Source organism: Alosa sapidissima, chromosome 6, assembly GCF_018492685.1.
Source record: "Alosa sapidissima isolate fAloSap1 chromosome 6, fAloSap1.pri, whole genome shotgun sequence".
NCBI lineage: Eukaryota > Metazoa > Chordata > Actinopteri > Clupeiformes > Clupeidae > Alosa > Alosa sapidissima.
The window spans coordinates 5,705,978-5,843,493 of record NC_055962.1 but is presented as its reverse complement, the minus strand read 5'-3'; the positions used below and the strand labels follow the sequence as shown (position 1 = coordinate 5,843,493).

The 137,516-nt window shown below is 40.6% G+C and overlaps 4 protein-coding genes and 1 long non-coding RNA gene across 19 annotated transcripts in view; 4 read left to right on the top strand and 1 right to left on the bottom strand.

Moving 5' to 3' along the window:
- The first annotated feature begins 18,417 nt into the window (after positions 1 to 18,417).
- LOC121711133 (ankyrin repeat and SOCS box protein 2-like) lies at positions 18,418 to 35,528 on the top strand. Of its 5 annotated transcripts, none has more exons than XM_042094472.1 (10): positions 18,418 to 18,451; positions 19,264 to 19,584; positions 21,162 to 21,269; positions 21,892 to 22,064; positions 24,391 to 24,546; positions 24,654 to 24,899; positions 25,052 to 25,223; positions 25,376 to 25,943; positions 31,976 to 32,129; positions 32,528 to 35,528. In XM_042094472.1, the coding sequence occupies exons 1-10, from the start codon at positions 18,438 to 18,440 to the stop codon at positions 32,692 to 32,694; spliced, it is 2,079 nt and encodes a 692-aa protein (XP_041950406.1). In that variant the 5' UTR covers positions 18,418 to 18,437; the 3' UTR covers positions 32,695 to 35,528. The 5 variants fall into 5 exon arrangements, with proteins under 5 accessions (XP_041950406.1, XP_041950405.1, XP_041950409.1 ...); XM_042094471.1 differs by having other exon boundaries at positions 19,255 to 19,584; XM_042094474.1 differs by lacking the exon at positions 18,418 to 18,451 and adding an exon at positions 18,473 to 18,612.
- An 11,374-nt stretch (positions 35,529 to 46,902) lies between these two features.
- Positions 46,903 to 118,548, top strand: LOC121711130 (ankyrin repeat and SOCS box protein 2-like). 10 transcript variants are annotated; one of them, XM_042094457.1, is made up of 11 exons: positions 46,948 to 47,057; positions 47,163 to 47,224; positions 47,915 to 48,241; positions 51,139 to 51,243; positions 51,952 to 52,124; positions 54,652 to 54,807; positions 54,910 to 55,155; positions 60,035 to 60,206; positions 60,363 to 60,930; positions 74,902 to 75,055; positions 75,410 to 76,067. In XM_042094457.1, the coding sequence occupies exons 3-11, from the start codon at positions 47,922 to 47,924 to the stop codon at positions 75,574 to 75,576; spliced, it is 2,061 nt and encodes a 686-aa protein (XP_041950391.1). In that variant the 5' UTR covers positions 46,948 to 47,057; positions 47,163 to 47,224; positions 47,915 to 47,921; the 3' UTR covers positions 75,577 to 76,067. The 10 variants fall into 10 exon arrangements, with proteins under 10 accessions (XP_041950389.1, XP_041950394.1, XP_041950390.1 ...); XM_042094458.1 differs by having other exon boundaries at positions 47,906 to 48,241; XM_042094455.1 differs by lacking the exon at positions 47,163 to 47,224 and having other exon boundaries at positions 46,903 to 47,057.
- LOC121711155 lies at positions 56,003 to 64,446 on the bottom strand. The gene is made up of 3 exons (XR_006032265.1): positions 64,315 to 64,446; positions 63,843 to 63,848; positions 56,003 to 56,013 (listed from the first exon to the last, which is right to left on the bottom strand). It is a non-coding gene; the product is annotated as an uncharacterized LOC121711155 (long non-coding RNA).
- Positions 118,549 to 118,687: 139 nt separating the features above from the next.
- Positions 118,688 to 129,891, top strand: LOC121711128 (ankyrin repeat and SOCS box protein 2-like). Of its 2 annotated transcripts, none has more exons than XM_042094449.1 (10): positions 118,688 to 120,522; positions 123,032 to 123,331; positions 123,595 to 123,708; positions 124,756 to 124,931; positions 125,072 to 125,227; positions 125,366 to 125,611; positions 125,889 to 126,060; positions 128,202 to 128,775; positions 128,872 to 129,025; positions 129,563 to 129,891. In XM_042094449.1, the coding sequence occupies exons 1-10, from the start codon at positions 120,383 to 120,385 to the stop codon at positions 129,727 to 129,729; spliced, it is 2,199 nt and encodes a 732-aa protein (XP_041950383.1). In that variant the 5' UTR covers positions 118,688 to 120,382; the 3' UTR covers positions 129,730 to 129,891. The 2 variants fall into 2 exon arrangements, with proteins under 2 accessions (XP_041950383.1, XP_041950384.1); XM_042094450.1 differs by having other exon boundaries at positions 118,688 to 120,526.
- A 3,331-nt stretch (positions 129,892 to 133,222) lies between these two features.
- Positions 133,223 to 137,516, top strand: part of LOC121711136 (ankyrin repeat and SOCS box protein 2-like) — a 13,902-nt gene continuing 9,608 nt past the window's right edge. The window contains exons 1-3 of the mRNA XM_042094478.1: positions 133,223 to 133,462; positions 135,603 to 135,928; positions 137,446 to 137,516. The exon at positions 137,446 to 137,516 is cut by the window's right edge and continues 102 nt beyond it. Of these exons, the coding sequence (XP_041950412.1) occupies positions 135,609 to 135,928; positions 137,446 to 137,516 (391 nt within the window). The 5' untranslated portion in view covers positions 133,223 to 133,462; positions 135,603 to 135,608. The remainder of the gene's footprint in view (positions 133,463 to 135,602; positions 135,929 to 137,445) is intronic.

Below are 137,516 nucleotides of genomic sequence, written 5' to 3'. Positions count from 1 at the left end.
GAGGCGGAGTAGTCGAGGCTTACGAGGAGGAGAGAACTGTAATAACAAAAAAGAGCAGGGGCGCAGGTACCCATTTTTTGAGAGGTATGCAACAACAAATTACCCCCCCCCCAAAAAAAAAAAAAAAAAACAATCAACTAAAGTAAAACAAAAGGCCAATAACTTTTGCACTATTAGTTTTTTTTTTTTTTTTTTTTTAAGAAATTCTGCCAATTTGAACTTGAAGCAAAGATTGTTAAGGCGGAGCTCCGCCTTAACAATCTTTGCTTGAAGTATTGTTAAATGGTGCATTGTCATTTTAAGAGAGTCTAAACGGTTCTCATAACGTCCTTTTGCCAGTTGTTCACAAGGATAAGGCTGATCCTACTCTAGCCTTTGTTTGCCACATTATCAGCACAATATTAAGCTATTAATATTAGGATTGTTAGGAAATGGAAAAATGTAATGAGTTGTTGCTAGAGTGACATTTCTGTTTGCAGTTTGCCATTAAAAGTTCAGTATGAGCATGGTAGCCACCTAGCTCAATCGGCATATGTTTAGCAAACGCTAGTCTGTTAACATGAATATTTGCAAGCCTCCAAGCGCAGACGTCACCTTTTAAATCCTACCTGTTGCTTTTCACCATCCACTTATTTAACTACTGTTGCATCGCTTGACATGCCATCTCATTTTCCCTCTTTCTTTTTCTATGTTTAGCCCCCGACAGCTTTTTTTGCTGTATCCATCTTTTTCCATAGACGAAAACTCACTGCTCCCTGCTCACTCAGCGCTCACGGCGCCCCCACTCCCTTTTCTATGTCAGAATTCTATGATGGAATCTTATGAGATAGGGCGCCTACTCTAGCCTGTTAGTCCTCTAAAATGTTATTTAACATTGAGGAAATGCAGAAATGATTTAGAAACGTATAACAGTATCTACATATAGAATATACCAAATATATTATTATTATTATTTTTATTTTTACCATCGCTTTGGCGCCCCCACGGTGCTGCGCCCCTATGCGCCGCATATAGCGCATACCCACTTTTTGCGCCACTGAAAAAGAGCAATACTTAAGCGCCTGCGTCCGAGACCTTGCTTGGCAGAGAATAGCCTAACTGACCGTGTAAATGCGCATGTTTAAGATAGCCTATTTAATGTCAAAAGAACAATTAAATAATTCACTGGACATCATGCTGAATGATGCTTTCTTAAACTAGCCTAGTTGTAACAGATTGAGTGGGCCATAGAATTCTTTGAGAATCCCAAATGTAATTTTCTATTTTAACGCGGGTCCTGCAGCTGTGGGCCAAGTTAAACTTTTGCGCTCCATCATCGGAAGGGTGAATGTCGGAAGGCATGGTATTGGACACATTTCGGTGCACATTTGGAAAATGTAATAAGTGATGCTGACCTGCCAGTTGGTGAAACTACACTTTAATGATCCTCGTGGGTTTGTGTCCAGGAAAACAAATGAAGTTGCGCAGGAACTGCTTTAGCGCAAGGCAAACTTTACGCACCGACCGACAGCTTGCCGATATGCTCTGCGTCTCCAACACTACAAAAACTCCCAGTCGGAGAGCGTGTGTAGCCTATTAAAAAAATATTTTATCCCAAATGCCATCAGCATTCTTAACCAAACTTAGTGACAACATGCATACCCGACTGAGCTGTACAGCTATATTTAAACTTATTTATTCATTTTCTATAGGCTATGTTTCCCCTTTTTGTACTGTACTTGTTTTAATTATATCTTCAATGTGTCTGAGATGTTGTTTGTCCATGCGTAATGTAGGGATGGAGAATGCTTTTCAAGTAGCCTATATTAGGATTCAGCTGAAAAACTCTAGCGCTCTTGAAAAACTCGTTTGGAAAAGAATGGATAGGCTATCATGTGATGTGGTCTTATCGCCCTCTAACGGTGAATTGCACGGATGAAAATTACATTATTTTGTGCTTCTTTGTCAATCGGACCTTCGTCAAAATGAAACGCCATTGTGTGACAAGTGTAAAAATAGCGGCCTGATTGAACATACACTGAAATAACCGAACATAATTGAACATAACCTGAACAAAACCTACCCCCTACCAGGTTAAGTTCAGAGGCTATGTTACCATAGTTACTTACATAGCCTGATCATTTTTGAGCTTTCTGGAACTGAAATCCCAGGTTTATCGTTTACTCTGGGTTTACCCAGTTCAGTTCAGAGCCTATGTTACCATAGTTACTTACATAGCCTGATCATTTTTGAGCTTTCTGGAACTGAAATCCCAGGTTTACCGCTAACTCTGGGTTAACATACCCAGTTAAGCCAGTAAACCTGCTTTCTGGAATACCCCCCAGAGGATTTAAAGGTCCTTCAAATACACAACAAATACAGACGTTTGGTTGATACGGGTTGATATGAAAACGTGGAACGTGGACTTTCCCATTGACCTTCTGAATGCCATTTAAATCCAGAAAGAACACAAACCAAGTCTTTGATTTTGAAAACGTAAGCATGGTGAACTGAATAGGGAAGGCCTACAGTAAAATGTTATTAATCACATAGCGTAACAAACAATTGACTTCACGAAATTTCACTTTTGCTTTGAGGTTTGTTTATAAAGAGTCAAAACATGCTTGAGGTGTGTAGATCCATAATTTACAAACTCACTGTTGAGAAAGAAAGTTTCAATGGCAGCTGCTTCTCATAATATCAATTTATCTATGCTAACGAAGTAGACTGACACCCACAGTTTGAAGTCTCTACAAACAAATCCAGAGACAGGCGAATATATTCGCTGCTTATAGTCCAGACGTCTGTGCAAATGTATGGATGACCTCGCTCAAATTGGAAAGAAATTGACTGATTCGAACAAAGTAGGCTCTGGGATTATAACTTCATATCACGTCAAGTTAAAACTGAAGATGCACAGTCGGTAAGCTCCAATATCCAAAGTGGGTGATTTTAACAAGGTTTTCACTATTAAACAATGTAGCCTCATGGATAAGGTTATGTCGGGAAATGTGCCACCCTGTGACACTGTAATGGGGGAAAACATGAAGCTGTACCAGCACCAAATTTGATACTGTAATGTTAATTTGTAACGTTCTGTGTAGCCTACATGTATTTAGAACTAGGCCTACTGCCGACATGGAGCAATATGCTGTTTCACCTTGTAGTGGCGCTCAACCTTAATACAGCCCTCGAGAGCGCATAGCTGGAAAGGTGCTTAAGCCATGGCAAAATGTGTGCAAGAGTTGTATAAGAAACACCCAGATTTTAGGGTTGCGCAACGCGTAACTCCCTCTATCACACGTAAATTACAGATTTGAGCCAAGGGGAGAATTTGCGCAGAGTAAAAACGGTAAGGGGACGGTAAGTCTTAATGTTGCAAGGTTGGTTTTCCGCCTGGGGACGCTAGGCGCAGGGGGAAAGTCACCATTTTCACCAGAACAGGTCATTTAACCATCCGAATGATTTCTAAACGGGTTTATTACGTTGAAATAGTTGCCAAGTGTCCCTTTAAGCACATGGAAGAATTCCCCCCAACATGCATATATGTTTACAAGTTGTAACATTGTAAAATAGTTATTCATACATCAACGACATTGAATTTTTCCCTTTACAGCAGAGAGCAGTTAGTTGCATTCTTTCTTATTGATCCTCAAATAAAAAAAACAAGATGCTCTTAAGCATCTATTAAATGTAATGGGCATTGCGCTGTCAGTTAGCATTGCGCTAGCTGCTCTGCGCTTTAAAACAGTACTCCTTAAAACTCCTTAAAATTTTGGAGTTCAACACGCAGCTGAACATGAACATGATTGTTGTGTAACGACACACAGGATCAGCTGATTGCTAGACAAACTCTGGTTAAACTGCCTGGAAACCGGAAGTAGGCTACTCTGATTTCGAGCTTTAGCCCAGCAGATGCATTCTTAACTTAATGGTGGGTGCATTTCACAATCTTTGTATTTTTTATGACTGTTGCGGCTAAATAAATGTATTTTGTGATATAATTATCTAAAAAAATAATAATAATTACCATATTTTCTGGACTATAAGTCGCACCGGAGTATAAGTCGCACCAGTCAAAAAATGTGTCACGAAGAGGAAAAAAACATATGTGTTGCACCTGAGTTGCAGGACCAGCCAAACTATGAAAAAAAGTGTGACTTATAGTCCAGAAAATATGGTAATATGCAATTAATTAGGATAATTTCACGCCTATAAAATGATCTCGGAGAAGAAGAGAGTAGTGAGGATGAACATATTGTGTTTTGCCCAAAGTGCCTGTGTATGTGTGTGTGAGAGAGAGAGAGAGAGACTTGTTGTGGGGGTTGCCTTGTAACAATAAACTTCGACCCAAAGGTTCAACCTAGCATTATACTTTTAGCTCTCCGTCTGGTTCAACCACGGATTCAATAAAGCACCGAAGCTGTGCTGACTTGGCAAAGTCTTTCATGCTGAGATTGCAACACTTCATAATTTAGCTTTAGGCCTATTTGCCTCCCAGCATGCATTGAAAGTCAGTTTATTATTGTTTTTTTTTTATTTTAAACAATATGGCTGAAACAGTTTAGCCTTCTGTTGCTGGTGTTTTGAACAATAATATGACTATTGAATTTCAATATTTCAATATGAATATTGAAAACCGCTTAGTTAGGCTAGTTTATTGTGGAGAAAGACACCGTAAACATGAAAGTACTAGGTCTAACTCGGTATAAATATCCAGCTGGTTATTTCTCTAATTATTGCGGTGGAGGACGTAGCTATCATGATTGCCCAATAAGATGATGACATGAGGTAAGCTTAAACGATCACACACAAATAGTAGCATAAATAATGCCATTGAATTAATATGCGTATAGTCTCTCTCCCGCCATACACTGATATATCTCCCAAATCAAACCATTCTCAATCCCTGTCTAGTAGCCTAAGCTGCGAAATTGCTTCGAGGCATAATTCTAATTGCTGTTTAGCCATTAAACATTAAAACGGTTTGCTATGGATGCACAAAATAATATTAATATAATTATATATAATAATAATAATAGTAATAGTATAATATTGCCATGTGAAAAATGTTGTTTCTGCATGATTGCAAACCATATTTATGATCTAAAATTTCAATCAGATCAGTTACAAATAGAGATGCACCGATAGATCGGCTGGTGACCGGAATCGGCCGATTTTCACGTGATCGGCCATGACCGGCCGGTCAGTCTGAGACATGCCGATTTTATGCCGGTCAAATAGCCTACACTCGTGCGCCGCAATTGTAACAACACCCAGCTGAGTTTGCAAAGTTTGAAGAAGCTAGCAACCAGGCCAACACTCAGGGCTGGATGTAGGACTACAAAGAAAGCACTAATAGGCTAGTGAGTTTTTCTATGCAGCAAACGCTGTGCTTTACCATTGGCCTACTGCGTGGAATTTACTAAGCTGTCACTTCATTAGGCTACGTAAACATCGCTCATCACCGCCCGTCACTGCCTAATTGTGTGCCCAATACTCTAACTATTTACTGCACGTAGACTGTGGCTGCCTTAAAATACCCTAGTCTAGCAGATTGAGAAGTGGATGTCGTGAAAGTGAACAAACAATAGCCTATTAGAAAGGCAAACAAACGTTAAAGTTGCTTTTGACATAGTAGCCTACAATGAACAAAACTGATGCTCTGAATACTGAATCAGTCGACTCTGAAAGTTTCTATAGCCTAATTGATGCATTTAACCGGAATTTGGATTTAATTTTTTCACCGCAAAACAGACGTGCACTGTTTTCATATGGTGGAGCACCTAATCGCTATTTGCACTTCTCTACCTGTGTTTGCGTGATAGCCTAGGCTGCTACCACTTTTCCGTGGCCCTCCCATAAATTCATCAATGCATATGAAAATATGTTACATGGTAGTATGTTCAAATGTATCATGAAAATTGTTCTTAAATCTTTAGTTGGATATTGGATGTGAGAAGCATAAAATGGGTGTTCCATAACTTAACTTAATCCATAATTTGATAGCCTACTGCATCTGAAGTTAGACTTGAAAAAGAATCTGTCTGCTCACCGGTTCCATTTTTTTTTTAACAGCCATTTCATCATTGATAAGTTGATTACACGTCTATATTAACATGTTCTATCAAAGAAAAGATAGAAAATAACTATTTGTGTGTGTGCTGTAAAATGGTTAGAAGAAATGAAATAGGAATCGGCTAAAATCGGTATCGGCAGGTCAAACTCTATGAAAAATCGGAAATCGGTATCGGCCCAAAAAATTGCAATCGGTGCATCTCTAGTTACAAACAATAAAATACAGACCTAAATGAATGTGTGCACAACTGTTTTTCCATGGTAAGGATGACCTTTGCATGGAATTGCCCTTATAATAATGGGGGCAGCCGTGACCTAGGGCTTTGGACTTGCAACCGGAGGGTTTGCCGGTTCGAACCCCGACCAGTAGGAACGGCTGAAGTGCCCTTGAGCAAGGCACCTAACCTCTCCCGACACTAGTTGCAATATTCTCTTGAATTGGCACTGGTCTCAATGGCAGTAAAAACTACTCTCTGTGATGATACTTCAGACTTCGGTTGCTGCTATTCACAACTACTGTACCATCATTACCATTTAGTTTCCAAGGTGTGTGCAGCTAGATAGAAAGATAGATAGGCTACTTTATTCATCCCGAGGGAATCTAGCTGGCTGGTGCTGAGAGATGAGTTTGTGTAATTTCCTAAGGTAGAAGATTTTTTTCAGGTCTTTGCAGATATCCTTTTGCTGGATTATTGGTATGTCCCTGGGTCCTAGTTCTTTCATTTAATTGTTGTTACATCTCTCTGGTAGCTTCAACTTATCCGGCAAACTAATTAAAAACTATTTAAAAATCACAAACTCTCGCTGGTAACCTAGACAGGTTAATTTCCCTCTCTTCTCAAACTGACTATTCAAACATCATGTTTATTTAAGATGTGGGCTAGGCCAGGGGTTCCCAAACTTTTCCACGACAAGGCCCCCCAAATACCACTAGGTTCTGGCCAAGGACCCCCTTGATGTGTTATTAAACCCATCGACAATACTACGGCAAATGTAAAAATACATTAAGCTAATCCTAATAATTATTTTAGCCACAAGCACTTCGTGATGGAGCATACAGTGTGTAAAAATTGCATTTGGGACTTTCTGCTATATGAGAGCTATCACTCTACTATTATTCCCAGTCATTATCATGGAGAATATAATGTTCAGATATGCAACAAATTATTATAATGGCATTGTATAACAACCCAATAGGTATACTTTACATTTTTCAAATGTATTTATTTGTTGCTTTTATTCCAACTTGCTGAGGCCCCCCTGGGACCCCCTCGCGGCCCCTACTTTGAAAACCACTGGGCTAGGCAAAAATGCCTGAATGTGGTTGATGTCTGTATAGAGGCACGCATGGTCCCTGATCTTGGCTTCAAGCTCATCCTGCTTGTCGCGCGCATCTGAAAAATAATCTCCTGCGCACTACCTGCCTGCGCGAGGCTGAAATTTCTCATGTGACAGAGGAAATGACGCAATTTTGACGTCACATTGTCACGCTACCGGTCGGGAGTGGCGAGTATGTAGGACGCTTTAGTGTGTGCTTCACCTCACTGTGTGCAGAGTGTGTTTTACTAATTCACAGATTGGGATAAATGCAGAGACCAAATTTCCCTCACAGGATCAAAAGAGTATATATAAAAAATACTAGCCAACAGAGTGTGTGTGTGTGTGTCGGCTATAGTCTCATCCTGCAAACTATGGTTTAGTCTGTCCTAAACCACTTCAGTTTCGAGATTGGACTAAATACGCCCTCTAGTGTCTGATGTGAATTTCCTTGAAGACACAGCTCCCAACAGTGGCCCAGAAGGGTCAAACAAAAAATTACAGTTTTTCTCAATTGCTAAAACACAATTTCTTAAACCTTGCTCCGTTTTCTTAAAACATTAAACAAAAACCTTAGCTTCAAGCACTATTTACAAAACCTCTGACTCCTCTGGCAAAATCAAACTTACGCCTCAAAACAGTTTTACTTGTGCTTAAAATCAACACTGCTCTCAAATCATAAACAAAGAGATCAAAATGATATACACTACCAAGCAGTCAGTAAACAATACATCAGAAAATAGAAAACATATTGTTCAAAACATATAGTTCTCAGGGAGAAGTACATACACCCCCCCCCCCCCCCTCTCGCTCCCTTGAATCCTCTTATTAGCTTCAGTAATGAGGATAGGGCTGCACCAAATTTCATATTTTTTCGTCAAGTACTACTTTGCTTTGCTCTTTGCATTTTCTTGTTCTTCCTTCTCCTTGTACCCCTATTTTTACAAACTTCTCCTTAGATTCTTGTTCTTTTGTTGATATGACCTTGCAACCAGTCAAAATCTATTGAGTAGTCAGTACTGTAAACAAAATGGAAAGCACAATGTTCAGGGCCATACGATTTGTTTACAGTATTGTACAGTATACAGCCTACAATGCACTGTATGTCCAATAAAAATCCTCTTTCTTGTCATCCTCCCCTTCCTCCTCGTCCCCCACCTCGCATATGCACTCGTCCTTGTCCTCTCACATAGCAGAGAGCCAGCAAAGGGGCTGGAGAGCCTGGAACCTACCAGTGGAGGTGGGGTGCAGGGGATTCCCAGGACAGTCCCTCTGGAGAGCACTAGGGAGTCTTGGGGTTAGAGGTGCAACCCGCAAGAGCCTAGTGAACAGCATTTCAAAGCAGGCAGAGCAGTCATCCAGGTGGCTGTGGCTGAAGCGGAGTGAACGTTGGCAAAGCCAGGCGGGCAGAGAGGAAGGGAGTTGCACGGTACTGTAGGTCCCAGATCGGCAGAGGGAGCAGTTCCAGGACGCTGGTTCTGCTGTCAAGCCCCACTGAGGTGTCGTGGGCTTGTTGACGAAACATCAGTGAAGTGGGGTGCCCACTTGAAAACCCGATGATGTTGACAGGTCCATGCCGTGCAGCTCTGCCCTTAATGGAAGACGTCTGAGGGGAGCGACTTCAATGCTAGCCACCACACAGAGGGAGCAGGACTCAACTCCTGCCAGGCGTGGTGGCTGCGGTATACTCTACCGTTTAAAGACACTTTTATCCATTCTCATTCCCACCTTCAACAACCTGTTTGCTCTCTGAACTGGCTTATATGGGTTTTGTCACATCATTTGAAACAAGTGAAATCAATTTGTGTGGTTGTGTTTAATCAATTATGTGTGTATGTCTATTTCTATTTTATTTTTGCCACTTGTGTTTACCAGTATGAATGCATGCACATTAGATTGCAGAATGTGTTTTGAGAATGATAATGTGAAGTGAGAATGTGTTGCTTAAAATTGAGATCTGCAAATTGTGTTTTACCATGTGAAATGGTTTTAAGGTATTGACAACAGACTGAACAATTAGCTTAATGAGTTCAAGCAACTGAGAACTTTCTTCAGCCAATGAGTTTTAGTGTTTTAGCAACTGAGAAAAACTAACATTTCAGAAAACAAATGACAAAACTGAACACAAATGTACAAGATGATAAATACTTTTACCATTGGCAGAACAAGTTAACAATCAGAAAACAAAATTACAAACATAAAAAAATAATTTTGAAGATGTGAAACATTTCAGTTTTGTTTCATTTCATTACGTTTCAGTGTGCCAAGTGTGAGAGAAGAGGATGGGTAACCAGACAGGAAGTGCTTGCTGTTGAGCTTTCACTCAAATACAGTAGCGTGCTGTTGCTGTGTTGCCAACCTGGTGACACAGTTTGTAGATTTAAGGAAGTACTAACTTTTTAAACAAACATGGACTACTATTTATGCAATAGTCATATTGCCCTGCAAACGAGACAGAAAACACCTCTCTGTGTTTACTCTATTTAGTGTGACTGTGAAAGCATGTCTCCTAGACCAAAGATCACAAAGCAGGCTTGAGACTTCGGCTGCTCTAAGGTTATATAAAAACTGATTTGCAATAAAATCATAACACAGTTGCTGAAGAAAATACAAGTGTATGAAACGGTTTCCTTTTGAAATGTTTTTTTTTTTTGTCATTACTTGACTGCTACTTTTACTTTTGTCTATATAGTTAAGTAATGATTATTCTATTTTTATATATATTGTGTAGCCTGTTGTACTTAAACAGATATATAATTTGCACTGGCAATTTACTTGCACTAACACTCTCTTCTTGCACTATGATACCGTCGCACCTTCCTGCATTTTTTTCCTACATTGCTCCTTTAACATGTTACAATCCAACTTTACTGTAAGGGCACACTATTGATATCTTCCTTTGTATTTTTTTGTATGTATGTGTGCGTGGATGTCATATGTCTGTGTATGATGTGTATAAGATATAGAGTACTCAAGTGTGACGTCACGCTGTCCTGGCAACCGGATTTTCAGTTCTAAACAAACCAAATAACAAGGGAAAATCCTATGTCACACGAACGTTTTATGGAAAAGGAACGATTTTTTTTGCTAAATGATTTGCGAGCGATTTGCTTTACCAATGATGTAAGTAATATTGAGAATAGATTGTCTTCATAAAAAAAAAAAAAACTAAACATTGTGTAAACTGCTGTCAGTATGGTGCAGTGCTTCGCCCCTGCATGCAGGCATCAGTCAGAGTCTCATACTTGCTGATTTTTTTTCAGGTTTGTAAATAAATTCCAAAAGAAAGAACACCGCAAAGCAATGGAAAATGTCATCTCTCGTTCGGTTGTTTAGAACTGAAAATCCGGTTGTCAGGACAATGTGACTTTTTCACTTTAGTACTCTATACCAAAGATTCTAGAGCGGAGCTCTGTTCTAGAACAGTGATTCTCAAAGTGTGGTACTTTCCTCCCTCTAGTAGTATGCCAAAGAATCACTGAAATAAATATAATTTAAAAAAAAACATTTAAAACATGAAATACTATCAAACATATTAGAATGGATGAAAATATTTTATCAACCGATGGCAAGAAAATAAAAAGAGATACTTAATTAACTTTTAACAAGTTTGCAAGTGCTTCTGGGTAGCAGTAGGCCTATGTAACATTTGAAACTGCCGTTGACGCTGAGTTAGGCTAGCTGACGGTAGCTGTTACAGGCAAGAGGTGATGGCAAGAGGTGGAGTTTTTTAATAATGAAGACTTCAAAACTACTGTCGTGGCTTCAGTCTGCGAAGGGAAGTGTGGACCAGGAGGAAGCGAGAACTGAAGAGGACGAGGTGCAGGTGCACACAGCGGCTACTTTGGTGGCGCCAGTGAAGCCCCCAGAGCAGCTGCTAGCAACAACCGGCACAAAACAGTGAGGAAATATGACGAAAATTATATCAAATTTGGATTTATTTGGAGTGGGAGAGAGGAAGAGCCCAAGCCGCAGTGTGTGGTATGTGGTGACGTTTTGAGCAATGAATTCATGAAACCATCGCATCTCAAACGACATCTTACAACCAAACACAGGACACTTAACGACAAACCAGTGGAATTTTTTTTATGAAAACGTGATGAACTGAAGCTGTCAAAGTCCAACATTCAGTCCTATGGTACACCTATAGAGCTGCACAGTCCCGCCCACAGCCAAAATGCGGTTAGGTGCCGGATGTAAGATTCCCATTCATTTGTCCCATTGACGTTTGGAAAAATCCGTATCTAAAGAGTTTTACAGCATGTCTTAGGCTAACCAGCTACGGCATAACTCATAAGCATACAACATATCATTTCGAGTGAAAAAACGAAGAGAAAATCCAAAAAAAGTCAAAGGTACAAGACTGTACATTTCTGAGCGAAGGAACTACTCATCCCATAAACCACCGCGCCTCACTGAATAATATAGGCAAAATCGGCGCGATTTATTTTGCCATTTTCCAACCGCGACAGCACGCGAACCCTTTCCTCCAAACAGTGATTTTTATATAGGCCTAGTGATTGTGCAGTTAATAGCAGTTATTTCAGGAGTAATCGTGTAAATAATAGTGTTTTGATATTGAATTTTATATTTATCATCGTGTATTTTATATCGTGTGTGTGTGAAAGCGGTTAACGTTAACGGCAGTGCTTCGTAACATTACCTGACTCATCCTATGCTGTCATCACTGCTCAGTCGGGCTGATGCATGTGCATGGTCTGCTCTTGGACCACCATATTCAGTTTATTAATTTGCCGTGAATTATTACACAAAATGTTCATTAAATGCACAAAGTATTCCTAGGTTAATGATTGATATGAATCATACAGTATGAAGGCTACAGTAGCCTCGCTAATGTTAACTAGCACTGCTAGCAGCATTAACGTTACCAACCTCCCTGCTTAACTCACCACAACTTTGTAGGTCTTGTCCCTCATGCTGGCCCTTACAAAACCCACAAACGGACTCTCGGACACACAACAGTCAATAATGTGACCCGATTTAAAGTGGCTTTCACCCCTTTGGACACTCACTAAAACATAATATATTTCATACCTGTGTTGCAGCATGTAGGCTAATGTTAGCTGCATTATGTAATGACACAATGTTGGAAATGCTAAAGGTTAGCCTGTCGGCTACCTGAAAAGTTTGAGTGTTTTAACTAACATTTACAGTGGTCTATTTGATAGCGTATTGGCCCTGACTAAGTTCGTGTGATGTATAAACCCCAATCCTTGTTGATACAAGTACCAATATTCGTCAAGAAAGTTTTTAATCACATTAAGATTTTCGCCATAGGCAGTAAAAGACTCCGTCATCTTTGTCAATATTTTTCGCTGAGAAAGTTTCAAACTATGACCAGAGAATGTTTAATAATGCTGCTTTTTATTTGTCTTGTGTATCATCGTACACCCACTCGTACAACATGTAGGAATGAGTGGCTTATAGGAACGCCTTTCTCTCGAGCCACGAGTGGCATTAGCAGGAGGCTAGTCATTGTTATTGTTTTGTGCTACATGTAGCCCCTAGCTAAACGGCTGGAAAACAAATTGTTACATTGTACATCGCAATGCATGAATTGGTGACCGGATTGAAGCAGCAATGTAATCTAGTGTGTAAGAGCATTACATCAACATTAACATGACCAACACAGTACATGAGCCAAAAAAATACATGTAATCTCATCTCAACTATGGGTGCAGCCATGTTTGTTGTAAGGTCGTACGTCCACCTCGGGGTACCCTCAAGTACTCCGAGGTAAAGTGGGCGTGCCTGCCCAAAATGCCGCAAGAAAGCTGGGTAATTTACACTTTCCAACTCGGGCGGCGGATTTACGAGACATCTCGAAAGCACGGTAACGTAGACGGGCTCTGCTATGACCATAACGGCCTTTCCACCAATCAGAGGCATCACTGTGGGATTGTTCAGGATTGTGGGTAATGAAGTACTTATCCAAGAGATCGCGAATAAAAGGCATTTATCTCAAAACAAGGTTAGTGCCCCATGAACTCTTGGTGTCTATAGGAGCATATATCGCTTAGTACAGCCGTAGCTGGTTTTAAGTCTACCACGTGCAGTTAAGTTTTTATGGCTTTTACCGCAATTGTCAATAGAGAAATTGCATTGAATGTTTACATCCGGCATCGGCTGTGGGCGGGACTGTGCAGCTCTTTTGAGAGCCAAAGTCCCGTCCCTTCCGTTTGCCTCCATGGGACCTATCTTTCAAAAAATTTTGAACACCAGTCTATGGCGAAAAATAAATTATTTTCTGGTCCCGGTTGACTTGTGCCTTGAATATGATGTTTGTCAATTTTAAAGAATTTTTTCATGTAAAGACATTTGCAGTTTGTTTCGTAACTATTGAATTACAACATTGTGAAAGATCGTAATTCCAACGACTACAAACCCATCAGTCGCGCTAGTGACGTTAGATCATTCACAGCCACACTACAAGCATACCAGCAACAGGTCTTAATTGGGCTTTCCTTGCCGATGAAAATACCATGAGTCAGAGGATTAAACACATCAGGTAAGTTGTATTCGTCCATAGACTGTACATTAGACAATACAATAAACAAATGCTTTATGCCGCAGAATTACATTCATATTTGGCTGACTGCAGACGCGCCACTTCCCTCCCCATATTCCAAGATTAAGATAGTAGCCTATACAAAAAGCACTTCATACTATCATAAAAAAAAAATCGTTAAAACGAACAGCTATTTGCAATTTGACAAAACACTGGTCCTCATTTTGCGAATGCGAGGACGATATGAGCCTGTTGCATTTAGTTAGATGTCCGAGTCACGCATAATGTTTGAAAACCACTGGCTCGTAATCACAATAATTTAACACAGTTGGATAGCCTACTTCATCATGTCCCCATGCCTACATTTTTGTGAGTAGCATAGAGATCGTTAAAAACAATAAAGTATGGCTCTCCGTTTGGGACATAGAAAACTTAGTTTTTAAGTTTCAAATGAATACTTTTTCTCCTTGGGACAGGCCCGGTTGAGTCTTGGAAAATACTTTTCTATTTGCATTGGGATTGAGATGATTAGAATTTAGCAGTCAATTTGAATGCAACAGTTTTGAACAAATTCGTAATAGCAATTTAGCCAGTCGTCCTGCACGATTGTGAATGTTTGGATTAGCCTACATGTGCATGCTGAGGAGGGATGCGCCTGTTGAGAGGGAGAGACAGAGAGAGAGTGCACGGGGCAAGGACTCATTGAGAGTCTGTGTTGAGGTATACTTCTATCGCCCACTCTGGTAGAGTTGCACATACTAGCTACAATGCAAGATATATTTAGCCTATTTATTTATGGACAACGTAAGGCGGGAGGTGTCCCAGATAGCAAAATGTATTTGGCCCGGATCCGGCCCAGATCTGAAGGTGGATTTGGGCCGGATTCGCAAAACGGACCTGGGCCGGTGTCTTTTGGCACAACGGGCCAATACCGTTCCGCATCCGTTTTCATGATCTGGCCCAGCTCTGGGACGGCTCTGAACCGGATGTGTTTTTTATTTGGCGGATCCGGGCCAAATGTGCAAATTATCGTCATGATCTGGGCCATTGTCAAATGTATAAAGGATTACTAATAAAGCTTTTTAAACAGTAACATCCAATACCCCTAGTTGAACTCAGTAGCCAGTAGTTTGATCATGTATATTGAGTGTTAAATTATCAACATCTTGGAATAAATTATCTAAAAATCAAAACCTTGTACTAATGTATTTCAGAAAAGAAGCACAAATTCAAAATTTTACTTACTTTATTAAATTTCATTTATCACACACACTTTCCCTCTCAATTTATTACACACACACATGTAGCATGCACTGGGTGGTGGGTGGATCTTGTCCTTGATTGTTGAGACAAGAAAGGCAAATCAGCACACATGACAATCCTTGGCTAATGCTTCCTGTACAAAAATGACATTACTCATCATTATCAAGATAGTTAATGATTTGAGAATGAATGATTTGTGATGCAGTGTGTAATGCTTCCACTAGATTGGAAATGTAAAAATCTTGTTTGAGAAAGATGACAAGTCTTAGTCTTGGAACAAGAAAATTTGAAAAATGTGAAAATGGAGGGTACAAATTAGAAGACAAAGTGGAATGTCTATTTCTATCCCTGTTCAAACAATTTAAGCAAAAAAACAGCGTTCCACATTCAGCTTTTAGAGAGACAGTTATCTTTGATTATGAGTACACCACCGGGGACTCGAATTTCCAAATGACGATTGTCCGTCATACGAACGAGAATTTTAATCCTGATAACACCTTTATGTAATATATTTTGGTTTTTGAGTTTTAAATGTCAGAAACATAGGCTAAGCAGTGCTACAAGACTTATCACTTACCTTACTGAAAGGGAGGATTGCAGACAGGGCACGCCAGTCACGCCACCTGAACGCCTCAGTCCTGGGGCTGAAGAGACGGGGGCGGAGGGAGAAGGCATGATTCATTTGATACTTGGACACACGCCTAGACTGCTAACTGTATAAAATCATTATTTTAACATACAAACACGTATCTCACTACATAGAACACATCTCAATTATTTTCTGGCTTACAGAGGATGCAGTAGCGGTTAAGGAATCAGGCTAGCATGCTAGCCTGGAAATTGTGAGTTAAAATCTCAGCCTAAGTTGCTCTAAGGGAGACTAGCCCTGAAGTAACAAGTAAATTGACCAAATTAAGTCGCTTCGGATACAAAGCGTTGCTAAATTAATTTGTACATGGATAAAATTAACATTTCATTAACCCTTGCTTACCCCAAAAGCTAACGTTAGCTAATTGTCCAAGACCAGTTTAAAGTAGCGTAAACGTCAAAAGGATCCATTAACATTACATTACATTACATTACATTACATTTGGCTGACGCTTTTTAACCAAAGCGACTAACAACATGGTAAACAGTAAGTTTTAGAACAATTCTCACAATTTTAGGACAGTTTAAAAAAACATTAGAGTACAGTAAGAATAAGTGCGTCGGTGAGTGCTGTTTTTAACAGTTACTTGTCAGTTTAAAACGGCTGGTGAGTGCTAGGATCAGTAAGACTTGTTGTAAGTGTTGCTATGAGAGTAGATGTTCTCTAAAGAGCTGGGTCTTCAGGAGTTTTTTGAAAGTGGAAAAGGATGTCCCTGCCCTTGTAGGAACTGGCAGTGTGTTCCACCAACGAGGAACAACAGATGAGAAAAGTTTGGATTGGCTTGAGCGTACCGGTGGTAGAGCTAGACGTCGTTCGTCAGAGGAGCGCAGCGGTCTGGAGGTAGTGTAAGTCTGTATGAGGGCATTCAAGTAGGTGGGAGCAGAGCCGGAGACTACTTTGTAGGCAAGCGTTAGAGACTTGAATTTGATGCGGGCCGCCATAGGTAGCCAGTGTAGCTGGATGAGCAGCGGGGTAACATGTGCCCTTTTGGGTTGGTTGTAGACCAGGCGCGCCGCCGCGTTCTGGATCATCTGAAGTGGTTTCACTGCGCAGGCTGGGAGACCTGTCAGGAGGGCATTGCAGTAGTCGAGTCGTGAGATGACTATTGCCTGAACCAGAAGTTGGGTAGCATCTTGAGTCAAGTAAGTCCTGATTTTCCGTATGTTGTAGAGTGCAAAACGGCATGACCGGGCGACTGAGGCAACATGATCTGAGAAGTTTAGTTGGTTGTCAAGAACAACTCCTAGATTTCTTGCAGTCCTGGTCGGTGAAACAGACAGGGAGTCAAATTTGATGTTGATGTCGTGGTGTATGGTAGGTTTAGCTGGGATGACCAGCAGTTCAGTCTTTGAGAGGTTCAGCTGGAGGTGGTGTGCCTTCATCCATGTAGCTATGTCTGAAAGGCAATCCGAGATCCGTGCTGAAACCAGGGGGTCGTCAGGTGGAAAGGACAGATAGAGCTGTGTGTCGTCTGCATAGCAGTGGTATGAGAAGCCGTGCGAACGGATAATCTGTCCCAAGGAGGTGGTGTAGATAGCAAAGAGGAGGGGGCCCAGCACTGAGCCCTGGGGGACCCCTGTGGTGAGATGGTGAGGTGCGGATAGCTGACCAAGCCATGATACGTTAAACATTAACATTATATGAAAGCAAAAATAATGTATTTCATTCTAATATAGTTGAAGCAAATAGGCTTACCTGAAACAAATCAAACGAACTCTTCTTTTCACTAGCTCTCGTGTTCACCAACCGCCTCCGTTAACGTCTAACTCAGCTCTGGCGGCGGTAAGGCAGTCGACGAAATCGTAGAACTAAAAATTCGCGCTTGCATTTCACGACGGCTGGCCGTATCAGTTGTGACTGTGCTTCCCGCCCCCTGGTGTCTGATCCGGGTCAATGTCTCCATCACGACAGTAAAACAGAGGTGACAGTTACACGGATTTGCCAGTTTGAAGGCGGAGTCTGTCCGGAGTCTACTGCTATCTGGGGTGTGTTGCTTTTAATTATCGAATGTTCTATCGAACGTATTTTTTATTGATATCGATTACATGTCTATTGCGATACATATCGCTATCGTTTTATCGCCCAGCCCTACCGCATGCACACACAAGCAGTGTTGATTAGCGTTAGATGACTATGCCTGCATGCATGGTAGCGTAGACTAGGCCAACCGCTAATGGCATCACGTCACAGACGGGCGACATGTGAAATAAAACAAAACAAAATCAGAGAGACAAAACAGCAGCACAAATATTAGCTGGTGAAATAGATATAAGCTCCAATTGAACCCTTAATTTATGGTGTAATGTACAAAACACATGTTTTATATTGCTGAGTTTCAGGATAAGCTTGTTGCTGTAGCCTATATTCACTCCTCTATGTTTTGCCTTTTACTAAATAGGCCTACAGCAGTTATGAATCCTATATCTGTCAAGTTAAATGTTTTACGATGAAAATTCAAATATTGATGTCAAGACAGCTTTCATTTCAGCTGGCAGCAAAACAAATGGACTAGGTCATCAACAATAAATCTCATATCAAATGGTCCTTAAAGGATTTAATAACACACTCAAGACTCATTAAACACCCAGGCATAAGACAGAAAGCAACTGTGGGGGAGGGAGAATGTTCCATCAAATGTCAGCCTTATTTTTAGATGGCAGCAAAATAAATAAACTAGGTCATCAACTAAAAATCCCATATCAAATGGCCTTATGGATTGAACACACTCAAGACTCCCAGAGACACTCAGACTTCAGACAGACAGCAACTGTGGAGGAGGGAGAAGGTTCCATCAAATGTAAGTTAATATTTCAGCTTTTTGGATATTTCTACACTTTTTGGAAGTAACTGGAGTTGAGATTGTACAATGTAATACTGTCCTGTATCACCTGTAGCTGTATACTTCAAATAACTGTATCAAGGTTGACTATGGCAGACCATTTGCTGTGCAGTAACAGTACAATCACAAAACATAGATATTGATAATGCCCCTTGTTGATAACTTTTATTTCTCTATGAACAACAGATAATTGCAAATAATAAGTTGACATACAAATATACAAATAAGTTGAATTAGCTTGATTTGGAACTAAGTACAACAAACATAGTACAACAAACATAGAAAACAGTGCAACCCATAGCTATACTTAAGTTCTGACTAAATGGAAACAATGGGGTGATGTGCTTCTTATAACTGCATTGCATTATTCTGTACTGCATTACATTTGGACAGAAATCAAAATGTCTGCTTAACATGGTGGTAAATTTATACAAGTGAATCGCCAGTTCATTCACAAATATCAGCATTTATGCCAGTAAGGTCAAATGTTTTCTGTCTGTTTAGACCATGGGAAATGTTGAGCTTCTAGACCTGGCTACAGAATATGATTGCATGCCCTTTCATTCACTGTTGGACAGAGAGCCCACCTAATCTCTTTAGTTTTGCCAGATTCATCATGACCACCATGGCAGCAGCAACTACGGCTGATCAAGCTTTCGAGGACTACAGCATCTACAGTGGCTTGTCTGATGCTGAACTGATTCAGCTGGCCATTGAATGCAGTCTGAGTGATATACCTTCCTCAGAGCCCTCAGAGAGGTCATCTTATTCACTAGCTACAGCAAGCCAACCTATGCCCTTTGAGCATGAAACCATGCCAACATTACTAGAGCTGCAGCAGGAGAATCACAGAGCTCTGAGACAAACAGCTTTACACACTCGGAACATCCCTCCCGCTGCCAACCCACATCAAACCGCCAATCTACCCAGGTGATACTCAATCAAAGATATATAGTACAACTGTTCCATATGCATAACTCTATAGCGAAATGCTATAGATTTTAAAGGCATCCTATGCAAGTTGTTTTACCTTAACTCATTGAATGCCAAGCTGTTTTCGGGAGCTTTGTCCTAGAGTGCCAGCAATCTAGACCATTGTTGATGATTTTTGTACAGCCACAGCATATTCTGTGTTATAGCTATGAACACATACATTGGCTCGATTAAAAGGTGAGACTTTAAGCTCTCGCTGGGTGCAAACCGTGTATTTCTACACGCCTCTGTTCCTGAGAAATCCCAAGCTAAACAGTGGCTAGTTTTCATAAAAATCGCTGTTTTTTTTTCTAGAAATGGAGATATAATGTCTTTCATTAAATATGAAGTGTTGCCTGTTACTTACTTGTGTAAACTTTCCGGGAAGTGATCAGCGAGACCTGGCGAGACTGCCACCTAGTGATAGACCCACGAAAATGGCCTGGTTTTGACCTGACGTGCATGCGTCACTGATTCGACCCAAAGCGGCAACCGAGTTATGATAAAATGTCCAGATAAAATGTCCAGATTGTGCGTTTTCATGAGTTTTCGATCGTCATATATTTCATTTCCATTCATCACAGAGTTCCCAAAATCACATATAAGGTGTGTTAGAGTGTCTAGTTTCGTAATTTAAAAAAAAAAAGCTAAAAACGTAATATTACGTTTTTGGCATTCAACGCATGGGAAGGAAAAACGTAATATTACGTTTTTGGCACTCAATGAGTTATTATACAGCTTCAAAGTCATTTTAAACAAAATAGTGGAGAATACATACAAAAAACATGGAGAATCACACACCTAGCATAGCTGGCAACGCCCCACATGCGGAGAACCAGTTTGCAATTTGGCTGTTGACTTTGGCTCCAAAACAAATGCCCATGTACCGGTGTCTGAGAGGAGAGGCTAAAACTTTGACAAGTATTTACAATGGCAAGGTAAAATAAATACTCTGTAACTCTAGGGGGAGCCCTACAACCCAAAACCGCATTGGACACCTTTAAAGAGAAACTATGCCGCAATTATTAACTATTGGCAATTTCTTCGCTGCGTCGCTTTTTGCTCGCAGGTTTCCCTGCAGAGCTCCTCCTACAGCTTCAGAGTATATATTTTGCGACACTCCTCAATCGGTCAGTCTGCTGTTTCCTCTTTCCCTGTTTCTCCAACAAGTTTACTCACTTTCTGCTTCTTTTTGCTGGCTCTGCCATGACGAATGTCTGAGAAACTCCATTGCCGGTGCCTGGTGTGTATGTGTGTAGTGCAGTAAAGCAATTTGTTACATTCGCCCCAGAAAAACTCATATAACCATTGCAATGACTCCGAAGCTGTGAAGTTAAGTTAAACTAAGCTGAACAAACTGCATAGTTCCCCTTTAACAGCTTAGAGATTGGATTGCACAATTCCTATCGTCAATGCTGACTTTATATTGTACACATGGGTAAAATGCAGAGCACACATTCCTTGCAAGTATACTTGGCCAATAAACCTGATTTACAATTTACAATATCTTTGGCACATCTGTTATTTCTGTTTAGCCAAAACCGGCCGGAGAGTTCACATAACTGTGCTGGAGACGGAGTGAGGGTGTGTTCTTGGACGAAAAACAACAATGGAGGTTTGCAAGTTAGACTCAAACCAATGGAGTAAGAACACCTGCATAATTTCCATTATTCAAATGAAATGTACAGTATTCAATGAGGAGAGTGTTGTAATAGCACTACATCACATCCTGTTAGGTCCGGTCAAACTACAGTATTAATTTCTGATTGGACAAGAGGCATTGAGAGGGACTTTTCTCCTCTAGTAAATCACTTCAACGTGAGTTACCTCATAACCTCACATTTGACAATTATTGAGTGAGAAAATGGAGTGTAAAATGGATGTGGATATGACAAGAAAGACTTAACAAACTATTGTGTTCAGGCTCGTAAAACCTCACTGAACTTGGCTCTATATGCTGCATTGTTTTGGCAACAGTGGACACCAAGAACAAAATTGGAACTATGTTTTAGGGCAGAGGACAAAGAAAAACAATACATAGAAAACACAATTTAATGTCTTCAATCTTGATTAGTTGGTAGTACAACTGTTGAATAAAAGCAATATGACACTCGCAATCAGGGGCTTGGTAAAGGATATACTATGTTATACTATGACTGTTATCATTATGACCCTTCTATCTCCCTTCTATATCTTACATATTTTCCAAAAACAATTTAAACATTACTAGAATTTATGTACTAGAATTTATGTTTGGTCTTACAGGGACATGTCTGCTATACAATCAGCCATCTGGAGGAATGATGCCCCAAAACTCCTTGAAGTATTGCAGGAACAGCCTTCTGACACTCTGAGTACACCAAACAAAAACGGCTGGATACATTTGCATGATGCTGCATACTATAGTTATGAGGAATGTTTGAGAGTGCTAGTGAAAGGTACGAGTGAGAGACCATTTTTGAGGCTACACATATAAAATGATCAGTTTCTGGGATGCTTGTTCTGTATGAGTGAAATAATATGTTAGTACATGTGCAACAGTGACATAAATGTTGTTTCTCAAAGTCAAGGATCCTCAAGGCTCCTTCATTGGTAGAGCGGAGTCCTGCTGAATCAAATTTTTTAAAGACAAGGCAAGGCTTCTTGCTAGCATTCGGGCAGACTATTGAGTGTGCAGGAAACCGTACAGTACGTGTGCATTATTGAAATTCATACCTCATGCCCCACTTCTTCAATGAATGTGCATCATTAAAAGTAATTATGCACTTTGATCCGTTTGCTACAGTAGAACTGCACATGGCAGTAACCATTAAGCAAAGCCTTATAGAAAAAGTGTTATCGCTGTCTGACAATCCACTCTAAGAGAATTCCCTGCTAAATACCTCTGCCTTCTTCACACAATTACGGTGTGAAAGTTCCTTGTCAAAATGACCTGAGCCCTTAATTCTCTTACATTTATTCTTTTCATTTAGCAGACGCTTTACAAGGGCCACTGTGGAAGCCGGGAAATTAAGCCACAACTTTTTAGGCTTCTACATGCTAGCTCAACTCCTTAACCATTAAACTACCACCACCTTACGACTTGCATAACCAGTCCCTCCAGGATTCCGCGAGGATTTTTTGAGATTGTTGCGATCTAAAATGCCTGATTTCTCGACAACTTTTCTAAAAAATTGTGATGGAAGTTGCGGTGTTTTTAGCTGTTTGTTGCGAAGAAATTGCGAGAGGAAGTGAAACTTGCAAAAATAGTTGCGATTTTTTTAAAAATTATTTTTTAATTGAGGGTAATTAAGGTTAGTAAGACCAAAATTACACTGATCATCTTGATGCTTATTAAAAAGGATAAGTAAAGGTAAATAGTAAGGGTTACAGAAAATCAAAGTAGGCCTACTTTATTTGTGTAAATACTTTGACTAGGGTAATTCACAAAGCAGTATAACCTTTCGTAGAACTGTCCAAAAAAGACAGCCCCCTATGAGATGGCATAATGTCATATGTCTCAATACATTCATATATGTTGTAATATTAAGTTCATATATTTTTAATAATTTATATTCTGTGACTTGCATAATTACTAATAGCCAACTAAGAATCTAGTAATTTCATATTGATTTAAACTATTAGACTACACTTTTCTTTAATGTTATTACATTGGTGGTGTGTAGCCTATGTATAATTGACTGCCTGCCACTTTAAGGACGTGAGAGTAGCGTAATAACATATCTAAGTGGATTGGAACGCTTTTCACTGTGTTCGGCTACGACTGGAAATAACTTTTTGCATAGTGCATTACGATATGTGGATAGAATTCGGGATGTTTTCTATGTCATTAGTTAAAATAAATGTTAACAAATAACTCGTATGAAATCATTCTTGGATCATAGAAGAGGTAAATGTCTTACAATGTTATTAATTTCTATGATTTTGGTAGCACTACACAAACTGAGCCCACAAGCTAGCAAACATGACACGAGCTAAAAGGACATCTGCAGGTGTAAACGTTTGCCAATGGGTTGCATATTGTAGCCTACTCAAATGTCAGTAAACCAAGTAGGCCTTAATTAACTTACTTTCATAGCTTAGGCAGGTTAGCAACACTACTGTAGGTTGAGATGACAGATGCAAGTAAAGCAGATCATTAACGTTAGCCTTCTATTTATTGTCATCAAAACTACAGAGGAGTGAACAAGTTATAGGGCAGTCTTTGGTGTCTGCAGAAGTGAGTGTGGCATCTGAGTCAATATTCTGCGCGAGGGGCTGTTGTGGTAGGTGAAATTTCACGGGGAAACCATGATGATTGGTCAAATTTGCGAAAAAGTTGCAGTGTTTGGACAAAATTGCGAGGTCGCCCAGAATTCACGAGGATTTGCTGAATTTGCGTTAATTGTTGTGATCGCAACATTGCGAATTCCTGGAGGGACTGAGTAACAATACATCTACAAAGAAACAGTTCGTGAATGGCCTTGTTTAGCACTGTTTTCAAGTCCTGCATAAATGTAGGCACAGGATTATGGGTGTTTTCAAGCAAGCTGAGGATACACAGAGGCATCCTTAAAAATTATGTGAAATTAAGGACTTTGTCCTTGGTAGAATTTAAAGGATGCTTAATATTGGAACAGTGTGTCGGCAAGACTCGATGACTTAACTTTCTTGAAAAAGAAGCTTTGAAGGATATTTCCTTGTGTTTGAGAGACAGCCATGTCTACTGTTCTATCTGATTTGCCATTAATAATTATGTTTCTATTATATCCATACCAACTGAAGCCTTTCCTAAACTAATCGACAAACGTACCAACAAGCGCCAGACACCTCTGATGTTGGCTGCTGCCGGCAAAAACCCGTTGTGTGTCCAGTATCTTCTTGAGGCAGGAGCAGATCCCAATACAGCCGATAATGTAGGAGAATCACCTCTCTACACAGGTATCCCTTATATTAGAGAGGAATATTGAGAAGCTAATCAGTCCTATACCAAGAAAGACTTGATAAATCTGTACTTATCTATCTCTGAACAAATCCACTCTTTCCAGCTTGTGAAAATGCAACTGAGGAAATAGTGGAGCTTCTACTGAGGTTTGGAGCCAAAGCCTCACAGGCCAATGCGATAGGAATGACACCATTACATGAAGCGGTGCGACACAAAAGTCTTGGCATGTGCAAGCTTCTAGTGAAGGCTGGAGCAAACATAAGAGCCAGAAACACTTACGGCATTGAACCACTATTCATGGCTGCCCAGGGAGGAGGCACAGAAGTATTGAACCTCCTAATTGAACATGGTTAGTTTCATCAGTATTTAGATCACACTGGTCAAATAAGAACACAGGCTGTTCATGATAAAATTGGTCGGGCTTTTTCTCAAATAGACAAGTGAAATACAGTATTGCCTTTCAAATGTATTATAACAACTTCTCTCATTTACATTTCTAAGGAGCCTATACTGACTGTCAAACTAGGGATGGAGCAACACCTTTATTTGAAGCATCCAAGAATGGCCATGAAGAGGTGGTGAGGCTGCTTCTGTCTAAAAGAGCAAATGTGAACAAAACAACCAAAGCAGGACTAACTCCTCTACACATCGCTTCAAAGAATGGACATGCTAGGTTGGTAATTTTGAATTCGGAACTTGAATAGCTTCAATCAAACCATTTTCCCAAAAACTAGTACCAGTGCAACCAAGTATTTAAGGTAAATTATCTGATCTAATACTGCATAACTTTGCATGTTTCTTAACTTTCATTCTGTCTTTGGGCAGAATCGTGTCCTTATTGATTCCACATACGGACAAAGTGATCATGCTAGAGAGTGGCATTAGCCCACTCCACCTTTCAGCAGAGCATAACAGAGAGGATATCTTGGAGATTCTCATCAATGCGGGCTTTGATGTCAACTCTGTGCTTAAGTATAACCACTCCCAGATTTATGACAACTGGTGCTGCTCAGCCCTCCACTTCACTATACGCAACAGCAACATAGACACAGCCTCCATGCTGCTGGAGGCAGGCGCTGACCCCAATCTGGATTTTTTCAGCCCTCTTCTTTTAGCCGTGAGAAAGGGAAATACAGAGATGGTGTCTTTGCTGGTGGAGTACGGTGCCAATGTGAATGCCTGCGTGCCAACACTCCCCACTACCTTTCCTGGAGCTCTGCTCTTTTGTATGAAGCACACACTGATGTTCAAGTTCCTGCTGGACAATGGATGTGATGCCAACGCCTGTTTCTCATGTGTTTATGGAGGCAGCCCACATCCTCCAATCAAGAGCCGGCTTACTACTAGGAATGAGCTGGACCTTGATGAAATTCCTCAGAGCGAAGCTGCACAGGTTATACAGAGTATTTTCTTTTTTGGCAAAGGCTATTTTCACCCCGGTACAAATATCATCAATATGGTATTTGTACCAGTGTATAGCCTAATTAGAAGTGAATGCTATTTATACCCTGGTGTAGGTAGCGATGTGTGCTATTTACTTTGTTGTGCAGTCTCATGTTTTGCTCATCCCAAAGGTTTTCACAGGGGTTTAAGATAAGGGAACTGATACAGCCATGACAGAAGCTTGATTGTATGTTCAGTAAACTAACACTGTCTTCCTATAAGATCAAAGATTGACAAATTTTTGGTTGGCGTAGTCAAATGTGGAAAGACTTTTTAACACTTTGAATGCTGCACTGTTTTCCGAAGCTTTGGCCCAGAGTGCCAGCAATCTAGATTATTGTTGACAATTTTTGTAGATCCACAGCATATTCCATGTTATAGATATGGACACATACTATGGCTTGTTTAAAAGGTGAGACTTTAAGCTCTCAGTGGGTACAACCCGTTTATTTCTACATGCCTCTGTTTCTGAGAAATCCCAAGGTAAACAGTGGCTAGTTTTCATCAAAATCCTAGTGATAAACCCACGAAAATAAATTGCGACAAAAACCTGACGTGCAAGCGTCACCGATTTGACCCAAAGCGGAAACAATCAAAAGCTGAGTTACGATAAAATGTCCAGATCGTGCGTTTTCATGAGTTTTCAATCGTCATCTATTTTAGTTCTATTAATCATAGAGTTCCCAAAATCGCACATAAGGTATGTTAGCTTGCAAGTTCAGTGTATCGTAACCACTGACCGAAGCAGGATCAGTTTACATCCTGCATCCACAGCACAGAGGCAGGCTAACGAAACCCTAGCGATTGTTGCAAAGAAAAGGTAAAGAGCTTCAGACCAAGCGAGGGGGAGTTTCGTAGAGAAAAAGCATCAGGCTTGCCTGGTGTCCCTTTAAAGGGATACTATGCAGGTTTTTTTGCATTTTTTTTTTTTAGTGTGTACATATGCCTCCATGTCTACTGTGTGTTTATGTGTGTGCCTGCTTGCCTGCATGTGTGTTTTTATGTGTGTGTGCATGTTTGTGTGTGTGTGCATACATGTACGTGTATGTGTAGGTAGGTAGGTAGGTAGGTAGGTAGGTATATGCTCTTTTGATCCCGTGAGGGAAATTTGGTCTCTGCATTTATCCCAATGCATTTATCTCTGCATTGAGCTCTTATGCTCAAGGGCACTTAAGCCGTGGAGCGTTGTTAGGCTGGTGCTTAGGCTACATTTCTGTAAGCCTACACATTAGGCTACAATTTTATTCCACTTTTAACAGAGTATATATCTAGCCAACCTATGTTTTGAATTTCAAGAGAATGTCTTAGGCCAACTTTACCGGAGTTACGTGCGAAAACGGGAGTGGGAGAAGACTTTGAACGCACACACACGCACATATGGAGCTCTGAATAGCCCATGTGAAATGTGGGGTTAGGTGACTGCAGGTCAGGATAGTAGGCCTATCATCAGCTGTCAAATGTGACCAATCAGGTAACAGTTTAATCGCGAGTGGGTTTGTTTGTAGACCAACGTTTAATCCCACGTGGGTTTGTCATATCATCTGTTCCGATAGAAATTCTGCAATGTGAACACAAACAAACCCATGGGACAATGGAGAAAAAATGTATCGATTCGGAACAAAAAAAGGTATAAAAGCGCTCTAAATGTACACATAAATTAATTTATTGTGTGGCCCCCCCATGAACGGAATTCCATGAAACGTGGCATGCATTCGGAGGGTCATAATGATCCTACACCTCCAATTTCGTACCGTTTTGACCATGTCAGCCAGAGATGCCTACAATTACAACACCTCATTTTTGCTTTTTCATTGACATGGCCCCTTAAAACCAACATACAAAAACAATGTGGTCCTCCTAGCCCCTACCAATCTAAAGATATTCACAGAAAACTGTGTCTGCCCTACCCTCCATGTGAATGTGAAAAACAATGGTTCCGTGTCATCCTTGTGGGGCTTCAAGCCCACCAAGTTTCTTGCACCCCGGTCTTTCAGTGTCATTGGTTGACAAATATATATATATGTAAGAGCCATCCAATCTGAATTGAAGACAATTTCATACTTTTTAATACGTTATTTTTAGGAAAAGTGATAAAGACTTTCTTACGGACCCACGGCCAACCTGAACAAGGCATTTTCACCCACAGAACGGACGCTCACTGCTCTCTTTTTCGGACCATTCTTTGTGAACCATAAAAAAACATAGTTGTGTGTTTGCAGTAGATCAGGAGTTTCTGAAATACTCAGACCAGCCCGCCTAATACCAATAACCACGCCAGGTTCAAAGTGCTTAAGTTTGAACAAAAAGTTAAAGATCAAAGTCACTGCACACTGATCACTATTTTATATTTTGTTTTATTTGGAGCAAACAACACATTTCACTAAGCACTTCATCAGGTTCGCTCTGCAGAGTGCTGTGCAAAACGCGTTTTTTGCTCCAAATAAAAAAACTATACAATAGTGATCAGTGTGCGGTGACTTTGATCTGTCACTTTTGGATTATACTTACCTGCCTCACATGCACCTGCATCATTAAAGGAACATGCCACTCAATGTCAGTAGTAATATATGTTCTTACCTTAACTTTCACGAGTTGAGTCATACCTCTCCCGTGTCGGTACGTGCACTTAAACTCTCTGGTGCGCAGCGCGAATGTGTTAGCATGTTGCTATGCTAGCAGGCTCAGACGTAGCCAGACGTAGAAGTAATCAAAAACATCCACGTTTTCCCGACTTAAATACAGTTGCACGAGTAGTTGATAAAAATGTCTACGGTCACACAACATGAAACGTGGCGATTTTCCAAGTGAATAAACAGGAGAACTACAATGTGTGGCGCAATAGCACTTGGGAGTACTTTGACCTAGCGTAGTAATATTAATTAACACCTAATTGTAGATCCTATCCACCACAGAGTTTAGAATCCATGCTTGATTGGATTGGCTGTGTTGTAGCCTATCCCCAGAATATGAGCAGCAAACTCAGTCTCTGTTTCGCAAAACAGTCTCCAAATAAAACACACATCGCCATGTTGCCTATTCTGCCAGCTTGTGCCAATATATCGTCCAAAATGCTTGATTGCATTGTCCACATTTTTAGCAAAATTTTCATGTACCACATCAGCATTTTTGTTCAGTGAATCTTTTGTAAATTGCTTTACAATAGCGTCGGGCCCTTGTCAGCAGCCTTCGGCTTGCCTCTTGCCACTATTCACTTCCTTATCTTCATTTCTGAGTCATCTACAGATGTTTACACACATTCATCACCCTAAACAGAACCAACTTGATGTTGACTTCAACCTGTGTTATATCCTAGATCATACATGGGCAACATACGGCCCGCGGGCCACATCGTGGGCTTTCCCTGACCGGCCCGCGTAAGCTCCGTGAAAGAACAATAGTCAAGAGCCTAGCACAGAGATAATGCACGCAAATCAATATCGTTGCTTTTATTTTGAAAGCGACTGCTATTTGTACGCCCATACATTTGTGCGTGGATGCATACGATGTAAACACCCTCACTGATGTGCTGGTGAATAGAATGTATGCTTCTGCGTCGACACAATGCAGTTGCCTTTAAGTCGGCGTAAACCTTTCAAAGTTTTGTGTCTCTTATGTCTGCGTCGCTCACCACCGCAAAGGTTGTCAGAACGAACTCCTGCTGTTTGTTGGCGATACGAAGTGTTAATATCAAAACGTTACTGGCAGATAGATAGTTTACATTCAGATAACCCCGTCATTGTCAAAATATGTCTGAGTTTATTTGCAAAGCTTATGTTAGAGCACTAGTATGCTACTACCCACAGGTTGCTTGAAGCAGCCGGCTCAACACACAGGGCGAGCTGACCAATCACAGTTTTGTGCATAAAGTTAAAGCAAAAACATGGCCTACATTTTTAAAATAGTTTTCTTTGTGCATGTTGATTAACTAATGACAGCCTACTATTGTCTGCTTCACATTTTCATAGTCTAATTCTGCATAGAGTTCATTTAATGATGATAATGATTTAATGATAAAATATTGCTGAGTGTTGATGAAATGGTGGCACAGGCCTATGGTTGTACTGACTCCTTCACATTTTCATGGCCTAGCCTAATTATATAGATATTGTAGCAGGCCTACTTTTTTATATCAGTCTTTGAAAACTGAAAAAAATGTCAATGTCAAAAAATAATTTTCGAGAATGAGGATTAAATACTGGACATAGATTAAATAGCCTATTTCTGTTTTTCCTTTGTCTACCTCACATTTTCATCTGTTCTTACGAGTAGTAAACAAAACCATATGATTTACTTAATGTTATACAAGAACAGAATAGAATTGGACAGAATTAAGTTCAGACTTGAGTTCGGTATTTTGGGTCCGGCCCTCCTCAACAGTCCCAGTTTGTCATGTAGCCCCTTGGGGAAATTAGTTGCTCACCCCTGTCCTAGATGAGACTGCCTGGGTTATTTTGTTTCGATATTAGCCTATATATAAAACACATAGTAATTGTAGCCTATCATTCAGGGAATAGGCATTTAAAAGAGAGACAGAGAGTGATATGACTCAGAAATGACATCGGGCGATGGCAGTGCGAGATGTTCAGAACGTAAGAGCTAAAACTTCTACAAACTCAATAACATCCACAGCGGAAAAAGAAGGTAAGAAAAATAGTCAGAAAACTTAGATGTGTAAGGCAAGCAAGCAAGTTTGGCGTTTGTTACTAAAAATGTGAACATGCACTTTGCACTGTTGTGCAGTGGACTTTCAGAGAATGAATGGAATCGGCGTTTTTTTAATATCGAGGCGCCATAGTTTGTCCGATCGGCCTGCTGGTAGCCTATAAAATGAATTGCGCTGTCTGTCTGAAAAAGACGCGCTCTCTTCCCCTGCAGTCAAAATGAATGGGAGTCTTCAGAACAGGCTTGTCATAGTGTCACCCTGACAGGACAGTGCGTAAAGTAGCCTATAATGTGAATGACTTATTTTATCAAGGATTTCTTTCTTTTTGCAAAAAATAAAGTAAAATAGGCATAGTAGGCCAGCAGCATGTTGAAATTATGTGGCAAATTGCATTTTTTATTACAATGATAAAATTGTAAAAGGACGTGACCGAAGCTGAGGCAAGCCAGGCAATAGGCCTATAGGCCCAACGGTAATTGTAAAGCAATTTACAAAAGATTCACTGAACAAAAATGCTGATGTGGTACATGAAAATGTAGCTAAAAATGTGGAGAATGCAATCAAGCATTTTGGACGATATATTGGCACTGGCAGAATAGGCAACATGCCGATGTGCGTTTTATTTGGAGACTGTTTTGCGAGACAGAGACTGAGTTTGCTGCTGATATTCTGGGGATAGGCTACAACATAGCCAATGTAGGACTTTAGCCTTTTAATATATTTGCTGCATTGGATCAGTCTTTCTAGAACCAGAAGAGCTTTCTAGACTCACGTCAGCAGCGCTGCATCGCCCATATACATTAAACAGCGGATGGTGGGCGGGTGCGGTTTTGAAAATTGGTCAAAAAACTATGGTGCTGATGGATGGCTGATGGATGATAAGTTTTGCTATGCAGTTATGGTTGAAATAATAGCCCATCAGCGCATCTCTAGTGTGTGTGCCTCTCTCTCGCTCAGAGGGGAGGGGGAGGCTGAGGGGTCGATCAAGCATGGATTCTAAACTCTGTGGTGGATAGGATCTACAATGGTAAGAACATATATTACTACTGACATTGGGTGGCGTGTTCCTTTAAAGGCTTGTGCACAGGAACGCCTATGGACTTGATTGCTGAAGTTTGATGGACTTGATTGCTTCAGCACATGCCTAAATGCATTGAATTGCAGCCATGCGATTGGTTAATTAGATATTTGTGTTAATGAACAGTTCAACAGGTGTACCTGTTGAGTGGCCAGTGAGCATATCTTTAGTCGTTTATTGTATTTGGGTGAAAAAGTGGATTTTTGTTCTTCCTAACTGATCTTTTATCCTTTCTGTACAGTTCTGTGAGATTATAGCGGATCCCTTTTACACCTATTGGGCAGGACCTATACTTGACCTTCTCCTTGATTACACTGGTCCTGTGAAACTGTGTTCTAGAATCACAGAACTTCTTGAGAGCAACAAGGAGTGGGTATACATCAAAGAAAAATCAAGTGAGTACAATGAGTTACCTTCCAGATACTTTGATACTATATATGAGATTAATTGCACCATATTAAAAGCCAATTTATAGTCCAGGTGACAAGTGTCGCTCAATAAAATACGGTGTAAAACTAACTGCTAAAAGTGACTGTTAGGATGTCACGGAGCTTGTTGCGTACTGTACATCAAGAAAACTGAAATGCTGTAGACGTACTCTGATTTGATATCAACTCAGTTCTACTGGAGTTTGACTTCTATTGTGTGTTGCAATGATCATGTATGTGTCAATTTACTTTCATTTTGTAGTGGTTTTCTTGTAGGACCTTCTTAAGAGCAAATTTAAGAAAATTCTTAGGAAGATATTGGTGAATGAGGCCAGGTGATCTTAAAATGTCCTTAAAACCCTCAGAGCCATCCTTCTGCCTCATGCATCTGTGCCGACTGAGGATCCGCCAGCTGGTGGGATGGCAGAGACTGAGGAGAATGACCAGCCTTCCTCTGCCTGGACGACTCATCAAGTACCTGTTCTACGACAACAGAGAATCTGAGAATCTCTATTCTTATTTTTTTGATTGAGTGTGTGTGTGTGTGTGTCTCTTAACTCAAGCACTGACTATCAGTCAATAATCTAACCAACAAAAGCTTGACTATCCACAACTTTCCCGAACTCTGACCTTTCCCATGTTTGATTGTTGCCTCAGAGTGGAAGCCAGTATCTGTCTTCCGCTCAACTGTGTTTACGTTTATAACATTTTCACTGAATTTCAGTTAGTTTTTTTCATACTGAAGTGTGAAATGATGTTCTTTATATTGTGTCAGGTAAGTCAAGTGTGTCAAGTATCAAGTAACATGATGACAGGTTTTTGCAAGGTGTACAGATTACATGGCATTTTTTGTAATCAGTAACATAATAACATGATTACCCAAAAATGTAATGTAATCTGATTACTAAGTAAGAATACTTTTTACACTTGCACACAACATACATCCGATATTGTAGATGAGAAAAAAACAGGGGATTCCAAGGCACTCTCAATTGTCAAAGGTTAAAAAGCTTCTAAAAGGTTCAAATGTTTTTTAAAGGTTTAAATGTAACCAAGCCAACAAAATAAAGGCTTTTTAACCTTTGACAATTGAGAGTGCCTTGGAATCCCCTGTTTTTTTCTCATCTACATTTTCCCATCCAAAGAGCACCTCAAACAAACAAATTTGAGTCCAGGAAGCGCTCCTAGACAGACATTTTTTGAATACATCCGTTTGCACCTCCAAGTGGTCTGTGATGTAAGCTTGTGTGAAAGAATGGCCAAGTACTGATAGCATTTTTCCCGACTGGAACAGGTGTATCGGTCAACGTTGACGGCTCCTCCATCTTGGGTTATGATGTGAACCCTTTTCTGGACAAAAAACTACACATGCAATTGGATGATAGTGACATCTAGTGGACAAACGAATGGGCCGCTTGTCAAATTAAAACATTAGTTACGCCATCATAAACAAGTTGTTTGCATTGTTTGCATGATAAAATGTATTCAAGTATTCCCCAACAATTGTAACTAATCTGATTACACATTTTTTGCTGTAATCTGGGCTGATTATAGTTACTTTTTTGTAATCAGATTACGTAATCCAGGTTACATGTAATCCATTACTACCCAACCCTGCCAGTGTGTAAGACTATGCTGTAGTATTTGTGCTGTTGAGGGCTTGTGTGCTGTGTCGGAAGAAAATGTATTATATTTTTTTCAGCTAGGTTGAATGGTTTTGAGGGGAAAGTTTGGTTTTGACCTGGACATTTGATGTTTTGGGAGTGTGTAATAATAATAATAGTAATAAATATAACTGCAAGCAGCAATGAGGGGGCCAAGCTGAGAAACTGGAGTTGCCATGGCAACTCAATGCTGTTACATCAGACATATGATTGTAAGCAGTCACAGCACATTTCATGTCTGGCAACCAAAGATTGGCTGAGATATAGGGTCAGTTCCTGTTTGGCAGCTTTGCCGCTGAATTTGATTGGCTGTGATGGGCGAATGCTTTCGAATATGGCTTCAAAAATTCAAGACCTATGTAAGGCTTAATCTGAATATTATCTGTGCAAAGTTTCATGCCAATCGGCCATAATCTGTGATTTAATTCCAAACACGTCAACAGTTACAAGCCAAAATCAGGGTTCATACACCTATTCCAAGATCAAATTCAAGCACTTTTCAAACACTTTCAATGTCAATTTTCAAGCTTTTCCAGCACTTCACATCGGCAAATGACATATTATATGAATATACTAACTACAAATTATTTTTACTTTTTTATCATTTAGAGATGGTTCTAGGGCCGCTCATGCAAGCTCAGCTCAGGTGCCGGTCGCGTGCAGTGCTGCAGCCACGTAAACAGAGTTTGCCCTTCTACTGACTTTCACTTTCGGTGCCCGAATGGAAGTGAATGAGGCTTTGCAAAATGTTTTTATCTAGGCCTACGTGAAATTCTGTATCCATTGTATGATTAATTAATTAATTTATTTCCCCCCTTGGAAGGGCAACGTGAGTCGAGAAGGGCATATGGGCAGTTGCCCGGGCAACCTGAGCAACCCCACTGTGCACGTCCCTGGTTTTAACAGACAAAATTGTGTTTCTTAATAGCAGGAAAAGAAATTAAATGAAAACTTAAAAATGTGTCACCTGTCTGGAAGTAGACTTTGCTTGCTATCTAACTGGCTGAGTCAATATACTAGAGTTTAGATTCTCTGCCCGAGCCCGCGGGCCGGGCCGGGTCCTTGATCAAGCATTTTTTTTTTAATCATTAGCCTACTTGAGTGGGGAGCTAAAGCTATGCCATAGTCAGAAATATTATATATTTAACAAAGTAGGCCTAAGTAACAAGTGTGTGTACAAAGTTATACAAGTTAGGCTCAGAGTTACAAAATGTAATTTGTAATGTCATCTACGCAACACGTGTCATGTGCATCTTCTCCACTCGCACGCATCACACCGGGCTTGCTGTGCTGTATTGTGTAGCTTAAGTGCAACGTGAAGCTTGAAGATGTAAAGAAAAAAATGAAAACATGAGAAATAACTTGGAGCAAGTTTGGAGAAAAGTCGGGGGTAGGCTATGCATTTGTCAGGTATGCTTTGTTGCGTGCATTAAGTGCGCACAATGTTCACCTATGACAGCAAAAAGACTTTAAGATGAACATGAAGCAAGCTTGCCATGGCAGAAATAATGATAGCCAGCCTTCAATGTCCTCTTTTGTCACTTCTCCAAGCATACACCTGAGAGCGAGGCAAGCCCTCACAGAGAAATGCGTTGAGATTTGCTGCAGGGACATAATTTTAGGTTGTAAGTGGCTTACGTTTCTTCATTCGGATTCATTTGTGATCCATTCCATTCTGAATAAACAAACATAGTTTACATTATTCATCCTCCGTTGTATTATTCATTAATATAATTCTAAACGGATTTCTGTAGCTCAAACAACTCGAAATTGTAGTTGAGAACATCAGTTATAATGGCCCACGTATTTAAAAAATGTCGGGTTTAAACCGGGCTCGGGCTCATAATTACAGTTAATGTGTCGGGCCGGGTCGGGCTCGGGTAGGGTCGGGCTTGATTTTTTGGGCCCGATCTAAGCTCTACTGTAGACCTATAGGCTACATCTTATTAGAACGCTAGATACCGCATTGTCCGTCGGGTTCTATTAAAGGAATTATCCGGAGTAAAATGCACTTTAGATCAATTTACGGATGATTGGGAGTACATACGTTGAGTTGACATCAAAATCATGTCATTCGGATGTGTTTTGAGAAAGTTCGATTTTACCGTTTTTAGTCAAAACTCGTTAGCGTGGAAGTGAGAAGGGCATATTATTTCGCCTCTACAAAACGCTATTTTTATACCTCTTCTACAGTTCCAAACAACATTACACTTACTTGGTAGTGAGTAGAGGGTCCCTAAAGCCAAACCGAAGTATCCCGAGGTCTTTATGTGGTCGGATAGAGAGTCCAGAATGAATTTCATCAAGCCAGTACCTTTCCGGAAATGTTGCCATCCTTGCTGCCATCTTTAGGGGAAAGTCCGTAGGAGTCGATTGCCAAGTGTGGAGTAACACGCTCTGGAAATTCACAATTTCGTCGCCGTTTAAAAAAAAAAAAAAAAACATAGTCCAGTATTTCATGATTTTGATGTCAACTCAACGTATGTACTCCCAATCATCCGTAAATTGATCTAAAGTGCATTTTACTCCGGATAATTCCTTTAACTCATTAAATGTAGCTGGATACTCATGAACGCATGTCTCTAATAGCCACAATAGGAGTAATTTTAGCAACATCGTATTTTGAGTGGCTCATAATGACCCAGTGGTACATTAATCCCATTCAGATTGCCACTTATCTGTGATGTAAGAGTTAGGTTTAAAGTCTGGGGCAGGGATTTGACATTCTGTGACTTCTTCATTGAGGGCTTGCTTAGCAGCACTGTCCGCTTTCTCATTTCCCCTCAGACCAACATGGCCTGGGACCCAGCAAAAAACTACACTCAAGTTCTGGGTCTTTAGACATTCTAGTTTATCAAGCTCAGCTTTGGTTGTATACTTTTTGGGTGACATTATAGCCTACTGGAAAGATTTTGAATTGCAATTTAATTTAATGCAATTTACTTTTACGATTAAATAAAATTAATGTATCCCTCTCATCCATAGCTTTCTATTTATTCACAAATGGACATAGGCCTACACATAGACTTATTCTTACTACTCTTACAATGTTGTTTCTGCACTACAATGACACTGTTACCACACTGCACATATCTGTATGTTATGTACATATCTGTTATTTGTCATATTGAATATCCATATTTATTCTGTTTTATTATATTCTGTTAATACACTGCATATAGCCTACTGTATCTATATTATTCTTTCTACTATTATAATGTTACTGCTACATCTACATACATTATTCTACTTATTATATGAGGAAGGCCTAACTGCTAATACACTGCACATATTTCTATTTAATTCATATTACTCTAAACCACCTTCTGTAAATCAACTGTATACTACTGTCTACATTGCACATTGCATGTATACTGTACATGCATCACAGCTAGATCTTTTGTTGCTATGAAGGCCAGTCGTTCTAAATGGATGGTTGCTATGGCCAAAGGCCAGTTCTATCTCTGCCGTTGTCAAGCGGGCATATCCTTCAATTCTGATTAACCTTATCTTATTTGAAACATCTCTATTTTAGGCCTACTTAACCTACTTCCATACAGTGGGTCCCATTAAGAAGTGGCCACTTCATTCGCGCTTACCATGATTTACGCAGCATCATTATTAAATGAATCTGTCACCATATGCCTATGCCTACATTTGCAAAGAGGAGAACATTTTAATTTGATTCACAATGAAACGTTACATTTAATGTACACGTTGACAATTATGGGGGGGTTTTCCTGCCATTAATAAAATTAAAATGAAAACAGTGAAATTAAAATGAAAAACTCGTTTTGCCATTTAATTTTCAAAGTGTCAGTGCAATTATCCCGCCAAATTTAAAAGTAAAATGAAATATATAGGCCTACATTTGGCTTTTAATTTTCCAATTCGTCGGAGATGACATTACCTAAATCCAAGCTCCTGCATTCTACGCCGTACTGTCCTCTCCGACGAATTGAGCAGGCTCGCGATTTTTGTTGCTGTCATTCCTAACTGCACATAGGCTGTAACCGTCTCGGCAGGGATATCCTGCCTGGGCCGGCCTCGTGTGATACAAGGGGACTCTAGGGCCGCTACGGCCTCGTCTTGGACCGATCTGGCTGCCATCAAAAAAGTATAATTATTGCAAGTTGCACTACTTTTTGTATTGGTTTATACGTTTTATTGGTTATATAAGATGTTTGTGAAATTTGCACAGTAAAAGTTCTGTATTTTGACTGCAATTGTCTTTGCATTCTGATTAGATTCTTCATTAGAGTCATGAGTAGAATCATGATCTTCTTGAATTTCCCCTGGGGATCAATAAAGTATCTTATCTATGAGTGTCTCTTTGTAAACAGCATCATTTTCTGGGGCCATGCAAAACTGCATTACCACTAGTGTGGAGTTATTCTACATCATGACAGTGAAATAGTAACCTGGCAATAGCCAGATGAATTTCGCTCCGCCTAGCTCTAAGCGGAACGACATTCATCTGGCTAGGGTCAGGTTAGTAAAATAGACCATCCTTAGTCAATGTACTGCAGCAATTCCTCTCAACCTGTAGAAAATGCTGTGAACATCTGATTATGCATGAAAAAAAAAAATACCGTCATATACCGTGAAACCGTAAGAATTTTGAAAAATACTGTGATATACATTTTTGGTTATACCGCCCAGCACTAATTTCTATACAAACCAAGACAGCGGACTCCTAAAGAAACGCAACCACCCACACCATACTGTAGGTGTATCTAAAATAGCTATGTACCAAAAATGACATTTTACCGTGACTCGAAGAGCTGAAAACCGTGTTGTAAGGCTGCGTGTACACAACCGCTTGGAGCTCCAGTGGAATTTTAATTTCATGACGAGAATTCTCGGTCTAACCGTTCGTGGGCTGTTGAAACGGTGTAAATACAGGCCAGCACTATAACTCCGAGCTTGGTAAACAAAATCGGATATTTCAGGCAGTAAATGCTCCCGTTAAGAACCAAACCAGATTTAGTTCAAATCTACACATCTATGGCTACTGAAAAATGTAAGGTTCATTTAGTAAATGTTATTTTGAAGTGTTAAAAAACATTGTTGTTTTAGAATTTCTGAACAAAAGTGGTGATAATTGGGGGTGTTACTATAAGTCTCCGCTTAACAGAAGGGGCACATTTATGTTGACCACTACAACATGACTCATTATGTCTGTAACTCTATAAAACACTTACTTTCATAAAAGACGCACACCATCCAGCACATACACATGGAAACCGATATTTTAGGTAATTGACCGATCCCAAGCCCCTCCTCCCATTGTCAGTCCCATAGTTACTGTTGCTAAGTCGGACAAGTTTGCAGGAAAGTGTGCGAGAACGCGTGTTCAACATGGGTACGCAGCACCATTTAGCAGAGTGTAACAGTGTATGCTAGATTTCTGGGCGTTTTCCTCCGACGTCCTCATTGTGACATAGTAAAAGGGGGCGGGGCTTGGGATCGGTCAATTGGCCACGAACGTGTCTCTCTGAAACTCTGTTCTAGAATCTTTGCTCTGAAGGCTGTTCCCAGCATTGCTAGGCAACATCAAATAAACTGAAATGAGAGTCTTCCAGGTATTAAAAGTGTAGGCTACGTGTGATTAAGAATGTATGTGTGTGGTTTGCAATTAGAATAAACAAGAAATAACATTTCCAATAATTTCCCATGATAAATTACATAATATTTGCACCTTCCTTACTTGTGAAGCTCACACTGTATTTAGTGAAATGTAATACAACGTTGCCACCTAGCGTTCAGATGTAGCCTATTTAACATTAACGTGACATTTCCTGCTTATTCTTTCATCAACTCCATGCTTTTAGGAAAACAATCTTTTTATCATAGTTCCCTCTTCAATGAGTGATTACCAGTTTTTGTAACAGAGATAGCTGTTTATTGTCCCTAGGTTTACAGAAACACCTATTCATATTAATACTGTATGTATGGAGTGCTGCTGACCACTGTTCATTACATGGCCCAGAGTGCCTTGCATGTCTTTACAACAAAACAACACAGTAAAACATAAATGCCCGTAAACATATGAATTTGCATACTTGTAACATTTTTAATAATAATCTCCCATCATGATATTTAACAATAATGAAAAATTAAATTTGAATACCATCAATGTGAAAATAACTGTACTACGTCAGCAATAAATAGGTAATGTTCTCCTTGCTATTTCAGTTTGTAAGTCAATAAACACCCATGACTGAGCAAGGATTTGATGATTGGGCAAAGCTGGCCAGAGACATTGTGCATACTTGGAAGGCATTGTGATAGAAGTACAACTACAAAGGTGAAAGGTGATAGGTTACCATACCTGTGGGTGGTTTGCCAAATGCTAGAAACTTTTGGAATATTTTCTTTTTTTTTTTAGCTTATGCACCCTCACATTGGAGTCCCGAGTTCTACAAAATTTGGTATCGATATGTGACAGTGTTCCTGAGATATGGACAACTTCCTGTTTCGGAGCTTCGCCGCAGATTTTGTTTGGCTGTGACGGGCAAACGCTTCTGAAAATCAAAAAGTAGGCTAACTTTCTGCCAATGAAGCCGGAATACATATGACGTAGCAGCACAGAGCCTTGTTTACGTTTTTAACCAATGATATCTGCTCAGACATTTATCTGACACTGCTCCTAGTCAATCATTTGTTAGACTAGATATGTTACAGTATTGGACGTTGTGCTGTGTCCCAGCAAAGATTCTAGAACTCCGCTCTTCAAGCCTGTCTCAAAAAGCAGGACAAATCAAAGTCAAAGTCTACTTTATTGTCAATTTCTTCACATGTCAAGACATACAAAGAGATCGAAATTACGTTTCCCACTATCCCACGGTGGAGACAAGACATATTTTAACCAATTAGGTCCACAGACAAACATAACATTCAAGTAAACAATATAAAAAGTAAATAAGAAGGCACATACAATGAAGAAATAAGAGCAGCAAAATTTGGTTGAAATTGTGCATACAGTAGACAGTCAATATAATAGTGCAAAAGTCAGGCCAATAAATGGCTGAGGTAGTTCTGTTTGACCTAAGTATGCAAGTGGCATAGTGGTGCAAGTTATGTAAGAGCAGCATAAGTGTGTTCAGAAGTGTTTTCAGGACAACAACAACAAGTTGCAAAGTGTGCAAGTATACAAGTGGAGTAGTGCAAGTGGAGTAGTGCAAGGCAGCCATTGTGGGTCCAAAGTCCAGGATGTTATGTGGCTGAGGGTGGAGGAGGGAGAGGGGGGAGAGAGTTCAGCATCCTAACAGCCTGGTGTATGAAGCTGTTGGTGAGTCTGGTGGTGCGGGAGTGCAGGCTTCTGTACCTCTTCCCAGAGGGCAGTGGATCAAACAAATTGTGAGCGGGGTGACTTGCATCACTCACAATTGTGGTCGCCTTGCGGGTGAGGTGGGAGGTGTAAATGTCCTTCAGGGAGGGGAGTGAGGCACCAATAATCCTTCCAGCTGTGTTCACTATGTGCTGCAGGGCTTTCCTGTTGTATTCAGTGCAGCTTCCGCCCCACACAGCGATACAGCTGGAGAGGATGCTCTCAATGGTGCCTCGGTAGAATGTGGTCATGATGGCTGGTGGAGCAATTGCTCGCCTGAGTTTCCGCAGGAAGTACAGGCGGCGCTGGGCTTTCTTCGCCTGTGATGCAGTGTTGGTGGTCCAGGAGAGGTCTTCACTGATGTGCACCCCCAGGAATTTGGTGCTGCTCACTCTCTCCACCACAGCACCGTCGATGGTCAGTGGCAGGTGTTGGGTGTGACCCAATACGCATCCTGCTTGATGTTGCGCAGGACAGGGCATTGAAAATCAGGACTGTCCATACTATATGGAGCTAAATTTGTCTCAATAATATTTGTATATGCGCAGAGGGGGATCCACAAATATTTCTTGATTTGCATGTGTGTTTTGATATCTACAAATAAAAAAATCATATTTGTAACTCTTACATTGATTTTTACAAATATAGATGTGCATTTGTAAATAAAATGCCATTTGTAAAACCGAAAATTTTATTTGTGAAATGTGAGTCTGCATTTGTATCACCAGCACACGCATTCTTCACACAAATCCACACGTAAATAGGCCTACTTTAATTCACCGGCACACAGAAATCGCAATCCAGTAGATGGCGACATCCACAAATAAAAAAATCATATTTGTAACTTGTAAATTGGTTTTCACAATTGTAGATGTGTATTTGTAAATGAAATGGCATTTGTAAAACTGAAAATTGCCTTTGTGAAATCTAATTTTGCATTTGTGGATCACCAGCACACACAGTTTTCGTTTTCGCATTTGTGGATCACGTATTTTTGAGACAAACTTTGCGCAGAGAAGCCACCCAGATCCACAAGGAGCCTGCTGACACTTTCTAATCCAGTAGGCAGTGTTGTTCTAAGGGACTCATAACCAAAGATTCTTTGCTCATAACACACAGAGCTAGCGAACCTAGTTCTTAAATCTAACAAGTTATGCCTTTTACAACAAGCTTTTTGATGGAAAAGTGGTGTTTAATTTCCATAATCTTTGTTTAGTAAACACATAAAACCGTCAGTTTGCAAGCGAAATCAAGAATTACGATCTTTGAGTTTGTTTATCAATTGCCTTTTGTTACGAGTAGAAGTTTATTATTGGGGGAGAAGGAGAAAGTATCTCGAGGGAGAAAAGTGCACCCCTCCCTCGGTGCACTACGGTGTGGGAGAAAAGAAACAGGGCTTTAGAATTCATTACTACAAAAAAGTAGATGTTCTATATATCTAACAGCTCAGTTAAGGCAGTGACGTCCTGCCAGCTGCTGCATCTTCTGGTGAGACTGCCAGAGTAGCAACGAGAGTATCGTTCAACAATCACAACTGAAAGGGAATTGGGCCTACAACTTCATTCACAAGGAAAGCAAATGCACTGGAAATCGAGCACACAAGTTACAAAAACCTAGCATTCGTTTAAATGTAGCATCAGGACATGACAGAGACGGTCGGCTGAGAAATACTCTGTCCGAGTAGCCTACTCTGTCGCTCTGTCCGAGTAGACATGCCCAGGCTAATGTAGCCTAAATATAGATCTACTAATAATATAGCCATTGTTTTTAGGTTACATACGTCTGTATGGTGAAGTTACAACCAGACTTTTAGCAATGCAAAGTAAATTAATCAGCTTGCAATAGATTGAAAGTTTTCAATCCATAGCCACTTAATGCTTATTTTGGCTATGGCAAGACAGCCTACAGAAATGTGTAAAAAATTCTTGAAGTATATTAAATAAAATATATTTGAATTGGGCTGTTAAAATATGGTTGCCTATATTATTAGCCTACAGAGGAGAAGAAAAGGCCGCTTTACTCAAAGCAAAACAAAACAAGAGTGGAGGGGGACAATTTGGTAAGACTATGCAGTGGTGAAGGAGGAGTGCTCATGAAACAGAAAGGTCTTGAGATGAGCTTTGAAGAAAGGAAAAAAGGGGCTATTGCAGAGCTTAGGGGTCATGGGGGCGAAGGACCGACCACTCAGGGTAGTCTTGGAGACATTTTTTAGGCTTTGCTGTAAGTTCATATTCTCTGCAATTTGCTTGTTTGTTTATTCTAGCCTAGAGGTCTAGAGGTGATGTGCCACATCATCAGTAATTGACGTCTCTTAAAAGTGATGCATGAGTGATCAGGACATCTCATCTCTCTGTCTCTCCTTCCTTCCTTCCTTCATCCATCCTCCAATCGTTTCTTACTCATTTCCTTCACAAAATTAATTCTAAGGAGGGGTTAGGAAAAGAGGAAAGAAGGAAGGAAGGGAGGAGAGGCAAAAAGACAAATGATAAGAACCCTGTATGTTACATGATGCTTGATTAACCCATTTACTCCTAAAATGCCTGCTAAAAACGCCTATAGAATCCTATGGCATTCTAGACTAAATAACCTTATTTCCTGAGGGTTTTCTGAAAAAATACTAAGAATTGTCAACGTCTACCAAAACCTTAATATCTAAGCCTCTGTACACCTAGAAACATGAAATAAAAAGCATGCTGTGCTACGCAGCAACCAGTGGGAGATTCAATGTTGCGCTATGCAGCAACCGGCGGGAGATTGTTGCGTCGTGCAGCATACAGCGCGAATGGGTTAACACAGATGCTTGTCAGGGACAGGGAAAGCACGGGCCGTATGTTGCCCATGTATGGTGTAACCCCATGCACTGGCTCATTCAATATTATTTATTCTGCCTGAAGAAGGTCTTTAACTTTATTACCTAAGACAGAATTGATAAAATGGCTGCAAATTGTGAAAATCAGCTGTACCGAATTGTGATTCAGACCGCCGCCTTGGTGTGTGCATTCCGTCTGTTTTCCGTCACTGCTGCGTCATGTTTTATGTGAGTATTGAGAGAAAGTGGAATAGAACATTATGCCCAATATTCAATATGTGGTTTAATGTTCTGCATTTCTCATTAGTGGGTAACTTTGATACTAAAAGTATGATTCTATGTAATGACTGTATGATATCTCTACTGTCCCTGTGTATATGTCTGTGTGACTGTATTTAGAGATAAGCGGGAATATTATGACTTTGCAGTGTTCTGCATGGCTGCATCAGTAGCCACCTGCTCCGGATTGCCAGGTTGCCACTAATCAGAGTCTGATTCAGTGTAGTCTACGTGAGATGGGATGACCAACACCATCTCCCGTCAGCCTGGAAGGATACTTAAACCCTAACTATTTCCTTGTCTAGTTAGAGCAGCTGATGGATCTTTAATGGAGAGTCATGCTGTCTCTCCCTTGATGCGCATCATTGTAAATAAACTCTGTTCCTGATTTTTCATACTATTGGTCTGATTGGGTCTCTATTCATCTGTGGTATCAAAATTACCATCAGTTTTCATTCCAGAAACGTCTCTGATGTGGCACTGCTGTGGCCAGTCTGCCTATTTAAACATCTCTTCGCTGTCTCTTTTAGCTGGAAAGGCTTCCAACACAATTTCCTGTCGCGTAAAAAACAGGTAACGGTCCTATTTCTAGTTGCCAAGTGTTTTCAACGTGTGTGTGAGATGTGCGTGTCACGCAGGCAGTGTGCACGCTCTAACCTGTTAACATGGGCGCCGGAATTAAAACGGACAGGTATGCAGTTGACACAGATGCCACTCATCTGGTGTGAATTGGGCATGATAGGGCTGCTGCAATGATGGGACAAAAAGTACTTACCCTTGAAAACCTGTAACATGCTTTATGTCCACCAGGACTTTAGGTCGTCACTAACATCACACCTGACCTCTCCTCCCTGGTAGGGGGTTGCACAATTTTGCAAACCACTGTCAATGTCTGACATCCAGGATAGTTAACATAATTGCTTTTCTTATCAAACCACACTAGGTTGGGGTGCACATTTCCATGGTCTCAACTCTTCCTGGTTAAACCCTGGTGTAGTCTGATACATTTCTTACTTTGGTTTGCACCACCACATGCCAGGCTTCGAGAGATTACAATATTTACAACTGTGCGGATAATCTTACCCTTAATTTACAGTGTGATTTACAAAACAAATGCTTTATATTGCCGAGTTTCAGGATAAGCTTGTATATTCACTCATAAGTTTTGACTTTTACTAAATACAGCAGTTATGAATAGCCTATCTCTGCCAAGCTATGTCTTCAACGATGAGATGCCAAGATGAGATCTCAACTAGATGTACCGCAGAGCGGTACAAAATATGACCGCTGCCCAGTCCAGCACATTTTTTCCACAAAAATAAATCACGCTGAAAGGCCTATATGATTCTAACTGTCGCACTAAATTGCATTATCCACACTCAATTCTCACTGGTATCTTCTAGACAACAACTACCAAAACATGATTAGTTCATAGATTTCACATGTAAAATTAATTTTATACAACCCCACCCCCATCTTGCCTGTTCATAATTCTGAGAAATTCTTGAATTGTGTGCATGTGTGCGTGTACATGTTTATGTTTGTGTGTGTGTGTGTGTGTGTGCGTGCTTGTGTGTGTGCCTGCGTATGTGCCTGTGTTTGTGCATATGCATGCATGCGTACATATGTCTACTGTGTGAGTATGTGTCATACATATGATTACTGTGAATGTATGTGTGTGCGTGTGTATCTGTTTATGCACATGTGTGCATATGGAATGGGTTAACATGACCCCTGAAGGCAAACATTCGGAAAAAATGTTTGCCTTTTATTGTAAGGCCCCCCATGAACGAAAGTTCACAAAACTTGGCATGAATTCGGAAGGTGTCATAATGATCTTACACTTTCAATTTCGTGCAGTTTTGACCATGTCAACCAGAGATATTTTGATGAAAATACCTAATTTTTTGCTTTTTAATTTTTAACTAGGTGGCGCTATACATGAAATAAGTGGTAATGGGATGGGTTAATATGCCCCCTTAAGACCAACATACAAAAAAAAAGGTGGACCTCCTAGGCCCTACGGTTCTCGAGATATTCACAGAAAACTGTCTCCGGCCACCTAAAGGCCAGTTGGTGTATAGTAACATAAATGAATTTATTGTGTGGACCCCCATGAACGGAATTCCACGAAACTTGGCGTGCATTCAGAGGGTGTCATAATGATCCTACACTTCCAATTTTGTGCAGTTTTGACTATGTTAGGTCACAGATACCTGTGATTACAGCACCTCATTTTTACTTTTTTGTGTTTAACTAGGTGGCGCTATACATGAAATGAGTGGTTATGGAATGGGTTGACATGGCCCCTTGAGATCAACATACAAAAAAAAATGGTCCTCATAAACCCTACGGTTCTCGAGATATTCACAGAAAACTGTGTCTGCCCTACCCTCCTTTCGGTGGGTCCAGTCCAGCGGGGGGGCTACAGATCAAAACGAAAAACGATGGTTCCATGCTATCCATGTGGGGTTACATGCCCACCAAATTTCGTGTACCCCAGTCTTTCAGCGTCCCGGGAATCCTTGACGGAAATTTGGACATGCGGGAAAAAAAAAAAAAAAAAAAAAAAAATCTGACTAAACCTGACTCGCTGCGCGGCGGTCATAATTATTGATGCCAAGTCAGCCTTCTATTTAGCTGGCAGGAAAAAATAAACGGACTAGGTCATCAACTATAAATCTCATATCAAATGGTCCTTAAGGACTCAAGACACACTCAAGACTCCCAGAGACACCCAGGCATAAGACAGAAAGCAACTGTGGAGGAGGGAGAAGCAACTGTGGAGGAGGGAGAAGGTTCCATCAAATGTAAGTTAATATTTCAGCTTTTTGGATATTTCTACACTTTTTGGAAGTAACTGGAGTTGCACAATGCAGTTGGTACATCATTATACTGCTCTGTATCACCTGTAGCTGTATACTTGAAAAAACTGTATCAAGGTTGACCGTGGCAGACCATCTCCTGTGCAGTAACAGTAAGATCACAAAAAATAGATATAGATAATGTCCCCATGTTGACAACTTTTATTTCTCTATGAACAACAGATACTTGCAAATATATACCCTTATTTATTCAATTTCAGACATTATTTAAATGTTGTTCTGTTAAATGTTGGCTCACCTAAAATGGTTCTCTGTAAAGTTTATTGTTGATCATTTTATTCATTCTAATTTGATATTGATATTGAGAAGATAATACGTTTTAAACTGCAGCACTATACAACAAATATAGAAGTATCAGTGACGACAAACTCTTATGAATTAAGTTCAATTGGCTTGATTTGGAACTTGGTACAACAAACATAGTACAACAAACATAGAAAACAGTGCAACCCATAGCTATACTTCAGTTCTGACTAAATGGAAACAAGGGGGTGGTGTGCTTCTTGTGGCATCCTGCATCCCAATTACTGCATTGCATTATTCTGTACTGCATTACATTTTGGACAGAAATCAAAATGTCTGCTCAACGTGGTGGTGTTAAATTTATACAAGTGAATCGCCAGGTCATTCACACATATTAATATCAGTGTTAATGCCAGTAAGGTCAAATGTTTTATGTCTGTTTTGACCATGGGACCATGGGAGCTTCTAGACTTGGCTAAAGAATATGATTGTCCAACAGTGAATGCAGAGAGCCCACCTAATCTCTTTAGTTTTGCCAGATTCATCATGACCACCATGGCAGCAGCATCTACGGCTGATCAAGCTTTCGAGGACTACAGCAACTACAGTGGCTTGTCTGATGCTGAACTGATTCAGCTGTCCATTGAACGCAGCCTGAGTGATATCTTCAGCCCTTCCTCAGAGCACTCACAGAGGTCATCTTATTCACTAGCTGCAGCAAGCCAACCTATGCCCTTTGAGCATGAAACCATGCCAACATTACTAGAGCTGCAGCAGGAGAATCACAGAGCTCTGAGACAAACAGCTTTACACACTCGGAACATCCCTCCCGCTGCCAACCCACATCAAACTGCCAATCACCCCAGGTGATACTCAATCAAAGATATATAGTACAACTGTTCCATATGCATAACTCTATAACAAAATGCTATAGATTTTAAAGTCATCCTATGCAAGATTTTTACCCTAATATACAGCTTCAAAGTGATTTTGGTGGTAAACAAACTTATAACATGGAGAATCAGTAGAGATGCACCGATGGAATTTTAGGGCCGATAACCAATATTTATTGGTTTGTTGTGGCCGATACCGATACGATAACCGATAATATTAATTGCAGTAATGTTACCTACCACCAATGATGGAGAGAACTCATAATAGTCCTCAATGGTACAACAGTCAACAAAATAGATGTAGCCTAGTAGTGTTATGTATTGGGGGTTGCTCAGACCTACACAGGAGCAGACAGCTCACTGTCACACACACAAACATCCTCCATCCACAAGGGGCGCCAGCTACTTCCGGTCTTATTGTGTGATTGACTATAAGACGTGCGGAATGGCAGTCAATTGGGAGAGGCTCGGAGAACTGGGGAACTCAGCTGCTGGGCCAATGCTGTGAACCTCCCAGCTGCTTCGCCGTGCGATATATGAACTTGGCATTTTGCATTTGGATTGATATTCTGTTTGGTTTAGTGGTGGTTTGGTTTCGTTTGGGGCCCGTTTTTCATTTGTTTGTTTGTTCGTTCGTTTTCGTCCTGCATCACCGTAGGGTTTTTTACGCACGGTGGACATCAAGCACGAGCTGGACGCCTTGGAGAGGCAAGAGCGAGGTGGCCCGACGAAAAGGTAAGCTGGCCGCCCCTTTGGCTTCTCATCCATTCAAACATCCTGACTGACACGTCCTCGGCACACATCCAGATTGGGGGGTTTAAGGTCTGAGCAACGTAGTGATTTCCCTAGCCGTGTAGCGAGCCGCTAGACCAGGAATTCCTAATACCTAGGCCTATGTGTGGCTCCTTTAAAGGGATATTCCACCATTTGGGGAATTAAACTAATTTTCCACCTCCCCTTGAGTTTAACAACTGATTTTTACCTTTCTCCAGTTCATCCAGCCGTTCTCTGAGTCTGGCGATACTACTTTTAGCTCCAGCCTAGCATAGACCATTGAATCGGATTAGACCAGTAGCATTTGACCTGCTAGCATCACATTTAAAAGTGACTAAGATTTCCGGTAATTTTCCTATTTAAAACTTGTCTCCTCTCAAGTTAGAAAGTGTAATAAGACCAACAGAAAATGAAACGTGGCAATTTTCTAGGCTGATTTGAAATGGAACTATACTGTACTCTCATTCAGGCATAATAATCAAGGAACACCATGGACGCAGCAGCACAATGATATCATGTAGCACCTGAAAATAGTCCCTGTAGGCTAGCTTCCAGCAACAAGTTTGAGCTGCAGCAGACGAATTGGTTAGTGACTGGATTATTTCACTTGAATGAGAGTATAGTTCCATGTCAAATCAGCCTAGAACATACATGGGCAACATACGGTATGTGGCCTGCGGGCATTCCCTGACCAGCCCGCGTAAGATCCGTGAAAGAACAATAGTCAAGAGCCTAGCATAGAGATAATGCATGCAAATCAATATCGTTGTTTTTATTTTGAAAGCGACTGCTATTTGTACGCCCATACATTTGTGCGTGGATGCATACGACGTAAACACCCTCACTGATGTGCTGGTGAATAGAATTTATGCTTCTGCGTCGACACAATGCAGTTGCCTTTACGTCGGCGTAAACCTTTCAAAGTTTTGTGTCTCTTATGTCTGCGTCGCTCACCACCGCAAAGGTTGTTAGAACGAACTCCTACTGCTGCTCGTTGGCGATAAGAAGTGTTCATTTCAAAACGTTACTGGCAGATAGACAGTTTACAATCGGATAACCCCGTAATTGTAACCAAAATATGTCTGAGTTTATTTGCAAAGCTTATGTTAGCAAACTAGTATGATGCTACTACCCACAGGTTGCTTGAAGCAGCCGGCTCAACACACAGAGCGAGTTGACCAATCACAGTTATGTGCATAAAGTTAAAGCAAAAACATAGCCTACATTTTTAAAATAGTTTTCTTTGTGCATGTTGATTAACTAATGACAGCCGACTATTGTCTGCTCCACATTTTCGTAGTCTAATTCTGCATAGAGTTAATTTAATGATGGTAATGATTTAATGATGCAATTTTCCTGAGTGTTGATGAAATGGTGGCATATCGGTTGTACTGACTCTTCACATTTTCATGACCTAGCCTAATTATATAGATATTGTAGTACTTTTTTTTATCAGTCTTTGAAAACTGAAAAGAAATGTCAATGTCAAAAAATCATTTTTGAGAATGAGGATTAAATACTGGACATAGATTAAATATTGCTGTTTTTCCTTTGTCTCCCTCACATTTTCATCTGTTCTTACGACTAGTAAACAAAACCATATGATTTACTTAATGTTATACAAGAACAGAATAGAATTGAGTTCAGACTTGAGTTCAGTATTTTGGGTCCGGCCCTCCTCAACAGTCCCAGTTTGTCATGTGGCCCCTTGGGGAAATTAGTTGCCCACCCCTGGCCTAGAATATCGGCAGGTTTCATTTTCCGTTGGTCTTATCACACTTTCTAATAATAATATTTCCATTTTTTCACTTATCGGCCAATAATATATCGGCTGCTGATATATTGTACATCTAGCATAGCTGGCATGCGGAGAACGAGTCATTTGACTGTTGGCTTCTGCTCCAAAACAAATGCACATGTACTGATGTCTGGGAGGCTAAAACTTACAAGGCAAGGTAAAATATAAATACTTTGCAACTCTAGGGGGAGCCCTAGAACCCAAAACTGCATTGGATGTCTTTTAAAGCTTAGCAATTGCACAATTCTTATTGCCAAAGCTGACTTCATATCTTTGGCACACTGTTATTTCTGTTTAGCCAAAACCGGACAGAGAGTTCACATAACTCTGCTGAAGACGGAGCGAGGGTGTGTTCTTGGACGAAAAGCAAAACTGGAGGTTTGCAAGTTAGATTGAAACCCATGTAAGGACACCTGCATAATTCTCATTATTCAAAAAATGTACGCCCGGTCAAACTACTAATTTCTGATTGGACAAGAGACATTCCAGAGTGGGGATATCTGTACCCGGACTTTTCTCCTCTAGTAAATCACTTCGACATGAACGTTGCATGGGCGGGGATTTCATAACCTCACATTTGACTATTATTGAGTGAGAAAATGGAGTGTAAAATGGATGTGAATGTGCCAAGAAAGTAGACTACACAAATTATTGTGTTCAAAATACAGAAAACACATTTTAAAGTCTTTAACTTTGATTAGTTTGTAGTACAACTGTTGAATAAAAGTAATATGGCACTCACGATTGGGGGGTTGGTAAAGGATATACCCACAGCTGTGGTTACCTACGGGACTCGGCCAAACCTCATTTGTTGGTATATTCTCACCAACCCTACAAACATGATTGCCATAATGCTCAGTCATACAACAGTGTAACCTGTCAAACTATTAATTAATCTCTAACTGGACAAGAGGCATTCCAGAGTGGGGATATTCTAGGACATCTTCGCTTAGACTCTTCATCCATAAATTCTGCAAGTTTATATACGTATCTACTATGACTTATTATAGTTATGACCCTTCTATCTCTCCTTACATATTTTTCATTAATATATATATATTATCATATATTTAAAAGTTAAATGCACTAGAATTTATGTTTGGTCTTACAGGGACATGTCTGCTATACAATCAGCCATCTGGAGGAATGATGCCCCAAAACTCCTTGAAGTATTGCAGGAACAGCCTTCTGACACTCTGAGTACACCAAACAAAAAAGGATGGATACATTTGCATGATGCTGCAAACAATGGTTATGAGAAATGTTTGAGAGTGCTGATAAAAGGTACGAGTGAGAGACCATTTTTGAGGCTACACATATAAAATGATCAGTTTCTGGGATGCTTGTTCTGTATGAGTGAAATAACATGTTAGTACATGTGCATCAGTAACATACAGGCTGTTTCTCAAAGTCAAGGATAATTCATTGGTAGAACAGAGTCCTGCTGAATCAAATTTTTCAAAAAGACAAGGCAAGGCTTCTTGTTAGCATTTGCCGAAATTCACAATTTAAAAAAAAAAAAAAAAAAAAAAAAACCATAGTCCAGTCCATACAACTTCATTTCAATTTCAAAAGAAATACTGGACTATGTTTTTTTTTTTAAAACGGCGACGAAATTGTGAATTTCCAGAGCGTGTTACTCCCATACTTGGCAATCGACTCCTATGGACTTTCCCCTAAAGATGGCAGCAAAGATGGCAACATTTCCGGAAAGGTACTGGCTTAATGAAATTCATTCTGGACTCTCTATCCGACCACATAAAGACCTCGGGATACTTCGGTTTGACTTTAGGGACCCTCTACTCACTACCACGTAAGTGTAATGTTGTTTGGAACTGTAGAAGAGGTATAAAAATAGCGTTTTGTAGCGGCGAAATAATATGCCCTTCTCACTTCCACGCTAACGAGTTTTGACTAAAAACGGTAAAATCGAACTTTCTCAAAAAACATCCGAATGACATGATTTTGATGTCAACTCAACGTGTGTACTCCCAATCATCCGTAAATTGATCTAAAGTGCATTTTACTCCGGATAATTCCTTTAAGTGTGCAGGAAGCTGTGTGCGTTATTGAAATTCATACCTCCTACTCCACTTCTTTTTGAAAAACAATGAATGTGCCACTTTCATACTCTCATGTCAATAAAAGAAATTATACCCTTTGATTCATTTGCTAAAACAAATAAATTTTTGACCCGAACGGCCCACTATAATCGGTCAGGCACACTCCTGGCAGTAGGCCTACCCTTAAATATTGAACTAATTGCCATGGAGCAGTGCAAGTGAACAAGACTGTACTCACTCGCTCTCTCTGACTCATTGGTGGTCGGTGGTCAGAGCTGGAGTACAATTTCCATATTCAAGTATAAATACAAGCACTTGTCAAAGAGGAGGCTCTACTAGAAGAACCTAAAGTAGTCTACTACACTCTATCCTACAGTAGAGGTCATTCAGTCTTTCAGGGCCAGATGTACGTACATTTGCGAACGTAGCTGTATCAGCGCCATGGACAAGCCGCAAATTGCGAACGCAATCAGACCTAAGTTTCCGTCATATTTATCAAACTTTCAATCCAAAGTGTAAACTGTGCCTTTCTTTGCCCATTACCGCAATTTATGAACGTCCACAACTGAACGGCACAGCCTACATACAAGCGCAGTTGAATGAAGTTAACTTATGACAACATTAAAAAGAATCAAACGTTTAGCGATCATGAAATACATGATAAAATGTCAACAAGCGGAGATCAGTAGTTCTACTCAAACTACTTGAGCACATAGGCTATGGAAGGTTGGTCAAATCTAACAAGTAGGAAAGCTTAAGGGAATGACGTGAAAGTTAAAATAAGACATTCGAAAGGCCAACGAAAGTTAAGGTTGCTTTTGATAGTACTACTTAAAGCGATAGTTCGGAGTAATTTCACCCTAGGGTCCTTTGCACCATGACCCCGAGCCAAACACCCTCCCAGAACATGTTTTCCCTTGGTCGAACCCTGGTCGAGTAGCGCTGTCAGAAACTAATGACTTTCTGCAGGCGTAATGGAACCTACTTTTATCTCGTAAATTACCCCACTAATAATGCCCTGAATGGTACGAAACTTCTACAGTAGTACAACTATGCTATTTACTCATAAAACGAGGCATTGAAAAGCTTGTAAGTACACCAGGAGTTTATTTAAATAACACTTGCCTGATGGATGCTACCATCTGCTATTATACCGCTGCGTCGACGTTACTTCCGTGATTTGGGAAAAGCCCGTAAAAGTCCTGGCAGGAAGCATGCATAAGGATGTAGATCCAGGAATGCACTAATATTTTATTCGTAGTACCAGTTTGCAACAATTATTAGTTAACAAGTTGTAAACATTTCGGAAAAAAAATATTAATAACTGGGATATACCAAAAAACATTGATTTAATCGCTTCCTGCCAGGACTTTTACAGGCTTTTCCCAAATCACGGAAGTAACGTCGACGCAGCGGTATATATAAACAAATCGAAACTCATGGCTCAGTCCCTGATTGACACACAAAGTTCTCAAGAACACTATTAGGTCTGTAAAAATTTTACATCACAAAATTCACATTCATTCATTGGACCTAATATTTGTAGTTGCCATAAAAAAAGAAAAAGCAATAGATGACCCCCACCAACACCACCACCGGAACGGTGTGTCGGCGAGATTCAATGACGTACCTTTCTTGAAAAAGCAGCTTTGAAGGATCCTTCCTTGTGTTTGAGAAACGGCCATGTCTATTGTCCATCTGACTTGCCATTAATAATTCTGTTTTTATTATATCCATACCAACTAAAGCCTTTCCTAAACTAATCAACAAACGTACCAACAAGCGCCAGACACCTCTGATGTTGGCTGCTGCCGGCAAAAACCCGTTGTGTGTCCAGTATCTTCTTGAGGCAGGAGCAGATCCCAATACAGCCGACAACGTAGGAGAGTCACCCCTCTACACAGGTATCCCTTTTAAAGAAATATTGAGAGGCTAATCAGTCCTATACCAAGAAAGACTTGATAAATCTGTACTTATATATCTCTGAACAAATCCATCCTTTCCAGCTTGTGAAAATGCAACTGAGGAAATAGTGGAGCTTCTTCTGAGGTTTGGAGCCAAAGCCTCACAGGCCAATGCGAAAGGAATGACACCATTACATGAAGCGGTGCGACACAAAAGTCTTGGCATGTGCAAGCTTCTAGTGACAGCTGGAGCAAACATAAGAGCCAGGAACACTTACGGCATTGAACCACTATTCATGGCTGCCCAGGGAGGAGGCACAGAAGTATTGAACCTCCTCATTAAACATGGTTAGTTTCATCAGCATTAAGATCGCACTGGTCAAACAAGACTACTATTTTGTCACTAGCAACCTACACATGTCCTCTGTTAATTATGCATACGGCCCATTTTGAGTATTTTGCCCGGCATTGTACATCATCTACTTAGGAGATCATTGCTCCTACATACATTTGGCCTATAATCAAATGCCTGACCTCTTTAAAAAGCTTAGACACTGTAGTTTCTTGGACAACAATCAGAATAGCTGTGGGAAGTACTGGCACAGAGGTACAGAGGCTAGAATACTGTTTTATGTTTCTGCCGGATAACAAATATGTCTGAACTGACCACTATTTCAGCCCTCTAGGTCACTTGAGATGACTTAGAAACAAAACTGAGCCCTAGCACCAGGTCTTGTGAAGCTGTGTGCAAAAGTAGATCAATATAGAATAAAAAATGACTGCTTTGGACCATTATTTGCCAAGGTATGCTCATGCGTTTTGTAAAATGCCCTATGGAAACTCCCCATAGGACTTTTGGGTTCCCAAAATGCATACTGACAATAAAAGGCTTACTGTGTGGCAACCTCTTGGTGTAGAAGCATAATCCTGGTCTCAAATGAAAGGTAACACTTTGAGGTTTCTTGTGGACTATTTAGATTGTATGTCAGGTGTTCTGATATAGACTGACTACACAAACTATGGAATAATTACAAAAAGGTCTCTATTTTTGCATTTACTTTGTTTGTTCAATGGTTGTGTATAAGATAAACTATACATCTGTACAACTAATATTGGATAATACAACATGAAGATTCAATTTCTATGGATTCTTGTGAATATTTCAGTACCCAATATGTTGCATCTACTTATTGTGCTGCAGCTACACTGCAGCCAGAGGTCAGGGTAGCACCAAAAGCGGAGGAGGGGGAGGGGGGGCATTTTGGATCAAATTTAATTGAGACATAATAAGATTAATCTGAGAATGTAAAGCACTATACAGATTGTACATGAAAAAAGCATTTTTGGATTCCCAAGAGTCAAAGCTTTGGTTACATTACATTACATTACATTACATTTGGCTGACGCTTTTTAGCCAAAGCGACTAACAACATAGTAAATAGTTTAAGTTTTAGAGCAGTTCTCATCAATTTTAGGACAATTTAAAAACATTAGAGTACAGTAAGAATAAGTGCATCAGTGAGTGCTGTTTTTAACAGTTACTTGTCAGTTTGAGACGGCTGGTGAGTGCTAGGATCAGTAAGACTTGTTGTAAGTGTTGCTATGAGAGGAGATGTTCTCTAAAGAGCTGGGTCTTCAGGAGTTTTCTGAAAATGGAGAAGGATGTCTCTGCCCTTGTAGGAGCTGGCAGTGTGTTCCACCAACGAGGAACAACAGATGAGAAAAGTTTGGATTGGCTTGAGCGTACCGGTGGTAGAGCTAGACGTCGTTCGTCTGAGGAGCGCAGCGGTCTGGAGGTAGCGTATGTCTGTATGAGGGCATTCAAGTAGGTGGGAGCAGAACCGGAGACTACTTTGTAGGCAAGCGTTAGAGCCTTGAATTTGATGCGGGCCGCCATAGGTAGCCAGTGTAGCTGGATGAGCAGCGGGGTAACATGTGCCCTTTTGGATTGGTTGTAGACCAGGCGCACCGCTGCGTTCTGGATCATCTGAAGTGGTTTCACTGCGCAGGCTGGGAGACCTGTCAGGAGGGCATTGCAGTAGTCGAGTCGTGAGATGACTATTGCCTGAACCAGAAGTTGGGTAGCATCTTGAGTCAAGTAAGTCCTGATTTTCCGTATGTTGTAGAGTGCGAAACGGCAAGACTGAGGCAACATGATCTGAGAAGTTTAGTTGGTTGTCGAGAACAACTCCTAGATTTTTTGCAGTCCTGGTAGGTGAAACAGACAGGGAGTCAGATTTGATGTTGATGTCGTGATGTATGGTAGGTTTAGCTGGGAGGACCAGCAGTTCAGTCTTTGAGAGGTTCAGCTGGAGGTGGTGTGCCTTCATCCATGTAGCTATGTCTGAGAGGCAATCCGAGATCCGTGCTGAAACCAAGGGGTCATCAGGTGGAAAGGACAGATAGAGCTGTGTGTCGTCTGCATAGCAGTGGTATGAGAAGCCATGCGAACGGATAATCTGTCCCAAGGAGGTGGTGTAGATAGCAAAGAGAAGGGGGCCCAACACTGAGCCCTGGGGGACCCCTGTGGTGAGATGGTGAGGTGCAGATAGCTGACCAAGCCATGATACGTTAAACGAGCGTCCTGTGAGGTAGGATTCAAACCAGGAGAGAGCAGAACCGGAGATTCCCATGTTAGCGAGTATAGAGAGAAGGATGCGGTGATTAATCGTGTCAAAGGCAGCCGATAAGTCAAGCAGAATGAGTACTGATGACCGAGCGGTCGCCCTGGCTTCTTTTAAGGCTTCTGTTACAGACAACAGAGCCGTTTCGGTAGAGTGGCCGCTTTTGAACCCAGACTGATTTGGATCCAGAAGGTTGTTCTGTGAAAGGAAGTCAGAGACCTGTTTGGAGACTGCTCGTTCAATGCCTTTGGATAGGAAAGGCAGGAGTGAGACAGGGCGGTAGTTCTCGACTTGAGCAGGGTTGAGAGAAGCTTTCTTAAGTAACGGTGTTACCCGGGCCGTTTTGAACGCTGTTGGAAATGTGCCGGAGGTTAGCGAGGCATTGATCACATGTGTGATAGCTGGAGCGATGGTCGGGCTGATGGACTGAAGTAGGCTCGTAGGTATAGGGTCCAGTGAGCATGTGGTAGGACTGGCTGCATGTCAGGAGTCTAGATACTTCACTCTCAGAGAGAGGCGTGAATGCTGAAAAAGATGTTCCAGCAGACCCTAGAGGTTGTAGGAGTGCGGTATCTGAGTCAGATGCGTTGAGTGGGCATGTAGAGAATTGACTGCTGATTGCCGCCACTTTGTTTGTAAAAAATGAGGCGAGGGTATCTGCAGTAAGGCTGGATGGAGGAGGAGGCAGCTGAGGGTTGAGTAGCGATTTGAAGGTTGAGAAAAGTTTTCGAGTGTCTGTAGCGCTGTTGATTTTGTCATTGTAGAAAGCCGTCTTAGCAGCAGTGATGCTGGCTGAGAAGGAGGTCAGGAGTGTCTGGTAGCTTTTGAGGTCATCAGTTAGTTTGGATTTGTGCCATTTCCTCTCCGCGGCTCTGAGTTTGGTGCGCTGCGATCGGAGGGTATCATTTAGCCATGGATGAGAGTGTTTAGATCGAGCTGGCCTTGTGGTAAGAGGGCACAGCTCGTCTAGACACGAGGTCAGTGTGGAGCAGAGCAAGTCTGTGGCCTCATTAACCTCTAGAGAGGAGAAGGTGTTGAGTGGAGGTAGACCGGAGGCAACCACAGAGGAGAAGTGCGTTGGAGACAGGTTCCGGATGTTGCGGCGGAATGTGACCATCGGCTGAGGAGCCGGAGGCTGTTCTGTCAGGCTGACGTTGAACTGGATGAAGAAGTGGTCAGAAAGATGGAGAGGCGTCACCATGAGGGTGTCTGTGCTGCAGTTCCGAGTGAAGATCAAGCTCTTTGCCAGCTTTGTGAGTCGGTGGGCTTTGAACCAGTTTGAGGTCAAAGGAGTGGATCAGGGCCAAAAAGTCCGCTGAGCCTGGAGCATCTAAGTGGATGTTCATATCACCGAGAACAAGAAGCGGACATTCATGCTCAGGGATGGAGGACAGCAGAGTGTCAAGTTCGTCCATAAAGTCACCTAGTTGGCCTGGAGGGCGGTAGATGACCAGCACGTAGAGTTTTGCTGGGGCGATCACTGTGATGGCATGGAATTCGAATTAGACATATTTGTTTGAAGGCAGTAGCGGGGTGAATTTCCATTTGTTGGGGATCAGCAGGCCCGTCCCGCCTCCTCGTCCAGATAGGCGAGGGGTGTGGGATAGTGTAAGGTTAGTGGAGAGTGCAGCCGGGGTGGCAGTGTTCTCTGGTTTGATCCAAGTCTCAGTGAGAGCAAGGAGTTCCAATGAAAGGTAGTTGGCATAGCCAGCTATGAAGTCCGTTTTGTTGACTGCGGATTGACAGTTCCACAAGCCCATGGAGAAGGAGGTTTCTGTAGGTAAGGACCGTTTAAGTTGCTGGAGGTTAAGGCGATTTCTGCTCCTTTTGGCATGATGCCGTTTTCTGCGATGGCCGGTGATTACAGATATGGTGGAATGGCACATTTTTTCCTTTGTCGGCGCCTGTGCTCGGTGAACTTGCACAGGTAAACTTGCTCGTCTTGACCGCGTACGTCTTAAACGAGTACGGCTGAAAGGAGGGCTGACGCTTCAGCAACAGCCTCTATTGTTATTCTGACAGGAATTGCATGCAGCTGTCCTCGTGTCTCACTAATGATGAATCAGCGTAGACCGCCCTCTGACGTTCGCACAGCTTAGATTGTTCAAAAGGGTGTTAATTACTCTCAACTGAAAGTTCGCTCACACCGACCGAAACTCGCAGTTTCAAGTAGCCTCCTCCCTCAGCTGTTCCCAAACGCCCAGAGTCCAATTCTAAACAATTGGAGAGGATTGGCCAGTAGTAGCCTATGTGTTCTTGCTTTCTCTTTTCCAACTCACTGCAGTTGTTGTGTGTGTTATACACTTTGAAATGGTGTATAACATTACTATGCTACATAGCAATATAGTGCATACAATTTATTTAGAATGTTGGGGGGAGGTGGGGAAATTACCCGGTACTGGGACATTTTAGCTCTGAACAAAGGAGTTTTTCTGGTCCGAACCACTCTGGTTCAGGCATAGTTGGTCCACAACGGGAAAAAGTCCAGACCGAACTTCCCGACCCTCAAATGTTGTGGGTGGGGCTACGTTTGGATGGCATCCAGGCTAGTGGAATTGACTTTCAAATGTATTATAACAACTTCTCTTATTTACATTTCTAAGGAGCCTATACTGACTGTCAAACTAGAGATGGAGCAACACCTTTATTTGAAGCATCCAAGAATGGCCATGAAGAGGTGGTGAGGCTGCTTCTGTCTAAAAGAGCAAATGTGAACAAAACAACCAAAGCAGGACTAACTCCTCTACACATCGCCTCAAAGAATGGACATGCTAGGTTGGTAATGTTGAATTTGGAACTTGAATAGCTTCAATCAAACCATTTTTTCTGACACCAGTGCATTTTAAGTGCAACCAAATATTTATGGTCAATTATCAAATCTAATACAGCATAACTTTGCATGTTTCTAATTTTCAATCTATCTTTGAGCAGAATTGTATCCTTATTGATTCCAAAAACGGCCAGAGTGATTGTGCCAGAGAGTGGCATTAGCCCGCTCCACCTTGCAGCAGAACATGACCGAGAGGATGTCTTGGAGATTCTCATCGATGCGGGCTTTGATGTCAACACTTTGCTGAAGTATGACCACTCCCAGATTTATGATGACCGGTGCTGCTCGGCCCTCCACTTCACTGTACGCAACAGCAACATAGACACAGCCTCAATGCTGCTGGAGGCAGGCGCTGACCCCAATCTGGATGCTTTCAACCCTCTTCTTTTAGCCGTGAGACAGGGAAATCTAGAGATGGTGTCTTTGCTGGTGGAGTATGGTGCCAATGTGAATGCCTGCGTGCCAACACTCCCCACTACCTTTCCTGGAGCTCTGCTCTTTTGTATGAAGCACACATTGATTTTGAAGTTCCTGCTGGACAATGGATGTTTTGCCAACGCCTGTTTCTCATGTGTTTATGGAAGCAGTCCACATCCTCCAATTAAGAGCCGGCTTACTAGTAGGGATGAGCTGGACCTTGATGAAATTCCTCAGAGCGAAGCTGCACAGGTTATACAGAGTATTTTCTTTTTTGGCAAAGGCTATTTTCACCCCAGTACAAATATCAATGTACCGTATTTTCCAGACTATAAGTCGCTCCTGAGTCGCATCAGTCAAATAATGCGTCATGAACAGGAAAAAAACATATATAAGTCGCACTGGACTATAAGTCGCATTTATTTAGAAATGTATTTCATAAAATCCAAAACCAAAACCAGAGACTATGTAACTGGATTATTGAGGTCAAAAAGATTCATGTTAATGAAGACTAATGAGTGACGGCAGCCAAGAGGAGGGCAGGAAGGTAATTGCAAAAGATTCACTGAAAGAAAATGCCATGTGGTACACCAACGTGTATCTAAAATGTGGAGAATACAATGCAATCAAGCATTTTGGGCGATGTAGAGTCACAAGCTGGCTGGCAGCAGATTAAATGCTCACAAGAGAAAAATATGCAGTTTTAAAAGGACGTTATCGAATCAAGCCAGGGATAGGCCAATAGGCCCTGTTCTGATGGACATTAACTAGATCTTGAGGTCAATTAAAAGCTGTGGCCGTTGAGGGACAATCGGTCAGAATGTGCACACCAAAATGTTCTTTCAACGGGTTTATTGCAGAAATCCACAGATGGCTGAATCCCAATAAACAGGTCTATGTGTATGGGTGTGTAAGTGTGTGTGTGTGTGTGTGTGTGTGTGTGTGGTTCTGCAGGAGATAATAGAAAGAGAGACAATAATCAGCTATGTGCTAGATACAAATAAACATAAGCTACAACATGAGCTATAGCCTATACATGTCTGCTACATGTTATAATAGCAACCTAGCTTAGCTGAACATAGCATGACCTCACCACATTAACATTAACACTACTGATGAATGTGTAACAGGTAAGTATAGCATAATATGGTAAACAAGTCACATAGGCATACATAATAATAAACATGGTACTATTCGACATTCATATGGAATGTGTCCTAACATTATGTGTGGCTAAGTCCACACTTACAGCATAAGCATTTCACTCGCGCTAAACACGCACTCGCGGTAAATGCATGTGTGAATCGCGTGCCTCACGCTTATACGATATTTCTTCAATAACTTGACACATAACATACACCAAACATAATACAGATACTCACTTGTTACTGAACGCACACAAGTAGAAAATACACCTTAAAACACTATAACAAACAATCATTTAAACAGCACACTCAGTCACTTAACGCCAGCTCTCTCGAGAACTTTCTTCTTCCTCTGTATTAACAACGTTCTGAAGTCCCGGAGGGCAGCGTGCTCTCTGATTGGCTGGTTGGAGGCAAGCAATACGACTGATCTAGAGTCGGCCCTTTGTTACAGGCCCGATGGTAATTGTAAAGCAATTTACAAAAGATTCACTGAACAAAAATACTGATATGGTACATGAAAATTTAACTAAAAATGTGGAGAATGCAATGCAATAAAGCATTTTGGGCGATGTGGAGTCACAAGCTGGTAGCAGATTAAATGCTCAGGATAGAGAAAAATGCGGTTTTAAAAAGACGTGACCGAAGCTGAGGCAAGCCAGGCGATAGGCCTATATGCCCGACGGTAATTGTAAAGCAATTTACAAAAGATTCACTGAACAAAAATGCTGATGTGGTACATGAAAATTTAGCTAAAAATGTAGAGAATGCAATGCAATCAAGCATTTTGGACGATATATTGGCATAAGCTGGCAGCAGAACAAATCCTCGGCTGGCCGAGAGAGCGAGAGAAAAAAGATGCGTATTTAAAACCAGGGCCTACATTTCAGCGCGGGATTGCAGGGTATTGAGCATAATAATAAAAGTCCCGCAACTGTAGCCATCATAATGCAAGAAATTCCCACACATTTTACAGCGCTGTCTGACGTTAATCTAACTAGATGTACCGCATAGCGGTACAAAATATGACCGCCGCTCAGTCCTGTACATCCGTTCCGCAAAAATAAATCACACTTCAATTTGTCTCCATATTTTACTCCATCCCCCACTCTTGAAACTTTTGTGTATGCTTGTTTGGCATGCCTGAGTGTGTGTGTGCGGCTGCACAGAAAGTACCCTACTGGTGCTGAAAAGGTGAATAGATTGTAGAATAGCCAAAGAAGATGTAGAATTGTTATAAAACCTTTAAAATCTCTAAACAATCACAAGTAGGGCAGTTCATCACAGTTCATCCATTGCAACTGGATTGATGAAAGGTCACTTACACCTGTAGGCTACATTGTATTTGGGAAAAGCAAAAGGTATCAGCATAATGTTATTTATTTATTTATTTATTTTTTATGTATTTTTAAACAAAAACATCTCTGTCAGTTCCATGCCGTTTTCAACAGCTATCAAAAACAAAGGTCATTTTTGGATGGATGGATTTTTTGTGAATGTTTCTTCTTCTACATAAGATTTTAGTCATCTTTAGTTCATGTAATACTTTATTGTCAATGCACAAATTAAGTAACAGTAGTCTGAAACGTTATTGTTAATGCACAAATTAAGTAACAGTAGCCTAGTCTGAAACGAAATGCTGTTTTACATCTAACCAGTGGTGCAAATAACTGACATGTCCAAATGGGCCTTGATGAAATGCGTCGCTAGACTGTTCATACACATTTTAACGGGCCAAAGTTGAAGAGCTTTTGTCCGTTATTGTTAGTGCAAATATAGGCTGATTCATGTTCCCTTGCATTGTTTAACTGAAGTCCATGGCTAGTCTGGCTTTCATCAGACCAAGCTCAATCTTTTAAGAAATCAAAAAATAAATAGCGGGCAGATCAGGCTGGGTTCACCCAGCCTAGTCCATAGGCACCCGATATTGTTTAATTTTCCGATTGAGATATACACGCTCTGGCTATTCTAAATGCAAAAATGCATCAGGGAGTTATGAAAAAACGGTAACTAACAAACTAGATCCTAATAGAAAGCTGTTAGCTTCCCTAAGTTACAGGTAGGATTATAAGGTAGGCCTATTTACAACATAAATTGTCAATAGGCTATGCTGGCGACACAAATAAAATCTCCTTTGGAAACCAATGGCTTACGCCTTACAGTATCAAGCGGACTTAAACTGTCATATCGTGGCGAAAAGTTGTAATAACATTCACGCAGCTCCATGAGTCAAGGAAAGCGCGAATGAAGTAGCCACTTCTAAATGGGACCCACTACACAGTAGCTTAAGGTGTTTTGCTAAAGCAGCCATAATGAAATGAAGGTGTCATTGTTTGGATACTTCACACACACGTGCTTTTTAATTTCACAGACTACAACTACCAAGCTGTAATCAAAGCACATCGATTCCACTCTCACACCCTGCACGCACTTAAAACAAAATAAACAGGCGTCTCCGTCTCACGCATGTATAGGCAAAACTGTATCAGACCGGTGTTGCACCAAATTCTGTGACCTGTCGAATTTTGTGACTCTAGAGGGCGCTGTTTTATTGGAGTCTATGAATGTACTGAGCTGTACTGACACACTGATGAGGCAATTCTGTTATGTGTATAATTCTTCTAATAAACTTTGTACATTTTTAAAACATGGAACATTGTGTGGGTGTATTACTCCACAGGCCTGCATGTGTATCTTCCTCTCTATACTATCTCTATAGAGTAGAGCTAAAGCCTACCCCACCACTCCAGCGAAGAGGTGGACTTCAGCTGGACAGGTCACATATGTTGATAAGCCTACTGTCAAATTATGTTTGCAGAAATGGACTGATGTTGTACATTGTCATTGACATCAGCAAACACTTTATTTACATTATTGACAAACTCCTTGTCATTGTCTGTTAATTTACTTTTTGGCACCTCAAACTGATATACAAACTTAAGGAGGCAGTTTGTGACCTCCACAGCATTTTTTTCTGCAGTTTGACATAATTTGACAGTAGCCTATCAAAATATGTGACCTGTCCTGCTGAAGTCCATCTGTTCACAGGAGTGGTGAGGGGTAGGCTTTAGCTCTACTCTAGAATAATACACCCACACCCAGTCAATGTTCCATGTTTCAAAAATGTACAAAGTTTATTAGAAGAATTATACACATAACAGAATTGCCAGTTGTGTGCCAGAATTGTCAGTGTGTCAGTACAGCTCAGTACATTCATAGACTCCAATAAAACAGCGCCCTCTAGAGTCACAAAATTCGACAGGTCACAGAATTTGGTGCAACACCGGTGTAACGTTGGTAAATCTTCCATTGCACAGAATGATTTTGTAGCACGTGCAATAAATGACAGTCGAAAGATACAAACAGTGCTGCTATACATTTGCTTGGTATAACCGCATTTATAGTTTTCTACAAATGCAATAAATCAAATGCCTCCATCACTCAACCAATGCTAACGGTAACATTACCTAGGTCCTTATTGATATTACAAGATTAACGTACCTGCAGTAAAAACCAAGCATGTCCGATAAACATCCTCAGATTTATTTCGGCTTCAAGAAGAAATGGGAATTACACTTCATGTGAACATCGTCCTATCCTTATTAGATGTTCGCTGCGGTAAATTACAGTCCTTGTATGAAGCGTCCATTGTTTTTTCCAATCCACTTTTAACTTCCAACAAAATTACGTCTCACTGCAACGATGCGCCATCTAGTGGACAAACGACTACTTCTCGCCAATACTGAAAATGCAGCCATGATGATGATGATGAATATTTATTTTGGCTTTCTTTTAATCCTACTGATTTTCATTTTTTACCGGGGGGGCAAATCACAAATGAGTGATTATGAGCCAGGTTGATGTGGGCCCTTGAGACCAACATACCATAAAAGATTCACAGAGAACTGTGTCTGCCCTACCCTCCTTTCGGGGGGTCCAGTCCAGCGGGGGGGCTGCAGATGAAAACGAAAAATGACGGTTCCATGCTATCCATGTGGGGGTACATGCCCACCAAGTTTTGTGTACCCCGGTCTTTCAGTGTCCCGGGAATCCTTGTTGGTGTACGTCACTAAATGTACACATAAATTATTTTATTGTAAGGCCCCCCATGAACGAAAGTACACAAAACTTGGCATGCATTCAGAGGGTGTCATAATGATCCTACACTTTTAATTTCGTGCAGTTTTGACCTTGTCAGCCAGAGATATTGAGATGAAAACACCTAATTTTTTGCTTTTTAATTTTTAACTAGGTGGCGCTATACATGAAATAAGTGGTAATGGGATGGGTTGACATGCCCCCTTAAGACCAACATACAAAAAAAAGGTGGACCTCCTAGGCCCTACGGTTCTCGAGATATTCACAGAAAACTGTCTCCGGCCACCTACAGGCCAGTTGGTGTATAGTAACATAAATTAATTTACTGTGTGGCCCCCCATGAACGGAATTCCACAAAACTTGGCGTGCATACAGAGGGTGTCATAATGATCCTACACTTCCAATTTCGTGCAGTTTTGACTATGTTAGGTCACAGATACCTTCAATTACACCACCTCATTTTTACTTTTTTGTGTTTAACTAGGTGGTGCTATACATGAAATGAGTGGTTATGGAATGGGTTGACATGGCCCCTTGAGATCAACATACAAAAAAAAAATGGTCCTCCAAAACCCTACGGTTTTCGAGATATTCACAGAAAACTGTGTCTGCCCTACCCTCCTTTCAGGGGGTCCAATTCAGCGGGGGGGCTACAGATCAAAACGAAAAACGATGGTTCCATGCTATCCATGTGGGGTTACATGTCCACCAAGTTTCGTGTACCCCGGGCTTTCAGTGTCCCGGGAATCATTGACGGAAATTTGGGCATGCGAAAAAAAAAAAAGAAAAAAAAAAAGAAAAAAAAAAAAAAATCTGACTAAACCTATATGACCGCCGCTTCGCTGCGCGGCGGTCATAATAATGGAGCGGCGTGAATGCGGGACTATTCACTGGCCAGACCAACTCTGACTCACTTTGGGGGTGCCCCTCTCTTGTTGCGTGCTCTGTCTCTCTCTCTCTCTCTCTCTGCAAGATTTGTCACCGCTGAAGTCAAATTATAGCCTATAGGTGCTTCTACATCAACTGCTATCGACAGGAAAGGAAAACAAACGTTTAGCGATCAGGAACCGTCAGGAATTTTTCAAACACAGAAGCATGACAGCCTATAACGTGAGAGAACATGGATGTGTTCTCCATTTGAGGAACGTTATAATCGATTCCAGACGTGAACAGACAGCTACAGACACGGAGCGCATAGTAGGCCTACTTTCACTTTCTGTGCGTATTCATTACGTGAAAGATAATTAGTAGCAAAACAGCCATCAAATATTACATGGCAGTGAGTTTTGTTTTCAAATGTTTTCATGCATGTCTAGATAATGGGTGAGGAATGTTTACTCTCAAAAAGAATTTCAAGTTTTTGCCTGAAATTGCACTGTGCCTATTTACAAGGGCATTGTTCCCACCTCTTCTGGGGCCTACTATCAAATGTTGGACCTCTATAGAAAGCCGAGAACCTCTAGTTTTCGTAGGAAACAGTCACAATAAATGTGGGATGTACTCACAAAGAGTTACAGAGGCTAGAATATAGTTTTTTCTTTCTGCCGGATTACAAGCATCTCTGAACTGACCACATTTCAGCCCTCTAGGTCTCTTGATATCCCTTAGAAACACAACTGAGCCCTAGCACCAGGTCTTGTGAAGTTGTGTGCAAAAGTAGATCAATATAGAATGAAAATATGAGTGCTTTAGACTATTATTTGCCAAGGTATGCCCATGCGTTTTGTAAAATGCCTATGGATACTCCCCATAGGACTTTTTGTTATCCAAAATGCATACTGACAATCAAATGCTTACTGCACATGAACCCCTTTGTGTAGAAGCATAATCCTGGTCTCAAATGAAAGGTAACACTTTGAGGTTTCATGCTTGTATTTGGATTATACTTCAGGGGTTCTGATATGGAATGACTACACTAAATATGGAATGATTACAAAAATGTCTCTATTTTTGCATTTACTTTGTTGGTTCAATGAGTGTGTATAAGATAGACTATACATCTGTACAACTAATATTGGATAACACAACATGAAGATTCAATTTCTATGGATTTTTGTGAATATTTCAGTACCCAATATGTTGCATCTACTTATTGTGCTGCAGCTACACTGCAGCCAGAAGTCAGGGTAGCACCAAAAGCGGAAGGGGGGGAGGGGGGCATTTTGGATCAAATTTAATTGAGACATAAGAAGATTAATCTGAGAATGTAAAGCACTATACAGATTGTACATGAAAAAAGTTGTCATTTTTGGATTCCCAAGAGTCAAAGCTTTGAAATGGTGTATACCATGACTATGCTACATAGCAATATGGTGCATACAATTGATTTAGAATGTTGGGGGGAGGTGGGGGAGGGGGGTAACCGTCCCGCCGGCGGGACACTGAAAGTTATGTGGTTAGGAGACAGACTATCATAAATCCTCAAATTATGTCTGGCGTCTTTTATTTAGGTTGCGCAAAGCACAGCACCTTTATTTTTCACAACACCTTGTATTCGACTCAGCTATAGGCCTCTATTTCTTGCGTTTTATTGTGAGACATAGGCCTACTTTTCGTTTGGAGTGGCATACCGTAGGCTATCAAAAGCAAAAGATGTTCAATTCGAGATTTTATTTACGTTTGGACTGTTTGATTATATTGCTAAATATCGGGACTGATGACCACTGTGGGGTATTAAATGGTTCATTATTAAGTTTCATGTATGAAAGAGTGGCAGGATTTCCATCCGCTTATTGCGAGATAAGGCATCCGCTTTCATTCATTCATGGAATGTGGGCTGTGCTGCAAGGGAAACCTTATTCCGTATAGCCAAAGAGGTCTAAGATAGGCTAAATTTAGTTATTTTTAAATTATGCATGATTTACTTTTTTATATAAAATTCGTAGGCTGATGCATGGCAGCAACAATTGTGTTTAAATGTAGGTTACTGCTTCAGCCTCTAGCTTAGAAGGGGGCGGCATGCGACTGGTAGCTTGAGAGCAATGTGTTGGAGACTCATGGTGTAGGACAATGACTTTTAATTGGCAACACTATTTAACCAACCAACAATATAAAATATTAAGAAGAGCTCTTTTATGAGTTAAAATTGAAACAAAATTATACTGGCTTTCTCTGGCTGAAAGTGCACTTGAGACTTGTGCATTTGAGAGCGCTCTCTCGAGGCTGTAGACAGTAATTTTTCATGTAGGGTTCATGTCAGTTAATATACATTAACATTTAAAATCAATTAATTAATCAATGTGCAATTATATATTTTTTCATATATAAGTCGCACCTGACTATAAGTCGCAGGACCAGCCAAACTATGAAAAAAAGTGCGACTTATAGTCCAGAAAATACGGTATGCTATTTGTACCAGTGTATAATTAGAAGTGGATGCTATTCATACTAGTGTAGGTAGTGATGTGTGCTATTTACTTCGTTGTGCAGTCTCACTGTTTGCACATCCCAAAGGTTTTCACAGTGGTTTTAGATGAGGTAACTGAGACAGACATGACCGAAGCTTGATTTTATATTCAGTAAACTTACACTGTCTTGCTGTAAGATCAAACGTTGACTCATTTTTGGTTGTCAGAGTCAAATGTCCCACAACACCATAGTCAACAGCAGGCATGAAATTATACTAAAAATAATCATCCCATGCAGGCCAAAACCACCTTGAGCATTGGCAAAAAGTTAAGTTCTGAGTTTACTCTAGAGTATGATTACAAGCAAAGTATCAGTAGCATTTAGAAGACTCCATACACTTGCATCTGTAATTAAATGTCATAAAAGACTAAGGATTTTACTCCTTTTGGTTCATGCAAGATGAAAATGATGATCTTTTATGACCCTTTTTACTGATATTTATCAGGTCCATAATTCAATAATAATTATTGAATAATGAGTCAATAATTGTGGTAAGCACTGTACACTCACTGTCCACTTTATTAGGTACACCTTCTTAGTACTGCGTTTTGCCTTCTGAGTGCTGAAAACATTCCTCAGAGATTAGAGTCCATATCGAGCATGATAGCATAATGCAGTTGCTGCAGATTTGTCAGAGATCTGTGGCTGTGGAGGCCTTTTGAGTATAGCTAAAACACTGTCTAGTTCAACAAACCAGTTTGAGATGATTCAGGTTTTTTGGAACTTTTTGATTACATGGCGGCGACATCAATCAGTGTCGCAATTCCCCCTTTCTATGGCTCTGGGCTGTGGCATTTAAAGATGCTCAAAACTGAGAGGCCCAAAGTGTACCAAGTGTACCAAGAAAATATCCCCCATTAGATGTGAAACTGAACCAAACGTTCAGTTTCAGTGAGCAAGTAGCCCTGTTGAGAGAACTAGAGGAGCATTGAAATTCGGCAGACACACAGGAGAGAAAGTGCGCATTTACAGGGCTTGTCACTGTTATGTGGTAGCTATTTTGCCTAGCTCAGGTAGGGTAGGCTGTGCTTTGTGCAGAAATAAAATATCACTTGAAAAGTATTCAAGTGATATTTTTTTTTCTCCTGAATGAAATTATTTACAGATTCCACTCTGATGCATAGCTACCAGTTTGACAAAATTCTCGTGCAAGAACAATCAAAATTGTCAAACTAAAAACTGATCATTACATGATTCCATTGCTAGCAACAGGGTGATTATTATTATGACCGCCACTAGCGAAGCGGTCATATAGGGATTGTCAAAGTTTTTTTTTTTTTTTTTCCCCCCCCGTCATCTACTTCCTGAATTTTTTGGTCAATGATACCCGGGACACCGAACCACCGGGGCACATTAAATTGGGTGGGTATGTAGCCCCACTAGACTTTTACGGAGAAAATTTTGTTTGGTCCCCAGGGGCCACTCCCCCCCCCCACCCCCCGCGCCCCGCGCTGGGCCCCCCGAAACCTAAAAAATGCAGTTTTTCTTAAATAACTACCTGAACCGTGGCACCGAGGATGAAGACATTTTTATGGTATGTTGGTCTCAAGGGCCCACATCAACCTAGTCCATAATCACTCATTTGTGATTTGCACCCCCCTGGTAAAAAATGAAAATGCAATATCATTCTGCTTTATCGCCCCTCTCTTCAGTTAAGATGTTCAGAACTGCACCAAATTTTATGTGTATGATTAACCTGACATTCTCTGGGGGTATGCCAAGTTTCGTAGAATTTCATCCATGGGGGGGGGGGGGGTCTAAAAAATTAAGTTATGTGTACATTTAGTGACTGTACACTCATTGGCCTGTAGATGGTGGTGCACACATATACACACACACAGGCACGCACATACCATCAGTATCGGCAATTACAACGGCCAATACATAATTACAAATTCAGTAGGATTAAAGGAAAACCAAATATTTATCATAATAATTTGGCTGCATTTCCAGTATTGGCGTCACATAGTCGTTTGTCCACCAGATGGCGCATCGTTGCAGTGAGACGTAATGTTGTTGGAAGTTAATCTAAAGTGGACAAGACTGTAGTTTACCGCAGAGAACGTCTAATAAGGGTAGGATGATTTCTGCATGACATGTAATCCCCATTTCTTCTTGAAGCGGAAATAAATCTGAGAATGTTTATCGGACGTGCTTGGTTTTTACTGCAGGTAGGCTACGTTAATCTTAAGTTATATCAATAGCCTAGAGGTAAAATAATGTTACCGTTAGCATTGGTTGAGTGATGGAGGCCAATTTGATTATTGATGTATTTGTAGAAAACCATAAATGCGGTTATAGGCTACCAAGAAAATTGATAACAGCACTAATTGCATCTTTCGACTGTCATCTCATTTGCTTATGACCATAACCTAGGCTACTAACAGGAGCTAAGTGAGTTAGCCACAACACGTTCACTACGTGATGGTTTTCTAATGGAAAATATAGGCTACCTGAAAGATAACCTGTCTATGATGCATCCTAAACACCGGGCAGGGACATTTAGCTCAAAGTCTCAAAAAGCATCTGAGTCAACGTTCATTCCCAAACACCCATATAGGCTACTTCAATCCTCTATTTTCAAAGGTGATTCAAGTAAGGAAGAGCATGGCTCAAAGTAAAGTAACTTGGACTGAAACTACATAAATTCGTCAAAATGAATAATTTGTGTCAACTCGCCGCAATGTAGATTTATTAACGCACCCGTGATCTCCATTTAAACCAAATGTTTTAAAGCGCACGTTGAGAGATGTATACAGGGCAGGGCTGTACCTACACATATCTGTTGCACGTGCTACAAAAATCATTCTTTGCGATGGATGATATAGTACCAACGTTACACCGGTCCAATACAGTTTTGCCTATGGCTAGACATTTTTTGTTTGTTCGAAGTGTGTGTTTAGGGTGTGAGAGGGGAGTTGATGTGCTTTGATTCCAGCTTGGTAGTAGTAGTCTATGTGATTAAAAAACACGTGTGTGTGAAGTATCCAAACAATGATAACGCTTTCATTATGGCTGCTTTAGCCACAGACCTTGAGCTACTGTACAGTGGGTTGGGTTCCATTTAGAGCGCTTTCCGTGATTCACACAGCTGCGTGAAATGTAGGCTACTAGGCCTACTACTGATATGCAAAACTATTAACTTTTCGCCAGGAGGTGGCAGCTTAAGTCCGTTTGATACTGTAAGCTATTGGTTCCCAAAGGAGATTTTATTTGGGTCGCCAGCATAGCCTAGTGACAATTTATGTTGTGTAATAGGGCCTACCTTATATAGCTTATAGTTTGTTAACAGTCACGGTTTTGTCATAACTCCCTCTATGCATTTTTGCATATAGAATAGCTCTGAAACCGGGGGCGAACACGTCGCAGGGGGGGCGCCAGTGGGTGGATATCTCAATCGCGAAATTAAACAATATTTCTATCGGGCGCCTACCATGGACTAGGCTGGGTGAACTCAGCCTGATCTGCCCGCGATTCCTTTTCGATTTCTTAAAAGATTGAGCTTGGTCTGGCGAAAGCCAGACTAACCATGGACCTCATAGTTGCAAAATGCAAGGGAACATGAATCAGCATATTATTTGCACAAACAATAACGGACAGTAGCTCTTCAACTTGGCCCGTTAAAATGTGTATGAACAGTCTAGCAACGCATTTCATGAAGGCCCTTTTGGACATGTCAGTTATTTGCACCACTGGGTAAAACGGCATTTTGTTTGTTTTAGACTACTGGTATTTAATTTGTACATTGACAATAAAGCTGAATATCATATGAACTAGATTAAACTAGACTAAACGTATGCATATGTAGAAGAAGAAACATTCACAAAAATCCATGACATGACCTCTCTTCTTGATAGCTGTTGAAAACTGCATGGAACTAACAGGGATTGTTTTGTTTAATAATAATAAATAAATAAATACATTATGCTGCTACCTTCTGCTTTTCCCAAATACAATGTAGCCTACAGGTGTACCTTTCATCAGTCCAGTTGCAATGGATGGACTGTGATGAACTGCCCTACTTGTGATTGTTTAGATATTTTAAAGGTTTTATAACAATGCTACAAATGTTTTGGCAAGTGCTACAAATCTATTCACCTTTGCAGCACCAGTAGGCTACTTTGTGTGCGGCCCGCAAACACACATTCCAAACAAGCATACACAAAAGTTTCAAAAGTGGGGGATGGAGTAGAAGATGGAGACAAATTCATTAATATGATTTATTTTCGCAGAAATGGATGTACAGGACTGAGCGGCGGTCATATTTTGTACCGCTATGCGGTACATCTAGGTTTTTTTTTTTTTAATTAGCTCAGGTAAGGCTATTCCTATATTAACTCCTATCCTGTAAAGACACATTCACATTATTCCCATTACCCTCCTTACCTGTCTCTATTACAGATAGTGTAGTAGTAGGCATGTGATGTAGGCTACTTTAATGACCCCCCGCTGAAACTTTAATTTCCTGGTAAAATGAAGTGTCCCAATCCTCCCCTTCATACCTTGGTTGTAACAAGTGGTTATTTGAGTTATTGTCTAAGGAAATCTATCTATATGGGTACATAAAATTATCATTACGATTATCATTATCACAATTATTATTGTTATGCTATATTGGTGTATGCACTTCGAAGCAGTCAAAGTTTGTGAGCCCTTCAGAGGACTGCTTTACTAATGTAAAATATAACTACAATAGTTTTATTGCTTTACTCAGCATCAGCAATTATATGGATGCCATTGTTTTGTGATCACACAAGCATCATACACTAGTAGGCAAATGGAGAAAATATTTAGGCTCTTTAACAAAATTTGTCTGTATGTCTAAATGTAAGGATTCAGGAAATGCAATACCAATTTTTGTGTATGGTAAACGGCGGAACAGATAGGTGTAAATCACTGATTTGGAGATATTTGTTAAACAGGAGGAATAATTAGGCTACAATATTTTTTGCCACGTTATTTTCAAATCTGACTATACAAAAATGCTAGACAGTGTAATATCCAGTCTTTGCTCCTTTTTATGGAAGTCGCAAGAATCAACTTTGTTCTATTAAATGTCATTACCTTGTAGCCTTCCATCCAATCGAAATTTATGACGACTTTATACTTTTTAAGACGTTATTTTTAGGAAAAGTGATTAAGACTTTAAGACTTTTTAAGGACCCACGGCCAACCTGAACAAGGCATTTTCACCCACAGAACTGCTGCTTACTGGATATTTTCTCTTCTTCGGACCATTCTTTGTGAACCCTAAAGATTGTGTGTGTTAAAATCGCAGTAGATCAGGTGTTTCTGAAATACTCAGACCAGCCCGCCTGGTACAACCACACCAGGTTCAAAATCACTCAAATCCCCTTGCTTCCCAATTCTGATGCTCAGTTTGAACTTCAGCACATGCCTAAATGCATTGAGTTGCAGCCGTGTGATTGGCTAATTAGATATTTGTGCTAATGAGCAGTTCAACAGGTGTACCTGTGACTGGCCAGTGAGCAAATCTTTAGTGGTTTATTGTATTTGGGTGAATGAGTGGATTTTAGTTCTTCCTAACTGATGTTTTATCCTTTCTGTACAGTTCTGTGAGATTATAGCGGATCCCCTTTACATCTATTGGGCAGGACCTATACTTGACCGTCTCCTTGATTACACTGGTCCTGTGAAACTGTGTTCTAGAATCACAGAACTTCTTGAGAGCAACAAGGAGTGGGTGTACATCAAAGAAAAATCAAGTGAGTACAATGAGTTAACTTTCAGATACTTTTTATAGTCCAGGCGACAATTGTCACTCAAAAAAATATGGTGTAAAAGTGACTGCTAAGGTGTCACAGAGCTTGTTGCATACATCAAAAAAATTTAAATGATGTAGACATATCCTGATTGGATATCAACTCACTTCTACTGGAGTTTTACTTCTATTGTGTGTTGCAATTATCATGTGTGTTGTTTTTATCATGCTGAATCCCAGAACACTTTTTGTGAATCTGCTTAAGAGTTTTCATAGGACCTTCTTAAGAGCAAATTTAAGAAAATTATTAGGAAGATATTGGTAAATGAGGCCAGGTGATCTTAAAATGTCCTTTCAGAGCCATCCTTCTGCCTGATGCATCTGTGCCGACTGAGGATCCGCCAGCTGGTCGGATGGCAGAGACTGAGGAGAATGTCCAGCCTTCCTCTGCCTGGACGACTCATCAAGTACTTGTTCTACGACAACGGAGAATCTGAGAATCTTTATTCTTACTTTTTTGATTGAGTGTGTATGTGTGTGTCTCTTAACTTAAGCGCTGTCTTTGTCAGTCAATAATCTAACCAACAAAAGCTTGATTGTCCACAACTTTCCCGAACTCTGACCTTTCCCATGTTTGATTGTTGGATCAGAGCTCTGTCTTCTGCTCTACTGTGTTTACGTTTATAGCTAACTGCTAGTGAGAAGTTCAGAGATTACTAAAATCAGTGAATTGTATAAAAGGGACTGCTGGTTATGTGCTGATAGATAAAGGTGGACAGAGGTTTGCCACAGTACTAATAACCTGTCGAGAAACTGTCTAATGGCCAAGGATTTTTGGGTTAGCTGGTTAGTTAAATGGAAGAAAAGTTAAATGCAAGAAAAGGTTAACTTGGCTGATTGTGTTCCAGTAATAGGAAGTTGTTATTTTCTCTGATTTATTCTATTATATGTCTTTTATGTCTTGTAACTATTCTTTTTTAAATGTACTTTACATTTTAAAGTTTTTTTCCCTTAAACTTTTGCCCTTTCATGCTTCACTGTGCGTCATTATCCTGTTCGCCAGGTCGGGACTTCCAATACTGACCGGCGAACAATACATTATCCTTTCTCAGAGTCCACACCTTGATGTAGGCTACCTTCAATTTATCACTTCCATGTTGCTGCGAAACTTGCACTCTAATAGTCAAAACTGACATCAAGGTAGATGAAAGGGCCATGACTGTTCTTATGTCTTGAAAGTTTGGGACCCCAAAGGCCTTTTATTCTGTATGAACTGTTTCTTTAATTGTCTTATTTTGGTAAATACATACAATTATTTTAGTATTTGTACTGTTTTGCTAAGTATCAGTTAAATGTTTTTCAGTACATTTTACAGCACTGTGGTACATTTTCACTGAATTTCAGTTGGGTCATTCCACGTCAATTCAACCAGGGTCCACGCAGTTAGGTCTCAAAAAATTCTGAAAAAATTATCAGGTGTACCTATGTTACCCAGGAGACACACTGTAATAATAATTTAACTAATAATAACTAGAATGCATTTCCGAGGAACTGTGAAGTGTGCTTGCTCAGGTGCGGTTCACCCATGGAGGTATTATAACTGGAGAGAGTGACTAAGTCCCGCCCCCATTCATTTCAATGGCCCATGCTAGGCTAGCTACTTCAGCCAAAAAAGCATGAAATTGACCGCAGCCATCTTTACGAAAATGGCTTTTCATGGGTGTTCGTTTCCGGCACCAGCTAGAATTAGCCTATTAGATTCCACGTTACAGACGGAGACAACATAAGGTACAACGGTATGTCGTTGATGAAGATTGGCCATTCCCTCAGAGGAAAAGAAGTTGTTCGGGAACGCGCTTCACCTCGTTATAAGGGCAAATTCATTTAATTGGTTGGGATAACATTTTGGGAATGGTGGTAAAGTTTGCCCTGTCTCTGAAGTCCTAGGTTATTTAATGTGATGTTCATATGTGATAATAAACTATGCAAATCAATATTGTGTCACTTTAGGCTTCACAAATAATGATCCCTAAATACTATATTTGGACAGGTTGTAGGCCTATTACGCAATAGGCTATCCAACGAAAATGACTATTAATTAAGTAGACATGGTATGTAGGAAACGTGTGGATAGCTGGGATTTTTGCTGCACCCAGTGTGAATTTGCAGCTTGTTAAGCCTAGGCTACATTTGCAGGCAGATGAAATGAAGCCAATGCAAGTTAAACTTCCGATAGAAGCGCACATCCCTTGGGTATTGTGGTTCGAGTCTGCAACATACAGTAGAGTCTGCAACTGTTGTTGGACATTTGGCTTTTGCCTCGACTGGCAGCCTGAACTTTTAAATCAAATGCATAGCCTAATCATGTCAATGTTGCAAGAAAGCAAACAAAATAAGTCATTGACATTTGTTTAGTTTTAAATCACTTGGGGAGACATAACATTCACAGAAGTCATCTATTTTTCAACTTGCCAAAAAAGATTATGACAGTGGCTGGTGGTAACAACTTCACAGTGTAACATCCACATTCGGGGAAGTGTGTACTGCTCTCATGTTGTTTCTGACATTGCCTGTGACTGTGGCAACAGCTGAGCGATCTTTTTCCAAACTTAAACTTATTAAGACCTACCTAAGGAGCAGCATGGGGCAGGAGAGGCTCAGTGGGCTATCCTGTCCATTGCAAATAGAGAGCCAGATCTGATGACACGCCGTGCAAACCCCTAATTCATCCTGGGCCAAAGTATGTCGGTATGGGGTCCGCGTGTGTTAGTGTTATGTATGCATGTCTAAGTGAGATATTATTAAGCAATATAGCGTGAGTGAGAGTGGGATTGGTCATGGATATTCCCACGGCTGCTGTTGCCCACGATCACAAGTGCTATATTGCTTTTATACAACAATTCTACCACAAACTAAATAATCTGAAAACACCCCATTATTGTTTAAACATGTTAATTTCGACATCGTTCTTACGCATCAAAAATAGTTCCCTTTTCAATAGACAGCGTCTTGGTTGCTAGGTAACCAACATTCCAGATCCCTCATTACGGGTCTTTGTGGTTTACGTGTCTTCGTGAAAGAAATGTTGAAAGTCGGGCTGAAATCACATTCATATCTAGGTTTGCTGAATGCATGTTACAAGGACACTGGGCCATGTCATGTAAGGGACATGGTACTGCAAAAAAACGGAAACATAGTCTACATTGCAGAACCACTCAACTTTATTTATTTATGGTGAATAAATGTTACACTACTGTGCACAGCCTAACGCGACGATGCTAGCACGTTAGCAGCGGTTAGCTAATTATGCTAACGTTAGTCTCCTCCAAGTGACAATCATATTATACACAATGCTGGCAATGCTGAGAACAATTAGCATCCTCGTTTATCTTACTTACATTGAGTTGACTGTGTGGCTTAATCCACAGATGTGGTGAAGCACTGTTTCGTTATGGTTTGCTAAGGAGTAACCCATTGCTTGAAATAGTGGAGAGCTGGGATGAGAACATTGTGTCAAATCTTTGCATTGTATCGCGGAGTGATTTATTATTAGCTGTGCAAAGTCTGAGTTAAAATGTCCAGGGATATTCCAACTCATGGAACGTCTCTCAGCCAATCAGAAACAAATAAATAGTTCCATAGAACCCAATTGTTGTATAATTCATCAATTGTTGTATAATATATTTAGACCCTTTCAACAAGGTAAACAAAAACAATGCTTGAACGTTCTATTTGGGCTCCAATCTACTTCCTCTGCATTAAGATAACATATGGAATGTTAAAACGGAAGTCTTGTGGGGCCAACTATGATGCTGATAATGGAACTCTCTTGAAAGGGTCCATATATGGCAGTGTTTCCCCTACAATGTATTAGGTGTTCCCACACAACGTCATAAAGCAGCGGGATCCATCCTGAGGGTACAGCCTCTCGAAGTCTGAGGGTATATGAGAGCTGAGGCGAATCAAGACGAACCTGATTTTTTTTTTACCACGATTTCTATTTGTTTTCGGGTTTTTTTTGTGTGTGTCGGTCTAGGTCTAAAATGGTACAATACTGCCGTGTGCAAGGTTGCCACCATCGAAATGACAGGGACAAACATGTCCAATTTTACAGACTACCTAAAGTAGTGCAGTGTCAAGGAGAGCAAACTCTTGCCTTGAGTGAGGAGCGGAGACGATTGTGGCTGGCAAGATTAAAACTAAATTTACATGGGAAGAACCTGGAGAATGTCCGGATTTGTTCTGCCCATTTTGTTTCAGGTAAGTAATTATTTCTCATGTTATTGTGCCTTGTTGCTTCCTGTTGTCAAACACTGTTCCATGCTAAAGTACCTTAAACTAGTCGAAGCTAGTTTTGTGTTGCTGTTTGAAGGCTAACGCTAATGCTTGCCTGTTTAAACCAAAATTACATGTCAGATAGGGTAGAATCACACATGTTATTTCGATCCTACTATGATTAAACAACTGACGAATGTATTACAACATACAACTCATCTTTAAAGATAGACGCAATGTTAGGCTTAGGCAGCAAGTTGGCTCAATCTAATGCTACGTGAGTTCAACATGAAAGTACCTCCCGTGGTACCGAAATGGAGAACTGTAGGCTACTCAGCATTGTCAGATCCTCTCATGTCTTCATGCTCCCCTGTCCCTTACATGACATAATTAACTTTTACTGTGACATAAGTTGTGCAAATACCAGAATTACGTTAACGGTATTAAATTAACAGAATTAAATTAACAGAATTTACGGTGTGTATGGTGGTGCTTTTCCTAACATTACATCATTTGTTTAACTGCGATGCTCGTCAGGGTTTTTGAGTCACTACAAATGTGTACTAGCCTGATGCATCAGCCCTTTCACTTCGTTACACTTAGTTCATAAAGACTGAAACCCAGACATTCTCTCAAAAGACAAGTTTGTCATGGCAGACTGTGCTTAAAACGCACATGATTGACTGGACAACACAATGGTCTAGAAGCCTCCACTGTGTTAGGTGATGTCACTTCAGCCATCATTTTAGAGCTAGTTATCTTATGTGTCATAAAGGTATTTGGTAAAGTTTGATCAACAACAACCCCCCTGTCACTTAGCCTACTGTATGTAGGCTACCGCCACAAACTGTCAAGCTTAGCCACTAACCACTCCGCCTCCCCACACACACACACACTGGTGTGCTAACACACTCATGCATTTTACCCCCCTACTCCTGTCATACAAACAACTACGCCCCCCCCCCCCCCCCCCCCATGGTGACTAGCAATACTAAGCACATTCACTACCTGTTTAATAAACTATGGATCTTTTGCAGGCAAGAAGGCGGACCTTTATCAGAGGGATAATCCTGATTGGGCTTCCTACGATCAACAGCACCGCTGCTGGAAAAAATTCTAGGGGAAACACTGTATGGAATATGGAGAATATGGAATCAGAATAGTTTTCTATGTGCGTATCACCTTTTGAAACTGTAGAAAATGTGTAACTGTCAAAATTATTTGTACAAGTAATTGTCAATATTATAAATATGCACAACACTTAGAAATCTATTATACAGTATGGATAAGAAATGGAGTGGAGATGATATCAGTATCAAAAAAAATTAAGACTGTATCTCGAGTTACCTTAGTTTTGGTCTTACTGAGGGACAGGACAATTTTCGGCCAGAATGTGTTATCTGTAGTGAGAGGCTAGCTAATGACAGCATGAAGCCAGGAAAAGACTGTAAAAGACTTGTAACCGGAGGGTTGCCGGTTCGAACCCCGACCAGTAAGAACGGCTGAAGTGCCCTTGAGCAAGGCACCTAACCCCTCACTGATCCCCGAGCGCCGCTGTGGATGCAGGCAGCTCACTGCGCCGGGATTAGTGTGTGTGCTTCACCTCACTGTGTGTTCACTGTGTGCTGTGTGTTTCAGTAATTCACAGATTGGGATAAATGCAGAGACCAAATTTCCCTCACGGGATCAAAAGAGTATATATGCTTATGCTTATATGAAAAAGTAACAAGAACCACAGATATCAGAAAAGCATCTGAAAGAGCAGGCAGTGATTTATACAGAGCCAAAGAGGCGTCATTTGACTGTTCGCAATTAATTGCCAAGGACAAAACATAACATTGCAGAGCAGCTAAGCAACATTATAGAGAGGCTGTGCGGCCAACAGGTGGTGGATAAAGTGAAAACATTTCCACTCTGACTACACTGTTAAAGGTAAACTATGCGGTATTGGCCATTACTGTTTTTATTCTTTTCGGTTTTTGCTTATTTTTCATGACGAATGTCTGAGAAACTCCATCGCTACCTTTTTCTAGCCGGTGCCTGGCGTGTATGTGTATTTTTTTTTTTTTTTTAATAAATCCCAAGATGGGAAACAGGAGCATTACAAAGTCAGTGATCAACACCCACCCACCCCACCCCACCCCACCTTAGATACACATCACATGACCCATTAGGTCATAAACGAAATAAAAGAAAAGAAAAAGTTAAGTTACAACTAACAATAGTCAAAGCATGTTATTTACCTAACGCTATAATGACATCAAGTATCAAAATGTAGAAGTAAAAAATAAATAAATAAATAAATAAATAAAAAAATAAAACAAAGCATGTGAGACATCTCATTGTGCATGATTCGCCAGCAAGTCTGCAACCCCCTCTGCAGTTCTTTCCCACATTTGTATTGTTGAGACTCTTGCCCCATGGATTCTGGCAGTAGATAGTTCCATCATTATAACATCTTGAAAGTACAACAGCCATTTTTTAATAGGAAGCTTGTGTGGGGGGAGCCACCTCTGAACAATTAGTTTTTTTGCTGCTGTTAGGCCTGCAAGCCACACTTTTCGCTGTTTCTCTTTACATTCAGTAACAACAAACTTGGTTGTAATTCTGATAATTCAGATAAAATAAAAGTTACCTCTTTCCAAAAAGACTTAACCTTTTCACAATCCAAAACCATATGTTTATAGGTACCTGGAACATCTTTATTGCATAGACTACAGCATAGGCTGTTTGTGTGTTTCGCATGGAACCTATCAATGGGTGTCCAGTACGCCCTGTGACAAAACTTGAAATGAATCAACTGGTGATTAGGGTTCTTTGATGCACTGAAGACATTATCCCATACCCCTTCCCAGTCTATGGAGTCTGTCTCTAAATCGCTTTCCCACTTAGCTTTTATAGAAATGTTAGAGTATGATGATTCTAAGAGCCATCGATATGAAAAGGTGACAAATCCTCTGCAGGGAGAAATCAGTAATTTATAGATAACAGGGTGGGTTTGCACATTTGAGTCCCATGGTACCCCATAAGCACGTAGTGCTGAGCGCAACTGGAGATAGAGAAAAAATGAGGACTTAGGAGTATCAAAAAGTTGACAAATGGTTTGAAAACTCATCAGTCCATCCCTGTTGTATATATCACCCAGCGTATGAATACCACAAGAAGCCCATGACTGAGATTGAAAAGGAATCTTTCCAGAAGTCAGACCATAATTATTCCAGAGAGGAGTGTGCGTGTGTGCTTTCCTGTCACATCTGACCTGTTTTTCTATTCCTCTGAAATGTCTAATTGTATACTGTATTATAGGATCAAAATTAATATGTTTAGTTTTAGACAAAGTGGAGAATAATACATCTTGGAGCCTTATAGGATGCACCAGGCCTTCTTCAATCTCCCTCCAGGAGGTTAGTGATGACGAGTCTAACCAAACTTTTAAAGGACGCAATTGGAAAGCTTGATGGTACAATTTGAAATTTGCCAGTGAGAGTCCCCCATCATCTTTGGCACGTTGTAAAGTGGAGAAACGTATTCTAGGGTGCTTCCCATCCCATATAAACTTACGTAAAAGCACATCTACTCTTTTCCAATAGTCAGTTGGAGGTGGCAGTTGAAGCATCATGTTAATAAAATTTATTCGAGGGAGGACATTCATTTTTATTATAGATATTCTAGTTTGTAAGGAACCTGACATTTTGCTCCAAGTGGCCAAGTTCTGCTGTACATCTTTGAGTATTTTTTCATAGTTACACTTTATTATTTCAGAGAGTGATGTCTTAACATGTATACCTAAATAAGTTAACTCTGATTTTACAGGGATCACGGAGGGTATTGCAACCTTCTTGGCCATGTTATTGAGTGGCATTAATGCAGACTTGTCCCAGTTAATTTTATAACCGGATATAGCCTCAAATTCATCAAATACGGGTAGTAAACCGTTGAGGGATTTCTGTAAGTCTGACATATACAAGATAATATCATCCGCAAATAAAGATATCACATGCCTCGACCCTTTGATTTGGATAGGCGTAATAACCTGATATTGTCTGAAATACTGTGCTAGCGGTTCAATGGACAGAAGGAATAAGGCAGGAGAAAGAGGTGAACCCTGACGTGTTCCTCTATAAACTGAAAATGGATCAGAGTGTAAGCCATTTGTGCATACTATTGCTGAGGGGTTTCTGTATAGAACTTTAACCATATCAATAAACTTGGGTCCCAAACCGAATTTATCCATAGCCAACCATAAATAATCCCAGCCGATTGTGTCAAACGCCTTGGCCGTGTCTAGTGAGAGAGCTGCAGATGGGGAATCCGCCTCATGAGAATGATGAATAATATGGAGCAAACGGCGTACATTATCTGCAGCTAGGCGTCCCTTCATAAACCCTGTCTGATCAAAATGTACAAGCTTCCCCATATAGTTATCCAATCTTGAGGCCAGTACTTTTGAATACAACTTTAGATCAGAGTTTATTAAAGAAATAGGCCTATAGTTGCCACATTCAGTCTGGTCTTTGCCTTTCTTTGGTAGCAAAGATATGAGTGCGGTATTCATATGGTCATGAAAATAACCCTGGTCCACCGCCGCATGTATGGCCTCCAACAATACTGGGTCTAGGCTGTCCCAAAACTGTAGTAACAACTCTGGAGGGATACCGTCGGGTCCAGGTGTTTTCCCCCTGGTCAGACTTCCCACAGCTTTAAGGAGTTCTTCCAGAGAGATATAGGTTTACTCAATTCCTCAGATTCTGTTTGTTCCAAAAATGTATGGCATCTGTCCAATTCAAATATTCCAGTAGAAAAATACAAGTCCTGGTAAAAAGACTTAAATAATTTGTTTATTTCTTTCGGATCAAAAACTAGTTCCCTTCCAGGCGACCTAATAGAATTTATAGATGCATATTTCTCACACTGATTTAATTTCAATGCAAGAAGTTTGCTAGGCCTACTGCCATGGAAGTAGTATTTCTGTCTAACTCTGTGTATGAGGAATTCTGCTTTTCCTCGTAATATATCATTCAATACATGTTTAGTTGCTGTTAAACTATTTTCTACTGACCGACTATAGCATTTTTTAAGTTGACCTTCCAGTGTATTGCATCGTTGCTCCAAGATTTTTACTCTCTGGGTTCTGACTTTATTTAAATGAGATGAAAAGGAGATACAAAAACTCCTTATAAATCCTTTTGTAGCCATCCAAACAAATATAGGATCAGAAACAGAGTCCCTGTTTATGGATAAAAAGTCAAGTAGTCCTGCTTTAAATTCAGTGAGAAATTTTTCGTTTTGCAAAAGACTAGTATTAAATCTCCACCTTGGTGATTTCGTAATTTTGATCCCCACATCAATTTCGACTTGAACAGGATTATGATCAGATATTGTCATTGGTAAAATAGAGCATGAATGTACAGCTGGGTTAAGAGAATGTGACAGGAAAACATGGTCAATTCTGGAAAAAGTTTTGTGACTAGAGAATGTGTAATCTCTGACATCTGGGTGGCGTGAACGCCATGTGTCTAAAAGATTGAGGTAGGTTAAAAATACATTTAGATCACTAGATGCCTGATGTTGTGCAGCAGACACTACATTAGAGGACCTATCTAATTTGACATCGAGCACTGCATTCATGTCGCCTGCAACAATTAACTCGTATTCTGAAACTGATAACAAAATGGCTGAGAGCCAGGGGAAAAATGTGGCATCATACACGGAGGGCGCATATGGGTGGTTGACATAAACTCAAATTCAAAGTGAAAAAAATTATAATTCAAAAATATATGTCAAATGACATATAATTATATTCCCTTATATGTGAATAATTCAAAACTGAATGTGTCCATTTCTAATTATTCATATATTTTGCATATTATTCAGTTTTTGGTGTGGTAGTCTTAAAATGCGTCCACCGGTGCAACAAAATAAAAAATGTCATTATTTAATTCAGAGAATGTTGGACGGATATGATAGATGAGCCCAAGGCATATTAGTTTGCCCCAACTATATTTCCACATCAAACATACCCCCAAAAAATTCAGAATTATGTTATTTATATACTATAAGATGTACACATAGAGACTTCACCCAAATGTCTGGGTTACATTCATTATATTTAGTATAAAACCCAAGGAATCTTCATTTCATTCTTATAGCTGCATAGTAATGATAGCATTATTATACTATCCAACACTTTTTACATAAATGTTTCATTAAAATACCTTTTCCACTCACAATCAATTTGTTGTACCACAGGACATACCGTTGCACCATTGGACAACAGAGTACTAGTATGCCCATTATTATTTTAAATTCAGTCAAATTTTTAGTACAACACAGGTAAAATATGTTTTTCTGATAGCCATACTTTCACATAATTATGATTGGAATTCATCTATAAAATAACTGGGTCAAATTCATTGAACAACCCATCAGCATAGTGTGTTTGTGTGTGAGGGAGGAGAGTGTGTGTGTACAGTAAGGGAAGGAGGAGAGAGTGTGTGTGTGTGTGTGTGTAAGAGAGGGAGCAGTGTGTGTGTGTAAGAGAGGGAGGAGTGTGTGTGTGTGTAGTAGAGTGAGTGGTGTTAGTGTGTTAAAGAGAGGGACGATAGTGTATGCGTGTGTATGTGAGGGAGAGTGTGTGTGTGAGAGTCTTTGTGTTAAAGAGGGAGGAGAGTGTGTCTGTGTGTGATGGAGGATGTGTGTGTGTGGTTGTGTGTTTGTGTTAGAAAGAGGGAGGAGAGTGTGTGTGTGTTTGTGTGTGTGTGAGTGGTAGTGGAGTTAAAACAGGTAAGGTGTGTGGGGGTGTGTGTGAGTGTGTGGTGGTGGGTTAAAGACAGCAGGTAGAGTATTTATGTGTGTGGGGCAGAGTGTGTGTGTGTGTGTGTGTCACTTTTTATTTATTTATTCATGCTAAAGTGCAAGACAATACAAGAGCACGAAAAGCAGCATGAAAGGGCGATCCCTAAGAAGCAAGACATGCTTATAGCCCATAGGACCCACTTTACTCTTTATATAGATGGATAGATAGATAGATAGATAGATAGATAGATAGATAGATAGATACTTTATTGATCCCCAGGGGAAATTCAAGAGTGGCTTGGCCATTAATAGAGAGACAGGTATTTTCCACATTATTATATTTCGCTCCACAAAAAATACAAATATAGTTTGTTTTATTGATATTTAGTGATAATGTGTTGCACTTAAACCAAGTGTCCACTTTCAACAACCCCTTGTTTGCAGTTTCCTGCAAGACAAGAAGATTTTTGTGAGACAGGATCAGGTTGGCATCATCTGCAAATAACACTTTATGAAAGGCATCAGAGACATCTAGGTCATTGATATAAAGGGTGAACATAAGAGGCCCGAGTATGGATCCCTGGGGGACACCAAGAGTAATAGTTTTCTGAACTGATTTATGGTCATTTATAAGTACGAACTGGTCTCTATTCTGAAGGTAGTTTTGAACCATCTCCATGCTGTGCCTCTGATCTCATAATGCTGCAGTTTGATAAGTAAAACATTGGAATCAATGGTATTGAATACTTTCGATAGATCCAGAAATATCCCAATAACCTGTTGTCTATGGCATGACTGATGTTTGATGATGCATGATGTAGTCATGCAGGTAGTGCTTTGTTTTTTAAAGCCGTACTGAGAGGGGACAAGTATGTTATCAGCCTCTCCCTAAACTTCCTGGACCTTTCCTTGGTGGTCATCTCAGTCTCTCACTTTCAACATGGAAATCAAACTAGCTTTAACAAAACAGGGAAGGAAGGTTTTAGTTGACGGGCCATCCAAATGCGGCCGTCCATTAACCTCCATTCATTTTTTAGACTTGGATTATATCTCTTTTGCATATTTTAACTAATTTTTCAATAAAACGTAATACAAAAAAATTTTGTTTACATGTTTGCGTTCACTGTGGTAAGGTTCATTATGATAGGAGTAAAGGAAAAAAATAAATTAAACTGACTTCATGTTGTACTATAGGACAGTGCGTTGCACCAGTGGACATTTTCGAAATCAATGCTAGTTTGCGGCCTAGCTATATGAGAGACATTCTTCATCCTGAGTAACAGTGTTAAGGTTTACATTGTTTTCAATGATCAATCAATATAAATTGATAAAAATATTCAGATCAATACTTAAATTGCGTTGTACCAAAGGACTACCTTAAGACGACCAGTTCCAACACTGCACGGAAATAGTAATATTATGAAAATATTTGAGACAGAATTGACCTTGTGTGCAGTCCATCTGCTCCAGTGATGTCTTCTGTCCTTCCTAATTCTGGAAGGACCCCTCTCAGTAATGGGGTGGTCACATTAATGTCTGTTTTATATCCACATAATGGCGTTGTTCCAGAAGGACACCAGTTTTGCGGACAAAATGTAATGTGTCATAATAACTCTACATAGGAACCTTAACACTTATAACTTGCACCGGTGGACAAATGCCATGTTCAAAACCGAACATTTGCACAGTTGAGGAACGATACTCATTGTTTGCAGATGGATTAGATGTAGAAGAAAGAACTGCATATTAAAAAATGAATTTTAATGAAATATTATCAAATTTTAGTTATATTTGTCACTGGGAACACAAAAATTGAGCGTCACGTCAACCACCCATATATAGATGCAAAGGCGATTTTCTTCCCTTGGATTGAAGTACAAATTGAGGACAGACGACCCAGGCCCAAGTCACTGACATGTCATTGTTTTCTCAATGACCAAGTCTAGATTTCGTTTCACTATAATCATTGAACCCTTCGTTTTAGATACAGCACTAGAGGAAACCGTGACTTTGTATGTCTTATCTTGCATGCGCGAAACATCTTCTATAGGTGAGACTCAGTAATCAGTCCCTCCAGGAATTCGCGATGTTGCGATCGCAACAATTAACACAAATTCAGCAAATCCTCGTGAATTCTGGGCGACCTCGCAATTTTGTCCAAACACCGCAACTTTTTCGCAAATTTGACCAATCATCGTGGTTTCCCCGTGAAATTTCACCTACCACAACAGTCCCTCGTGCAGAATATTAAGTCAGATGCCACACTCTGCAGACACCAGAGACTGCCCTATGTTCACTCCTCTGCAGTTTTAATAACAATAAATAGAAGGCTAATGTTAATGATCTGCTTTACTTGCGCATCTCTCAACCTGGTGTTGCTAGCCTACCTAGGCTATGAAAGTAAGTTAATTAAGGCCTACTTTTACTGACATTTGAGTAGGCTACAGTATGCAACCCATTGGCAAACGTTTACACCTAGAGATATCTTTTAGCTCGTGTCATGTTTGCTAGCTTGTGGGCTCAGTTGTGTAGTGCTACCAAAATCATAGAAATTAATAACATTGCAAGACATTTACCTCTTCTGATCCAAGAATGATTTCATTCGAGTTATTTTTTAACATTTATTTTAACTAATGACATAGAAACATCCCGAATTCCATCCACATATCGTAATGCACTATGCAAAAAGTTATTTCCAGTCGTAGCCGAACACAGTGAGATGCAAGCCTTCCAATCCACTTAGAAATGTAATTACGCTACTCTCACGTCCTTAAGTGGCAGGCAGTCAATTAGACGTACACACCACCAATCTAATAACATTAAAGAAAAGTGTAGTCTAATAGTTTAAATCAATATACAATTACTAGATACTTAGTTGGCTATTAGTAATTATGAAAGTCACAGAATATGAATTATTACAAACATATGAACTTAATATGAATTACAACATATATGAATGTATTGAAACATGACATGATGCCATCTTTTTAGGGGGCTGTCTTTTTTGGACAGTTCTACGAAAGGTTATACTGCTTTGTGAATTACCCCAGTCAAAGTATTTACACAAATAAAGTAGGCCTACCTTGATTTTCTGTAACCCTTACTATTTACCTTTACTTATCCTTTTTAATAAGCATCAAGATGATCAGTGTGATTTTCATCTTACTAACCTTAATTGCCCTCAATTGAAAAAAAAAAAAAAAAATCGCAACCATTTTTGCAATTTTCACTTCCTCCCGCAATTTCTTCGCAACAAACAGCTAAAAACACCGCAACTTCCATCGCAATTTTTTAGAAAAGTTGTCGCGAAATCAGGCATTTTAGATCGCAACAATCTCAAAAAATCCTCGCGAAATCCTGGAGGGACTGAGTAATGCACGCGATGTCGACATTGTGCCATCGCAAGAAGCCTAAACATTTCACACGCTTTGTTTTGGTATTAAGACCTTTAACGTTCCAACATAATAATGATAACTTAACCATTGTCATCCGATATTAATCTTGTGTCCGGTACAAGAACGTACAGTAGTTTGAGTCATTGATCCTATACAAATGTGAAGGAGTAAGAAACAAAACAAAATAAAGAAAGAAGAGGAAAAAAAAAATGTAGTTTCTCGTTTAAAAGAGCTAATTTAACGTGAACTTGAATAGCCCTTTTAACTAGTAAACTGAACTGAAAGCTCCCACATAAAAGGGTGAATATGTCATGCATGTATTATGATATTCTTACGAATCCTTGTAGCAATGTCCAACTTTAGCCATCCTCGTTTAGTAAGTAACACAGTCCAAGTTCTCAAATCAGTCAGTGGCAGTCGGTGCATCTTCCTCCATGTTAGCGTTCATATCCCTGCCGTCCCCGCTCAGTGCAGGGAATGTTGGCATCCTTCTCGGGGAGTTGGTGTTCGCTCGGTTGGGTAGCTCACTGCTGAACTCCTCCGCTTCTTGTGCTGTCGCGAACGACAGCTCCTGGCCTCGATAGGAAACTCGTAGGGTAGCAGGGTAAATCAGGAAAGTAGATAGCCCTTTCGCCCACAGGTCTTTCCGCACAGTTTTGAACGCTGCCCTCTTATCGCTGGTGTACTTGCTGTAGTCGGTGAAGAACAGTAGCTCCCTGCCCTCATCCATGATAGGAGCGTTGCCTCTCCTAGCTTGCCTGGCACCGTGTAAAATGGCTTGACGGTCCTGGTAGTTTAGGACTTTGAATATGAGGGTTTGAGGACGATTGGGCTTTTTGGCCGTAGTGGAGTAGATTCGATGTGCTCTTTCAATCTGTACGACTTTTGTTCCAAGAGAGGGGATCCATTTAGGCAGCATTTCCTGCAGGAAACTGATGGCATCTCCACCTTCTCTGTTAGCTGCTAAATTCACTAGCCTCACATTGTTCCGTCTACCACGATCATCCAATTCTGCTAGCTTTTCTTGAAGCTGTTCCACATCCGTTTTGACGGTAACAAAATCTCGTTTCAGCCCCCTAGTTTCTGATTGAATGTGGTCCACCTTCTCACCAAGGCCTTTCATCGCTGTCATATGTTCCACCAAGTCCTTTTGTAATGCATTGACCGAGTCTTTCACACTGCCACCATAGCTTCCATTCTGGCTTGTTGTTGCTCAAGTGCTAGCAGGATCGTGTCATTGCCACTAGCATCCGTGGCTGGCTTCAGACGTTTCCCACTGGGAGAAGCATTTGGAGATGGAAACTTAATCTTGTTTTTCGACATATTTTAGACTGTTACTCCTCCGCCGTCGATTACTGTCAAATTGAAAAACAAAGGAGCCCGTAAATTTGACTAAATTTGGGGATTTGTGAAGAGCTCAGAATTCTCTGACCATCGCGCCTGTCGGTCCTACGTGACCCCCCGTGTATGTGTATTTGAATGCAGTAAAGCAATTCGTTACACTCGTTATACTTCCTGACACTGAGGCCGTCGACCCGCCGGCCCACAGTTGCAAGGGTGGTTTTTCCGCTCACAGGCGCTAGGGGGAAGCGAGACGGCCACCATTCAACCCGAAAAAAGTCATATAACCATTCCAATGACTCTGAAGCTGGTAAAATAAGGTAATTTAAGCTAAGAAACATGCATATTAAGCTAAAAAACCTGCATAGTGTGCCTTTAAATCCAGAATTGATAAAGGATAGAAGAAAAATCCGCACACAAAACTGCCATGGATGAGATGTCAGGTGTGATGTTAGTGAGTTAGTGCGTGTTAGTTAGCGTGTTAGTGCGTGGCATCTGTGTCAGCTGTGTAACGCAACGAGACACAGGCGCCACGCATCCAGTGTGAATTGGGCATGATAGGGCTGCTGCAATGATGGAGCAAAAAGCACCTACCCTTGAAAACCTGTAACATGCTTTATGTCCACCAGGACTTTAGTTTGGCTGTCACTAACATCACACCTGACATCTCATCCCTGGCAGGGGGTTGCACAATTTTGCAAACTACTGCCAATGTCTTACATCCAGGATAGTCAACATAACTGCTTTTCTTATCAAACACTAGGTTGGGGTGCACATTTCCATGGTCTCAACTCTTCCTGGTTGAACCCTGGTGTAGTCTGATTCCTCTCTTACTTTGGTTTGCACCACCACATGCCAGGCTTCAAGAGATTACAATATAAAAACTGTGCGGATAATCTTACCCTTAATTTACGGTGTGATGTACAAAACACATGTTTTATATTGCAGAGTTTCAGGATAAGCTTGCATATTCACTCATACGGTTTGCCTTTTATTAAATATAGCAGTTATGAACACTCTCTGTCTCTGCCAAGCTATGTCTTCAACGATGAGAATTCAAATATTGATGCCAAGTCAGCAGTCAGTCAGGGAGCAAAACAAATGGACTAGGTCATCAACTATAAATCTCATATGAAATGGTCCTTAAGGATCGAATAACACACTCAAGACTCCCAGAGACACCCAGGCATAAGACAGAAAGCAACTGTGGAGGAGAGAGAAGCAACTGTGGAGGAGGGAGAAGGTTCCATGAAATGTAAGTTAATATTTTAGCTTTTTGAATATTTCTACACTTTTTGGAAGTAACTGGAGTTTAGATTGCACAATGTAATTGCTACATCATTAATCTGTCCTGTATCACCTGTGGCTGTATACTTAAATTAACTGTATCAAGGTTGACCATGGCAGACCATTTGCTGTACCGTAACAAGTAAGATCACAAAAAATAGATATAGATAATGCCCCTTGTTGACAACGTTTTTTTCTCTATGAACAACAGATACCTATGAACAACAGATACCTACTCGGACATTATAATTGACCTAAATGTTGTTCTGTTAAATGTTGGCGTACCTAAAATTGTTCTCTGTAAAGTTTATTGTTCATAATTGTATTCATTCTAATTTGATACTGATATTGAGAATATTTGAGTTTAAACTGCAACACTAATAAATCGTTTTAACAGTCTGAACCTTGATAGTTCTCAAAATAAGTTGACATACAAATGTAGAAGTGTCAGTGACAACAAACTCTTATGAATTAAGTTGAATTGGCTTGATTTGGAACTTGGTACAACAAACACAGTACAACAAACATATAAAACAGTGCAACCCATAGCTATACTTAAGTTCTGACTAAATGGAAACAAGGGGGTGATGTGCTTCTTGTGGCATCCTGCATCCTTTTTACTGTATTGCATTATTCTGTACTGCATTCACAAGTGAATCGCCAGGTCAATCACATAAATATCAGCCTTAATGCCAGTAAGGTCCAATGTTTTGTGTCTGTTTTGACCATGAGAACATGGGAGCTTTTAGACCTGGCTACATAATATGATTGCATGCCCTTTCATTTCACTATTGGACAGAGAGCCCACTTTAATCTCTTTGCCAGATTCATCATGGACTCCATGGCAGCAGCAACTACAGCTGATCAAGCTTTCGAGGACTACAGCATCTACAGCTTATCTGATGGTGAACTGATTCAGCTGGCCATTGAACGCAACCTGAGTGATTTCTTCAGCCCTTCCTCAGAGCACTCACAGAGGTCATCTTATTCACTAGCTGCAGCAAGCCAACCTATGCCCTTTGAGCATGAAGCCATGCCAACATTTCAGAGACAAACAGCTTTACACACTCAGAACATCCCTCCTGCTGCCAATCCACATCAAACCGCCAATCACCCCAGGTGATACTCAGATATACAACTGTTCCATATGCACAACTCTATAGCGAAATGCTATAGATTTTAAAGGCATCCTATGCAAGTTTTTTTACCATCATATACAGCTTCAAAGTCATTTGATGATAACATGGAGAATCACATACCTACAGTAGCTGGCAGTGCCCCACATCCGGAGAACTTGCAATTTGGCTGTTGGCTTCTATTTCAAAACAAATGCACATGTACTGATGTCTGGGAGGCTAAATTTACAATGGCTAAGTAGAATATAAATACTCTGCAACTCTAGGGGGAGCCCTAGAACCCAAAACTGCATTGGATGCCTTTTAAAGCTTAGCAATTGCACAATTCCTGTTGTCAAGGCTGACTTTATATCTTTGGCACACTGTTATTTCTGTTTAGCCAAAACCGGACGGAGAGTTCATATAACTGTGCTGGAGACGGAGTGAGGGTGTGTTCTTGGACGAAAAGCAAAAATGGAGGTTTGCAAGTTAGACTGAAACCAATGGAGTAAGGACACCTGCATAATTATTCAAATCAAATGTACAGTATTCAATGAGGAGAGTGTTGTAATACAGGGATGTCAAAGTCAAAAACATTAGAGGGCCAAAAAAACAAATTTGCTACAAGCCGAGGGCCGGACTGGTTCAATGTTTAGTAAAACATATTAAAATGACTGCACGTAACCTATTGAACCAAGACGTGTACTGTATTTTATTTAATGATTAAATGAATAATGACTGTGACTGAAGTGCGGGCAAAGTTTGCACAAATGTAAACTTGTTTAAATGATCATATGATGCCTCCTTGCTGCTTTGTCGTCTACATCAGCCTTTCTCAAACTTGAGGCCCAGTCAAGGCATACTTTGGGGTCATAGGGCCCACCTACATGAACCCACCCCCCATTAAATTATCATAATGATATCACAATTATTATTATTTTTATACTATATTGCTATACATGCACTTCAAAACAGTCAATGTTTAAAGTGCTAAGATTGTTCACAAAAGTTTGTGAAAACATGCACATCAGAGTACTGCTTTACTAATGTAAAATATAATTAGGCCTACAATAGTTTCATTGTTTTTGCATTGTTGCATGATGCTTGCATGAGAAATACTTCTTAAAACAACAGCAGTTATATGGGTGCCGTTGTTTTGGGATGTTTCCCTCATGCAAGCATCATACACTGATATAATATTTATATGTTATTTAATTACATTTAATTTGAATGCCTAAATGTAAGGATTCAGGAGACACAATACCAGCTTGTGTGACTGCCCAACTAGGAAAAACAGGACAATAGATCTCATGTATGCAAACGTGAGGGATGCTTACAGTGCCACCCCCCTTCCCCCACTGGGGAAGTCGGACCATAACCTCATTCATTTGCAGCCAATGTACAAGCCAAAAGTTCAGAGGCTACCAGTTGCCACGCGCACCTTCAAGAAGTGGACACTGGAAGCGGATGAGGCTTTGAGTCCACTGACTGGAGTGTGCTACTGAATGGAGAGGACTTAGAGGAGGTCACACATTGCACTACTGACTATCTGAACTTCTGTATGGACATTGTTGTTCCCACAAGGACTGTACGCTGCTATCCAAATAACAAGCCTTGGATAACCAGTAATGTCAAGACCCTTCTCAATAGGAAAAAGATGGCGTTTAAGGAGGGGGACATGGCAGAGCTGAGGCGAGTACAGGGGGAACTCAAGATTAAGCTGAAAGAGGCTAAGGAGGACTACAGAAGGAAGATGGAACAGAAGCTGCAAGATAACAACATGAAGGAGGTGTGGGACTGTATGAAATCTATCACTGGCCTTAAGAAGAGCAGCAGCTCTGTGGAGGGAGACCTGGACAGGGCGAACCAGCTGAATCACTTTTGCAACAGGTTCGATTGGCCAGCCCCCAGCCCCCACCCCACCTCATGGCAACACTCACCCCAGGGCAACACTCACCCCCACCATCACTGGATATTGCACCCCTCCCCCACATGGCGATCACGAACAAAGAGGTGACAACGACCTCAGTCAACAGCCATCAGACACACAGACCTCAGATGCTGCCTCCCCCCCCCATCATCACTGCTGATGACCTCTCCCCCACATGGTGACCACGAGCAGTGCGGCAACAATGGCCATTAGTCTCTAGCCACACGACTACCCTCACAGAAGCACCCCTCCTCCTCCTCACCCTCCACTCCCCTCATCCCCCCCATCATTTCAGCGGACCAAGTAAGTTATCTTTTAAAAAAACTCCATCCTCGTAAGGCAGCCGGGCCTGACAGACTGTGTCCAAGGCTGCTCAAGGCCTGTGCTGCTGAACTGGGGGAGCCACTGAAGCACATCTTCAACTGGAGTCTACGTCTCGGACAAGTTCCAACACTGTGGAAGACATCATGTCTCACCCCCGTTCCCAAGAAACCACACTCCAGCGAGCTTAATGACTTCAGGCCTGTCGCTCTAACATCACATGTGATGAAAACAATGGAGCGGCTGGTCTTAGGTATGCTCAGACCCCAGGTACGCCATGCACTAGACCCGTTACAGTTTGCATACCAGGAGAAAGTGGGCGTGGACGATGCCATCACTTATCTTCTACACAGGACACATTCTCACCTGGACAAGGGGAAAAGTGCTGTGAGAATCATGTTCTTTGATTTCTCAAGTGCTTTTAACACCATCCAACCCCTCAGACTGGGAGACAAGCTCTTGCAGATGGGTGTGGACGCTCACCTGGTAACCTGGATTACAGATTACCTGACCGAGCGACCACAGTTCGTCAGACTGAAGAACTGCCTCTCTGACACTGTGATTAGCAGCACCGGAGCGCCACAGGGAACTGTGCTCTCTCCAGTCCTGTTCACCCTGTACACATCTGACTTCTGCTACAACACCGAGTCATGCCACATGCAGAAGTTTTCTGATGATACTGCAATTGTGGGGTGTATCAGGGATGAGCAAGAGGAGGAGTACAGGAGCCTGGTGGAGGACTTTGTGCAGTGGTGCAAACTCAATCACCTTCAACTAAACACTTCAAAGACCAAGGAGATGGTGGTGGATTTCCGAAGGTCTAAGCCCGCTCTGCTACCAGTCTCCATTGATGGGGTCAATGTGGAGGTGGTAGGCACCTACAAGTATCTGGGTCTCCACCTGGACAATAAACTGGACTGGTCAGCCAACACTGATGCACTCTACAAGAAAGGACAGAGCAGGCTGTACTTCCTGAGGAGGCTGCGGTCCTTCAATGTGTGCAGCAAGCTCCTCAGGATGTTCTATCAGTCTGTTGTGGCCAGCGCCCTCTTCTATGCAGTGGTATGCTGGGGAAGAAGCACAAAGAAGAAGGATGCTGGGCGACTTGACAGGCTGGTAAGGAAGGCTGGCTCTGTAGTGGGAGCTGAACTGGAATGCATCACTTTAATATCTGACAAAAGGACCCTAAACAAACTGATCAACATCTTGGACAATGAATGTCATCCGCTCTACAGCACTATCAAAAACCAAAAGAGCTTGATCAGCTGGAGACTTCGCTCACTGCCATGCACAACTGAAAGGCTGAGGAAGTCATTTGTTCTGTTCAATTGAACTGTTCAATGCCTCACTAAAGGGAAGAGGAGAGATAGACTTCTCTGCTTAGTCTGTCTGCCTCTCCACCCTCTCCATGTCCATGTTTTTTGAGTACTGACTGCCCACTACTGCTTACTACTGTTTTACTACTGTGTACTATTGTACACAGCCTAATGTTTTCACTACTGTTTTACTGCTACACTGTTTTTCATGCTATATTAGCACACATGATCAATGGCTGCGGTCAGGCTTCTGATACAATACTGAATGAATGAATGGCTATAACCCTATTACCTCAACCTGTTCTTGCACTGAAATAGTTTTTTATTTTACCTTGTCTACATTACACTTTACTCTCCTATTTGTCTATATTATTTATGCTGGTCTCTAGACCTTACTCTTGCACTGTTGGACTAATGTTGGACTACTTTTTGCACCTCCACCATGGCACTCACTCTCTTGAGCACCTTGCCAGGCACACATAACTAAAGGACTATGGTTGGACTACTGTTTGCACCTTCACCATGACACTCACTCCCTTTAGCACCTCACCAGTCCCGGCCCTGTCACTACAAGCGTCTTATGCTTGATCACCCTCAAGCACATTGGACTTTCTTAATTTAACTTATATAGTGTATTTAGTTTTGTTAGTTTTCTTATCTGTCTTATCTTCTACTGTCTTTATTGTACAGTGTAGTTTAGTTAGTTATTATGTTTATACTTATACTTATGTTTACCATTTCTGCTGTAAGTGCATGTTGTGTGTTATTTCTGTATGCTACTGAGACCCTTGAATTTCCCCTTGAGGATCAATAAAGTATCTATCTATCTATCTATCTATCTATCTATCTATCTGTAGATCTTTAACTATCTTTAACTAAGACTAATTAATAGCTTTTGGCTGACTTTAATACTTAATGCCAAACAGTGTTTTATATATCCCGTGCTCTGTTTTTTATGGAAGTTGCATAAATCCACGTCGTTCTATTAAATGTCGTTTCATAATTAGCCTTCATAATTAGCCTTAGGGGCAGCCGTGGCCCACTGGTTAGCACTCTGGACTTGTAACCGGAGGGTTGCCGATTCGAGCCTCGACCAGTGGGCCGCGGCTGAAGTGCCCTTGAGCAAGGCACCTAACCCCTCACTGCTCCCCGAGCGCCGCCGTTGAAGCAGGCAGTTCACTGCGCCGGGATTAGTGTGTGCTTCACCTCACTGTGTGTTCACTGTGTGCTGTTTGTGTTTCACTAATTCACCGATTGGGTTAAATGCAGAGACCAAATTTCCCTCACGGGATCAAAAAAGTATATATACTTATACTTCCCATATGTTGAAGCTTAGCTTAGCTTTGCAACCAAAGTGCACACGCATGCATTGAATAAACGCTCATACTACGACTTAATTCTATGCCTCTATGTTTGATGACACCAAATTCATTTCCTACTAATTGCAGAAATGTTTGTTTTCTTTTTCTGTCCGCGGCTCCTTGACCAATTGCGCAGCAAATTATCAGACGATGGCCCGGGAATAATTTCACTCTGCAGACCATTGTCCACATTGCGGACCGCGGCCCATAGTTTGACAAAGTGACCTGCTGCATGCTGCCATATTAAGGCCTTTTTACGGTGTGTTTTAGCCGGGTTTTCGCGTGGAAGGCTCTGTAGAAATCTGGCACCCTATTCAACGAAGTTAAACTGAAAGAGCTTGCCGTTCACATACACCAGAATGAACGCACAGTAACGTTCATCAGGCAGTAGTAGCCTAATACACGTGCAGTTCACGTTCGCTCAAAATACATATGAACGAGTGACTTTCGTTCAATGAACGCGTTCAGGCACAACACTGGGGAGGGGGGTAGCTGAAAGTTGACATCTGCCCTGACTGAATACTGATGAATAATGAAGCCGAGGCCCACTTGCGGCGCCGCAGTGAGTTCGTGGGCTACCGTTGCATTGTGGAGAATGGAGTATTGATGCGCAAAACAGCAGCCGGCGGCTGTGGCCTGCGGACCGTTTCTAATACTAATCAAATATCATCCCGGGGGCCGTAGATAATTCATTCGCGGGCCGAATCCGGCCTTGACTTTGACATGTCTGATCTAAAGAAACAATAGATAGAAAACACAATTTAATGTCTTCCATCTTGATTAGTTGGTAGTACAACTGTTGAATAAAAGTAATATATAAAAAAAAAAGTGAGAAGTGAGTACTAGAATTTATGTTTGGTCTTACAGGGACATGTCTGCTATACAATCAGCCATCTGGAGGAATGATGCCCCAAAACTCCTTGAAGTATTGCAGGAACAGCCTTCTGACGCTCTGAGTACACCAAACAAAAACGGCTGGATACATTTGCATGAAGCTGCATACTATGGTTATGAGGAATGTTTGAGAGTGCTAATAAAAGGTACGAGTAAGAGACCATTTTTGAGGCGATATACAATGATCAGTTTCTGGGATGCTTGTTCTGTATGTTAGTACATCTGCATCAGTGACATACAGGCTGTTTCTCAAAGTCAAGGATCCTCAAGGCTCCTTCATTGGTAGAACCTGAGTCCTGCTGAATCAGATTTTTCAAAGACAAGGCAAGGCTTCTTGCTAGCATTCGGAAAAACACACAATGGACAGACTATTGAGTGCAGTGTTTCCCCTACAATGTATTCATCAGCGGTGCAGCGCCGCTCCTGGAATTCAAGCGCCACTGCAAAAAGAGTTGCCTAATTAAAAAAAAAAATAAACGCAAGTGAACTTCAGGAACAGCTGCCGTTCGTTCAGGTTTCATGTCAACAAATAATAGTAGGCTAACGTTGAAGGCGCAGTCAGGGATTCCACAGGAGATCACGCTTGTTTGTGTTTATGTTTATTAGCAGACGCAATTTTGTGCAAAAAAACGTAGCCTACATTATGTTAACCAAGGAACCAAATTAAACACGCCAGCGAGATAGCTCACCCCTACCTATTCCCAGATAAATCCACGCATTGTTTCGTTTTTGTTTGTGATGCAGGCAATGCTTTCAAGCCCTGTGTTGCTAACATACCTAGGCTGTGAAACTAAGGTCTAGCTAGCCTATTGGTGGGTTTAATTGAATTTGAGTAGGCTAATAGGATTAGAGTTTAGATTCTCTGCCCGAGCCCGAACTTGACCCGCCAGGTCGGGCCGATATTTCCAGCCACTATCCTCGGGCCGGGTCCTTGATCAAGCATTTTTGTTTTTAATCATTAGCCTACTTGGGTAGGGAGCTAAAGCTATGCCATAGTCAGACTCAGAAATATTATATATTTAACAAAGTAGGCCTAAGTAACAAGTGTATACAAAGTTATACAAGTTAGGCTCAGAGTTACAAAATGTCATTTGTAATGTCATCTGCGCAACACGTATCATGCGCAGCTTCTCCACTCGCATGCATCACACCGGGCCTGCTGTGCTGTATTGTGTAGTTTAAGTGCAACGTGAAGCTTGAAGATGTAAAGAAAAAAATGAAAACATGAGAAATAACTTGGAGCAAGTTTGGAGAAAAGTCGGGGGTAGGCTATGCATTGTCAGGTATGCTTTATTGCGTGCATTAAGTGCGCACGATGTTCACCTATGACATCAAAAATACTTTAAGATGAACATGAAGCAGGCTTGCCATGGCAGAAATAATGATAGCCAGCCTTCAATGTCCTCTTTTGTCACTTCTCTACGGAGCCCCGGATATGTCATGGGGAAAAAAAATAATAAGTTGTGGCCACGAAATAGCAATTCGTTCCCACAAAATAATAAGTTGTGGCCACAAAATAGCAATTCGTTCCCACAAAATACTAATTTGTGGCCACGAAATATTAATTTGTTCCCACAAAATAGGTAATTTGTGGCCACGAAATACGTAATTTGTGGCCACGAAATATTAATTCGTTCCCACGAAATAGTAATTTGTGGCCACGAAATATGTATAGTCTAACGTGCACTGGACAGCTGGGTGAGCAAATCGAGCGCCAGTAGAAGCCTGTCGTGTCTTTTCTCATCACTCCCCACCAGCTCTCAATTCTCTGGTTTGCAGTAGGGTACAACCGGGACGATTGAAACGGGGGACAAATTAAACATTCCGGTTTTCTCCGAGTGCAACAGTGATAGACAGACATCATTTGGACAAAACATAGAGCATATTAACCTCCGTTGCTCAGCCAAATGCCATTCTGTTACGTCCTGTTATCACGGAGTTACAGGCGATAAACGATTTCTGATGGTCACAAGTTTACTTCATTAGCGGTTTATTTATTTTTTGATTGTTGTGTGGAGTGTGGAGTGAGTGTTTTTCATTTAAAGGTTTGACTTCATGCTTATTCAGTAGAGCATTTAGTGCTCTCCCCAATCCCAGACGTTCACATTGCATGTTTGTTTGTAATGGATGCAAAACAGCCTATAATGCTAAATGTCTATGGGGAGGCGATTGAAACACCTATTTGTCCCGACCAGGCAGTAAACCCCATTTATTCTAAGTCAATGCACACGTATCTGTGTTTATACTATATTTTATTCAGGTGAGACATGGAAAAGCAGTTTTAGAAAGATGCAAATATATTTGGGGCTATCAGGTAGGGGGTCGAGTTTTGCCATGTTAACCTATGGAGACTGACAGCCTGTGGGTCATGAAGGGCACTTATTTGGATGTGTGGTGGCTTTAACCACATAAAAACAGAGTGAAATAACATTTTGTACTATAGAAACATTATATAATTCGAAACATGCATTATTCTAGCTATATTAATGGCATAGTGCATGCTATTTCCATAACCGCGAGATAAGCGCTTTACCATGACGTCAATGAGTTGTTAACAGACATGAACCAAGACATATAGCCCAGCAGCAATCTATCTAAAATAACACATACTTGAAGTACCATTCATGGTATGTTGTCAAATATTGAAGTTGTGGGAAGTTTACATAATTTAAGCTGTATGTTTCATTCGTCCCCCATGCTGTTTCATTTGTCCCAGCCAGGAGGGACGAATGAAACATAACGCACGTTCGACTTCTCCTTAAATAACTCTTGAACGGTTTTGTTCAGAGCTGTAAATGCAACTGTATTTGACAGAGGACAGATGTAGGTTGCTAGTGACAAAATATGAACTTTTCATTGTTTTACAATGTCTTTGTAAATTACGTTTCATTAAAAAGTGTTTCATTTGTCTCGGTTCTCCATCAGCCTCGGCGTTGCTCCTGACCGTCCATCTATCTCGGCACAGGTCCTCGGGTCAGCGCACCTCTGTGACGCGACGTTTTACAAAAGATAGAAGTGCCCGATATATGATTTCATCAGCGTGCGGCGTATGCAAATAATAACAAGAAATGGAACAGTGATGGGTGTGTGGGTAGAAGGCGTGAGATGAGATGAGGATGGGGAAAAAGTGAGAGTGAGGAGGGGGGGAATGAAGATTCACCTCCAGCTATCTGATGCATGTTTTAATGAAAATGTTCACGGCCGCCTTATAAAAAAACACAAACAAGAGAGACACGGTGCAGCGACCTGGCTCTTAATAGTCTGTGGAGATGCCTCTCGCTAATAATGAATTCCTCCAATGCCAGGCTTTTCAAAATGTCTTTGTATTTCATTCCCAGCCTAAAATAGCACTCTACCATACTATCCCTGTATATTGTGTGACAGCGACTGTTCCTGTTTGAGGAGTTGCACTTGATTTGCTCATCCAGCTGTCCAGTGCACAGCCTATAGGCCTACCTATTTCGTGGCCACAAATTACTATTTCGTGGGAACGAATTAATATTTCGTGGGAACGAATTGCTATTTCGTGGCCACAACTTATTATTTTTTTCCCCCATGACATATCCGGGGCTCCGTACTTCTCCAAGCATACACCTGAGAGCGAGGCAAGCCCTCACAGAGAAATGCCTTCAGTTTTGCTGCAGGGACATACTTTTACGTTGTAAGTGGCTTACGTTTCTTCATTCGGATTCATTTGCAATCCATTCCATTCTGAATAAACAAACATAGTTTAGCCTACATTCTTCATTATTGCATTATTCATTAATATAATTCTAAACGGATTTCTGTAGCTCAAACAGCTCGGAATTGTAGTTGAGAACATCAGTTATAATGGCCCACGTATTTAAAAAATGTCGGGTTTAAATCGGGCTCGGGCTCATAACAGTTAATGTGTCGGGCCGGGTCTGGCTCGGGCACAATGTGCACGGGCTCGGGTAGGGTCGGGCTTGATTTTTTTGGGCCCGATCTAAGCTCTAAATAGGATACGCAAGCATTTACATCTGAGATAGTTTGTAATTCCTGTAGAGCTCATCAAAATTATAGATACGATACAAGACACTTATCTGCTATAATCCAAGTGAATTTTCTTCGAATTTTTGACCATTTATTTTACCAAATGACATGGGAAACATAATTAATTTCATCCACATATTCTTATGCACCATGCACAACAACGCTACTAAGTTAGCTTAAAAACCGTGAGAATCAAGCCAGCGTCACGGGCCGTCACGGCATTAAAGTGACAGGCAATCAATTCGACTTGCACAGCACCAATACAGTGTAATGGCATGAAAGAGAAGTCTATATAGTTTATACACAGTCTATATAGTTAAGACACCCATGCTGAAATTGACTAAAGGGAGGAATAAAAACATATTTTGCCTTTTGTCTTAATGCCTTAATTAAAAAAAAATAGGACATCAATTATTTTTAATGCATCATGTATCGTAAATAAATACATTATATATAAATGTCTTAACTTATGCACAGCACTGTATATTCTAAATAGTAATAGTTTGTACAGTGGCCTACAGTGTACAGTTGTACAGTGGCTAATACTAATAATGTAAATGAAAAAGGTGAAAGAAAAACATAAATAATCCTGTTCAAGTACTGCAATAATCATGCTTGTGTTGATGGTTATGTCATAATTTGTAACTCAATCTGTCCATTTCTTTCACAATATCCACCAGAAGTCACAATTTAAGGAGTCATTTTTTCAAATGTTTCTCTTTTTTTTGGGCGGGGGGGCTTCCTACGATCAACAGCACCGCTGCTGGAAAAAATTCTAGGGTAAACACTGGAGTGTGCAGGAAGCTGCAGGTGTGCGCTATTGAAATTCATACCTCCTGCCCCACTTCTTTTTGAAAAACAATGAATGCGGCACTTTCATACTCCCACATCAATAAAATAAATTATACACTTTGATTCATTTGCTAGAACTGCACAGGCAACTAAACCATTAAAGTGTAAGCTTAACTATGGCAAAAATTGACCCAGGGTCTTTTTCAGCATTAAAAACATCAAATAAGCAGTGGAGACAGTATTTTTTGTTGATAAACCACTACAGAGCTTTACCTGGTATACGCTATAGCCCCAAATTGCTAACAGTGGACTGCAAAAATGTGCGCACAGGATTATGGGTGTTTTCAAGCAAGCTGAGGATACACAGAGCCATCCTTGAAAATTGTGTGAAAGTAAGGACTATGGAGGGGAATTCTCCCATTCGCACGTAAATCGCGCGTAAGCTTTTTTTACGCACTTCAGATACGCACCTCTGTGTTGCAAGTTCAAAATCAAGGCGGCCTTAAGAAAGAGGCGTGATTTATTCAAAATAGAAACACTACCGGCCACCTCGTTAATTTAGGTTGATATGAAAACGTGGAATGTGGACTTCCCATTGACTTTCTGATTGCCATATAAATCCAGAAAGAACACAAACCAAGTCTTTGATTTTGAAAATGTAAGCATGGTGAACTGAATAGCGAAGGCCCACAGTAAAATGGTGTGTCATCACATAGCCTTACAAAAAATTGACTTCACAAAATGTCACTTTTGCTTTGAGGTTTGTTTATAAAGAGTCAAGATGTGCTTGAGGTGTGTAGATGCATAATTTAGAAACTCACTGTTGAAAAAGAAAGTTGCAATATCAGCTGCTTCTTATAATATCAATTTATCTATGCTAACGAAGCTGTAGACTGACACCTGCAGTTTCGAATACAGTAGAAAGACTGGGATAACAATATCAGCCTCTATTACAAACGAATCAAGAGACAGGCGAATATAAGCACTGCTCGACAATAGTCCAGACGTCTGTGCAAATGTATGGATAACTTCAGTCAAATTGAAAAGAAAAGATTCGAACGAAGTAGGCTCTGGGATTATGATTTTACGTCAAGTTAAAACTGAAGATGCACAGTCGGTAAGCTCCAATACCCAAAGTGGGTGATTATAACAGGGTTTTCCCTATTTAACAATGTACAGTGGGCAGTGCTTCGAATTGGCCAGCTTCACTCGCGGTCCGCGCGTGGGATCACGCGGTATCACGCGACTTTAATTTGTATTTTTCCAGTGAGACGCTGCAACAACCCAAACAACCGGTAGATGGCTCAAGTGAGCAGGGTGTCTCGTAAAAAGAAATGGAGCCTGGAAAACCCTACACAGACTTCACTACAGACTTTAGCAGACTGGTTTAGAAATAATGTAATAGCCAGAAATATGCCTGCCCTAATAAAGAAATATTTGGTTAACTGCGAGTGAATCCCGTTTGCAGCCGTAGAGACGCAGGACAAATTAAACATTCTGGTTTTCTCCGAGTGCAACGATGATAGACAAACATCATTTGGACAAAATATAGAGTATTAACCTCCGTTGCTCAGCCAAATGCCTTCCTGTTACGTCCTGTTATCACGGAGTTAGGCCTACAGGCGATAAACGATTTTTGATGGTCACAAGTTTACTTCATTAGGGACTGTTCGTTATTTATTTAAGGGGCTACCGGAGGAGTTTGGGGAGCATTAGTCCAAAAAGACGTGACCCTCCCTCGCCAGCAATACATTTTTCTATGACCCTCCAAAGTGATTATGAAAAAATCACTGTCAACTTTTTCCGGGTTTATCGCCTACTGTATTTTAACGTTTTCACATATTTGGCCATAAGCCGTTTATCATAGGCTATCACGAAACCAAACTACAAAGGCGAACACTTTAACAGGGGGAATTAATTGGGCATGAATCATGCTGAACGCTATTTCGCTACCTTAGAATAATAAGGTTCTATCTGCGTTTTGAGTAGGTACAACCGGGACGATTGAAACGGGGACGAATGAAACATTCCGGTTTTCTCCGAGTGCAACGATGATAGACAGTCATCATTTGGACAAAACATGGAGCATATTAACCTCCGTTGCTCAGCCAAATGCCTTCCTGTTACGTCCTGGTATCACGGAGTTACGAGCGATAAACGATTTTTGATGGTCACAAGTTTACTTCATTAGCGGTTTATTTTTTTGGATTATTAAAGAGTGTTTTTCATTTAAAGGTTTGACTTCGTGCTTATTCAGTAGAGCATTTAGTGCTCTCCCCAATCCCAGACGTTCACATTGCATGTTTGTTTGTAATGGATGCAACCGCGAGATAGGCTATGCGTTTGACAATAAGTTGTTAACAGAACCAAGACATATAGCCCAGCAGCAATCTAGGGACTGATCGTTATTTATTGAAGGGGCCACCGGAGGAATTTTGAGTGCTTCAGTTGGAAGTTGCATGACCCTCTCTTGCCTGCTAGAAATTGTTCAATGACCCTCCGACAGAATTGTTAAAAAAAGACATGACCCTCCCCTGCCAATTGTCTTCCGCCCGCGCCACAACCACACACTTTGTGATAACATTCTTAAATCAATCTTTCCCGTGAGCTTGCATGCTACCAGTCCTTCCTTTTCAAATGTGTTGCGCCTGTTTGCACAATTTCACAAATAATCATGTGTGATTAATAGTATGACAAATAATCCCTGTGCACGGGGACCGAAACAATGCATGCCAACTTTTTCCGTGTTTATCACGTATTTTAACTTTCCCCGCTGTCTTGCCGTTTTAATGTTTTCCCGTAGAATATCCCATATTTTAATACTCTCATAACAGCCCTGCCATCGGGCCTGTCTCTGTGTTGCCCTGTTGCTACCCTTCCAACGAAGCAGATGTCTTCAAATCATCGTTTTCCTTGCTTGAAGGCGAACTTAGAGTGATGTTAACCTATTTAAGTTTAACGGCGCGATTGCCGTGAGAGCACGATTCATTGGCGCTTGCATGTTCGGCCTTATGTCTACGTGCGCACCTGAGGCTACTCAGCTGCAAGAGAAATAATTTCCCCTCTTTGTATGTTCACAGCAAGTTGGCCTACCATAACTTACCAACTCTGCACTGTAGACTGGCTATTTATATTTTTCTGTGAAATAAGCAAATGTATTTGTTCAACTTTATGAAGCAGAATTACGCATAGGGTACTTGGAACATAATACATTTGACAAAGGACAGATGAATGTTGCTAGTGACAAAATATTAACTTTCAGTGTTTTACGATGTCTTTGTCATGGGGAAGTGTTTTCCCCCATGCATTTATTCTAGGTTACTGTCAGTGACTGCCGTGAGAGAAGCGGGTTCTGTGTTTCGTTCATGTCAGTGACTGACGCGAGAGAAGCGGGGTCTGTGTTGTGTTGCGTTGCGTTACGTTAATTTATTTTCATTGGGCATACCAAGCCAAAATTACTCCTTTTGAAACAATGAGTGCAGGGAGCGCGTTTGTATGGTTATATTGCTTGACGGGGAGGATCCCAAGCAGCTTTCAGCCATAAGGCTACTTTGAGAACATTTCAATTCACCCGACACTAATATTCAAAATGTTGAAAACTATTTCGGCATAGCCTATAAAGCAGTTTAATTAAATGGAATGTTAGTTGTAAACAAACGAGCTACTTGGTGAGGCTTGGCCTCACAGATGCGCTCGTGCCTTAGATGGCAGGAAAAATCTTCACGATAGGCCTATTAACTAACCACCCGATTCACGTTGGCTGGGGGGAAGGGGGGCCATCAGACAATTGTGCCCAATTAATCCGACCCTTCCCCCAAAAAACCACACCTTCCCACCTCTGACAGCTTAAAAGAAGTCAAGAGGACTCCTTACTCACAGACCTATTCACAAACCTGCGGTTTTGAAATCCTATGCAGCTACAGGAGCTTCCAATCGCGAGGAAGCAATTTTGCATTGTAGGCATAACTAACATGCAATAACGCCGCCAACAACAACCAAAACTAGGCTAATCATTGTCAACATGTAAATTAAATGTAACATTATTGTGAATCAAATTAAAATGTTCTCTTTTGCAAACGTAGGCATAGTAACAGAATAATTTAATAATGTTACAAGATACTACATCAATCCGTATGTTTCATTGGGCTACTAGGCTATTTGTTTTGCCTTGATTCATTTAGGCTAGGCCTTTTTATTAAGGGGCCATATTCACAAAGAATTTTAAGGCTAAAAGTAGCTCCTAACTGGCGAATTTAGGAGCAACTCCTAAAAATAATGGGCGTGTCACTCCTAACTCCTAATTTTTTCACAAAAAGTAATTCACGAAACATTTTAGACCTAAAAGTAGCACCTAAGTCTGGGACAGCTTAAGTCGAGAGGACTCCTAACTCACTAAGACCTATTCATAAACAGCTTTTTTGTGGCATTTTACGTTGCGATGTTTTGAAATAGCCTATGCGCAACAGGAGCTTCCAATCGCCAGGGAACAATTTTGCATTCATAAAAGGGATGCAATAACGCCACCAACAACAACACAAACTACTCATTGTTAACATGTAAATGAAATGTAACGTTTCATTGTGAATCAAATTAAAATGTTCTCCTCTTTGCAAACGTAGCCTAGGGATATGGTGACAGATTAATTTAATAATGTTGCAAAGGTAGTCTACTGCATCAATCCATAGGCCTATGTTTCATTAGGCTACTAAGCTATTTGTTTTGCCTTACTCTTTATTCATTTAGGCTAGGCCTTTTTATTCAGTTATTAATCATCTTCAGTCCTTCGCACTACTTGTGTAGCGCACGCATTCTCCGACCTGTCACCTGTCAGTCATCATCGGAAGAGAGGTGTTTGGAATTCCCGCGTTACAATCGTCAGCCAATCAAGGTGGTCACTTCAGTCAAGCTCGTGCATGAGTAATGACGTCATCCATAGCCACGAAGACTCACTCCTAGTTTAGGAGTTGTCTGAAAGGCTTTGTGAATAACTTTTAAGAGAAAACTCCAAGCTAAAATCTTTAAGTGCGATTTAGGAGTAGCCTACTCCTAGTAGTAAGATAAAAGCCTTTGTGAATAGCCTACGGCCCCAGTTATTCATCATCTTCCGTCCTTGTGTAGCGCACGCATTCTGAGACCTGTCACTCATCATCTTAAGGGAGGTGTTTGGAATCATGCCCGCGTTACAATCATCAGCCAATCAAGGTGGTCACGCTTGCCCATTTACCCAAATTAATGGTCGAATATTACTGATGATCATTGTTATTTAAGAACATGCAGTGTGCGTAGGGTACCAAAAACATCTTGCTCGTAAAAAAGTATCATAACGCACATTCTGGCGGGCCTGTTATTTACTGTAGGCTGCGCAAATCACATGCCTTTATTTTGGGCAAGCCTGCATTCATTCATTCATTCAACCTTTATTTATTCTCGAAGGGTCATTGAGGGAAGCCCTCATTTTCAATGAAGCCGAAATTACAGAAGCAAAGCAAAGCGCTCCACAAACAAGACAACATTCGAGGCCTTCTGTTGAAGAATTTTATATAAAGCCTGCGCTGACAGTAATCCTCCTGCCCCTGATAGGCCTACCACAGCTGTGGAGAGTGTGGAATGTTCAAGTAATAACACAATCCAATGTGTGTCTCAATTGTCCCCCGCTGACCACCTCACACATTTCTAGATTTTGCAACGAACTTACATGACACAATGCCATAAAATATGCCAGTTTTAGGACACAGAATAATGTTTGTAATGATACCAGGTAGGCCAGGTATTGTCGAAGGTGCATGGTGAAGTGAAATTCTTACTTTGAAAAACAAACATTTGCCGATATCATCGCCGATCATCAGAATATTGCAATAGATTCTGTGTTCTGGACTGCAGGTAACTTGTTAATAAGCCAGTGGTTATCAAACTTTTATTTCATTCCCCACTTTGATCAAGGGGCATGACTGATGATAGTGGAGATAACGTGTTATCCCGAGGCTTTTGCAAGTCAGCATCTTCGACGGTAGTCTATTAAAAATATAAGTTTTCGATGTCCCAAACGGAGAGCCATACTTTATTGTTTTTAACGATCTCTATGCTACTCACAAAAATGTAGGCATGGGGACATGATGAAGTAGGTTATCCAACTGTCGTGTGTTAAATTATTGTGATTACGAGCCAGTGGTTTTCAAACATTATGCGTGACTCGGACATCTAACTAAATGCAACAGGCTCATATCGTCCTCGCATTCGCAAAATGAGGACCAGTGTTTTGTCAAATTGCAAATAGCTATTCGTTTTAACTATTTTTTTTATGATAGTAGCCTATACAAAAAGCACTTCATACTATCTTAATATTGGAATATGGGGAGGGAAGTGGTGCGTCTGCAGTCAGACAAATATTAATGTAATTCTGCGGCATAAAGCAGATGTAACTGTTTATCGTACAGAAAAATAAAAATGACATGTCAAGCAGTCAATTGACTACATTGCAGTCAAGAAGTAGGGCAAATTAATTTACGAAACCAAAACGTGGGTCATAGTTGTCTAAGCCTCTATTGCGTAGCCTGTTAAAAACGTCGCCAGATAGTATTAAATTGGCAACAACATTGTTTTCTGCAGAAGCCTACCCAAGGCTACAGATTAATTCTGAACAGTTATTTCTCTACTGGCTCAATTATCACACCACTGTTTTGATTTGCGTAGTTGCGTTAACCCCAACACTGACAATAATGTAGACAGCAAATTTCGATTTCGATTTTCGTGTAGTCAAGCCTTAAGCCATACTCAAGTAGCCTAAATCGAGGTAATGTTTAATTATGCATGATTTATTTTGTTATTGAATTCGTAGGCTGGGATTACTCTCGGCAACAATTATATAAGGGACGGCAGGCAGAGCGATGTACAGTGGCAGAGCGACGCACAGTGGCTGAAAGTGGTACTAAAGCTTCACGCAGCTTCACGCCGCGTAATGCGCGAATGAAGTGGTCATTTGAAAGCGATGCCCACTGTGGCCTCATGGATAAGGAAATGTCGGGAAATATGCCACCGTGTGACACTGTAATGGGGGAAAACATGAAGCTGTACATGTATCAGCATATTAACCACCAAATTTGATACTGCAATGTTAATTTGTAACGTTCTGTGTAGCCTACATGTAGGCTATTTAGAACTAGGCCTACTGCCGACATCGAGCAATATGCTGTTTCAACGTAGTGGCGCTCAACCTTAATACAGCCCTCCGGAATGCGTAGCTGGAAAGGTGCTTAAGCCATGGTAGAATGCACGCAAAACGCCTCCTCCCAAAACGCGTAACTCCCTCTATCACGCATAAATGACAGATTTAAGCCGAGGGAAGAAATGCGCGTAGTTGCGCGTTATTTTTACATTACATTACATTTGGCTGACACATTTTTAACCAAAGCGACTAACAACATGGTAAACAGTTTAAGTTTTTAAAGCAATTCTCTCAACAATTTTAGGACAATTAAAAACGGTACAGTACAATAGGAATAAGTGCATCAGTGAGTGCTGTTTTTAAACAGTTGAGTGTCAGCCAATGTCAGTGTAGCTGGATGAGCAGCGGGGTAACATGTGTCCTTTTGGGTTGGTTGGTTTTTTTACTTACACATCCTTACGCATATGGGAGAATTCCCCCCTAAGTCCTTGGTAGAATCTGAAGGATGCTTAACATGGGAACGGTGTGTCAACGAGATTCGATAACGTACATTTCTTGAAAAGCTTTGAAGGATAGTTCCTTGTGTTTGAGAGACGGCCATGTCTATTGTCCATCTGACTTGCCATTAATAATTCTGTTTTTATTATATCCATACCAACTAAAGCCTTTCCTAAACTAATCAACAAACGTACCAACAAGCGCCAGACACCTCTAGTGTTGGCTGCTGCCGGCAAAAACCCGTTGTGTGTCCAGTGTCTTCTTGAGGCAGGAGCAGATCCCAATACAGCCGACAATGTAGGAGAATCACCTCTCTACACAGGTATCCCTTATAAAGAAATATTGAGAAGCTAATCAGTCCTATACCAAGAAAGACATGTTAATCTGTAATCTCTGAACAAATCCACTCTTTCCAGCTTGTGAAAATGCAAATGAGGAAATAGTGGAGCTTCTTCTGAGGTTTGGAGCCAAGGTCTCACATGCCAACGCAGAAGGAATGACACCATTACATGAAGCGGTGCGACACAATAGTCTTCGCATGGGCAAGCTTCTAGTGACAGCTGGAGCAAACATAAGAGCCAGGAACATTTACGGCATTGAACCACTATTCATGGCTGCCCAGGGAGGATGCACAGAAGTACTGAACCTTCTCATTGAACATGGTTAGTTTCACCAGTATTTAGATCGCACATGCTGTCCATGATAAAATTGGTCGGGCTTTTTCTCGAATAGACAAGTGAAATACAGTATTGCCTTTCAAATGTATTATAACAACTTCTCTCATTTACATTTCTAAGGAGCCTATACTGACTGTCAAGCTAGGGATGGAGCAACACCTTTATTTGAAGCTTCCAAGAATGGCCAAGAAGAGGTGGTGAGGCTGCTTCTGTCTAAAAGAGCAAATGTGAACAAAACAACCAAAGCAGGACTAACTCCTCTACACATTGCTTCAAAGAATGGGCATGCTAGGTTGGTCATTTTGAATTCAGAACTTGAAAATCAAACATTTTTTCCGAAAATTAGCAACAGTGCAGTTTAAGGTCAATTATCTGATCTGCATACAGCATATCTGAATATAGCATAGTTTATCATGTTTATAACTTTCATTCTGTCTGTCTTTGGGCAGAATCGTGTCCTTACTGATTCCACATACGGACAAAGTGATCAGGCTAGAAAGTGGCATTAGTCCACTCCACCTTGCAGCAGAGCATAACAGAGAGGATATCTTGGAGATTCTCATCAATGCGGGCTTTGATGTCAACTCTGTGCTGAAGAATGACCACTCCCAGATTTATGACGACTGGTGCTGCTCAGCCCTCCACTTCACTATATGCAACAGCAACATAGACACAGCCTCCATGCTGCTGGAGGCAGGCGCTGACCCCAATCTGGATGCTTTCAACCCTCTTCTGGTAGCCGTGAGACAGGGAAATAAAGAGATGGTGTCTTTGCTGGTGGAGTACGGTGCCAATGTGAATGCCTGCGTGCCAACACTCCCCACTACCTTTCCTGGAGCTCTGCTCTTTTGTATGAAGCACACCCTGATGTTCAAGTTCCTGCTGGACAATGGATGTGATGCCAACGCCTGTTTCTCATGTGTTTATGGAGGCAGCCCACATCCTCCAATCAAGAGCCGGCTTACTACTAGGAATGAGCTGGACCTTGATGAAATTCCTCAGAGCGAAGTTGCACAGGTTATGAGTATTTTCTTTTTTGGCAAAGGCTATTTTCACCTCAGTACGAATATCAATATTTATACCAGTGTATAATTAGAAATGGATGCTATTCATACCCTGGTGTAGGTAACAATGTGTGCTCTACACTTCGCTGTGCAGTCTCATCGTTTGCTCATCCCAAAGGTTTTCACAGGGGTTTTAGATGAAGTAACTGAAGTATAAGTATATATACTCTTTTGATCCCGTGAATTAGTGAAACACACTGAGCACACAGTGAACACACAGTGAGGTGAAGCAACCATGACAGAACCATGACTTCATTTTATGTTCAGTAAACTAACACTCAGCACGGTTACATGCAGCCAATAAATGGCTATCGACGCCTGAACAATTGAAATACAGGTGGAAGACCCTGAAAATGTTGTATTGTACAGCCAAAAGAGGGAATTCCACCAGCGGAGATTTACGTTGTGACGTTGGGAGCTATGCGTCGCTGACTTATTCGGAATAATGTTGATTGCTATGTAAACAGGTATATGCTCAAAATGTGACATTCTACTTTCTTGTAAACAGGTTAAACGGAATATTGACATAAACGAAATTTGGGCAATAAACTGATTCAAAACGGTTTATTCCCGGCATGAAAACGTGCTGAATGTCTTCCTGTAAGATCAAACGCTGACTCATTCTTGGTTGGCGGAGTCAAATGTGGCAAGACTTTTTCATGTCCCGCTCCAAAGAGTTCACAACACCATTTAAATTAAAAAAAAGAACAGTGCTACAACATCATAGTTAACAACAGCAACATTCGTTTTAGTATAATCATCCTCTGCAGGCCAAACCACCTTGAGCATTCTTTAGAGTATGATTACAAGCAAAATACCAGTAGCATTTAGCAAACTTCATGCACTTGCATCTGTAATTAAATGTCATAAAAGACAAGATGAAAAAGATGATTTTTATGACCCTTTTTACTCATACCAAGCGAGTCAATAATTGTGGTGAGCACTGTACACTCACTGTCCACTTATTGAGCAGTCGTGGCCTACTAGTTAGCGCTTCGGACTTGTAACCGGAGGGTTGCCGGTTCGAACCCCGACCAGTAGGAACGGCTGAAGTGCCCTTGAGCAAGTCACCTAACCCCTCCCCGAGCGCCGCTGTTGATGCAGGCAGCTCACTGCGCCATCACTGTGTGATCACTGTGTGCTGAGTGTGTTTCACTAATTCACGGATTGGGATAAATGCAGAGACCAAATTTCCCTCACACAATCAAAAGAGTATATATGCTTATACTATAAACTATATACACTTTATTAGTTACACCTTAGTACTGCGTTTTGCCTTCTCAGGGTTCGTACACCTATTCAGAGATCAAATTCAAGCACTTTTTATGTACTTTCAAGGTTAATTTTTAAGCTTTTCCTGCACTTTACAGCGGTGGCAAATTACATATTATATGAATACACTAACTAAAATTCTTCTTTTTTTTTTTTTATCTCATTAAGAGATGGTTTTAACAAACAAAATTATCATGAGCTACCAACCAGAAGGCTAGCAATGCAGAGATGTGATATTGGGTCATCTGAATGTCTGAATGTAAGGATTCAGAAAACACAATACCAGTTTTTGTCTATGGTAAACGGCGGAGCAGATAGGTGTAAATCACTGATTTGGAGACCTTTGTTACAGGAGGAAAAACAGGAGGAAAAATTAGGCTTCAATAGTTTTTTGCCACGTTATTTTCAAATCTGACTATACAATATATCTTGGAGATTCTCATCAATGCGGGCTTTGACGTCAACACTGTGCTGAAGAATGACCACTCCCAGATTTATGACGACTGGTGCTTGCAACCCAGACCCACATCAAGATGTAGGGTCTGGGAACTCACCATTCGCAGTGCTCAATCCGAGGGGTGGGATAAACGGTTGTCTTTCAAATTCCCTCTGCACGCAATAGGATGCAACAACTCATGACTACCATACCTCCGCTGCGCATCGGGGTTCTGTTCTCCCTGTCGGGACTTATTTTCTAATAATTACCGGCGGACAATACATTATCCCTTACGTAGATCAGGAGTTTCTGAAATACTCAGACCAGCCTGCCTGGTACCAATAACTACGCCAGGTTCAAAGTGGCTTCAGCACATGCCTAAATGCATTGAGTTGCAGCCATGTGATTGGCTAATTAGATATTTGTGCTAGTGAGCAGTTTAACAGGTGTACCTGTGAGTGGCCAGTGAGCGTATATCTTTAGTGGTTTATTGTATTTGGGTGAATAAGTGGATTTTAGTTCTTCCTAACTGATCTTTTATCCTTTCTGTACAGTTCTGTGAGATTATAGCAGATCCCCTTTACACCTATTGGGCAGGACCTATACTTGACCGTCTCCTTGATTACACTGGTCCTGTGAAACTGTGTTCTAGAATCACAGAAATTCTTGAGAGCAGCAAGGAGTGGGTGTACATCAAAGAAAAATCAAGTGAGTACAATGAGTTACCTTCCAGATACTTTACCGTTTCATACATTTGAGATTAACTACACCATATTAAAAGCCAATTTATAGTCCAGGTGACAAGTGTCGCTCAATAAAATATGATGTAAAAGTGACTGCTAAAAGTGACTGCTAAAGGTGTCTGGGTTTCGCAAAGCTTGTTGCATACAGCATTTGAAATGCTGTACATGTTGCATACTCGGATTGGATATCAAGTCAGTTCTACTGGAGTTTGACTTCTATTGTGTGTTGCAATGATCATGTGTGTGTCAATTTACTTTCATTTTGCAGTGGTGTTCTTAAACCTCAGAATTGGTCGCAGCTTTGTTCTTATGCTGAATCCCAGAGCACCTTTGTGAATCTGCTTAAGAGTTTTCTTAGGACCTTCTTAAGAGCAAATTTAAGAACATTCTTAGAAAGATATTGGTGAATGAGGCCAGGTGATCTTAAAATGTCCTTAAAACATTCAGAGCCATCCTTCTTCCTGATGCATCTGTGCCGACTGAGGATCCGCCAGCTGGTGGGATGTCAGAGGCTGAGGAGAATGACAAGCCTTCCTCTGCCTGGCCGACTCATCAAGTACCTATTCTACGACAACGGAGAATCTGAGAATCTTTGATTGAGTGTTTATGTGTGTGTCTCTTAACTTAAGCACTGACTGTCAGTCAATAATCTAACCAACAAAAGCTTGATTATCTACATCTTTCCCGAACTCTGATCTTGTTTGATTGTTGCCTCAGAGCGGAAGCCAGAATCTGTCTTCCGCTCCACAGTATTTACATTTATAGCTAACTACTACTGTAGTTGAAGTTCAGAGATGACTAAAATCTGTGAATTTAATAAAAGGGATTGCTGGTTATGTGCCGATAGATAATCCAAAGCGGACAACGGTTTGCAAAAGTACTAATAACCTGTCGAATGGCCTCTCTAATGGCCAAGGATTTTTGGGTTAGCTGGTCTATGGCTAAGTTAAGTGCAACAGCCTAACTGGAGGTGTGATGATGAAGCAGAAGGTTAACTTGTTGTTACAGGAGCTGTGTTCCAGTAATAGGAAGTTGCTATGTTCTCTGATTTATGTATTTTAACTATTCTATTTTATGTACTTTATTTTTCCCTTTATTTCCCTTAAACTATTGCCCTGTCATGCTTCGCTGCGCGTCAATGTCCTGTTCGCCCTGTCTGGACTTATTTTTCGATAATGACCGGCGAACAATATATTATCCTTTACTTCAACAGAGAATTTCAGAGTCCCCACCTTGTTGTAGGCTAGGCTACCTTCAATTTATCACTTTCGCTTTGCTGTGAAACTTGCACTCTAATAGTCAAAACTGTCATCAACGTAGATGAAAGGGCCATGAGTCAGTTCACGTCTTGAAAGTTTGACATCCCAAAAGCCTTTTATTTTATTTTGGAACAAGCCACCGTTTGGGACTATATTAGGGCGAAGCATAGGCGAAGTACTGCTACTATTACTATATTATTAATAATAATAATAATAATAATAATAATAATAATAATAATAATAATAATAATAATAATAAAAAATATAGCCGCAAGCGGCAATGGCGGGCCTGAGCACCTGCGGGCCGCAACCCATGACATTTTGGAATCCAACAAAGCACCGACGTGGTGCATTTGTAAAATGTACATATTTGATGCGTGTGCTATTTGTTGCATTTTATTTTCTGGCACATTTACTCGCTTGGCCATGTGGGGGTGCAATGCAAAGCAGACCCATTGGGTGCCATCATAATCATAATATATATTAACCTGAGAAATTTCAAACCATTCATTTTAAGCAAAGAACATTTCTGATACACTTTTAGGTTGACCAGATGGTGGTGCTATGTTAGGCATGGAAATTACACATGTGAATATCATCAAAATAATTATATTTTAATTAATATTTTGTTAATAAATTCCAAAAACTATTCTGACTTTGGCCAGCTGGTGGCGCTATGCCAGACAGGCATATGGGATGTTTGGATGTCATGTACACCTAATCTGATTAATCTGATGCATCTGATTGTGATATCCAACAGAAGTGGAAAAAACACATTCCTTCTCTTGCCAATTGGTGGCGCTATGCAAGGCAACTCGGTGAGTTGCACAGTTTTAAAAATCAACGTTAAGGGTTGTTTTAGGACATGTTTCAGCATGCCTAGGCAGCCACTCTGACTAGTCAAAGGCGATTCAAAACGAGTCAGAAAAGTCGAGACAGGACCAATCGTCAAAATTTTGGTGTCCACCACTCTAGTTCATCCAAAACAAACCAGAAAAGGGACTCAAAGTGCTAAATGCCGGAATTTTCCTTTAAGCAGCACAGGTGCTGAGCACCACAGCTGTGACATCAGACTAGCATTTGGCTTAGAAGGCCAAACTTTATGGAGGGAAAGAGCAAAACTCAAGAAGACACCTCTGACACCTCAGAATTTGATAGTTCCAGTTAAACAGCTTCTCAAAGATGCTATAAAGATGCCCAGGTGCCGAGCCCCACAGTGACAGCAGGTACAGTATATGTACCTACTGTATTTGTACCTATTGTACGTAGCTTTAGGTAAACTCCCTGGAAAAGCCGTTCATACAGTTTGTAGAGGTTGAAGACAACTTGTTTGACTCCTTTGATGGAAGGTGCAAAACTACTCAAGCGGCAAAATTCTGGCCATCTGATTTTTTTCAATTTTTTGAGGCATGCATTTCAGTTTGGTTTTGAAATGGGAACTACACCACAGCACTGTACAAGACCCTACAGTATAAAATGGTTGCAAGATATAAAAAGATTCCATGCTGTTACATGCTTCATGTCACGATTAAATCTTGTGTTAAATAAAATTTGTTGTTGTTCTATGTGAGATATAAAATTTAGAAAGAAACATTCACCAGATGAAATCAAATGAAAGGAACACTCAAATTTAGCATACAGGTGATTCCTGTGGTCAGCAATGCCTTTTCTATCGAATGAGTTGTTTTCCTGGTGATACTGGATTTCCCATTCACACCAACACCATGAGAATTGTGGAGGCAAATTATTATCTTTATTGCTAATTCCTTCTATAAAATATGCAGTTCAAATAAATAGGTGCCGGTTATGCGTATACACCCCCCACCCCACCCCTTTATCATAGAATACATTGAAATAGCCTAATGTGTTGCTTATAAACAGCAATTTTAGACCACTGCTATCTTGCATAGGAGTGGAATAGCCAGAGGAAGCCTACAAATCAAGAGTTATTTGCTTATGTGTAGCCTGTTTGCATTTGGCTATTGTATGTTTGCATAACATTGCCTGTCTCTAGTAAACATGGTTTAAGACGACAATGATGATAATGGAATGATAATTGTATCGCCATGTTATGATGACATGGCATGGGCTTTATGATGATGGATATATGAGTAACCATAGATATGTGAGCAACGATGCCTCGCCATTCATGTCACGTGGGCTGAACTAAGGCTGTGGCTGGGGAAGCTAGACATTTAGATGTTGCTATTGCATCTGTGCAAGACATTGACTGCAGTAAAACTTAAAAAAAAAAACAGAAAACAGCAATAAAGCATGCACCTTTAAAGAAAACATTAACAATTGTTGGCATCATAACCACACTGCAAAAGTGTTGCATTCAAGTTATGCATCACCTACCATCACAAATAGAACTCAATTCTGTGGGAAACAGCCATCTTATAGCTAGCCGGCCTAACCGATTGGGGGGGGGGGGGGGGGGGGGGTTGGAGGTGGCGTGTATATGTCCAGAGAATTTTAAATATTTTGTGTTTTTAGCTCGTTCTGCCGGGACGCTAGTGCAGATCTTCCAAAGACTCCTTGCTCTAGTTTGGTTATATAGGCCTTTACTGCTACCATGAATATAAGCTTTACAATGAAGAGGATAGGATATGATGACATTGCCCTGATGGTATGATGACATGAATATTCATGTACTAGAATCTAGAATCTAGTACATCTAGGTACATCTAGAATCTACCATCTGTTATCATGGTGCAAGATGACTGAAATTGCTGTCATTTACTTTGCTGTTTAATTTGTCAGTTTAACACCCGTTAAACACCCGTTCCCCTTTCTTTGCTGTGTAATGTTGAAAAAAATGCATGTTAGTGCCAAGTGTGTCAGTATTTCAGAAGTACAGTAGGTCAAACGGTCTTGTCTGCAATGGACAATGTGTTCTGGGAAAAACACTCATCACAGGATCACAGGAGTGTCTAATACAGCAGTTGCAACAGACCCAATGGCTCTTTGCTCTAGTTTCTTTTTTTCTATATGGACAGTTATAAGCATGTCATCAAGCAGAAAAAGATAATATTTTATGGAAGAAAACATGCCTTACTTGCTGTCATTGACATAGTGTAGTTTTACAATAAAGTGGGTGGGGTTGCCCTGGTGGTATGTTGATGTGCATGTTCATGTGCTGCCATCTAGAGTTTCAACATATGATACGTATAATATAATATGGCTTGAGTTACTTAAAAATGTGGTCACTTAAATCTAAATCTGCTGTTTAATTTGTAGCCGTGTAGCCACTAGAGTTGCTATACTCCTTTCTTTGCTGTGTAATGTCTACAGATCAAAAAGATCTGCATGTTAGTGCCAAGTGTGTCAAGAGGGTGTAAGTAGGCCAGATGGTCGCAGCTGCTAGTATAGCAAAACAAGGTCATGAATCTTAACCTAAAAGCAAGTGCCCCCTCGTACCCCATTCTTAAAGGCCAGAGTGGCATATACACCCACAGTAGTCCAGCAGGCTTAACGAAGATCATAACATTTTCAAAAATATTTTGCAGAAGAAGATATCGCCGGTGGGTGAGTCTGCTGTCTAATTGTTTGGATTTTTAGCTCTAAATAAGAAATGGCTTCAGAAATTAACATATTTTGAAAAATCATCACTGGTACAACTTCATAAAGCAATTTCATAAAAAAAATATTATAAACTTCTTTCTGTAGTTGTTTGAAAACATAGACTAGCTACTGCACAGCAGTGCTTTTTTACATAATTACCATAAGAAGGTGAATGGAGCTTGGTTACAAAGTCATATGCTCAAGTTCACAATCTTTTTCTTCATTTGATCATTTAGTTCATATGAAGGCTTGATTAAAGTGCAAATAGTCAGGTACTCCACAAGGTGCTTGTGCAGGACTGGAAAATATGGAATTATGAAATACTGTTTTCCAGACCGTCCAAAAGTATGGACATTTGTGGTTACAGACCTGGAAAAGTAGGCCAAATGATTTGTTTCTGCAGCATGTATCACGCGGCCTTTACTCCTATTGGTAGTCTATTTTAGCCCCGCCTAGTTGGCCTAGCCAATGTTAACTTGACCCTCATGTAACTGTCATGGAAAATCAGTTGGTCACTGTCTCTCTACTGTGGTATTTGTATGACCACAAGGGTGTTGTACACTCAGAAACAGCCCCCACCCTCACACTGAACAAAGTCAGTCAACACTGTTCTGCTCATCTACCTAAGGTGACTTCAACCTTACAGTTACAGTATTATTATTAATACATTATCATTGCACTATATTTATATTTAATCTTAAACCTCAGTCTATACATAGTGCACTATTCCCACCCTCTTTTCAACTGTATATTGCATCTTGCCTGTGTCTGCTGAGGTGTCAACGACTTGGCAAGCTTGACAGGGACATTGGATTACCCTATACCACCCATAGTGTCTATTTTTATTTATTTGCAAATGTACATACTGCATTAAACATGGCCATATTCTACTGCCCTTCATTATATTCATACTGTTCTGTTTTTATTCTTTTACTCTTTTTATGGGTTTTCTTTTTATTCTTATATGTTAAGTGGACATTAGATTAACTGGAGACAAAGTCCTTGTTTGTTTACGCAAACCTGGCCAATAAAGCTGATTCTGATTCTGATTCTGATTCCCAAACTGTGGTCCGTGGAAAAGCAAAATAAAATATAAAATCATCGTTTTTTACAAGGATACAAGGATACAAGGACGTTTATTGTCACATGCATATAGTTACTGCAGAAATGCAGTGAAATTATGTCTAGTGTCAGCCTATTTGTGCATTTATGGTACTAAAGTGCAGTAGAAGAGGGGTTTAGTAGATTAAGTGGCATAAGAAAGGTGGGGGAGGATTGGGATTGGGGGGGCACCAACAAGGAGCACCCAAGAGCAACAGGGGCAAGGAAAACCTCCCTTACTGAGGAAGAAACCTTGGGCAGATCCACGGCTCAAGGGGCTAACCCAACTGCCAGGGGTCTTGGTGTGTATGTTGGGGGGATGACAAGGGAGATGGGATAGTGTGCAATATGTCATGAGACAATGTGCTATGTATTGTGGGGGGGGGGGGGGGGGGGTATGTTGGGTATGTTTTAACCCTCATTTTACCAGGAAATTCCCATAAAAAATTAGAGGCAAAGAATGGTCTCATGATCATATCGCACACATAACCTTTAGGCAGTTTATATGAAACAAACTGTTTTAAATTATAAATGGAATGAATAAGGCCTATTATTATTTTAATTTCTAGTTAGTTTCTTGATCTCTCGTTTCTGAAATGTTTTGTGGATGTGCTGTTATGTAGACAAACTCACATACTGTAGCCTACTTTTTGAGGACTTGTAAAACTCTGAAGATTAATAATCCCCTAAAATCACCAAAGGTTTTGAAATTTTGACTATATCCAAGTGTTCTTATTACTGTATAGATTTAATACTCCATTGCTCTGGAAATAAGCCTATAGTTCAAATTAATAAATAAGTTAAATATGTGGCAGCCGTCATGTGCAATAAACTTTCTTTTAACAAGCCTGTTGTACTGATGCGATGACCAGTTATCATTTTAGTGCTAGTTCTATTAAGAGGTGTGGATTAATTCAGGTAGGACTGTGTATAGACATATTTCATTATGTGTATTTTGAGGTGGTCCGTGAAAATTCTTGATTACAGATAGTGGTCCACACACAAAAAAAGTTTGAAAACCCCTGAGACAATAGAGATTAATTATGTACAACAGTGTATAGTTAGATAATGCAGGTTTTCCAGATGACATGTCTACAGTGACAGATAAGGAGTATAGAGGGTTATGTACAGCGAGTATCAATAGAGATTATATAATATTTTTTCTAGAAATTATATATAATATTATATAATAATATTATAATATTATATATAAAATATATAATATTTTATTTACTAAATTCTCATGTCAAAGTCTCATGTTAGTGGGTTAAAGTCTTTTGCACGATTGCTAATCCTTGAATACTGAACAAACTAGGAGTTGAATTTTCTGAACAAAGTGGGAGTTGAAAATATTTTTTCCTTGTGCAGTCCCATGGCGGTTGCTGGTGCCAGCAGGCAAATGGCCACTAACCTACCTTTTGAAGACTATAGTGTTTACGGTCACTTATCTGAGGAAGAGTTGATTCATCTGGCCATTGAACGAAGCCTTACAGATACCCATGGCGGATCTTCACAAGCTGCACAACCCGCTCATCAGTCTGCAAGTTCACCTGCACAAATTCAGTCAGAGGCAGAGTATGATGGCATGTCAGCATTTCGTGAGGCCCGCAGAGAATATGCATCCAGGAGACGGGCCGCAATGGGCACTCAGACTGTTAATCCCTGCAGGTGATGTGACATTTTACAGTTGTGCTGTATACACAACAGAAAATATTTTTGAGATTCACCAATAATCTATATTCATCAACGACAATATGAAAAATGAAATTGTCTTATAGATTTCAGTAGATGTATGGTATTGTACACCAGAGGCAGTGACGGGTGTATTCCCACAGAACAGAGTGACATTACACTCTTGTGACCTTCGGTGGAATTACTCCGTAAGAGCACACATGAGATATTTTGGATCTCCTGTTTCTGTCTGATTACAGTGAAGGCCAAAAAGATAAGAAGAGAAGTGAGCATTCCTATGCTGGAGACAGGGAGATGATGCGGGCCTGGAAAAGAAGAAATGGATCTTTGGAGGTTACAGTGACAATTTTGGAGTAAGGATTTGTCTTCATGTAGGATTCTGAGGCTGTCTTCGGGCCAGTTTCGCCTACACTGATTAAAAGGCCATTCACAGCCACAACAGGAACGACCACTATAAAGATAACTGCTAATGATATGAGCGTCCAAACTGACCAACAATAAGTAAAGTCTCTCCTGTTGACTCAAAATCATTGTAAAAGTGATCCCCGACGATAGTTCTTCGTGCCAGTATCGGTTTATGTGTGGATGTTGTCATTCATATTAGCTAGCTAGCTCGCTTTTGCCATTATTGTAGTTATCGGTGTGAACTGTCTTTAAGCTTTTAGAAAACTTCAATGAAGATCTCCACTGACAAAACATTATTTACTATAGGATCATGCCTAATCCATGTATGTGAAACTACACAGACCTCAAATGCAAGGTCACATTTTACAATTTTACAAATCGTGCACACATTTTACTAAATTGTGCAATCATTTTACTAAATTGTGCTCTCAATTTAGTAAATTGTGCTCACGATTTAATAAAACGTGCGCATGATTTAGTAAATTGTGCGCACGTTTTACTAAATACAGTAGTGCGCTCATTTGACTAAATTGTGCTCTCATTTTAATTGTTGTAAATTGAGCGCACAATATAGTAAAACGTGCGCACAATTTACTAAATTGAGAGCACAATTTAGTAAAATAAGCGCACAATTTAGCAAAATGAGTGCACTATTTAGTAAAATGTGCGCACAATTGACTAAATCATGTGCACGTTTTACTAAATCGCGTGCACGTTTTACTAAATTGATGATACTAAATTGAGAGCACAATTTACATGATTTATTAAATTGAGAGCGCACATTCTCTCAATATACAAAAATATCTTGCAATGACACCTCCTGGGCTCCGTACAATCCACAAAATGTGTGAATTCATAAATTCTTGCAAAACCAAATCATATCCACTTAATGCACTAGGCACAATGCACTAACTAGTAATTACACACTAGTTACCCAGTTAGATACTTAGACATGACAACAGACTTTTATGCTAACTGTAATAACTCTATTGCAGTGATCCAGTATCCAAGTTAAATTCAGCTATCTGGAAGAATGATGCCAAAACACTGAGTGAAATTCTAGGGACAGAGCCTGCTTTGAGTCTGAGCAAAACAAATAAGGATGGTTGGATACATTTGCATGAAGCTGCATACTGTGGTGCTTTGGAGTGTTTGAAGGTGTTACTAAAAGGTATGACTTACATATGACTTTATGAACACAACGAGTGAAATGTTTTGTTATAGTGCAGTAAATTATGTTTGTACAGTAGTCTCTGTTCTCTTTTACCATAGTGACATAAGTAATAATTAATTTCTATTTTTTATTTATAGCTTTTCCTCAGCTAGTCAACACACGAAGCCACAGGAACCAAACCCCTCTGATATTGGCTGTTGGTCGTAAACACCTTTCATGTGCCCAGTGTCTTCTTGCAGCTGGAGGAGATCCTAACATAGCCAACACATCAGGAGAGACAGCTGTAATGAAAGGTATAAAAATACATTGAAGTATTTGGTCAAGAATAAAATTGTGTCTGTTTCATCTAAAACACTAACAGGAAACACCAAGAATAGAAAAAAAATGAACCATGTATTTTCTTAAAACAAAACTGCCATTGTGTGTTCCAGCTTGTGAGAAGGCAAATATAGAGATGGTGGAGCTTCTTCTGAAAGCCGGAGGCAATGCTACTCGGAGCAATCTTGAGGGATGGACACCTTTACACGAAGCAGTGGGAACCAAAAATGTCAGCATGTGTAAGCTACTGGTGGAAGCTGGAGCAAAGATGTGGGCCAAAAATATTTACGGTATTGAGCCACTGTTCACAGCTGCCCAGGCAGGAGCCACAGAAGCTTTGAACTTCCTGATTCGACATGGTGAGTTTAACATGCTATGTTGTACAAGGTATTGGAGGTATATGCCAGTATATGCCAGAGGGGCAGGGTTTGGAGGGTTAGCTTAGCAAGTTGGCATCCAGGTTGGCTGCCACCATCTCTACAAATGGCTTCTCATGTGTGCACACATCTGGCTATATTTTCTCAAATGTCTTCACCATGTCTTGGCTTGTGCACACATTCCAACTGATTCCAACGCATTCCTCATGATCCAGATACTTCCAGTTCATGTACCAACTCTTATTCACATACCCTGTAGGAGGAAATATTGACACTCAAGTTAACGATGGAGCATCAGCTTTGTATGAAGCATCCAAGAATGGTCATGAAGAAGTGGTTAAGCTACTTCTGTCCAAGAGAGCAGATTTGAACAAAACAACGAAAGCAGGATTAACTCCTCTTCATGTTGCATCAAAGAATGGACATTTGGGGTGAGTAGTCTTTAGATTTAGAATTTGGTTCTTAATTTAGCCCTAGAACAAACGTGTTTGATATTATCGTAACTTTTAGTCTTATCTTATCTTATCTTATCTTTAGTTATATCTTAGCTCATACAAATAGTGACGAGGACAGTAAAAAACAATAAGTGAGCTCTCTCTAGCGCCAACCAGGAAGGGAAGAAGTGAATACAGCCATACAAGATTCTTTTTGTTTTGATTCCTTCCACCTGATAGAACAAGTCTAAAACCCAGTAGACCCTGAAATTCGCTTACAAAAAGGAACCAAAGCTGCCATCTTTGCCCATATAAGGAGATCCGGGTGTTAATTGAAGCTAACTACCTATGGCATTGAAAGTTGCTCTGGGGTAGCAAAGATCAAAGTGTGCCGTCTTGACGTACGTCAGAGTTTAACAGGTGCGATAATTCAAAATCCCCATGTTATTTTCCCATAGAAAAAATCTCAAGATACCAGATCTCCTTATTTGGGCAAAGATGGTAGCTTTTTTGTAGGCGAACTTCAGAGGTTTGTGAAGAAAACATTTTCTCATCAAAAAACTTTACCTTCACCTGCTCATGCGTATGGAGACGTAACATGATCTAATTTTATGTCATTATACTTACATGACATTGCAGGTTGGGGGTGTAACACATGAAATAATGCTGCAGAAGTATGAAAATATGACATTGATAGGAGTAAGCTATGGGTCATTTACACAAACCTCATTGAGTTTCTGTTGATATCTGGTGCACTTGCCATGTTCTTCCCTCTCTTCTCTCCTTTACCTCCTCTTCTACCACTTTGACTAGTACCGGTACACAAAAACAAGGTCATGAAGACTTGTAACCCTGAATAAATATTGCACTGGATTTTAATTTGGTTGGTTTAACAATAGGATAGATTGATGTATAAAAGAGTTGGTTACACTTTACTTGACAGTATCGACATATGAGTGACATGACACTGTCATGAACATGTCATAAACATGTCATAAATGTTTATGACATAATGCTTCTGTCATTAAGTGTCATTCGGTTTTTGTCATAATAAGTTAGGATTAGGACTAGGGTTAGGGTTAAGGTAAGGGTTAGAGTTAGAGTTAGGATTAGGGTCAGAGGTTAGGATTAGGGTTAGGATTCATGTGTCATGACAGTGTCATGTCACTCTTATGTCGATACTGTCAAGTAAAGTGTTGCCAAAGAGTTTTTAAGTGTTGCGATTTAAAAAAGGAACTCTCTGTTAGAAAGTAGAAGCTGATATTCTTTGTGCAAAACATGTGAGCATGCTCTTATTCTGAGCTTCCTGAAAAGAGTATGCTACAGGTAGTCAAATAACAAACAAATTTTCATTTGATTATATATTTTTGTTTTATTTTTAACTGATAGGCTACCCAGCCAAGCTGTGCTAGAGCATGATACTCTGAATCACTGACATAAAAAGCAAAGAAATGATTTCTTGAGAGAGGGGCATGACAGCGTTTCCCAATCGAGAGTTCCCAGACTCTATTCACTTTGTGAATGAGTCTAGATATTTCCAGACTAACAAAACACCCCTCAGCAAAAGCAAAAGGACCCTTTTCCCCAAAATGCATACTGACAATAAAACTCTTAATAAAATTACACAAGAACCTCTTTAAGTAGAATCATAATCTTGGTGTCAAATGAAAGCTTATTTGAACCATTTAACAAAACACTGCATTATGGAGAAAAGTATTAACAACCAGCATTCAGCTCTATTGAAGCAGTCTTGCCCTAATTTCAGCTACACAAGGACTCCCTTTGACTTTTCATTTAGGGTTGCCAACAGTTTCGTAAAATACAGAATTGTCCCGAATTTGAAAGGAAAAAGATGTGTTCCGTATTGAACTGATTCCTAGGGTCTGTTATGCTAAACCAGCATGGTAACAAGAGTCATAGAAGCTGCAAATCACAAGTTCATCCAAAAGTATCAATGCTTTGATTACTTGGACCACATCAATTGCCGCAACGCTGCTATATTTGCAGTGTGTTTCTGTAATATGTTGTGTATTTGAACTCCATGGAGTTCATATTTGTGTATGTACAACTACAACTGCATTTTCCTGATGATGATAAATGGTGAGTTTGACTTCAACTTCTTTTCACTGTCTGGACAGAGTTGTGTTGTTGCTGCTTCCACGCACCAACAGAGCAGTTGTGAGACGCAGTGGTATTAGTCCACTCCACCTTGCAGCAGAGCGGAACAGAGATGGGATCTTGGAGGTTCTCATTGAGGCAGGCTTTGATGTCAACACCCAGCTGTCCATTGACTGGTCTAAAATGTATGAGGACCGTCGCACCACAGCACTCTACTTCACGGTGCGCAGCAGCAACGTAGAAGCAGCCTCCATGCTGTTAGAGGCTGGTGCTGACCCCAATCTGGATGTCTTCAACCCTCTTCTGGTAGCCGTGAGGAAGGGTAATATGGAGATGGCATCCTTGCTGATGGAGCATGGTGCAAATGTGAATGCCTGCTTGCCAACACACCCAACCACCTTCCCAGGGGTGCTCCTCTTCTGTATGAAGTATAGACTCATGTTCAAGCTCATTTTGGATAATGGATGTGATGCCAATGCTTGTTTCACTTGTGTTTATGGAAACGGCACACATCCTCCAGTCGAGAGCAAACGTTCCACAAGGGATGATCTGTACCTACATGGGCTTGACACTCCTCATACCACAACAGTACAGGTCAGGAGGAATGTCGCCTTTGAGTTCATGTATTTGTTAAGTATTTGGACATTTCCAGACTAAAACTATGTTATCCTCTTTGTTTTTTTTCTTCAGTTCTGTGAAGTGTTGGCAGATCCTTTTCATTCCCCATGGGCTGGACCTATAATCGATCTCCTCTTAGATTATGTGGGTCATGTGAAATTGTGTTCAAGACTCATTGAACTTCTGGACAGAAACAAAGACTGGGAATACATCAAGGAAAAAGCAAGTACGTACTTTTCCTTCCTTGTACTCTTCGCTTTAAAAGTTGTATCAGCGATAGCGGGAATACGTCACTTCTGTTGATGTTCAAACAAAAACAGAGCTGGCTCGCTACTCCCTCCTCCTCCCTCCCGTGCAATTGAAACTCTCCTAAACGTGCATCTCATCGGTTATCGGTTAACACTTCATTTTGCCTTTGAGTGGTTGCTTTTTGGTAGCAATTCTTTTTGTGTACAGATCTCAGAGCCTAGGCTGCCTACAGAGACGCGTTTTTTTGACAGCCTGCTTATGGAGCAGGCAGCTAGCATTAGGAAAGATTAGATGAATGTGATCATTTATGTTTCGGCCTTTTTGGGCCTGAAATTGCTGATACAACCTTTAAGTCCCAATGGCTATTGGATCAATAGCTGATAAACAAAGTTGATGGCTGGTCAACTTTATACAGTAGCTGTTGACATCTTGATAGTTGTATAGGTGTATTCACTGGCTGCATTATAGCTATTGGAAAAATGAAATGGCCTTGAAATATCCTTGAAACTTTCAGGGCCACCTTTCTCCTTGATGCACCTGTGCCGACTGAGGACCCGCCAGCTGGTGGGATGGCAGAGACTGAGGAGAATGTCCAGCCTTCCTCTGCCTGGACGACTCATCAAGTACTTGTTCTATGACAACAGAGAGTCTGAGGATTTCTTGAATTGTAGTTTAGACTAGACTAAGCGCATACAGGTTCACTTCCAGTTGCAGAGAAATGGTAACCTGACGAGCCAGACCCACATTAAAATGTATGGTCTGGGGACTGACATTAAAATGTAGGGTCTGGGGACTGCAGTGCTCAGTCCGAGGGGCGGGATAATCGGTTGTCTTTCAAATTCCCTCTGCACACAATAGGATAGCGCTACAACTCATGAGTGCCATGCGTTTTTCCCACCAGTGGAGCTAGTTGGCTAGTTTAAACTTTTGCCAACTTAAAAAAAGCTTAACTCGTGTCACGCTGTTCGCCAACAGCAACATCCATCTTCTTTATTTTCAAGTAGCAGGGAATTCACGCCGAACCGTTGCAACTCTGCCATCAATCATTATGTACCGACTCTATACACCATGTGATTGGCCTTATTGAAGCTATATTTTTCCAGCTTACAAGCCTAGACTAGCCCAGGCAGCAAATTAAATTTGCTGCTGCTAGGGTGCATCTAGGGTGCATTTCTAGGCTAGAGAAATGGAGCAGCTCTTTCAGGATCGACTGTGTCACTCAACACAGTTGCACTGCAACAACAGCACTGCTACATTCTGAAACCAACTATTTCCAATTCAACTTGTATAGTAAATATGTAATCAAAGAATGCATTGGGATTTGGGTAAAAAAAAGCACTTTATAAGAACATATTATGACAATTATGTATTGACATACTGCGCTGAGAATGGCCAGTCCGTCTCTGAAATATATCTCCATACGATACGGGAGGCCACTGTCGCATATCATCTACCCACACCGTAGAGGTGAATAGCCTTGGGTTGCAAAGTACAATATTGCCATTTGACCTCCTGATGGCAGTTTTCATTTCCTCCAAAGTTAGCCTCTCCATCCACTTCTTCTGCAGTGTTATCCTAATGAGGCTAATTAGCTGGAACTAACCGACCGGAAGATTGAGCACAAGGCGTAAGAAAATAAATTTCTAAAATGGGTATGTCAGAATAAGGTGAATAGCCTTTGCCCACGCAAAGACAATTTTTTTGCTGCTCCGAGCAAAGCGCTCAACATAGTTGAACACTGTGGTGTAAAGTGACGAACACTCAATAGGACACTCAGCAAAGCACAAAATTAAGGAAAAGCTGATATTGTGTCTTGAGTTTCCCAAATACAAGTTTATGTGTGCATTGAGACTCCTGGAGGAAAGCTGTAATATGGAAACACATTTGAGCCAAATAAGCTTTTCAGGTGTGTTCCAACTGTTAGGTAGCTTCTTGTAGGTAGTGTAAACATAGCTGAAGATTGATGTGAATTGCACAGAACATCACCTTCTCATGCTTTTGCCTCCTACTTTGCTAAAATGCTATTGACTGAAGCTTGCTTGTTTTTGAAAATGCAATGGTACAAATTTGTGTATGCCTTTTAATGTTGTAAACTGTAAAATAAAGAAAGACCCCTTTAGTCCCAAGATACCCCACCTGACTCCTGATGAATTTTACCTTTTACGTAACTGAAGTATGTCCCAGTTTCCTATCTACTCCAGTGCCTCTGGCCACATCTTCTGACCCTGGCCTGACCTTATGTGTTTGGCCCCTGATGAGACCCAGGAGCACCCATCTATCCTGCACTCCACAAGCTCCCACAGCACCCCTAGCTCTGCAGGGACCAGCAAACAACAAAGGGAAAGGTGAGTTTGAGAGCCAGGTGAATGAGGTGATGAAAGAGCTCAAACAGTCTACATTTGAGGTCTGAGATGAGATGAAGTTTAGCAGCATATGAAAAGCCTGTGAAAACAGGAGTGAAGTAGAAATGGAGTTCATGACGGGGGGGGGGGGGGGGGGTTGAATTCCTGACTGTTCCTTTTCCTCAGCTTTAATGTTATAGTAGTTTGGTTTGTTTTCATTCCGAACAAACAGTTCTGTTTCCAAAACTCAGAAATCGTACCTCTTCTAAACATAAAGGACAGTGTTTTTGCAATATTAGCTATACATGGCATACATAGCATTATCTGTTAATCAACAAACCCCTAATGTTCTGATACTAAAATGCAATGGGCTCAAATATGTGGTTGTGGAACAAGAGAAAATAATTCTTGGTAACACTTTCTATGAACCTAGTATTCATAAATCATTATAAATATACTCATAAAGGGTTATAAAGCATTCATAAAGCCTCATAATTATTGTCATTAGTATATATACTCATGACTGCACCCATGAAGCATTATGATGTTACTGTATAAGCCTTTACAGATTGAAGTGTCGCAAAGCATTATAGTGCTTCATGGACATCTTGATGATGGCAATGATGGCATCTTTGTTATAAAGTTTTATAGCAGATTCTGTAAATTACAGTTACAGTTAAATAACAGTTACAGTGTTGTTTGTGTCGAGACTTGATATAACCTCTTTTGACCACCTTGAGGCATTTATACATGTGTTTGCCACAGGTTGTGCAATTGCCTCTGTCAAGAGAAACAGTTACTGGTAGCATAGTGGCTAAGGAGCTGGGCTAGCATGCAGTAGCCTAAAAAGTTGTGGGTTTAATTCCTGGCTTCCACCATTGTACCCTTGAGCAAGGCACTTAACCCCAAGTTGAGCTGGAGAGAATGGCACATATAGATGACATATGTCATTCGCCTCGGATAAAAGCATCTGCTAGAGATGTAGAAATGTCAATGTAAACCATACTGATGAATCCCAGGGGATGTGCTCCACTTCTCTAGTGCTGCATCACCTCTTTCATTCTTAATCATCAGGTTTGTTCTAGCTTTTACCTCACCATTCATCTCAATCCCTGCTCCACTCACTCTTTCCCTCTCTAAACAGGAGGAGTGCAGAGATGGCATGTCTGTGTGTGTGCATGTGGGTGGTCGTGCTATTATTATGTTGTCCTTAATCATAAACTTGACGTACCACATAGCATTACGTAACATGACCGCCACTAATTATTTATACCTCTCACGGAGGTGCACACTTTGTAGCTTGTTGTTAAATACAGTCTGGCAGGAATAAGATAAGAGAGGGAGAGGGAGGTGTTATCTTGACACACTTTTCTGGGGAAAATAAGGCAAACATTTTGTTGTAGCCTATATCTTAATCTGAGTGAGAAGTTACTGTAGTTTGTGTATGTGGCTGTACATGAGTACAAAAGAACTTGTTAATTAGGTTACATTCTGTTGTTTTGCAACCTGCTAGAGAATATGGGGATGAGTGTGGCACACTCGAACAGCCTTGCGATTGCTGCACTATGGTCAACAGGAGGGCCCTCAACATCATTAAAGACAGTATACTGTAGCCATCTCCTACATAACCTATTGCGTTATACACATATATATATATATTTAGTATATTGTGTGTGTGTGTGTGTGTGTGTATATATATATATATATATATATATATATATAATGTTTTGACTTATTATGAGATTTATCTAACTGATTTATCTGCTGTTCATTGTTTTCCAACTGTTCCACAGAGGAGTTGTTAAATGCCTGATCTCATCACGGAGTTATGTCTCGAGCTATAAAACACTGCATGATAATGTCAAGACTGTCATTTCAGGGGCAGGCCAAATCGTCTCCACTGCTAGCATACCAAAAGAGGGTCATATGTCTGTTAAACTAGATTCAAGAAGCCCTTAAATTCATTTTAAAGAACAGAGTGACACACACACCACAGACAGGCAGAATAACAAAGGAAAGGATCAAAACAACTCAACCGTTAACACTTAACAGAGGAGAGTATTTCTGAATTGGTGAGTCAGCTGTTTAATTGTTCTCTTTAGGTGTTATTTTTATGTTTCAAATAAGAACTTGTTTCAGAAATGTATGTAATATCAGTACTTCATCAGTACTTTTTCTTTCATTTCACAAAATCCATTTTCACATAGTGATATTATTTTTTGTTATACACAACCTACTGCTCAGCAATGCAACTGAATGTACATGTATACAGAAGCACTAACAAGTGAATGGAGTGTGTAATATAAACATTTTAGCTGAGTATTTAAGAACCATCCACAGCTAGTAGTATGAATCAGTATGTCCAACCTCTGTCTAAACAATGCATTTACTAGACACATCAAAGCTTTGACCTGAGGTTGTATATGTACAGTAACTGGTTAGCCAAGCACCTACAGTAACTCTCTTCATGGGGATGTATGCACAGATTGGGTGGATGGGTGATGGTGGGGTTGTGGGCATCAGTCACAGACTGCGCAGTAGGCTATTTAACGAAATACACAGTTACTAACTACTGTAAAATGCAGAAGAAATGTAGATCAAGCTCTGTCAACTTCACTAGCTATTTTCTGGGCTTCATTTGCTATAAAATAATTAAGGGTCCAAGCAGACAAGCTGCGGGAACCCTATTGTTTTTGCAAGGATTATTCTTGTTTCCCTTTTCTGTCCAAAACGTTGTTGGACAGCAAAAACTTCATACCTTCCTAGCCATGCAGGGATCTTGCATAACTTTAAAGGAATACGCCACCCCTAGGTGAAATTGGGTCTCTCCCCGCAGTCCCTAGAGTTGGATGAGTGAGCCAAAGCGTTTTATAGCCGACCCAGCCATGGTCCTAATCTAGAAACGGCCCGGTTAGCTTTAGCTTAGCGTAGTCGCTGTAATCCAGCGCTGCCAGCTAGCATGTCGTTGCAAAAGTGAATCAAATAACTCAACATTTTTTATAATTATTTCTCGTAACCTGTACATTCACATCGAGTACAAATATAAATGCAAATTAACACGAAGGGATTTACTAGACCAATTTAGATTTGGAACTATTTTCGGGCATAGCACCGGCAAAGCACCGCTGCCAGGCGCAAAGACATCACGCAGCATCTGAAAACCCTCACCTAGGGGTGGCGTATTCCTTTAATTATCTCACCATGATTCTAGGGGGCGCTACAATAAGCACATTTATGTTTTGAGTCATATCTTAGGCTTCGTATGGAATTCCTCTGATTCCTTGGAAGCTCCTGAATTAAACAACCAAATTTTTACCTCATTCATAATGGCACATAGAAGCTCTGTGCAGAAACAAAGTGGCCTAATCTGGCGCTGCAATAAGTAAAAGTGAGTGGTGTGGGACAGTAGGAAACTGGCACAAGACAGTAGGCAAGTGGCATGGAACAGTAAGCAAGAGGCCTGAGACAGGAAAATGGCACAGGATGGTGAGCAAGTGGCAGGGGACAGTAAGCAAGAGGCCTGAGACAGGAAAATGGCACAGGATGGTAGGCAAGTGGCAGGGGACAGTGGCCACTTCAGCCATAATTCTTGAACCCTGTTAATCAATTAAAACAACTATATTTTGTTATTTCATTTATATTGGGAGGGAGATAACCCTCTCTTATAGTATTTACTGTCTAGGAAATGTGTTGATGCCATTAACCTTCAGGAAAATAAATGTATGTTTAACCCACCTTGTCAGATGAAATTGAAACATTGAGTTTCCTGTAAAGTGCATTTTGTCCTCGTCAGCATATTTTTGCTGGCATTTGAGGAGGGAGGGGTGTGAGAGTATTTACAGATCCTGTGTAGAACATGCTGTGCGTACTGCGGCTGCTTCCAGCCAATTGTGCATTGCTGCTGAATCCTGAATGATGTTATATCATGTTAATTAGGCTACAATTTTTGATAGTCCGCTTTGAGAAGTCCCCAACCAATTGCACAAACAATGTTGTTGTCACATCATGTATAGCTGAAATTATATTTATTCTGTATCACTGCTAAGGCAACACAAGTCTATACATATTACTTTCCTTATAATTCAAAACTAAGTGAATAAGTTTAAATATTTTGTGTAATTGTGTAACATGTGTGGATGATCACACTGTCATCCATAAACTGAACTAATTGGAAATTGAAAAAATAAGTGTTTGTTTTTTTTTCTTGTGTAGTCCACCATGGCATTCTCTAGTGTCAGTTGGCAAATGCCCACTAACCTAGCTTTTGAAGACTATAGTGTCTATAGTCACTTTTCTGAAGAAGAGCTGATTCAGCTGGCTGTTGAACGAAGCCTAACAGATGCCTACGGTCCTTCTCAACCTGCTCATCAGTCGGCATATTCACCACCTACACAAACGCAGTTGGTGCCCTCTCAAGATGTCCGCATACCTACATTTCATGTGGTCCAAAGTGAATTTGCAGCCAGGAGACCAGATGCTATACACACTCTGAATGTCCCTCCCCCTGCACTTCCACCCCAGACAGACAATCTCAGCAGGTGAGGTGAAACTTTGTAGGTGTGCTGTATGTAGAAAAGATCATTAGGGGTCCATTAAGAAAAAAAAACATTGTATTCCAATTCTTCCAATTCCTTATTTCCCCCCACAAAACACCTAAGAATTGTGTGTAATTGTTTTTCACTAATTCTGCTAACATGCCATGAGGTGCCAATTGGCTCACTGAAAAAAGGATGCCAATGGTAAAATTTTATGAAATCAAATAGGCAAATTCTTAATGACTTATATAAACAGTACCAGACTTGAAGAAAATCTATAAGGTGGCTCTGCTGCAAACCACAATGAATTTTCTTTATTATGCTCAATGTGTCTTCAAATTCTCCCAAAATTGCTGTATCTCAAGAACTGTAAGGTTCAACTTGAGTGGTCGATTTGAGCAGGTTTTTATACCATTTCCTACACTGTCACCTCTCTCCTGTTGAAGACTTTTTTACCATTTCCTACACTGTCACCTCTCTCCTGTTGAAGATTAGAGGTCTTTATTGTCCACTACTGTGGAAATTCATCTTTGGCCCCACAAACATGTAACACACACAAGCAAGACTACACAACAGGTACAACATAAAGCAGACACAAACAAAGACTACACAGCAGGTACAACAACAACAACAACATAATGCAAAAACACACAAAGACTATACAGCAGGTACAACATATAGCACACACAAGCAAGTCTACACAGCAAGTACAACATATGGAGACATGGAAATGTGCAAAAGAGGTTGATGTCAATAAAAAAGCAGTAAATAATATCAGTTAATCATAAAACTCATAGATTATATTGATTTAGCAAAATAATAGATGATGGTATAAAATATTTCTTAAAAATGTTTCTGCTTGATGTAGGCACTCTATATCTTCTTCCTGAAGGGAGTCTTTCAAAAGTGTGATGTAGTGGATGAAAAGGATCCTGGACTATCTGTAGGGCTTTCCTCTTAGTGTGTGTTGTGTACAGTTCCACCATCTGCCTCTGGGGGTTCAGTATGATTTTACTGGCCATATTTATAATTGAACCAATTCTACAACTTGTTGGGACTGCCGATTGTGGTTTATGGCAATATATTTCTTGAAAATCATCAAAAGTTTATTTATAATATGACAATGGGCATAATAATTTATGACCTATGTTTGAATTTTCTAGAGTTCTGCACTAATCTGCTCAACTTCTGTTATTTCTGACAGTACAGTCTGAACAAGTCCCAAGTGAACAAGTCCCAAGTGAGGAAAAGGGAAGTAAACATTTCTTTAGTGGAGACAGGGAGAAGATACTTGAATGGAAAAGGAGAAGGAAATCCTTGGAGGTTACAGTTAAATCTGTGGAGTAAAGATCCCACTTCATGAAAAATCACTACGTTTAGGCTCTGCAGTATTACGGCTGCTTCTTCAAGTCTAAGTCATCTCACACTTTAGAATGCACTAGTAACTATGGTACACTAATCACCCATTTAGCTAGTTAACACAAAACCTTTAATTAATGGAAATTACTTTTTTATTGCAGTGATATAGCCAAATTAAATTCTGCCATCTTGAAGAATGATGCCGAAACAGTGAGTAAAATTGTATGCAGAA

What these genes read in the sequence shown, in the direction of transcription:
- LOC121711128 (XM_042094449.1), top strand. Translation starts at nt 120,383, where the DNA reads ATGAATCTTAACCTAAAAGCAAGTGCCCCCTCGTACCCCATTCTTAAA. An exon ending in TTTGAAGGTGTTACTAAAAG is followed by an intron (nt 124,932 to 125,071) that starts GTATGACTTACA and finishes TTTTATTTATAG; the next exon opens with CTTTTCCTCAGCTAGTCAAC. An exon ending in CTCATACCACAACAGTACAG is followed by an intron (nt 128,776 to 128,871) that starts GTCAGGAGGAAT and finishes TTTTTTCTTCAG; the next exon opens with TTCTGTGAAGTGTTGGCAGA.
- LOC121711133 (XM_042094471.1), top strand. An exon ending in TCAAAGAATGGACATGCTAG is followed by an intron (nt 25,224 to 25,375) that starts GTTGGTAATTTT and finishes GTCTTTGGGCAG; the next exon opens with AATCGTGTCCTTATTGATTC. An exon ending in ATACATCAAAGAAAAATCAA is followed by an intron (nt 32,130 to 32,527) that starts GTGAGTACAATG and finishes TAAAACCCTCAG; the next exon opens with AGCCATCCTTCTGCCTCATG.
- LOC121711130 (XM_042094455.1), top strand. Translation starts at nt 47,922, where the DNA reads ATGACCACCATGGCAGCAGCATCTACGGCTGATCAAGCTTTCGAGGAC. An exon ending in GAACCTCCTCATTAAACATG is followed by an intron (nt 55,156 to 60,034) that starts GTTAGTTTCATC and finishes TACATTTCTAAG; the next exon opens with GAGCCTATACTGACTGTCAA. An exon ending in TCAAAGAATGGACATGCTAG is followed by an intron (nt 60,207 to 60,362) that starts GTTGGTAATGTT and finishes ATCTTTGAGCAG; the next exon opens with AATTGTATCCTTATTGATTC.